Here is a 144,179-nt window from a genome sequence, read left to right as displayed (position 1 = left end):
GACTGGCTTATGTTACTTTACATAATGTCCTCAAGGTTCATCCATGTTGTCACATATTGCAGGATTTCCTTCTTTTTAAGGCTGAATAATATTCCATTGTATGCATAGACCATAACTTCTTTATCCATTCATCCACTGATGGACATTGAGTTTGTTTCCAGTACTGTGAAATGTGTAATAAACTCTGGGTTCTACTATCTCTTCAAGATCCTGATATCAGTCCTTTTGGGTATCAAACCAGAAGTGGGATTGTTGGATCATATGGTGTTCTATTTTTAGCTTTGCAGGAAGTTGCCATAACTGTTTTCTACAGTAGCTGGCATCATTTGCATTCCCACCAACAGTGCACAATATTCCATTTCTTCACATCCTGGCCATTACTTGTTTTTTCTTTCCTTCCTTCTTCCTTCATTCCTCCCTCCTTCTCTTTCTTCCTCCCTCCCTCCTCCCTTCCTCCCTCCTCCCTCTCTTTCTTTCTTTCTTTCTTTCTTTCTTTCTTTCTTCTCTTTTTTCTTTCTTTTTTTCTTTTCTTTTCTTTCTTCTTCTTTCTTTTCTTCTTTTCTCCTTTTCTTCTTTCTTTCTTCTTTCTTTCTTTCTTTCTTCTTTCTTCGTTCCTCGTTCTTTCCTTGATAATAGTCATCCTGACAGGTGTGAGGGCGCTATCTCATGGTGCTTTGGCTTTGCATCTTTCTGGTGATTAGTGACACTAACCATCTTTTTTAGTTACCCCCCTTTTCTCTTGGTCCCCAATGCTGTCACCCAACCTGGACTCCACCCTCTCTTGCTCGGATTGCTTACTAGAGCCAGAGCCTCCAACAGGCCTCCCCTTACCTATCCATACTTCTACCCATGCTCGCACAAGCAGAAAGGTCTTTCTAAATATAAACCAGTCATAATGAGTATAAACCCTCTGATAAATTTCCTCCATTACTCTTGCGATAAAGCGAACATCCCTAGTGTAGACCCTCCACCTCATCAATGTGTTTCCAGCTGCATCTCTGGCTTCCCACAGGTCAGGCTCACCAGCTTTTGTGGGTCGCTCTTCCCACCCTCCCCCTTCTTGCATCACTTACCCAAATTGTTCCATCTAACTCTGTAAGTCCTTTGGAGTTCAGTTCTGAACTGTCCTTTGGAGTGTGTTCTGATAGCCAGCGGGACTTAACGTCTGGAATGTTATAAGTCAACAGCTCTGCTCTGAGGGCGGGAGGGCTAGAGGACAACGGGAGGGAGAATTGTTGAGCCCCAGAGGACAGAGCTCAGCTTGGCGGGGAGCAAAGGCGCTTGCCAACGCCATCTCCCTTGCCCATCCCCCAGCCAAAATCCCAAAGGGAACTGGTTCCCATCAGGGAACTTGCTTGCACCAGGCAAACACCCAATGCTGTGCTTCTGTGGATCCATCCCTCCAACGGGTCTGCCTCCCTCCTGGTGCTGCAGGGCCCCTCCCAAAGCGGACCACCAAATGCAAAGTGAGCTGAGTCTGCCCCTCCTGCCCCTATGCACCTTGTGGATCCACCTGGACTAATACACCAGATCCCAGATTACCACAAGCCTGGCAGTGTGCAAGTAGCCCAGACAGGGGCCACACCACTCCACAGTGAGCCCTGCCCCTGGCAGAGGGGAAGATAAGGTACACACCAGTCTGACTGTGGCCCCAGTGGTGGGCTGGCGGTAGATATCAGGTCTGACTGTGGCCCCGCCCACCAACGCAAGTTACTCCAGACAGCACAGGGGAAGAGCCCTGCAGTTCCGCGCCACTCCAGGGACTATCCAAAATGATGAAACGGAAGAATTCTCCTCAAAAGAAACTCCACGAAGTAGCAACAGCTAATTAACTGGTCAAAAACGATTTAAGCAATGTAACAGAAAATGAATTTAAAATAGTAGTCATAAAATTAATCTCTGGGCTTGAAAAAAGTATAGAGGACAGCAGAGAATCTATTACTACAGAGATCAAGGGACTAAGAAATAGTCATGAGGAATTCAAAAATGCTATAAATGAGCTGCAAAATAAACGGAGGTGACCACAGCTCGGATTGAAGAGGCAGAGGAAGAATAGGTGAATTAGAAAATAAAATTATGTAAAAAGAGAAAGCTGAGAAGAAGAGAGATTAAAAAAATCCAGGAGTCTGAGGGGAGAATTAGAGCACTAAGTGACACAGTTAAACACAATAATATATGCATAATTGGGATTCCGGAGGAGGAAGAGAGAGGGAAAAGTACTGAAGGTATACTTGAAGAAATCATAGCTGAGAACTTCCCTGATCTGGAGAAGGAAAAAGTCATTGAAATCCAAGAGGCACAGAGAACTCCTTTCAGACGTAACTTGAATCGATCTTCTGCACGACATATCATAGTGAAACTGGCAAAATACAAGGATAAAGAGAAAATTCTGAAAGCAGCTAGGGATAAACGTGCTCTAACATATAAAGGGAGACTGAAAAGAATAGTGATGGATCTATCTACTGAAACTTGGCAGGCCAGAGAGGAATGGCAGAAAATCTTCAATGTGATGAACAGAAAAAATATGCAGCCGAGAATCCTTTATCCAAGTCTCTCATTTAGAATAGAAGGAGAGATAAAGGTCTTCCAAACAAACAAAAACTGAAGGAATTCATCACCACTAAACCAGCCCTACAAGCAATCCTGAGGGGGATCCTGTGAGACAAAGTACCAGAGACATCGCTACAAGCATAAAACATACAGACATCACAATGACGCTAAACCCATATCTTTCTATGAATAACACTGAATGTAAATGGACTAAATGCTCCAACCAAAAGACATAGGGTATCAGAATGGATAAAAAAAACAAGATCCATCTATTTGCTGTCTACAAGAGACTCATTTTAGACCTGACAACACCTTCAGATTGAAAGTGAGGGGATGGAGAACTATCTATCATGCTACTGGAAGTCAAAAGGAAGCTGAAGTAGCCATACTTATATCAGACAAACTAGACTTTAAATTGAAGGCTGTAGTAAAAGATGAAGAAGGGCATTATATAATAATTACAGGGTCTATCCATCAGGAAGAGCTAACAATTATAAATGTCTATGTGCCGAATACAGGAGCCCCCAAATATATAAAACAATCACAAACATAAGCAACCTTATTGATAAGAATGTGGTAATTGCAGGGGACTTTAATACTCCACTTATAACAATGGATAGATCATCTAGACACAGGATCAATAAAGAAACAAGGGCCCTGAATGATACATTGGATCAGATGGACTTGACAGATATATTTAGAACTCTGCATCCCAAAGCAACAGAATATACTTTCTTCTCGAGTGCACGTGGAACATTCTCCAAGACAGATCACATACTGGGTCACAAAACAGTCCTTCATAAGTATACAAGAATTGAGATCATACCATGCATACTTTCAGACCACAATGCTATGAAGCTTGAAATCAACCACAGGAAAAAGTCTGGAAAGCCTCCAAAAGCATGGAGGTTAAAGAACACCCTACTAAAGAATGAATGGGTCAACCAAGCAATTAGAGAAGAAATTTAAAAATATATGGAAACAAATGAAAATGAAAATACAACAATCCAAACGCTTTGGGATGCAGCAAAGGCAGTCCTGAGAGGAAAATACATTGCAGTCCAGGCCTATCTCAAGAAACAAGAAAAATGCCAAATACAAAATCTAACAGCACACCTAAAGGAAATAGAAGCAGAACAACAAAGACACCCCAAACCCAGCAGAAGAAGAGAAATAATAAAGAGCAGAGCAGAAAAAACAATATAGAATCTTAAAAAAAAAAACAACTATAGAGCAGATCAATGAAACCAAGAGCCAGTTTTTTGAAAAAATAAACAAAATTGATAAACCTCTAGCCAGGCTTCTCATACTTCTTGCCTTCAATGCCTGATGAGCCTTGCTTATTCAGAGGCAGCTTCTCTGTTAAAAACAAAGGTTTTGGAGTCAAACAGGACTCCACCTCTCACTAGCTTTGGGACTTGTGACTCAGTTTCCTCATTGGTAAAGGAAGGATAACTGTGTGTGGGGGCTGGCCGGGAGAACGAGCTCAGTGAAGGTCAGCAGCTTTTCCTACCATGTGAGGCAGCAGCCTCACCCCTCTCAGCAGAGGAACAAAGATCCCTATTCTTGCTTTCTGAAGGTTCCATGTTCTTAGACCTTTCACTCACTCATGTTGCACAGAATGGAGACTGTATTAAGTAGTTTCCAGGGCGCCTGGTGGCTCAGTTGGTTAAACATCCGACTTTGGCTCAGGTCATGATCTCACCACTCATGAGTTCGAGCCCTGTGTCAGGCTCTGTACTAACAGCTCAGAGCCTGAAGCCTGCTTCCACTTCTGTGTCTCCCCCTCTCTGCCCCTCCTCTGCCAGCACTCTCTTTCTCTGTCTCTCAAAAATAAATAATAAACATTTTAAAAAAAGTAGTTTCCTAGGGCAGCAGTAACAAAGTACCACAGACTTTAGGAGGTGGGGCTTGAGCTATAGAAATGTCTTGTCTCAGGGCTCTGGAGGCTGAAAGTCTGAAATCAAGGTGCTGGCAAGACTGCTTCCTTCTGAGGACCATGAGGGAGCCTCTGCTCTCAGCATCTATCCTGGCTGCTGGTGGTCTCAGGCATTCTTTGGTTTATAGAAGCATTACCACCATCTCTGCCCTCATCTTCAGGACTCCGTGTGTGTGTGTGTGTGTGTGTGTGTGTGTCCAAATTTCCCCCTCTAAAAGATACCAGTCATATAGGATTAAGGTCCCACTCCACTTCAGTATGATCTTAAGCACTACAACTGCAACAATCCTATCTCCAAATGAAGTCACATTCTAAGGTACTGGGGGTCAGAACATCAACTTCCGTTTTGGAGGAACACAATTCAACTCATAAAGGAGTCTGTCCATAGGGTCTGAAAATGGGGATTGGGAAGGGGTCCCTCTGTGTTCGGTGGTAGGTGGACAGGCTAAGTTTACATGTGATGAAGCCCTCAGACTCAGCCTGGCCCAGAGAATTTCACTTATCTGCAGAGCAGACAGGGAGCCCCACTACATCTCTGTTGAGGGGGTTGATAACAGGCCTCTCCAGGGCTCTCCTTAGACCTCTTGTCCATTGTTCCACAAGCCAGCTCCACTGAAGGCACCCTGCTCACCAGAGGGCTCCTGGTTGAGCTGGCCCACCACTCACCCAAGGGGAAGGTCATGGCAGCTCCCACAGCTCACCTTACCTGCTGCAGAGAAAGGCACCCAGCCCGCCTTGCCTTTCGCCCCATTACTAAGAACTGAGATGAGCCAGAGCCTTTCCAGAACTTGCAAGACAAATGGGAGTGAGCAACTATTTCTGTGACTTGGTTCAGTTCCCGTGGCTATGTGGTTCAGGGTTCAGGGTCTGGGGTCTTCACTCCTCCTGACTCCAAGGCGTGCCCAAGAGTACACCTACAACAACCACACTGGCTTGTCTAGACCCCACAGACTGCATGATCCCCAGCAGCTGGCAGGCAAAGTAGGCCCTTCACAGAGGCATTTTGTCTACAGTGAAGGTGGCAGAGATTTCTGCTGAGGCCATCCCTTGAGGTTAGCTTGTCACAGTTGTGATTTCTTCCCCGTTTGCCTCCCACACACATCCAGGCTCCTCAGATTTAAACTAGTGCCTACAGCTGATTAGTGACATTCCAGGCACATAGTAGGTGCTTGATAAACATGCTCCAGACTGGCATTTCCATTTTCAAAGTGGAATTATCTTCTACTGACCTCTCTTTCTCAAACTACCTCTGGGTGTCCCCTGCCAGGGTTCCAGATTGTCCAGTCACCTCAGCTGGAATCCCCGACCCCTCTCCCAGCCTGTCTGCTGGAAGCTTCTGGCATCTGTCTCCCCATTTCCTCAAGCCCTCTTCACCTCTCCATCCACACAACCTCCAGTCAGGCCTGCACTTGTCTTACCTCCATCTTGAGGGCTGTCTTCATGCCCATGTCTACCCCAGTGGTATCTCTCCATCCTATCCATCTGCTGTCTGCCTCCAGATCCCCAGGGAAGCCTGGGACCCTGTGTCTGATCATTCACTGTTTGGATGGACACTGTCTGGCCTCCGCCTGTCTGGTCATCTTCCCCTGCCAGCTTTCCCCATGCCCCTCGCCCTCTGCCTCAGCCACACTGACCTACTGCCTACTCCCAGACCACACTGTGCTGTCCCTACCATGCCCTTCCTCATGCCGTTCCATTGCTAGGGAGCCCTCTTTCCCCAGTTCTCCAGCTGGCAACATGCCTATTCATACTGTGAAACCCAATGCCAACATCATGTCATGGGAGTTGACCATGACCACCCAATCTTTCCTTCCAGAATAGTTTGGACACACCTCCACTGTTGCATTTGTCACTCCACATTGTGACTGTCTGCCCATTAGTCACTCTCTCCCATACGCATCCCAAAGGTGCCCAAACTCCAGTGTGCACACAATTATGGCAACATCATAAAAAGGTGGCTTGCCTGGTTCCATGCCCAAGATTCTGATTTGGGGGCCCAAGAGTGTACATTTTAACAAACACACCAGGTGGTCTTGTTGCAGGTGGTCTTTGGGCCCTTCACTGAGAACCACTGGTCCTGTGGGTTCCAGGCTGGGGGATCTTGTCTTATTCAGGGCTATGTGTCCCCAGCTCCAGCTCAGCCCCTGTCACATGGAATTATAGGAGAGCTGGAGTGGAGGCCTTGTTGTGTCTATCCCCTTCCACTATGGCAAGTCCCTCAGAACCCCTGAGGCTGGCCCCTAGCTCCATCTGAAGAAGGCAGATCCCACCCCCAGCCTGGCTCATAGGGCTGTGAAGAAAATTGGAGAATGTAAAAACCCCAGATACAGCTTCTGAACCTGATAGCCTATCGGTGGATACTGCCGAACCTATAGCAATCCATTCTTCTTATGATTTTCCATAAGTGCAGAGTCCTCTCTCTCTAACACATTCATGAGCCATCTATTCACAAATAGTCCTCAGAGGAAAAAACCCTTCCCTTCTTCGGAATTGATAGAGTTTAAAACCTGTCTTGAGTTTCCTTAGGTCTCTTGCCAAGTTTTAGGAGGGTGGGTGTTAATGCATAGAGATGAAGGCACCAACATTTCCTGAGAATACAAAAGGTAGGAGGTGTTACTAGCACATTGCATGCCTCTTTGATGGGGATGGCCCCAGTGATAGGGAACAGCAATGGCCCTGGGCCTCTGACATGCTAGCCAGCAGAAATGCAGGTAGCCAAGGGCCAGGACCTGCCTAGAATTTAGCACCCTTGTTTGTGTTTAACTCAACTCCAGTTGGATTTGGCCCTGCACCCACCTGTGAGCTCTGTCTCACCCCACACTGTCATTCATTCATTCATTGATGTGCAAATATTTATTGAGTGCCTGCTACCTGCAGTTACTGTGCTAACCTTGCGGATACAGGGACAACAAAAGACGTCTCCACACTACAAGGTTCACACTGTTTGGGGGGACAGATAAGCAAGCAGGAGCAAAGCAAGACAGTAATTATTGGTATTAAAGCAAATGGAAAGTTCTGGAAGGACTTGAGGGAAAGACTACTAAGGTAGAGTCTTGCCTTTGCCTGTGAATTGGCATAGAAGAGGCCAATGCCATAAGAAGCCCTTATTTCAGAATCTAGTCCCCCCTGGGTGCCACATGTTGTCCCACCTCTATGGTTGCAGCCCAAGGTCACTGCAACCTCATCCATCAGTCCCTGGGTCCAGGCACCTGCAGGTAGAGGGACTGGCCAGAAAGACTGGGCAGAAAGGGCAGAAGGAGCACAGAGGAGCCAGTGTACCAAGAATCTATGATGCAGACCCTGCCAGCCCTGACATAGATACTCAGGGCAGCTACCCTGGTCTGTAATTGATCTCCTGGACAAGTTCTGTAATTGATCTCCACTAGTTGAGGGGACCCCTTCTTGGATTCCCATGAGCCCTTTGTAGTCTTATTTTAAGAAAGTATTTCACTTGAGCTGTATTTGTTCATTCATTTATTCAAAAAAGTATTTATCAGGGGCACCTGGGTGGCTCAGTCAGTTAAGCGTCTGACTCTTGCTTTCAGCTCAGGTCATGGTTTTTGACCTGAGGGTTATGTGATTGAGCCTGACATTGGGCTCCAAGATGAACATGGAGACTGCTTAAGATTCCCTCTCTCTCCCTCTCTCTCTCACTCTCTCTCTCCCTCTGCCCCCTCTCTCCCACTCGTGCTGTGTCTCTAAAATTAAAAAAAAAAAGTATTTATCAGGCATCAACTAGGTACCAGGCATAATTCTATGTGCTTGGCCTATATCAGAGAACAACATTAACAAAGACCCTGTTTTCATGGAGTGTGCATTCTAGAAGGAGGAAACAGACAATAAGCAATAAGCATAACAAGTAGGTTAATTATATAGTATGTAGAGAGTTACAGGTGCTAGAAGGCTGAGAGTAGAATAGAAGGAGGGGATTGGGGGCCTAGAGAGTGGGGAAGTAAGTTGTAATATTAAATAAGATGGTCGGGTGAATCCTTGTTGGGTTAAGGAGATGAAGGTGATACTACCTGAGGGAAGGCTGCTTCTGGCAGAAGGCACAGCAAGTGCAAAACCCCACATGGGGCCACTTCTGGGATGTTTGGCCAACAGCAAAGAGACCAGAGAGCTGGAGCCACGTGAGCAAAGGGCAGAGCTATGGAGAAAGAGGCAGGAGAAGTAAGGGGCTGGGGGACCCGGGCAGCCCCTGGGGGGCATGAACAGAAGAATGTCACCAGCTGACTTAGGCTTTAAAACATTCGTCCTGGCCACTTTTTGAGACCAGATGGGAGAAAAAGAAGAGACTGGATGGGCCATATGAATTATGGTTGCCATATTCAGGTGTGAACTACTGATGCTCAAATCAGCAGCAGTTCGGGATCTATACCACATGAGGACCAACAGGGCTTCCTGACATTTGATGTGGGAAGTGAGAGAAGAGAAAAGTCTGAATTTGAATGTGTTTCTGTTGCTTGTAGACACAAGAGTGAAGCCCTGAAACTGGTATCCTTTGCTCTCACAGGGACTTCCAGGTGGCTGCCTGAGCCTGACCTGCCCTGGTCCCAAGGCACTGAAGACACTGCCTTAGAAACCACCCATTGCCCCATGAGGAATTAGAGATGATGACTAAGTCAAGGGATTGAGTGACCTAGGCATATTTACACACAGAAGCTAAAGTCAGAAAGAACAAAGGGTGTGAATGAGAAATCCAGGAAATAGACCATGGGCCCCAGAGCTTGTTTGGGCTCAGCACACTTTCCCACACACTGTCAGCAGCTGCAAGGCCAGTCCTTTGTGGCTGAAACTCCTCAGTGAGGGCACGAGACCACACACATGAGTTTATTTACGGTGACTTTGCTGGTGTCATGGGAACAGTTGATACTCACCTACCTACCATCATTGAGCTTCCCAACATTTCCCAGCCTCCCTTGCTATTAGGTATGACTAACTCTGGCCAATGGATTGTGAGCACAAGTGATGTGCTTTCCTTCCAGCATAAGAAATAAGAGACAGTGTGTGTTCTCCATCCCTCTCTTCCCCTACTTCAGTGACCTGAGACAAATGGACAGTTTGGATTGCTGAGTCACCAGGTGGCAAGAACCAGCTCTCAGTGGACCTTATATGAGCAAGAAACAAACTTTTGTTTGTTACAGGGTTCATTTATTGCTACAGCATGACATAGCCTTCTCTGATGAATATTGGCTAAAGACTTTAAGACCAATTTAAACAATAGCAAGAATAAGTAATATTCACATATTATTTTACAGCTTGAAAGAGCCTTTGCTTACTCTCATTTGATCTTGATCTATTTAACAAACTAGGTAGTTCTGTTTGAACATTTTCAAAAAGACACCTTCTAACCAGCTAAGAAAAATAATCACAGAGAAATCAGTAGCTTTTCTTTCTGGAAGACTGCTTTACCACACTGTCAAAAATTACCTATGTATAGTGATAGATGTTAGCTAGACTTATTGTGTTGATCATTTCACAATATATACAAATATTGAATCATATGTTGATGGATGTTAACTCATTGTGGTGATCATTTTGCAATCTATACAAATATAGAATCATGTTGTACCCTTGAAACTAATATAATATTATATGTCAATTATACCTTAAAAAAAAAAGCAAGAAAAAAGAAGAAACATGTAGCATTTAGGGTGAGTATGAGACCAAAATCCTAAACAAATGTATCCTAACAAAGATTCCTTTTACAAAATTTTATTTTATTATAAATTCCAGTATAGTTAACATACAGTATAATATTAGTTTCAGATATATCATATAGCAATTCATCACTTCCATACTTCACCCAATGCTCATCACAGCAAGTGCACTCCTTAATCCCCATCACCTATTTAAACCAACCCCCACTCCCTTCTAGTTTGTTTTGTATAGTTAAGAGTTTATTTCTTGGTTTCTTTCTCTCCATCTCTGTTCTTTATCGTTTTCTGTTTGTTTCTTAAATTCCACATATGAGTGAAATCATATGGTATTTGTCTTTCTCTTACTGACTTATTTCACTTAGCATTTATACTCTCTAGATTCATCCATGTCTTTGCAAATGGCAAGATTTCATTCTTTTTTTATGGCTGAATATATATATTCCACATCACATCTCCTTAATCTTCTTCATTCATCCATTCATCTATCAGTGGACACTTGGGTTGCTTCCATAATTTGGCTATTATAAATAATGCTGCTATAAACATAGGGGTGCATATATCCCTTTGAATTAGTGTTTTTGTATTTTGGGGGTAAATACCCAATAGCTGGATTACTGGAGTGTAAGGTAGCTCAGTTTTTAACTTTTTGAGAAACTTCCATACTGCTTTCCACAGTGGCTGCACCGGTTTGGATTCCCACCAACAGTGAAAGAGGGTTCCTTTTTCTCCACACCCTCACCAAAACTAAAGAAGCAATTAGTGTGTTTTTGATTTTAGCCATTCTGATAGCCATTCTGTGAGGTGACATCTCATTGCAGTTTTGATTTGCATTCCCCTGATGATGAGATGTTGAGCATCTTTTCATGTGGCTGTTAGCCATCTAGATGTCTTTGGAGAAATGTCTATTCATGTTTTCTGCCCATTTTTTAATTGGATTACTTGGTTTTGGGTGTTGATTTGTCTAAGTTCTTTATATATTTTGGATTCTAATCCTTTATTGGATATGTCATTTGCAAATATTTTCTCCCATTTAGATTGCCTTTTAGTTTTGTTGATTGTTTCCTTCACTGTGCAGAAGATTTTAATTTTAATATACAAAGATTCTTTTTTACAGACTCTCAGAGAAGCAATATTTTTAGTTACTAAAAAAATATTAACATACACATAAGAATGAACTTACCATAAAAAAGCAGGATTTGTTGAGAAAGCTAGTATATGAACTCTAGTATATGTGCTGCTGAAGTGAGCACAAAAGCTTTGAACTCTAATAAGGAAAATAAAACAAAATTTTAACAAATGTAGAAAGATACTGAGCTCTTGATTGGAAAGGTTGAATATTGTAAAGTTGAAATTTCTTCCCAAATTAATTTACAAGTGTAATGTATTTTCAATCTGTGCTCAAGATGACCTTTTGAGTGACCTAAGAGCATTAATATAAAATTCTTCTTGAGGAATGAAAAGCTAATAGTAATGAAGAAAATTTTAAAACAAAAAAGCATAATGCATTTCCAGATATTAAAACAAAGCCTATTTTACTTGGACATGTTATTCAGTACTTGTAATCAAGAGGGGACATATGGGGAACTTTCTAAGAGTGGTAGAAATGTTCTATTTCTCAATCTGATGACAGGAATTTTCACCTTGTAAAGATTTAATAGATTATTATTCACTAATGTTTTTGGTACTTTTCTGTATTGATACATATTTCCTGTTTTAATAAGAGATTTAAAAAGATTAATAAAGATAATTTTCCATGGCAATTTTTTAAACAGCCTATCTTAAAGCTACGATCATTAAGAAAGTGTGGCACCAGTGGAGAAGTAAACATACCTATGAAATTGGATAAAAAACTTAAGAAGAAACCTAAGTCCTTCAGTAATACAAAATAAAATTCAAAGGGATTAATGACAAGGGTTTAATGATTTTCAAACTCAGTCTCTGGAGTACTCCACATTTTCCCAGAGTTACAGTGTTTCTTTATGGCAAAGATTCTCATTGAGAGGGCTTGAGATGGAAGGAAAACCATGTTAAAATATCTGTGTGTGTGAATTTAAAAACTGCCCCAATGCATACACGTGTAGTAAAGTAATGATGAAAAGCAAGAAAGTGATAAATAGCTCAAGATATTTCTTACTTCCTCAAGAGAAGAAAGAGAATGAGATCAGAAAGACCTTCAAAAGGCATTTGAAGACTTGGTGATATTTAATTTTTTAAGCTGAGTGGTGGATAGAGGAGGGTTCATTATATTATTTTTTATCCCCTATGTAGACATTATACATATTCTTTGTATGTGTGAAATATTTCCTAATACTGGAGTATATTTGATGTGCCTCCTCAGAAGGTGTATCCACCCCATCTCCAGTTATGAATCACTTGATTAATAAATGATGATAAAACCATAGAAGAACTTGGGGTGCCTGGGTGGCTCAGTTGGTTAAGTGTCCCACTTTGGCTCAGGTCATAATCTCAGGGATCATGAGTTCGAGCCCCGTGTCTGGCTGTGTACTGACAGCTCAGAGCCTGGAGCCCACTTCAGATTCTGTGTCTCCCTCTCTCTCTCCCCCTCCCCTGCTCATGCTCTGTCTCTCTCTCTCTCTCTCTGTCTCTCTCTCTCTCCTTCAAAAATAAATAAACATTAAAAAAATTTTAAATAGAAGACCTTGAAGAATTATCAGTAGTATCCATGACACAGAGTTTACAAAAAATAAATAAATAAAAGATGATGAAGATGGGGTATAAGTACTTCCATGAAAGCAAATGAAGAAATACTTTTTAGTGACTCCTTTATTCCCCCAGCACCTCACTGCCACACACAAAGGCATAGACTTCCCAATTAGTATTTATAATTGTAATGGGGGGAAATGTCATTCAAAACAACACCAAATGAACTATTTTAAATCTACTATAGGAAAAAGAGTATAAATTCTACATGAAAAAATGTAAACCAATTTACTGAACAACGTTTAAGAAGTCTGAAAAACTCCATGAGCTTCACTGGAAATGTTCAGTTTTATAAAGAGGTAGAGTCTGTCCCAAATGATGCACAAATTGAATAAAATATGAACAAAAATCCTAAAGGATTTCTATGGAATGTACAAAATGGATTCTGTTTAAAATATAGAATAGCCAAAAGTGTTGGAAAAATAAAAATGACAAGAACTTGATGTGCTAGATATCAAAATATTCTATAAAGTTACAGTAATTAAAACATTGTGATATTGATAGCCAGAGTAGACAAATAGATGGAAAAGGACAGGTCTTGGAACAGATTCATGATTATTTGGGAATTTATCACATAATAGAGGACCATCACCAGCAGAGACAGACTAGAATGTTCAATAAATGAAGGTACTACTATTAAAAAATAATATACTTATATTCCTAAAACATCACTATATACAAAAATAAAATCCAGCTGCATTAAAGAATCAAGTGCAGAAAAATAAAATTATAAAAGTATTAGAAAAAATATATAGGGGTATATCTTCATATTTGATATGTAATGTCATAAGCAGAATACCAAATCCACTGGCCATAATAGAAACACTGACAGATTTAAATATTTATAATTTTTAAAACTTCTATATATTAATGACATCATTTGCAAGGTTTAATGATGAGGTAAACTTAGAGAGAAAATATTTGTAATATGTATAAAAGACATTCAAGTTTTAAATTGTAACAAATTTCTAAAAATTGATCAAAGAAAAAAGAATAGCCTAGTAGAATAAATGGGCAAATGGTATTTATAAAAGCAATTCACAGAAGAAATATAAATGGCTGGTAAACCATGAAGTATTGGGCATGGAAATGCAAATTCAAACAATGAGATGACATTTTAAAATCTATCAGATTGTCAAAAATGTAAAAACATTGATAATATCCCATCTGGGTTAGAGTATGGGAGAAAGGGACCCATCACACACTATTGATAGAAGTATGGAACAGGGACCATGTTTATACAGGGCACTGAGTGGTGTCCATCAATGGGTCACCCTCTGACTCAACAATTTCACAGTTAAAAACATAGCTGACACAAATCCTTACACCATGCATAACACCACATGTTCAGGATCATTTACTGCAGCAGTGCTGGCAATAACTAAATTTGGGGAAATTTCAATGTCTGTTGGGGTGATGCTGTAAAAAATTAATAATGGTGTATTTCTACTATGAAATGGCATGCAGCCCTTTACAAGAATGAGGCAGTTCTACATGTACAGAAGGAGGAAGAGACCAAAGACCTATTTTTTTCTTTCTTTTTATTTTTAATGTTTATTTATTTATTTATTTAAATATGAAATTTATTGTCAAATTTGTTTCCATACAACACCTAGTGCTCATCCCAACAGGTGCCCTCCTCAATACCCATCACCCCCTACCCCTCCCTCCCCCCCCCATAAACCCTCAGTTTGTTCTCAGTTTTTAGGAGTCTCTTATGTTTTGGCTCCCTCCCTCTCTAACCACTTTTTTTTCCTTCCCCTCCCCCATGGTCTTCTGTTAAGTTTCTCAGGATCCACATAGGAGTGAAAACATATGGAATCTGTCCTTCTCTGTATGACTTATTTCACTTAGCATAACACTCTCCAGTTCCATCAATGTTGCTACAAAAGGCCAGATTTCATTCTTTCTCATTGGCACGTAGTATTCCATTGTGTATATAAACCACAATTTCTTCATCCATTCGTCAGTTGATGACATTTAGGCTCTTTCCATAATTTGGCTATTGTTGAAAGTGCTGCTATAAACATTGGGGTACAAGTGCCCCTATGCATCAGCACTCCTGTATCCCTTGGGGGAAATTCCTAGCAGTGCTACTACTGCTGCTGCCAAAGACCTATTCTTAAATACAAACAATACAGCCTCAAAACAATACATTTATTATGACCCAATTATCCACGTGCAAAATATATATACCTATTGCAAAACAAAGAACTAGAATGATCCTCACCAATCTATTACTCTGGTGAGAAAAATGAGATTGGGGGTGAGATGGCAAGACAGGCTTTGCAATGAAAAACTTTCAATAATCCATAGTTCTGTTGGATTTGACATTTTTATTTATTTGTTTATTTTTATGTTTAATGTTTGTTTACTTTTTGAGATAGACAGAGAGACAGAGACAGAGACACAGAATCTGCAGGCTCCAGGCTCTGAGCTGTCAGCACAGAGCCCATCATGGGGCTTGAACTCGCGAACCATGCATGAGATCATGACCTGAGACGAAGATGGATGCTCAACCGACTGAACTACGCAGGCACCCCAAGGACTTGACATTTTTAAAAGATTATATTTAAAAAATTGAAGGGGTACCTGGGTGGCTCAGTTGGTTAAGTGTCCAACTCTCGGTTTCAGCTCAGGCCATGATCTCATGATTTTGTGAGTTTGAGCCCCACATTGGGATCTGTGCTGACAGTGTGGAGCCTGCTTGGGATTCTGTCTCTCCCCTCGCTCTCTGCCCCTCCCTTGCTGTCTCATTCTCTCTCAAAATAAATAAATAAACTTAAAAATTTAGAAAAAATTGAAGAACAAGGGATGCCTGGGTGGCTCAGTCAGTTGAACATCCCACTCCTGATTTTAGCTCAGGTCATGATCCCAGGTTTGTGAGATAGAGCCCTGAGTTGGACTCCACGCTCAATATGGAGCCTGTTTAGGGATCTCTCCCTCTCTCTCTGCCCCTCCCCAACTCACATGCTTGCACACACACACTAAAATAAAATAAATTAAAATTTTTTTGAAGAACAGCAAATCCAGAATTATGCCATTTTAGGTTTTAAAAGGCAAATACCTAAACACATATACAGGATTCTTCATTTTGCATGATAGTGCGGGGCCATAAAAATGTGTGATCTGAAACCATGCAAAGCAATCTTAAGAATCAATGGAGAAGACATATTAAACTTTCCTGGATCTTGAAGAGGGACTTAGCCATTTTTCCTCAATATACTTCTGGGTTATTGAATACTTGACAATGATCCTTGGAATGTTAAAAAGAAGAAAAACACATGCAGAAAAAGAAAAAGTCATCTGAAAAAAATACAATTGTTTTTCTAAAAAGATATGGAAAGTGTATATAAATAGAAATATTCCATTAGATTGTTTTTAAATTGTCTTTATTAGATTTTTTAAAATTATGAAGTAATACATATCTTTAATAAGTGAAACAAGCCAAAGACAATAAGGAAAATGTTAATATTTCTGGATTTTATTTTGTTTCATTTGTTTCTGATTTATGTCATTTCTATGCCAACTGTTAAAGCATTTTGAAGTAAATTGTAATAATCTGGTGAAGCAAAACACTCTCCCCACACCATTTCTTTTTAAATAAAATATTCTGGGGTATTCTCAGAATTATTTTGTCATATTACCTGTAAAACATATTTGTTCCATTCTAAGATATACCACCGAAATTCCATTTACAACTGCATTTTGTTTTTGTTATTATTGTACAGCTTTGTGTTTATATCTCAAAACATGGTGTGTCTCTCCAATGTTGTTTTAATTCCTTTAACAAAGTTAGAAAATTTTTTTCAATAGGTATCATATCCCTTTTGCTAGACTTACTCCTGTAAATATTGTCGAATTATTGTCACTGACATGAATAGGATCTTTCCATTTTAATTTCTAACTAAATTTGTTAGTACAGAGAAATGCTATTTATTTCTACAGATTTACTTTGTATCCAGCAAGCTTATTAGATATTCTTATCAATACCAGTTTTTTAATTAGTTTCTTAGGTTTTCAAGATATCCAATCCATTACAAGTGCATATAAAGATAATTTTACCTTTATTTCTGATGTTTATATTTTAAATCAATTTTTGTTTATCTTAGTAATAAAAGCACATAGTTTAAAAAATCAAATAATATACTAGAAGATTTATAATTAGAAATAGCAGTTCCTTGCCACACTCACTTTTGATTCTGAATCTTCAGATGCAACTGCTTTTATTTATTTTAGCTATTTCTTCTGACATTTTTATAGTATTTATAATTCCAAATGTCATGCTTATATTTGTATCTTTATTCTTATTTTTTGGTTTAGAAACTATCTATTGACTTCCTATAATGGAAAATAAGTATTTACTGTCTTATACCACCCCTCACCCACAAGTGTATTCCCCATTCTCTGAATACAGTTTCGTCACAATAAGCCATTTTTTTCATATTCATGTAGTCATATTATCTATAGTAAATATTACTTATAATATCTATATCTACGTCTAATTGTATATATTATCTATAGCACAGCCACACACATAATGGCAAGGACTGTCTTTCCCTTACTGTACAACTTTTCTTTTCCCTGAAGTTATTAATGGCTTTTGTTTTTTATTTGTTTCTTTGTTTTGCATGTGTGTGCACATGTGTTCTTATTATCTTGTTTTGCTTAGTTATTCATTAGCATTTCTCTGGATACATTCTCTCAATACATTTGAACAGATCCAATCATCTATTGATTTTGTTTCTTTTTTGGAGATCTCTTTTCTGTGGCCCTCTACCTTCCTGCTTTGAATGGGACCAGCTGCTCTGATAGCCAGCAACATAGCTATTATTCTGGACTTACATTCATATTAGCTTTTCACAACAGTCCTTTGCTTCTCAAGTGTGTTTCCTGTGTTTCATTTATTTCAGTTTTTTCATTGTCTTTCTCTTTCCTGCTTTACTCCCTACTGTAAGCCAGATAGAAGATAGATTTTGAGGAAGAAGTAATTTCCACATGCCAGAGAAGTTTTTCAGTGAAGAAAGAAACATGAACCATTAAAAAAAGGCAGAAGAGAAATAGTAAGGTGAAAAAGAGAAAAAAAATGTGTCACCTGAGAGAAGGAGATAATATGTAGAAGGTTCCCAGAGATTACACATGGAGAAGCTGAGTTTGGAGAGGGAAGTCTTCCCACAACAATCAGCAGGAGGAATTGAAAGATAGATTCTGTTTCTAGGAATTTGGCAGACTAGATTATTTGGGCCAACTCTCCTGCTGAGAAAAATTAAAAATGCTGGATAGAAAAGAAGCATTTTTTTAAGCATCCAAAGCCTGGTTAAATATTAGATTTATTATATTTGCTTTTCAACAGTCAAAAGAGGTCAACCAGTAGTAATTTCACATGTTTCAACCCTAATAGTAAAGACTTAACAGGACAAAACATAATGGAAAGAGGAAACTCCAGAGAGGTAAGAGAAATACTGGAGTTACTTTTGCTCTGAGGGCATTTATTGATTGAACCAAACTTGAACTCTGATTTGAGTTCAGATGGCGAGAGGGCAAACATCAAAAGTGGGCAGTATAATAGGAGACTTTCCCCACATTAAGCTAAGAACCTGAAAAGCTATACTCTCACAATAAAGATGAATCAGGGAGCTAAATGAGAGTTGCTGAGTCACTAAGCAGAGTGTGGGAGGGACTACCCCACTCCAGAACTTGCAATCTTAAGTGGGGCGTTATGGAGATTTGCATCCCAAGTTCACATTTTTAGGGTAGTCTAGAAGTAATCTCAGTTGCCACTTTAGTTTAAAGTGGTCATTAGCTGGTAGTCACCCCAGACAACTAGCAGAAACAAATGTAAATCCTGAAGAAAAGCACTTCTTCCCACAAATACTTTTTCAAGAACAATGAGCAACGTACAATAAAAAATAACCAAGTATATAAGGAAAGAGACAGCAGGAGGGAGAGCCAATAGAAACAATGGGTAGCAGAAACAGCCCTCAAAAAGAGTCAGCTATTAGATTGTAAGACACAGAGCACAAAATAATAACACTTGGGATGTTTAAAGATATTGAAAGCTTAGACATATCTGCAGAGAATAGGAAACTATAAAAAGTAATAAAGAAGACTTGAAATAGAACCAAATAGAACTTCTAGGAATAATTTAAAAGGAATAATCAAAATTCAAAACTCATACTTCTTTTACTTCCATTTTTTATTGCGGTAAAATAGACAGGACATAATATTTACCATTTTAACAAATTTGAAGTATATAATTCAGTGGTATTAAGTACATTCATATTGTTGTGTATCCACCATCCATCTCCAGAACTTTTCCATCTTCCTGAACTAAAATTCTGTATTCTTTAAGCACTGTCTCCTCATTCCCCCCCTCCCTCAGTTCCTGGCAGCCATCATTCTGCTTTGTGTCTGCATAAATTTGATGACTCTATGTACCTTGTATGGGTGAAATCAAATGGTATTTTCCATTTTGTGTATGGTTTGTTTCACTTAGCATAATGCTTTTAACTTTCATCCATGTTTTAGTGTATATCACCATTTATTTCCTTTTTAAGAAAAGGAATATACACATAGCATAAAATTCACCATCTTACCCATTTTTTAAGTGTACAGTTCAGTGGTATTAAATTCTTGTGCAACCATTCTTGTGCAACCATCACCACCGATCGCAAAGTCTCTTTCCATCATATAAAACTGAACCTCTGTACCTACTAAACAATTCCCCATTCTCCTGTCCCCCCTCAACTCCAGTAACCACCATTCTGCCTTCTGTCTCCATCAATTTAACTACTGAAGTACCTCATATAAGTGGAATCATACAGTATCTGTCTTTTTGTGACTGACTTATTTCACTAAGTATATTAGCCTCAAGATTCATCCATGTTGTCACACATTGCAAAATATCCTTCTTTGCTAAGGCTGGATAATATTTTAGTGTATGCATACACCACATTTTGCTTATTCATCTGATTACGGACACTTGGGTTGCTTCAACATTTTAGCTATTGTGAGTAATGCTGCTATGAACATGGATGTACAATTTCGTCTTTGAGGCCCTGCTTTCAACTCTTTTAGGTATATACCCAGAAGATGAATTGCTGAATCATATGCTAATTCCATTTTTAATTTTTTGAGGAATGATTATACTATTTGCACAGCAACTGTACCATTTTACAGTCTTACTAACAGTTTCACATCACCAGCACTTGTTTTCTGTTCTTTTAATAGTAGCCATCCTAATGGATGTAAGGTGATATCTCATTTTAGTTTTGATTTACATGTCCTTAATGATTGGTGATACTGAGTACTTTTCATGTGACTTTTGGCCATTGGTGTATTTTTAAAAAGTTTTTATTTAAATTCCCATTAGTTAGAGGCGCCTGGGTGGCTCAGTCAGTTAGGCATCTGACTTTGGCTCAGGTCATGATTTCACAGTTTATAAGTTTGAGCCCCGCATCAGGCTCTCTGCTGTCAGCACAGAGCCCACTTCAGATCCTCTATCTGTCTCTCTCTCTCTCTCTCTGCCCCTCCCCTGCTTTCTCTCTCTCTTTCTCAAAAATAAATAAACATTAAAAAAAATCAAATTCCCATCAGTTAACATACAGTGCAATATTAATTTCAGGTGTATGACATAGTGATTCAACACTTCCATACAACAGCTGGTGCTCATCACAAATGCACTCCTTAATCCCAATCCCCTATTTTTAAAATTTATTATTTTTCATTTAAATTCCAGTTAGTTAACATAAAGTGTAATTTTAGTGATGAATGGATAAAGAAGATGTCACACAGACACACACACACACACACACACACACACACACAATGGAGTATTACTCTGCCATAAAAAAGAATGAAATCTTGCCATTTGCAATGACATGGATAGAGTTAGAGAGTATTATATTAAGCCAAATAAGTCAGTCAGACAGACAAATACCATATGATTTCATTCATATGTGGAATTTAAGAAACAAAATAAATGAGCAAAAAGAAAAAAAATAGAGACAGGCAAACCAAGAAAGAGACTCTTAATTACAGAGAACAAACTAATTGTTACCAGAGGGTAGAAGGGTAGAAGCATGGGGGAAATAGGTGATGGGGATTAAGGAGTGGACTTGTTGTGATGAGAATCCTGTGTTGATCACTATATTATACACATTAGTCTATCTTTGATGAATTGTCTATTTAAGCATCCAGCTTCATGGTTTTTTTTGTGTTTTTGTTTTTGTTTTTGTTTGCACATGCATATAGTTTTCCCACCATCATTTGTTAAAAACATTGCCATTTTCCCATTAATTAATCTTGGCAATCCTAGCAGTAGTCATTTGACAATATGTGAAAGGGTTTATTTCTGGGCTTTTTATTTTATTCTATTGGTCTGTGTCTGCTTGATGTTGATACCACACTGTTTTGATTACTAGAGAGTTTAGTAATTTTTGAAATTAGAACGTGTGAGTCCTATGGTTTTGTTCTTCTTTTCAAAGGTTGTTTTGGCTTTTCAGGGTCCCTTGAGAATCTACATGAATTTTAAGATAAGTGTGTCTATTTTTGCAAAATATCATTGGGATTTTGCTAGGGATAACATTGAATCTGTAGATTTTAGTACTGACATTTTAACAATATTAATTCTTCTCATTCATGATGTGTTTCCATTTATTTATGCATCCTTGATTTCTTTTGGCAATGTTTTGTAATTTTTACTGTATGAGTTTTTCAACTCCTTGGTAAATACCTGAATATTTTATTCTTTATGATACCATTGTAAATGGAACTGTTTTTATAATTTCCTTCTCAGATTATACATCATTCATGTATGCAAATGTAAGTAAGTTTTTGTGTATTGATTTTGTATCTTGCTACTTTGTTAAATTCATTTATTATTTCTCACAGTTTTTGTGTGTATGTGTTTGGAATCTTTAGGCTTTTCTATATATAAGATCATATCACCTACCAACAGAAATAATCTTACTTTTCCTTTTCCAATTTGGATGCCCTTTATTTCTTTTTTCTTGCATAATTACTCTTTCAGTATTATTGAACTGAAGTAGTGACAGCAAGCACCCTTGCTTTGTTCCTGATCTTAGAACAAAAGTTTTCAGTCTTTCACCATTGAGTATGATGTTTGCTGTGGGGTTTTCACATACAGCTTTTATAACATGGAAGTGGTTTCCTTCTACTCCTAGTTTTCTGAGTGTTTTTATAATGAAAGCATGTTGAATTCTATCCAATGCTTTTTTTATACAATTGAAATAATTACGTGTTTTTTTCCCCTTCATTCTGTTGATGTGACATATTATACTCATTAATTTTTGTATGTCTAACTGTCCTTAAATTCCAGGAATATATTTCACTTGGTCATGGTGTATAATTCTTGTAATATGTGGATGAATTCTGTTTACTATTATTTTGTTGTGGATTTTTGAATCATTTTTAAAAAGGGATGATCATCTCTCGTTTTCTTGGAGTATCTTTTTCTGGCAATGGTATCAAGTAATGCTGGCCTCATAGAATCAGTCTGGAAGTATTCCTTTATCTTAAATTATTTTGGAAAAGTTTGAGAAGGATTGGTATTAGTTTTTCTTTGAATGTTTGGTAGAATTCACCAGTGAAGTCATCAGGTCCATGGCTTTTCTTTGTTGGGAGATTTTTTTATTATTGATTGAATACCCTGACTAGTTATAGATCTATTCCAATTTTCTAGTTCTTCCTGATTTAGTCTTGGTTTGTTTTGTATTTCTAGGAATTTGCCCATTACATTTAGTTTATCCAGTTTGTTGGCATATAGTTATTCATAGTACTTTCCTGTAATCATTTTTTATTTCTATAGAAACAGTAGTAATGTCTCCACTTTCATTTCTGATTTTAGTAATTTGAGTCACTTTTTTAATTAGTCCATCTAGCTAAAGGTTTGTCAATTTTGTTGATCTCTTTTTAAGAACCAACTTTTGGGGGGCGCCTGGGTGGCTCGGTCGGTTGAGCATCTGACTTCGGCTCAGGTCTTGATCTCGTGGTCCATGAGTTCGAGCCCTGCATCGGGCTCTGTGATGACAGCTCAGAGCCTGGAGCCTGCTTCTGATTCTGTGTCTCCCTGTCTCTGTTTCTCCCCTGCTTTCACTATCTCTCTCTCTCTCTCTCTCAAAAAATAATACACATTAAAAAAAAAAAAGAATCAACTTTTGGTTTCATTGATTTTTCTCTATTGTTCTATTCTCCATTCCATTTATCTCTTCTCTAATTTTCATTATTTCCTTCCTTCTTCTAGCTTTATGCTTAGCTTGTTCTTCTTTTTCTAGCTCCTTAAATTGTAAACTTAAGTTGTTGATTTGAGATCTTTCTTGTTTTTTAACGTGTTATAGCTATAAATTTACACTGCTCTGCCATGTTTATATTGTCTGATCCGTTTTGGTATGTTGTATTTTCATTTTTGTTTTTCTCTAAGTATTTTTTTCATTTTCCTTGTGATTTCTTCTTCAATCCACTGGTTGTTTAACAGTGCACTGTTAAATTTTGGGGGCGCCTGGGTGGCTCAGTGGGTTAAGTGTCCAACTCTTGATTTCAGATCAGGTCATGATCTTCCAGTTCATAACTTTGAGCCCCATGTCAGGCTCTGCACTGACAGCATGGAGCCTGCTTGGAATTCTCTCTCCCTCTCTCTATGCCTCTCTCCTGCTCATGTGTGCTCTCTCTAAATAAATAAATAAACATTTGAAAAAACAGTGTGCTATTAAATTTCCAAAATTTTGTGAGTTTTTCAGTTTGCTTTTTGTTAATTTCACATTCTTCAAGAACATCTTTAAGATAGTTGCTTCATCTCATTGTGATGAAAGAAGATATACATTGTATATTTAAAATTACATCTTTTTAAAAATTTTATTGAGACTTAATTTGTGACCTAACATATGGTCTATCTTGGAAAATGTCCCCTGTGCACTTGAAAAGAATGTATGTATACACTGCTGTTATTGGGTGGAGTGTTCTGCATATGTCTGTCAGATATAGTTAGGTTAATGTGTTAAGTTCTCTGTTTCCTTACTTCTGCCGAGGTTTTCTATCCATTACTGTGAGTGCAATATTGAAGTCTCCAACTATTATTATAGAAATGTTCATTTCTCCCTTCAATTCTATCCATTTTTGCTTCACATATTTTGAGCGTCTGTTATTAGGTGCATAAATGTTTACAATTGTTATATCTATTTCTATATTGAGTTTTACTAACATATAGTGTCCCTTTCTGTGTCTTATAAACTTTTTTGACTTAAATTCTATTTTTTTCTATTAATGTAGTCACCCTGCTCTTTTTTAGTTACTATTTGTAGGGAATATCTTTTTCTATCTTTTCACTTACAACCTGCTTGTAAATTTGGTTCTCAAGTGAGTCTCTTATAAATAGAATATAGTTGGATCATATGTTTTTATCCATGTTGCAATTTTTGCCTTTTGATTGGAGAGTTTAATCCATCTACATTTAAAGTAATTTCAGATAAAGAGGAATTTACTTCTGTCATTGTACTATTTGTTTCCTGTATGCCTTACAGATTTTTGTCTCTAATTGCCTGTATTTACTATCTTCTTTTTGTTTAGTTAGGTTTTGTTGTTGTTGTTGTTTGTTTGGAGGTTTTGTTGGTAGTGAAATGTGTAAATTATTTTTTCATTTCCTTTTGTGTATATTCTATAGCTATTTTTTTTGTGATTACCATGGAGATTACATTTAACATTTAAAGTTATAATACTCCAGTTTGAATTTATATCAGCTTAACTTCAATAACATAAAAAAGAAAAGAAATCTCTGTTCTTTACAGCTCTGTCCCCACATCTTTTGGTTGTTGATGTCACAAAATTACATCTTTATACATGTGTGTCCCAAATCATAAACTAATAATTTCAAATGCATTAGTCTTTTAAGTTACGTAGGAGATAAGATTTGAAATCATAAACAAAAGTTACAATAGCACCCCTTTTTACACACATAATTTTTTTTCTTTAAACATAATAGTCTCTTCAATCATGTAGAAAACAAAAAGTGCAGTTGCAAGCTATTGTTACAATAATATTTGGTTTTAGAATTTCCAGTGTATTTTCCTTTATTGAGATTTTTATTTCCCCATTCTGCTCAAGTTGCTATCTAGTGCCCTTTCATTTCACCTAGCAAAGAAGTCTTTGAGCATTTCTTGTAGCACAGATGTAGGGGGCACAAATTCTTTTGGCTTTTGTCTATCTGGGAATGTCTTAATTTCTCCCTCACTCTTAAAGGATACGTTTGCTGGATATAGTATTCTTGGTTGACATATTTTTTTTTTCTTTTAGCACTTTGAATATATTGGCCCACTGTGTTCTGTCCGCCAGCATTTCTTTTTCTTTTTTCTTTTCTTAAGAACTATTTTATTTTATTTCTTTATTTAATTTAATGTTTTTTTTTAATTTACATACAAATTAGTTAGTATATAGTGCAACAATGATTTCAGGAGTAGATTCCTTAATGCCCCTTATCCATTTAGCCCATCCCTCCTCCCACAACCCCTCCAGTAACCCTCTGTTTGTTCTCCATATTTAAGAGTCTCTTATGTTTTATCCCCCTACCTGTTTTATTATTTTTGTTTCCCTTCCCTTATGTTCATCTGTTTTGTCTCTTAAAGTCCTCATATGAGTGAAGTCATACAATATTTGTATTTCTCTGACTGACTAATTTCACTTAGCATAATACCCTTCAGTTCCATCCATGTAGTTGCAAATGGCAAGATTTCATTCTTTTTGATTGCTGAGTAATACTCCATTGTGTGTGTGTGTGTGTGTGTGTGTGTGTGTGTATACCACAACTTCTTTATCCATTCATCAGTTGATGGAGATTTGGGCTCTTTCCATACTTTGGCTATTGTTGATATTGCTGCTATGAACATTGGGGTGCATATGTCCCTTCTAAACAGCACATCTGTATCCCTTGGATAAATACCTAGTAGTGCAACTGCTTGTCCTCCAGAATTTCTGATGAGAAATATGCTGATGGTCTTATTGAGGATCCCTCAAATGTGACAATTAATTTCTCTCTTGCTGTTTTTAAGGTTCTCTGTCTTTAACTTTTGAATTTTTGATTATAATGTGTCTCATTGTGGTTCTCTTTGAGTTCATTTTACTTGGAGTTTGTTAAGCTTCTTTTATGTTTATATCCATGACTTTGATCAAATTTGGAAAGTTTTCAGTCATTATTTAAAAAAATATTCTCTCTCTTCTTCTTCTGGGACTCCTACAATGCATATATTAGTGGACTTTATGATGTTCCACAGGTTCCATAAGCTCTGTTCAGTTTTCTTCAACCTTTTTTCTTCTAGTTCCTCAGATTCCACAATTTCCATTGTCCTGTGATCAAGTTTACAGATTCTTTCTCTTGCCTACTCAAATTTGCCTGTGAATCTCTAGTGAACTCTTCATTTCAGTTATTGTATCTTTCAGCTCCATAATTTCTTTTATTTTGGTTTTCTATTTCTTGATCATTTCTATCTCTGTATTGATATTCCCATTTTGTTCACACATAATTTTCTTGATTTTCTCCACATCTTTCTTTAGCTCTCTGAGCGTCATTAAGATGTATTTATTTTAAACTCTTTGTCTAGGGGTGCCTGGATGTCTCAGTTGGCAGAGGATGCAATTCTTGATCTTGGGGTTGTATGTTTGAGCCCCATAGAGGGTATAGAGATTACTTAAAATCTTTTAAAAAATATTTAGAAAAAGTATTTCAAAAAATAAAGTCGTTGTCTAATATATCTGCCATTAAGACTTTTTCAGGGACAGATTCTGTTGATTTATGTTTTTCTTTGAATAGACCATCCTTTCTTATTTCTTTGTATGTTTTGTAATTTTTTGTTGAACACTAGACATTTGAATCTAATAATGTGGTAACTTTCGAAAGCAGATTCTCCTCCTTCCACAGGGTTTGCTGTTTTTTATTACTGATTTTTGTTTTTATTTTATTGCTATAGGCTGTCTCTGTGAGGAGGATCAGATTGAGTTATAAACTTAAGATCTTCTCAGGTCTTTTCTGAGCCTCTCCATGGGCATGTGTGATCATTTTCTAATTTTCCTCATACATGCAGTTGTTTTTGAATGCCCTACTCTCTGACGTCTGGCTCCCAAAAGAGGAAAAAGCAAAAAATGAACAGAGTGACAAAGGACAGTAGCTCTTTAAGTCCCTGGATGCCACTTTAGCCAAATGGAGAGAAGTTTCCAATAATGGAGGGAGGTATATGGTTGCATGCCTCTTTGACTACATACTTGTGAGCAGAAGTAGCAATCAGTGATCACATATGGAGTGCATGTCCTTGTATTTGGAGGACAGGAGGATAGTCTTTTTTGCCCACTGTGACTCCTGTAAGATGTGTGCAAGCTGTTCTAGGAACACATGCATAGCTGCCTGCCACATGGCTGGGGATGGAAATGGGTAGCTGCTACTGTGCTAAGAGCTTGCCCAAAATTAACAAATTTTACCATCCAAGTCTTTTCCTGGATGTTATAAGACTTCAATAGACCCCAGATCTCCAAATAGCTATATCAAACATTACCAGTACAATGGTTGTTCAGGTTGAGAGACAGATTTTTGGTACTTCCTTCTCTGCCACCTTCCCAGGATCCTCCTCTAAACTCAGATCTTTTTTTCATTTGTTTGTATATTTTATTTTTTGAGAGAGAGACTGAATGCAAGCAGGGTGGGGCAGAGAGAGAGGGAGAATCCAAAGCAGGCTCCAAACTCTGAGCTGACAGCACGAAGCCTGATGTAGAGCTTGAACCCACAAACCACAAGATCATTACCTAAGCCCAAGTCAGACACTTAACCAACTGAGCCACCCAGGTGCCCTAAACTCAGATCTTTTAATAAGAAGTTAGAAAAAAGCTAAAGAAAGAATTTGGGAACTGGAAGTTAAGTTCATAGAAATTATTCAGAATGAAGCACTGAGACACATAAAAAATGGAAAATATGAAAGAAAGGTGAAGAGACATGAAACGTGGAGTTAGAAGATAAATACGTATTTAATCAGAAGAAAGCACAGAAAGAATCAGGCAAACTCAATATTTGTAGAGATAATGGCCAAACACTTTCAGAACTGATGAAAGTTTGGAATGTGTTTCTGGGTGGTGTTCCTCAATAAACACATAACAAAATTTGCTCTGCTGTTATATTGTTGTGGGTGTTAGAAGGACTCAGGAAATTTTTTAATTTTATTAAACCAGGATCACATCACCCCACCCCCTGAGCTAAAATCCAGTTTCAGTGTGATAATGCACTGCAAAATCAGCCTTCACTCCTAATGGGAATGATGATTTCCAGCCCAGCTGAAATGGAGCAGAGGAAATTCTTTAGAACACTGATCTCAGGTTAGGATTCCTTTGAAATCTCCCAAAAGAGCCATGACATTTCATTTTTAAAAATCAGTATCATTGGTGAAAAAGCATAACTTCCTCAGAGGATGAAAAAGAAAATCCCACAAGGTTCTACATCAACAACCTAGGCCAAGGCGCCAGAAAAATTTCACATGCTGTCTTGTCATGAGTTACAATCATTGTTCTGGGAATTTTCTCAGGGCTTGGCATTTTTCCTTATAAACAAAACTACATATCACTCTTGAAACTGTCTGATAACTGGAATGCAAGCAATTGCAGCATCTTCTTCAAGCCAAAGAATGATACCCGGTGGCTCCCATAAACCAGGAGTTTATGCTTCATTCTTCATTTCCTAGTGGAGCTGCCTCCATTCAGGACACATATGGAGAGAGGCATCCCCAGATATCTTCAATCTGGCCCCAGGAATCTCACACATGGACCTCAGAGGTCCTTTCTCCTTTACCCCACAGAGTCTTATCTCCACCTGGAGATCAAGGATAAGGTTTCTGAGGACCTATTAGTGTGGACACGAGTTCTTTAAGATCTCTGGATCAAGTACCCATGGTTGGTACATGTCCCTTGTTTGTAAATTAATTCTGGGATAAAGTTTACAAGAAAAAGTTTGATGACCTCTTGGATAAAGACATGTAGGCTCAGAGATAGTTTAAATAAATCAGGCCAAAACAGAAAAGAAATTATTAGCAAGCCTTCCAGTCATCTTTTTTTTTTTTTTCTAGTTTCCCTCTGTTAATATCAGGGTAGTGCGTCTCTGTATTATGTAGTTTTGATCTCTACATGCTCTGAGCCCAGAATTTTCTGATTCCTCCAGGGGATGGATAAGGGAGCATCCTACACTTCTGTCTTGTTATCACCTCTTCTGGTTGTGGTGCTGGATCCTCTCTCATAGGTACACAAGAGTGACCGCAGTGGGATAGGCAGTGGGTGACCTACAGTTATTCTTAGCTACCTTGACAGTCTTCTCTCATTTAAGTCTGGGATCTCCCCTTCCCCAGCTTCTTCTCTACTCCAGCTCCCTTTACTTCCCCCAAATACTCTTCTTTTCTTCAGTGATTTCCCATTGTCTTAGGGATCAAGACCAAATTCGTTCCTTTGGTTTTCAAGGACTTCCTCAGTCTGACCGCAAATCCCACCCTGATTTCCAACTTGTTGGCTCTAGTGGGTCTCCACAAGGGGTGCCCTACAGGGTGTTTGGAAGTGCATGGAAGCATTTTGGTTGCTACAAGGATAGGGTGGTGACTGGCATTTATTAGGCAGGGTCCATGCATGCAAATTGCCCTTTAATGGGACTCCCAACAGTCCCACACAGTAAACATCCCAACCTGATGCCAGCAGTGCCCCTGTTGAGAAATGCTGCTTGATTCTGGCCAAACTTGTTCACTCTTCATCCATCAAACCAGTTATGTGTGTTTGTCCATACTGTTCCATCCCACCTGGAATTTCCCTCCTTTCCTCTCAGCTTATCTGAGTTCTACTATTTGTAAGGTCTGACTTGCTTGGATACCCTCCTGAAGCCATCACACCTTCTGAACCCTTGAAGCAACTGTCATCTACCACTGGGAGGTTAACAGAGTCATGTGAAGGATATGGATTCTGGAGTCACACAGACCTGAGTTTGGTCTCATTCTGCCACTTTACTAATATGGTCTTGGGAGAATCACTGCCCCTGGCCAAGTCTAGTTTCCTCATGTCCAAAGTAGAGGTGATAACTGCATCTACCTTAAAAGGTTTTATGAGGATGAGATGCTACACGGTAGGGTAAAGTGTCCAGCATCACCTGGCAAGTAGTAGTAACTCCACTAATACTATACCAATTTTATTTTTTTTTCAATACAATATATGTATTCAATAAACACGTGTGGAGTTAACATTTACCCCTAAGACTGTGGAGTTAAAGCACTAGGTCCCATCATTCTAGACAGGGACTGTGTAGGCAGAGACTCATTTTTAATCAGCCATGTAAAATGACTTAGAACATGAGCCACTGAGAAATGACAAAGGAAGAGGGACCCCTAGAAGGCAGCACCCCCTGAATTTTGACTTTATGCTAATGCTGAGTACAGTGCCGAAACACAGGCTTAAGTCCACTCTCTTAAGTATGTGCACAGCCCAGAGGAGGCCTAAGAGGAGAAACAGGGGCCCATATATCTCTTTGAGAGAAGTGCCTACTCAAGTCATGGACACCACAGAATGGGAACAAGATGTTGTCTCTCTGACACAGTATGCCACAGTCAAGCCACCTCCCCAGCTTCTCTTGGCCACTTCCTTTTTGCTCTATGCACTATGAAAACCTTCAATTACCTTGGAGTTTTTCCAGTTTGGCTTTGCTCGTGGCCTGAGAAACGTCATTGTCTCCTAGTCAAGGAATGGCAGATATGGGGTCAGAGAACAGCTTCACTGCTTTTATCCAATGACATAGGGCATCACAGATATTCAGGGAAGTGTACAAGGGTAGACACCAAGTGGGCCCAGGTTCTCTGGCCTGATCAGAAGCCCAAGTCCCCACAAGATGTGCACTGGCTCTTAGCAAGCACTCAGGGGCTAGCTGATGAAGGCTGAGAATATGACTCACTCAGTAATAAGAAGTGAAAGTTGGTAGAATTTCTGCTAAGAGATGACTAAGAGAGATATTGTAAATCAGAGACCCTTCTCCAATTCCTTCTTATTATTTCCTACTTTTAAAGTTAGCAATATCCCAAAAGTCTACAAAGACCCATCAAGAGTATTCTAGCCCAGCTCCCTTCACCCCAGAGAAACAGTTCAGGCATGAGGCAATGCATTTGTTGCAATTTGAAAACAAGGAAGTGGTCCCAAGCAGACCTAGGTCAATGGACTGATGGAGCATACTGTACCTTCCTGTGTGGAGGAAGAAGGGAGGAGGACTGGAACTGAGGCATGGCTCTGCCACCAAGTGGCCAGAAGGTTCTGGGCACCTCACACAGCTTCTCTGGGTGTCTGTCTCCATATTTATTCCATCAGAACATTGTCCCATAAAGATTACTTCTATGATGATGATTTAGTTAAATACCCGATTGACTTTTTTACCCAAAGAATTGGTAAGTAGTTGGAATGATTATGTTGTTCATTTGACTGTTGGCTCTTCCCACAGAAGACTTCTCACCCACCATCCATAAAGGTGATTGGAGGATATCACCCAGATCCACCTGGGGGGGGGGTTCTCCATATGACCAGGTTATATGTTCCTGGCTTCAAGTCCTGGCTCAAGCTCGGATCCTGACACCTGTCATCTATCATTTACTCCCCAGGACTGTCTTTTCTTTGTGTGTCCACTGATTCTGCCCCCAGGCCTGGGATAAGGCAAGCTACATAAGGGCTCTGGGCTGGGGGGGAGGGATCAGATGGCACTTGTGACCCAAAGGCCAGACTCAAGAAGATGCAATGACTTCCACTGCCCACAATCCACCAGCAGTGGATGGTGTTCAGCCAGAACACTCTGGTGAGAAATGACAAGCACCAACTCGGGTTCTTACTCTTACAGAGAAGGTGCAATGAGCGCCCAGAGCAGAGCTGGAACAGATAATGATTGTACAACACGTGCTTGCAGACACCCCTTTCAATGCAGGGTCCCATCACGAGTTATGAACAGAAAGCCACTATCATTCACACTCTTGGGGAAGCTGTCCAAAAGAGCCAGGCTGAGGAGTCTTCTTTGGCCAAGGACAAACACAGCTTCCCTTTCTAGGAGCTGGAGAAGATTCAGTCTCAACGTGAAGAAGCATGAGTCCTTCTCAAACCCACCTCCAGCAATGCAAGCACGTGGCAGGGGCCAGCTGGATGCCTCCTGCCGGCCTTCATACTTCTGGCCTCTTCAACTCAGAGGTTTTACTAGAGGACAAAAACCTTAATGAACTAGAGCACAATCAACATTTTGAATTCCTCAGATCATTTTTGTAAGATTTTCCTGTAACAGAAAGAGAAATCACACAGTAGAGAAAGAGCATGTCTCTGGTGACTCTTCCTCTTCTTATAGGGACTCTAATCTCATCTTGACCTCACTCAGAGGACCTCATCTAAATCCAGTTACCTCCCAAAGTTCCACCTCCTAATACCATCACACTGGGGGATCAGGGCTTCAATATCTGAATTTGGGGGGAGGTTACAAATGTTCAGATCATAGAAAACATTCAAGTTCTATGTCATCGGTATCACCAGGGCATGTAGAACATGTTTCCCTGCTGCTCCAAACCTGCTCTGGCCACAGGCTCCCTCCCTATGCAGTAGCCAGGGAAGCAAACCATGTGTAACCCCCTTATCCTATGGTTTCCTGGGCAGAGTCAGAAGGGTAAAGAGGCAGTGAGGGAGGTCAGCCTTAATTTGGAGATTTGGTGGTTTTAGACATAGATCCTGAGCTTCCATCCCAACGTTTGGTGTATGGCTGAGAGTGTAGGCCTGTACTCTGCCCTTCCAGAAGGTCTATAATCTTCTGGACCAAAGAGTAGAGCAGGGGCTGTTCCCGGGCCAATGATTCTTTCTCTGCAGGAACACATAACTCGGCAGCATCTGAGGCCTATGGCAAGGCTGAGCTAGTGCCCTGACTGGTAGCCCTGCAACCTCAGCTAAGAGGGGTTCAGAACTGAACCTCAGCCCAGGCTGATGGGGCGGTTGCCTCTCCCTTACATCTGGCTCAGGGCTTTGTTTGATTTATTCTCAGGACACATTTACAGTCGGAGGGTCCTCGTTCCTCACCCATCCAGGGACTCTAGCTATTTCCCTGATCACCTCCCCCCTACACCCTCTCCCCCACTGCTGCTGTGACACCGACCCCTGGGAACCTGGATGGCAGAATGGATCATTCCCGCCAACACGGCTGGCATGGGGGAGGAGCTGGAAGTTTTTGCCAGTAATAGGCTACCTTCTTCCCTTGCATCAGCATGAAGAGGCTGCACAGACCACTTTTCCTGTAATTTGCTCATCTGCTCTTGTAATCCTGGGCCGAGTGATGTAATTAATGCCTCTCTGTCCCCCACTTCCTGTAATGATTTCTTTTACAGGCCCCGTTGAAGCCGGAGGCCCACCAGACGTTTCCATTTTGTTCCTTCCATTTCTCCCCTTTACCATCACCCTTGCAATCCATCCTGAGACCTTCTGAATGAAGCCAGAACAGCACATTCTTGTTTTTGGCTCACACTTTTCTCCAGTTGAAAGCTCACTGTGTTTCCCTACAAACCGAGAGGCTTCGTGTTGAATATCTCTGAGAAACTCTTACTCAGTTGATTACAACATTGCTGAACTTTTGGCAGAACGTATGTTTATCCATTTAATTATCATTATTAAGTTTCTCTCCCACTCAAATTTTTGGCTTTACATATTATATCATTTTTGGCTGAGTGTCCATGACTCGGGGGAGGGGGTCTATGGAAGGGTAAAAAAAGATACAATTACTCCTATTGACTATCATGCTGTGTACTTAAACCTTCATTTTCTCCCAAGGATAAATAATTAAGAGCTATCTATGGCACTAAGCAAATATTCCTTTCTTTAAACCAATTTCCTTTTCTTTCCTTAGTTTCCCTTCCATTGTTTCTGCCCTCACCAAGTCTTACTCATGCCTCAGTCACTTCCTACTTGGGTTAGAGATGGTTTTGTCTCACCACTGGTCTCAAATGATGTCTTTTGAATATTTCAGAAGCCAGCCAGACAGCAGAACGATTGATTCTAGGCTCTGGAAGAGAAAATTTTAGTCATCTGCTTTACTCACTTGTTAAGCACATTGAAGGATTAAAATCAAAAGCACTCATTCAGATTTCCAAAGCTTCGTTGTCCCAGTAATTACCATAATTCATACTTCACCTGTTACGTATGCCTCCCTTTCCTTGGCATGTTTGTGGGTGACCATTTCCAAACCACTGGCCAGGGGAAACAATAGAGCAGTTACAGATGAGCCCTCTGTGGGAGCCCCAGGCCTGCCTTCTTTCCCACCCAGATCCACGGCTCCCTTACTCTTGAACACACCTGTCTCCAGGGTATGGTGCTATTGGAGGGACTCTGACAACTTTCAGGCTAAGGCATCCACATTTGGCTCTGCTCTAACTCCCATTTCCTAACAACTAACCATTTCTTTTGCTCACCGACATACCCCACCAAGGTTCCCTGCTCTAAGCCTGTCTCCCAGGACCAGCACAGAAGGCTGGAGCCAGAGCTAGTCCACAGTTCTCAGGGAGCCATGCTCTCACTGAGTCTGGGCCCACACAGGGATACGTCTCTCCTTGACTGGGATCCTGAGAGTATTTCCCTTCTCTTTCTCCTCCAGTAAGTGGCCCCAGAAGGCAGCCTTCTCTTACCATTACCCACTTCTGTCTGGACCTTGTCCCTACTGAGGCAGAGATGGCCACCTGCACACCAAAACTGTGTGCTCCCCCACCCGGGTATGGGATGCTCCAGCCCCACCTGCACTACATTTCCCACCTCCCTGGCATCCAGGAGAAGCCATGTGACTAGTTCTGTCCAATGGAATGTAAGTAGACGTGCAGAGAGCCCCTTTAGGTTGGTGTCCTCACTAAGCAGATGTGACCTCCCCATACTCTGCTCTCCATTTGCCCGCTAGAGAAATAGAAAGCCAAGGGACTGGCAGACAGCAGAGATCCAAAATGGAAGGGCTCTAGCCTGACATAACATATGGAAGAAAGTCACCCATTGACCAAGAATGTCTGCTTTGGACCATCGCATGAGAGAACACGAAGGTCTATTATGCTCAACCACTGAGAAGTGGGGGATCATTGTTATAACCACTGGTATTACTTCCCCTTCGCCTCTGGGGCTGCCATCCACTTTCCCAAGGGGCTAATTTCCCCACAACAGCAGAGACCACACCCTGAGGGTGGGTGGTGGAGCCAGTTTGGGGCCTCTACACATTTGGGTGAGGTGACTTCCACTGTGCCTTCAGGGTTATCCCCAGCGCCTCTCTCCCCAGAAGGATGTCCAGCAGCTATTGCCCTGGGTGCTGTGAGGAGGTTGGGGCTCATTTGCCACTAGGGGTGAGGCAAGGCTATCTTGGGGTCAATTTCCCCAGTGCACATCTGCACCCTGACTCCATGGTTGTCTGGCCTGTCTCTATCTCTTCCACCTGCTAAGTGGCATAATGATATCTGTCCCACAGGGAAAGTGTGAGGCTTTCAGAAGATAAACTACTCAAAGTTCCTGATAGCAGAGTGAGGGCACAGAACATGTTAACTCCCTTCCACATTCACCCCACTCTTTCCCAAGAAGGATATCCAGATACGAAATCTTAACTGTATGCCTGCAAATTGCCTAGTGAAACAAAGAGGGGAAACCCCCCCTAAGAATCCAAGATGGCCAAGCCAGACAGGGCAGGTCACTTCTGGCTGCGCCTTTCCTGCTTGGGGGTGAGCTCAGCGAGCCTTGCCGCATTCCAGGGAAGTGAGCTGTCCAGGCCAGTTGTCCAAGCGCCCCGCGCCTTGTCAGGAAGGCCATCCCGGGCCCATCACGACTGCTCAGCAAACTCCTGCACCATGCCAGGAGCCTCAGAAGGGGCTGTGGGTGCTGGACAAGAGTCTGAGAGGCCCCTTCGCAACACCCACCTCGTGACAAGAAGGAAGCTGTCCCTCGGGACAACCCTTTAGAACAACCCCTCCATGAAGAAGGAAGCCCCCTGCACCATTGGCAGGAATGCAAACTGGTGCAGCCACTCTGGAAAGTGGTACGGAGATTGCCCCAAAAATTTAAAAATGTAACTGTTACAAGTTACAATTCACACTGTCGTCGAAAACCGACCTCTGTACTCCCCAAGCCGAAATATGTAGCTGGAAGACAGAGTTTCGTGATAAAGAAGGAAGAGAATTTATTACTTTGCCAGGCAATTGGACGCTGTAGTGGCTAATGCCTCCAAGACGGCAAGTCCTCGGGGGGTAAAAGGCTGGGGGGTTTAATAGGACAATACAGGATCTGGGCGGTTTCGAGAGGAATCTGCTACTTGCTGCCAGCCGTGTTCTTACCACGTTCTTATGTCTTCGAGGTGGTCTCATGACTAGCCAGCGCTGCCATCAGAGTCTCATTACTAAGTATCAATATTGATACCTCGTTCCTGGAATAGAGGATTGTGCAGAAAAGCAAGGGAGGGGGTGGGGGAGGCTTCAAGAATGAGGAGGAAATTTGTTCAGTTTGAAGTCAAGAATTGGTGAAGCATTAGTGTGTCTGTCTTAATTTCCATTCACTTTTACATTTCTGTAGGGGTCTCAACACTACTGGGCATTTATCCGAAACACACAAAAACACTAATTTGAAGGGATACATGCACCCCTATGTTTATAGCAGCTTTATTTACAATAGCCAAATTATGGAAGTAGCCCAAGTATCCATGGACTGATGAACAGGTAAAGAAGATGTGGGAAATATATAATATATAATATATTATAGTATATAATATATTATATATATATATATGTATGTATGTATTACTCAGCCATCAGAAAGAATGAAATCTTGCCATTTGCAATGACTTGGATGGAGCTAAAGAGTATTATGCTAAGAGAATTAAGTCAGAGAAAGATAAATACCATATGATTTCATAGTTGGAATTTAAGAAACAAAATGAGCAAAGAAAAAAAAACAGAGAGAGAGAAAGACAAACCAGGAAACAGACTCTCAACTATAGAGAACAAACTAATGGTTACCAGAGAGGAGATGGAGGAAGGGGGTTGGAGGAAATAGGTGATGGGGATTAAGGAGGGCACTTGTGATGAGCACTGGGTGATGTATGGAAGTGTTGAGTCACTATGTTGTACACCTGAAACTAATATAACACTGTAAGTTAACTATACTGGAATTAAAATAAAAGACTTAATGAAAAAAAAAAAAAAAAACAGCCCCCTTCAGGGCCCGCAGCTACCTCCTATCTCTGGTGCAGAATCAGCACTGGTCTTCTGTTTATGTGGATGCAGTCCACAGCTTGGCTCGGACGACCCCACAGCTACTTTCCCACTAGCCGTCTGACAAGGAGGGAACACACTGGCTCTTTTCCTGGATGGTCTCCAGCTCTCCCGTCCTCTAGGCTCCACCCTTCCCTTTCCCCCCGCCTTGCCTGCCACATCTCTTTGAGCACCTGGGCAGCCCAACCCGGATGCCCTAGGAAGGACACCTCATGCCCTGAACTCAGGAAGAGCGTCCACCAGAGCCCAGACAGAGATGCCTGCTTGTCATCTGTCGTCTGTTGGAGCCTGCGACCTTTTGTGGAAGTCCTTCCGCCTGAACGCTGCTTCCTATAAGTCTGCCCGCTCCTCCGGAAGGGTCAATGTCAGTGAGACACAGCCAAGGAACTAAAGTCCACTGGATGTTCCTGGTGATGCTGAAGAGTGATTCAGGACCTCTCATTGAAAATGGGGTCAAGGGGGCGCCTGGGTGGCGCAGTCGGTTAAGCGTCCGACTTCAGCCAGGTCACGATCTCGCGGTCCGTGAGTTCGAGCCCCGCGTCGGGCTCTGGGCTGATGGCTCAGAGCCTGGAGCCTGTTTCCGATTCTGTGTCTCCCTCTCTCTCTGCCCCTCCCCCGTTCATGCTCTGTCTCTCTCTGTCCCAAAAATAAATAAAAAACGTTGAAAAATAAATTTAAAAAAAAAAAAAAGAAAATGGGGTCAAATACTGTACCATTATGTTGACCTCTTTTCTTCCACTGAGCACTGATAGCCTCAGAATGTCAGCCAAGGGAAGCTCAGTTTGGGGGCCACGTTTTGCTCACAATTGGAGTCACCGTTTCCTTATATTTAGGGGCATCAGGATGCCATCAACTCTCCCTTCCTGGTGGGAAGGTGGGGGGCTACGAGTGAGGGAGATGTAAAGAGCTCCATTCTTACTCTAATGCTTCACTGAGGCAGCTCTTCCCCGAAAGACTGGCCGGGGCCTGAGAACCTCCTGAGACCAGCTTCTAGAAGCAAAAGGGAGAAGCTAACTTCTGTGGGCCCCAATGCCTTCGAAGTGGCCCACACCCCACCCAGGTCCTCCAAATTAAAAGGGGCAGGTGGTATTTTGAGCAGGGGAAAGGGACAGGAGAGAACATGTGAACTGCAGTCCTTTATGACAGGGGTGGATGGAACAGTCAGGGATGGAACCAGGAGACCTGCTCCCCCACGACCCCTTATTAGGTTTGGGGGCCATTAGAAAAGTGTCAACCACAGCAGGGTCCACAGGAATCTGACCCTTCCCCCCACCCAGCTGGCCCCCAAATGACTTACACGTTTAGAAAAGACTCTGTCAGAATCCACAATAAAAATTCTCTAAATAAGAGTTGGAGTTTGAAGCTAGTGCAATACTTGGTCTGGAAATGTCAGCTGCTTCTCGAATGATAGACCCAACCCTTCCTTAAAATATCCTGCTCTGCCTGACAATAAAATGCTATCAAGGGTTTAAGGCACTCTTTTCAAAAAGATATTTTTTTCTTTTAACATTATTCAATTTTGAGAGACAGAGCATGAGTGAGGGAGGGGCAGAAACAGAAGGAGACAGAATCTGAAGCAGGCTGAGCTGTCAGCACAGAGCCCAATGTGGGTCTCAAACTCTCGGACCCACGAGGTCCTGACCCGAGCTATAGTCAGACGCTTAACTGAGCCACTCAGGCGCCCTGGGTTTAAAGCACTCTTGATTTACCGGTGGTGCAAAACTGTCAGACTTCAGAGTTTTTTGACAAAGCCAAAATTTTCAGGTGGTACCTGGGTAAGTCAGTTACACCAACTGCTTCATTACCAAACAGCAGTGAAAGAGAAAGGGCTGAACTTGAGGGAGCAGACCCACTGCTGGGGATTCCCCAAGGGTCCTAGCCGCTCCTGGCTCCAGGAGGTACACATCCACCCTGCAGGCATGACACTTGGGTGGAAAATGCCTCCAGTTGGGGGCAGAGGGTGGGAAGGAATTTACACCCCAGCAGCTCTCCAGTGTCCCTTTGTGCAAGGTCTGGCCTTATGCTTCAAGTTTCTTTGCAAGTGATACAGACAGGACATTCAGAGAGGACATGCCATGTGGTTTGTGAAAGAGGTTGGGACAGGATTCCACGAGCATCCATGCCATATGAGGCAGGGCCGTCAGGAGGAACGTGGGTGCAGTCTTTGGTGCCCGTAACCCCATCCTCACCCCTACTTCTTGGACAGTCTTTTCATCTCTGCGCTGCCATAATCGGATGAAGTGTGTGAGGGCTTTCAGGGAATGGACTGTGCCGTGGCCAGCTGCCTTCACAACGTTTTAATCATCACATACTCACCCAGTGTTGCAACACAATGGTCCTTATTCATCCATTCTCTTAAAAACTTCTAAAAAAGAAAGAGCAAACCCCAAACGAAGTTGTTTCTGACTCCACAACAGCAAAGGAGACTTAATTAGTTTCAACCGATCCCAGGAATGTGACCTTTTAATAGTCAATCTGTTAAAGTTTCCTGATCAGCACTAGTGAAGTCAAATGCATGATAAAAAAAATAAAATAAAATAAAATCTTGGTGTTCGCTTCTCCCCAAAAGAAGATGATCTGGCCTGGAAGAATCCTTTCTTTTCTTTGGCTGATAATTCCTTGCCTTCCATTTTGCACCACTCTTAGGAGCATCTCTCTGTTTGCTAGGATTCATGAATCCCTTAATAGAGCCAATTAGATCTTCACATTTATCTGGTTGAATTTCGTTTTTTTACAGAACTTTGTGTTGAGCACCAGGTGCTGAATGAACAAGACACATGGGGCCCATGATCATGAAGTTCACAGTCTGATGGCGGTAGAGTCCCGTAAGCAGAAATAAAGAGACCCTACCACGTCTGGGCATCAGAGCAGGCTTCAGGCTGGATGGGAGGTCTCTGCTGAGGCCCGCAGAATGTCTGGCATGGGATGGGGGCAGAGAGTCTGAAGTGTGGTGGGTGCCCAGGAAATACCATGCCACAGTCACACCAACAGGGGGCTGAGCACAGGCCAACAGAGTTTGACCTTCACCTCAGGGGCAACATCAGGACACAGACTTGGCATGCAAGTACCAGGTGGGTCAGCTATGGGGGTCATGGACTCTGAGATAGCATCAATTTTAAACCACAACCCATTTCAGAAATGTTAAAATGTGGGGGTGCCTGGGTGGCTCAGTCGGTTAAGCGTCCAACTTTGGCTCAGGTCATGATTTCGTGGTCTGTGGGTTCAAGCCCCATCTTGGACTCTGTGCTGTCAGGTCAGAGCCTGGAGCCTACTTCGGATTCTGTGTCTCCCTCTCCCTCTGCCTTTCCCCCGCTCACTCTGTTTCTCTCTCACTCTCAAAAGTAAATAAACATAAAAAAAGAAATGTCAAAATATGGAAAAAAAATGTACATATTAGAATATGGGAAATGGAAGTTCAGTCCATTGCATGAAGTGAAAATCATAATCAGTTCAAAGCAACCTAAGCATCTGAGGGACGGGCAGCCCCAAGCAGGGGGCACTGGCAGGGGTTGGGGAGAGAAGGCCCATATACAGCACCACTTGGGGGAGGCGATCTTGGCCCCTTCATTCCCTTCCCTCAACACTTTTGTTCAGACCAAACCAGATAAAAGTAAGCCTCAAGAGCTGACTGAAATTAAAAAAATAATAATAATAAAAATTAAAAGTCCAGAAAAAGGCTCTCTGAACTAGATGTGGAAACAAAGGGAAGCTTATGTATATGAGGCCCCCCACACTCCCAAAACAGAGCTACCTTTCTAACCCCCAACTCAACAGCACCCCTGAACCCCCAAACCATCCCTTGTTCTGTCTCTCCCCACCCCCAACATGGTAGCAGGTGTCCTGCCCTCCCCTAGATACTCAGTATTCACACACCATATTTCCCTGTTGGCATTTTACCCAGATTTTAATATTTCTGAAATCACGATGCCTCTTACAACGGATGTGTACATTGAAGGTGATGGTGTTTTTTTCCCCCTGAAAAGTCATTAAACTGATGGCACATCTCATAATTGTTTACTATCTAGAGACTTGGACTCTAAAATATTCAGTAATCCACGGGCCCAGCAGATCATGCCGTAGCAACTGTGTGGTTTATTAAAAAAAAAAAAAAGGCACTTGGGCTTTTTTGTTTTTAAATGCTGCCGTCTCCAACCGTCTCTCCTTTTTGCTGATGTACACAAAGAAACACTAATAAATTCCAACCTCGATTGGGTAATTCCTCTTAAAAAGAAAAAAAATGAGGAATATCTAGATGGTTACAGGAATTGGAGTCACAGATATTTTAGGGAGTGCCTTTGCACCCACACTTAATGGTACAGTTTTTGCAGGGTGAGGAATGACCACAGCAAAGCAAGGTTGGGCATTAGGCTGGTTGCAATTTACTTTGCTTGCTGGCTGTCATTTGACAGTGCCTGTTGACACACAGCATCTTAGTCATCTTCACAGTAGCCCTGTGACCACTGTCCAGATGTGGAAACTGAGTCTTGGGGATCTAGGGGGCTACCTGAGACCACACAGCATGGAAGAGGTGTGGGGTGGGACTGGAACACAGGTGCATCTAATTCTGTGGAGTCACAGAGACTCCCCAGGGGCACAACACCCTCAGGGCTTTAACCCAGATGCAAATCAGCTTTCCTTAACCCCCTCCCTCCCCTGGGAGAAATTCACATGCATGTGTAGGGGATAAAGAAACTTTCTTCTTCCCTGCAAGTTTCTTCCAGCTGGTTTAGGAATTAAATTGACATGAGACAGATTAACAAGGAGGAAAAACCAAAGTTTTATTATGTGCACACAGAGGCACAATAATAAAATTGAGACCCAAAGAAATAACCAGTACAGGCAGTTTTTATACATTTTAGACAATATGCTTGTGAGGAATTGACAGAATGAAGAAAAAAGATGCTTGAGAGCTTTAATTAGTAAGGAATTCTAAGCAGAATTTGGGTTGAGGTAGTAAATTAGAAAAAAAATAAGGTTTCTACAGCTTTCTCAGTTTTGAAGTCATATCTCTGGTGATAAGGATGTCTTTTTACTTCTTAGTTCAAGAAGAGTAATTTTATTATTTTTATTTATTTTTTATTTTTTAAAGTTTATTTATTTTGAGAGAGAGAGAGCTCACAAACGAGCAAGGAAGGGGCAGAGAGAGAGAGAGAGAGAAAGAATCCCAAGCAGGCTCCAACATATCAGTGCAGAGCCTGATGCAGGACTTGAACTCACAAACCATGAAATCATGACCTGAACCAAAATCAAGAGTCAGATGTTCAAGTGACTGAGGCACCCTGGCACCCCAAGAAGGGTACTTTTTATAGGGGGATTTCTTTCCTGCTTTCATGGGGATAGAGAAGGGTCTGAGGGTCCTCATACCAGCTGTTTTCCAAGTAGTTTCAATTCAAAATAATCAGTATGCCATTGTGGGACACATGGGGGCAGCCTGCTCTGGGCTCCTTTCACTTCCCTGCCTCACAGCGCTTCTGTATTCCAGAGGCGTCTCTGAGTGGAGGTCAGATCCTGAGACTTTTCTTCCTTTCCATCTCTGCCTCTGACTCTGTGCTGGGAATGGCCCCTTGGCAGAGTGCAACACTTTCTGGTGCCTTCCAGATATTAAAGCAGTGAGGTCCAGGCTGAAACATCCAGCCTCCTACCTGGCTGTCTTCAGCCCAGCCCAACCAATGCTTCTTCCTCTGGAGATGGAGAGACCAGGAGCTGTCTTTCCTTCACCCCTCCATCTGTCCACATTCTCTAGCCTCTGAAGCTGGGACCGGGGAGATGATCAGGGATATGTCAGGACCACCTGCTGGCTTGTTCTGGTTCTGTCCCATGCAAGGACCCAGAATGGTATAGGGGTGGTGTCCACCCCTGTAAGTCCTTATGCAAATCTCAGGCAGGAACAGGTTCCAACATCTGGATCAGGTGCTCCCTGAACTCCACATCACATGCCTTGTGGGCTGGTGGTCTTATGGTCCAGCAAGCAGTCAGCTGAGCAGACAGGTCCAGGTCCCCTTTCTCGGGCACCCTGGACTCCAGGAGGAATACCCACTACCCATCTCCCTCACTTGGCTGGGGTGAGGAAGAGCACAAAGTCTGCCCCTGCCCACAAGGCTGCCAATGCAAACTTGACTTTCCCTCCTGCTCTCCAGTCCCCTCTTCTTATGGACAGAGGGGCAGGGCAGTCACAGTGCCGGGATGCTGATGGTGGCCCTGTGGTTCTGGCAGTTCTTAGGAAGCCTTCAGGGGGCTCCCTTCCCAATACAGAAAACTCAGACCTTCCATTTGTAGATGTGGCCTTATGCCAGAGCCCAGCCAGGGCCTATGGGGAAAGCTTCCTGACATGTTGTTAAAAACGAGAGGGTTAGGTAGCTAGGGAGCAGAGTTCACACTCCTTGTACACTGGCTTACTCATTCTAACCCTTCCATCTTCTTCTTATCTCCTGAAGCCACAGGTAAGGCCCACTGTTAGCACTGGGTCCCAACTTTCTCACAGCCTCCTACTTTGATGAGCAAACTTTGAATGATGAACCTCACCTTTCCACCTGAATCCAGTGTCCAAAGACATTGTGGAGCTTGACTAGACCAAGGAGGCCACACACAGATGAGGTTCAACGTGGTCACTGCAATCGGCTGAACTGTGCCCCCCACCCAAATTCCTAGGTCAAAGGCCTAAACCCCAGTACCCCAGAATGTGACCTTATTAAGAAATACGGTTGGGGAGCCTGGGTGGCTCAGTCGGTTAAGCATCTGACTCTTGGCTTTGGCTCAAGTCATGATCTCATGGTTCTTGAGTTTGAGTCTCACATCAGGCTCTGTGCTGACAGTGCGGAGCCTGGTTTGGATTCTCTGTCTCCCTCTCTTCTGCCCCTCCCCTGCTCATTCTCTCTCTCTCTCTTAAAAATAAATTATTTAATTAAAAAAAAGAAATAAGGTCTTTGCAGATTTAACCAAAGGTCATTAGGATAAGCCTTAATCTAATATGACTGGTGTCCTTCTATGACAGGGAAATTTGGCCACACAAGGGAGAACACCATGTGAAGAGGAAGGCATGAAAATGATGGTGATTCTTCAACAAGATACGGAATGCCAAAGATCACCAGCAAACCACCAGAAGCTGGGAGAAAGGCCTGGAACAGATTCTCGCTCACGGCTCCCAGAAGGAAGCGACCCTGTTGACACTTTGGGCCCAGACTTCCAGCCTCCAGAACAGCGAGACAATATACTTCTGTTGTTATGTCACCTGGATAGTGGTACTTTGTTAGAGCAGCTCTAGCAAACTCATAAAGTCACCAACATCCTGGATTCTCCAGAAAAGTCACAATCCCAACCGTTTTAAATCTCAGTCCTCAAAAGCTGTCAAATGTTGCAGAAATTCAAATTTCAGCTAGAAAATATTCTTTCTCAGGCTGCTTCCCAGACTCCCAAACAGCATAAAAACCCACTGAGGGACAATTAGTCTTGTTGTAGGGTTCAGAAAATATTTCACCCCATGTATAGTTCCACCCACAAAAGCCTGCCTCGTCAGGACTCACTCTACCCAGCAGGGGAGCAACCATGCTTTCCTTTGCTTTCCAAACACACATGACAGAATCAGAGCTGGGTTGACTCTGTGGAAAGGCCTAGAGAATCTCTGTGGCACCCCGAGACTTGGTCACCTCCTCTCGGGTGGAAGGCTTGAAGCCCTGTGGGAGTGAGCCAGCACGCACACATGATGCTCCCGACTTGGGGAGCCAATTCCTGCTCTCAAACCCTGTCCTCCACATCAGCGCCTAAGTGCCCACAGGAGGCCAGCCCTATGTGAAGCACACACACAGGTCACTGGGTGCCTTCAGACCTCTGGACGGGCTCCTTATCATATGTCACTACCTGTCTGTGCTTGAATATGTCTCAGACTGGCTGGTTGCGATTTGCCCCATCACAGTGACACAATTAGGATGGTTCTATAAAACCAACAGCTTGTTTTCTTTGGGGGTGTGGGGAAGACATTTCCAGAAAACTGAAATGCTGCTTTTATGCACCGTGAAGTTTCTCAAGCCAGAAGGCCATGGGTGTTTGGTTGGATTGTGCTGCTTGGTTTAGGTGTGGAGCTGGGCTGTCTGACTGTTGCCCACCCTTGGCTGGACAAGCTGACAAGGGACCCAACAGCTCTGCAATGTGAACATTGCCAAAGAGTCAGCCCTGGTTTGAAGTGGAGAAAATGATTCACAGCAAAATGTGCCAAGATGGCTTCCATCAAAACCAAACTCACAGTAGTTTGTCCTTGGAGGAACATCACCTGGGCTCTGGGTGAAGTTTTGAAACACCACAGTAATGTTGGCCAAGGGCTCAGTTAGACCTAATGCCACACCATTTGGCCCACAGAGGAACCTCTGAGAGTGTCTCAGACAGAAAGACAGATGTGGGCCACCATCCCACCTCCACCACTACCCCACCATGCGACTTTGGGCCCTCTATGACTCAGTTTCCTCATCTTTACCCTGTGGTAATAGAGTACCCACCTGATAGCGTCATTCTGAAGGGTTAAATGAAATAAAGTGTACACAGAAACCCACATGCATGCACCCATGCACTAGCATTGCGAATAGTTTTCAATAATCACAGCCTTCGGGCTGTTGGCAGCCCCATGGAATCATCTAGTGCCAGGGAGGAAATGATGGTCCAAGAGGAAGGCCACATTATGAGCTCAGGACAAAGCAGATGCCAGCACTCAGGCCTCCATCCTGTACTCAGGGAGTTCTGCATCCTCATAAGGAGCTGGGAACACTACATGTCCTCATGCTTTTTCCTTATTAGACCCCGATAATTCTCCATGTCAGGAAAGATGATTTCTTTAATATGCAAGCCTCTTATTTTACAGGAAGGAAATGATGTAAAAATGGCATCTAGGGGCTCCTGAGTGGCTCAGTCGGTTAAGCGACTTTGGCTCAGGTCATGATCTCACGGTTCGTGAGTTCAAGCCCCACATCAGGCTCTGTGCTGACGGCTTCTGAGCTGTCAGCAGGCCTGAAGCCTGCTTCGGATTCTGTGTCTCCCTCTCTCTCTGCCCCTCCCCTGCTCACGCTCTGTCTCTCTTTCTCTCAAAAATAAATAAAACAGGAAAAAAGTTAAAAATGGCATCCAGAAATGGTCACTTAGGTCAGGTGGGAGACACATAATGGTCTTCCATCCTCCACTTTCCCACCCACATTTCTGAGTGGGTTTGTGTGCATGTGTGTGTACAAATGCAAAGAAGCCAGAGTCACAGAGTTTAAAACCTGAGGCAGGGAATTTTCAAGAAAGTCTCCTTACCTCCAACTCTGTGGGACCAACCAACATGGGCCATCTATTTTGTCATTCAGCTCTTGGTCTGAAAGATGAAATATGGGATTAGAGACAGAGAGGAAAAAAGAAAAAACCACCATGTTGTAATGAAATAAAGATCAAAATCCTCCATGCGGATGAAAACAGGGCTGCCCAGGTCTTACCCTCCATGGGCGGCCGGTGGCCTCACCTCACTTCAACTGAAGTAAACATACAGGGAAGGAAATGCAAGTCGATTAGAGTGCCGCCGTGCATCACCAAATACCGGCTAGTTCCTGGAAGGGACGCCAGCATTTCCCAGCCTCTGCTAAGTAGCCAGATGTTTTCCTCGTTAAGGCTTTCCTCGGGTAGAAATGATTCTTGCGTGCTTAATGCTCAAGTAGATTAGCAGTCTTTCTGCAAGGCCTGGGAACTGTCTACTTTCAACTGCCTTCGGAGATGAAACTGTTTAAATGTATGCTAGTACACAGCATCGTCTATGCAACACATTTACGGAGAATGCTTACCCTGAATCCAACCTCCCTGCCAGGCTGGCTTTCAGTTTACAGCAAATACCAAAGATAGATGAACAAGCTAAGAGGCACCAGGAATAAACAGTCACGCAAATCCAGATTATGGGACATTCTTCAGGCAGCTCTTCTAGATTCTTAATGTCATGGGATTAAAAATGAATAAATAAATCACAAGGTAGGGGGTATTGTTCTAGACCCAAAGAGACCCCTGGATCAAGACCAAATGTAAACCTAGATAGATCTGGATTGAAAATAATACCAAAATAGTTATAACAGACATTCTTGTGGCAATTGGGGGAAATTTTGAATATGGGCTGGATATTACATTAGATTATGGAATTACCATCATTTTCTTAGGACCGATATTGGCAGCATGTTTCTATTGAAGATTGTCTTTATTCCTGCATGCAGGGGGAAGCACTTAGGCGTGAAGTGTCATGATGTCCACAACTTACTCTTAAATGGCTTTAAAAAATATGCATGTATATCCACATAGAGAGACAGCAATAATGTTCAAATCCTCACAGGTGTTGTAGCTACATGGAGGTATTCATTGTATAATTTCTCAACTTGTTATGTTTGAAAATGTATTTAAAGGCTGAGGAAAGAAAAACAGAAGCAAAATAAAAATAAAGAGAAAATAGAAAATATCAATGAAAGGAGAAATATTTTTTAAATGAAATAAAAAAATTTTAAGTGGGGGGAAAAAGGTCATTGTAACTGGAAGTCATGCATTCCACTCCTTTGTCTTCTGAAAAGCAGAGTGGAAAACGTATGTGCAAAAAAAATCCCACCAACCAAGCAAGGAAGTAAGAGCATTATAAAATCCCAGGGCAGGCTGGTGGCGACTTCGCAGGAGGACGAGGAGTGCAGATGCCAGTGAAAAGTTCAGTATTCCAGTTTTTGTGTTGTATGGAGGCTTGTTGACTGGAACATAGTAGCAAATGAATAAATGAAATGGGAGCACATCATGCACAGACTGATGATGACAGTTCAAATATCAAGTAAAATAAAACACTGCCCAGTGTATGTGAATGCTAAGAAAATGCTCTCATGGTGGAGTCTCTGGTCCTCTGGAAGCAAAATAATTATACTCATTAAGTGATGCTTCCATTTACTCGTTTGTTTATTCATTCCACGAATATTTACTCATTGTCTGCTATATTGCAGGTATACAGTGTGTGTATATAGATAAATAAATATACATAGAAAAATATATACATAGATAAATATATATATGTATATAGATAAATACCTATGTATATATATTTGTGTATATATATGTATGTGTGTGTGTATATATATATATATATATATATATACATGCACACACACATATACATATACATACAGACACTGAAGGTCTCCTATATTCCAGGTACATGTATGTGTATATATTTAATAAATATATTTGTTAAGTAATAATATTTAGTAAATATACAAATACATAAATATATATAAATATGTGTAAATCTATATAAGTGTGTATATATTTATTTTATATACTATATATATAGTATTACATATTATATATTTATAAATAACTTATTGGGGATCTGCTGTATTCGAGGTATATAGTATGCACAGATATGATATATGCAAATATATATTTACTGAGGGTCTGCTATGCTGTAGGCATATATATGTAGGTCAAATGCTATGAAGAAAAACATAAGACATATAAAGGGGCTTAAGAACAGGGAGACTGACCTTTTAGACAAAGGGCTGGGGACAGGCTCTCTGAGAAGGTGTCCTTTGAGAAGGCTGGAATGACTGAACAAACTGTTCTGTGTTCTCAGAGGAGGAATATTCCTGGCAGAGGAACAGTAAGTGCAAGGAAGATTCTAGAGCAGGAGTGTGCTCCATGTGTCAAAGAACACAAGAGGTCAGAGCAGCTCCAGTGAGGTGATATGGGTCAGAGAAGGTTTGAAAGCCATGATAAACACTTCAGAGTTGTTGTGTTGGAAGCAATCAGTGGGTCTTGAGCAGGGAAGTTATCTCTCTGATTTGTGTTTTTAAAGGTTAAAGCTGAATGATTCTCTTGAACAAGTGAACCAGAACAGTGTTATGTCCATGAAGGCAGGGGTGATATTCAAGGCATTGAACAACTTGCAGGACCAATGTCATGACCAATCAGAACTGATGCTGGTCCTGGCACAAGAGCCAGATGCTGGAGAGCCCCTGGAACTGCTAGATCTGGGTGAGGTTTCCAAGGTTGAGGAGGCCTAGACCAGTGGGGTGCTGGGGACACTGGAGTTCTCAGACAATGACTATTTGTCCATCTGTATGGAAGTAGTCAACATTTTAACAAAGGAATGGTAAAAACACACTTGCATAAAGATCTAATGAACAGCTAGGATTGAATTGGAAGTTTAAGGAAACCCAGTCAAAGTCATCAATGAGCAGATCTACTTCCTCCCTTTATCCATGGTAGATATAAGAATCATCTGTCCATCCACCTGTCCATCCAGCTAGGCACAGCATCTGTAGGTTTTGAACTACTGGTATATGTCAAATACTGTTTTAGCGCTGGGATATATTGGCGAACAAGACAGGAAGTGTCATCAATTTCAGTTTAAACTTTAATGTAGACAGACAGTAAACAAATATATGTCAAGCAAATTTCAACCTGAGAAAATAAAACCCTTGATGAGATAGTAGTTAGGAAGCAGGGTGTATACTTTAGATTCAAGAGAGAATTGAGTAAGAAATGGACACATAAAAGAACTAGTTTCTGCTATCTCCCCAACTCCTAAAGTACCTGATACATGGAAGTTGCTTGATACACATTGGTTGGGAGAAAAAAAAATGAATGTGGAATTTAGCCATTAACAAGAATTAGGCATAGTTACACATGGTAACAGGAAAGAGTTTCCATGAATAGAGAGAAGGAATCTGCAGAGAGATTATTTGGTAAAACTAAATGCACAAAGTCTTGGAAGAATCCACACTACATGATTAACGTTGAGAGGGAAAAGCAAGGGCTTTCATTTTTTACTTAATATTGGTTTATTGTTTGCATTTTAAGAGTATATACTCATTTTGAAATAACAAAGACTTTTCAAAGTATGCACACAATGATTCTGTGTATCAGAGGGAAGACCTGGAATGAGCCATGAACAATGGTGAACAGTTTGACCCAGTCATGACACCTACATTAGACATAGTCACTTTAGAGGTGATGATCCTTCTTATATGTGGGCAAAGCACATTTGCTCACACTCAATGCCATCAGCCAGCCTCCCTGATGCTCCCCAGGGCCTCTCTGTGTCCAAGGAAATACATGCATAGAATATGTTACTGCTTCTGATGCACCTGTGTGCTACCTCAGAAGCAAGAGGCAGAATGAGTAAAAACAGAAAATAAGGAAGAAAAAGTATTGCAAGTTTCAAAGTACAGCATCCTGGCTGCATTGTTGAAATGGTGTCGGGAGCTACTGGCATTTAAACAATCCAGATCTTCACCTTGAAGGAAGTTGAGCAATGCTGACACAATGATCTCTCAATCCAGGTGAATTCTGTCGCCGGTTTAGAACAAAAAAGAAGAGGAAGCGGTCCTTGTTCCTCACCCTGGAAAGACCTGTTGCATGTTGGAAATATCAAAACCTTGGAAACAAAGGCATCCTGTGCAGAATTTTGTGGAAGGATTAGAGAACAAACAGGCATGCCCTCCCTAAATTCTCCTGGGCAGTGCTGGCCCAAGAGCCCCACCATGGACAGCTGCACACAAAACATGGGTAGGTGGGATGCCGGCAGGAGAGCGTCCAGGGGTGAGGGCTCCCTGACCCTAGAGGCTGAGCCTGCGAATCACGTGGCTTCAACTCCTAAAAGACCCTGTAATTTTCAGTTGACTAATGGGGGGAAAATCAACATGTGAATCACCTTTCAAGTACTTAATTTAATTAGACAAGGAAAATGAGGCTTCTTTAAAATTCTTACTTGGCATTAACTTCTGTCACAAAGCAGCCTAGCGTAATTGGTAAAAGTGAAAAAGTGATTACTGAGGCTTAAGCTTATTTATCACAGCTGCTGCACTTTTACAAAGTGAGTTTTATGGTGCTAAACCCTCCGCCAGAGCAGTGCAGACCCCGGAGCATGGATTCCAGTCTTTTCATAAACCACCTCTAATAAGCTGCGGTAATAGGATGGGTGGGTGGGGAGGGGAGTATATTAAACAAACAACCCGGCTGGGGCTCACAGCTTGGTTTGCTGCTCTAGGTGCCCATTCTTTCCCCTCCTGTCTTCTCTGTAACTTAGAATCATACAGTATGGCAGGTCAGGGAGCCCTTAGCCCATCTCCTCTAATCCTTGGCAAATGACTTGTCCAGAGTCACACTGCCAGTTACCAGCAAAGCCAGATAAGCCCAGGCCGTGTGAGTCCCAAGTCATGGATCTTTCTATCTCTAGCAAGCTAATCAGAAAGAATGGGGAGCTGGACCTCGGGAGCTACAATTCAGGGTGTTCTGCAGCAGCCCTTTATCTCTTGTTCTTCAGGGTCCTTCCTGTTTTCCATCACGTTAGTAATTTTCATTCACCATCTCTTCTCTCCAAGGACCTAAACATTCGAAGGTAGGTTCCTGATCCCATTCCTCTTGGGTTACTGAGGGCTGACTGCAGTGCACTGTATTCAGGAGGCCCTGGATACAAGTGTGTAAAAGAAAGAAACCACGCCACGTTAGTAACTGTGTTAACCGATGAATGCTAAGAGTGTTTCCTCAACTCAATAGGCTAAAACATGAATGGATGCCTGCTATGTGTCAAGCTCTGTGTTGGAATCCAAGAACTGAGGAAAAACCAGGGCCAGCCCACACAGAACGTACAATCAAGCTGGCAAGAAGACAATTTTCCTTTGTGTTTTGGGGGAAAATATAACACAATATTTGCAATGTGAAAATACATTTGCACATCCAGGGGCTCCTGGGTGGCTCAGTCAGTTGAGGTCCGACTTCGGCTCAGGTCATGATCTCGTAGTTCGTGGCTTCAGGCCCCGTGTTGGGTTGTATGCTGACAACTCAGAGCCTGGAGCTTGCTTCGGATTCTGTGTCTCCCATTCTCACTCTGCCTTCCCCTGCTCATGCTCTCTTTCTCTCTCTTAAAAATAAACACAAAAAATTTAAACTTTGCACATCTAAGTTTTGTCATATTCACTTGGTCTCCCAACCAAAACCAGACAAGTAAAGCCAATGTAATAGCAGGACAGGATTGTCTGTCCTGGACCAGGAGGCCAGGGATTCAGCTGCACTTTCCTTTAGAAAAATACTTAGTTAGGCAAACAGGAGATACAGGGTTTGGAGAATAGACCTGCTGAAATCCTTCCAAGGCATCAGAGACCCTGAATATTTTATTAAGCACCTCTGCCTGATGAAGGACTTCCAGCCCCCGTTCTACCTCACATTTACACAGGCTGCATCATCATCAGGCAGAGGCTACATGGCTGATGGGCAGGACAAGTCACCTGCAGCCACTGTCCCAAGACCCACTGGGGCCAGGATTTGGGGCAAGGGGTAGGCAAAGCGTCCCTTGGGAAGTTCCCTCAGAACCTTTGGGAACACCACTATTGTCTTTGCCACATGTGTCTCAACCTGCTTTCCTACCCCCTCAGGCCCCCTGCCCCTTGAGACTGGAACCTTGAGAGTGACACTCATTACTTTTAAGTCCCGAGTTGCATGTAGCAGCTTCTTGCACCATGAGGACAAACTCTGAACACTGCCTTTCCTTCAAGTTGTCTGTTTTTCCAACTTTCCAATGGGAACAATCAAACTCATCAGATTGTACACATTAAATACATAAAGCTTTTTGTATAACAATTACAAATTCAACTAAACTGTTAAAAAAAAACACGACATGGTAGGGAGGAGGGAACACCATGAATTCTTTGTTTTTAGCAGGTAGATTCCATACAGAGATGAGTCCATTTTGGTGGCTCTCAGAGTGGCTCCTGAACCAGCAGTAGCAGCAGCCCGTGCAAAGCTATACTCATTTCCTGATGATTTTGTGTGTGTGTATATGTCTTAAAATGGGTAATACCAACTTAGTCTCCAAGAAGCCCACGCTGCATCCCGGGGCTAGGAAAGGATTTGCGGGTGCAATCATTTCCTCAGGCTACTGAGGGGAGCTCAGGCTGCCCCCAGCCCAACCTGGCTTGGGGCATCCCTGCTGATGCTTCTTTCCACCTTCGGGACACACCATTGGCAGCTCGCCTCGTGGGTAGAGCCAAAGCACATGCTGGCTGAAGCAGCTAGAGTCACGGTCTCCCCCACCCCAGAGCAGGCTACGACTGTCATTACCAATGTTTGGCAGCCATATTATTTACAGGCTGCTTAACTAGGCTGAAGAACAAAAACAGAAGGATAGCAGAACTACAGGCTACTGGTTTTGTCTGTGCCCAACTTAAATTAAGTAGTTGCAAAAGATAATTGGAGACATAAAGGACCAGACGTACAGTCAGCTTGTAAGGGGGGAAATTTTTATTCTTTGTTAACACAATACATATAGAACCATTCAGGCTGGCCCATAAAGGGGACTCATTTTACCTGTGGTTTCTGAGAATCACTAGATCTACTTTATTCACAACTCATGGACAAGTAGGAAGGTGGTTTCTATAACATCTCATACTAACTGTTGGATTGTTATCTTTTCTCCCTTTTGTCATGCAAAAGCCTGAGGTAATACCTGTCTGTGGTGGTTCTAAGTGTCGTCTGCTGACCAGCAGCATCAGCATCACCTGGGCACTCATTGGAAATGCAGATTCTTGAGTTTCCCCCTGCCCCAGACTTGCTGCATCAGAAACTCTGGGAGTGGAGTTCAGTGATATTTTAGCAAGCCCTCTGGGGGATTCTGATTCTCACTCAAGGTATACAGTGGAGTACCATAATTCCACACTCCAGGAATGGTGTACAGTTTGAATTTAAAACATGGAAGTCCTTGGGCAAGCACAGCCCTACCTGATTTCCACACAGCCTGGCCTCCCCACACCAGCCCTGCTTCTTCCTCCCCCGCAATCCCCACCCCATTATCTCTCATCTGTCACCTGGGCTCCATTACCAGCTGGCTCCTTGAATGCTGGCACTATGCTGGCCCCTCAGCACAGGTGCTAAAATATATATAAATGTGTATGTATTGATTGAATGAGCCAGCAGTTCTCAACTGGATTTCTCAACTTTTCTGGGACTTTGTGAACATGCTCAGTAAAGACAACAGCGGTGGTGTCTGTGGATGTTACATAAGGGATCCCCCATGCAGAACTCAACTGGGGTTCCACTGTGTTAGGAAGACCAAGGGACTCTTCTCAGGAAGGAGCTTTCTCATACAGTTTTCCAGGGGCACAGTCCGACTGGAGGAGTATCTCAACCTCTATATCATTGAGATGATGAGTTAGAAACTACTAAGCAGGCATTTTATTTTTATCCATTAAAACAAAGTGATTAAAGCACTTTTTAATTTTAAAAATTATTATATGGGGAAGGAAGTAATAGTATCAGTTAATCTCAGGTCAGGTTTGTTTTTTTTCTTTTCGTTTTTTGAAACCCTGTAATAAGTTCCTAAACATCAAGCATTTCCATGAAGCTAGCCACTTACTTAATTATAGGCTTGGTGAGTAAGTGCTTCTACAGAATTCTCAAAGGGATTGCCAGGATCCTCATATAATATAGGGTTTAGATGTTCCACACTGGAGCCTATATACTAGCCCTTTTATCTTAACTCACAAAGGTGCCCAGGAGAGGATGTGATGCGGGGGTATACATCGTGGGGAGCCAGCCTAGCTCAAGGATGAGGCAAGCAATTGAAGGCTGTGAACCAAAGTGCCAGCACCCCCACCCATGGGCCACAGTAGAGCCCGTTCTGGCCACAGTAACCCTCTGAGGGCCTCTCAGGATAATGTCATGGCTCATCATCCGGGAGAGTCAGCATTGCTGTTGTTCCCCTCGAAGCTCCGAGTTTTTCTCTGAGGTAACTGGGGAGCCTGCAGATGTTGGGTGGAGGGAAGCACAGTGGACGGCCAGCAAGAAGGGCCCAGCATCTGGCTGTCACCATCATCTGCTGCGAGGCCATGGGCAAGCTCTCCAGGCTCTTCTAGTCAGGGCATCCTCTCCTTTCCCCAAATTACAGCATGGGGTCCCCCAGGTCCCTTCTTGCCCCAAAACTCTCTGCTCCCTAAGACCTTCTCACTGAAGATGGAGGTTTAGGACTCATGTGGAAATAGTTAAGTGAGGAGATGAGAAGAAAGATAGGGGAGGAAGGGAGACCAAGGCAGCCGACTCACACCCCAGCCCAGTCAGGTGGGAACTCCGGGCCCAGGAGGCAGGAGGAGGTGTATGCCATCATCACCTGGCTCAGCGCGGAGTACTCAGGACTTAGGCCAAATACATGGGCAGGGCCCCAGAGGTGGGTCGAGGAGCTGCCCTTGGTACTGGGCTGGCAGGGAAACACACTCGGGAACTACCACAGGGTCAATGTGCCACTTGTTGACACTAGGGGATGACAGGGCCCTTTGACAATTTGACAGTACCCCAGAAACTCTTCCCTAGAAAACTCACATGTGCACCCATACAATATGTCACACACTTAGATTTCATAGGTTCTACATTAAGAACCCTCAGGAACACAAGTGCACACAATGAACAAGACAGTGGGTGGCATCTGTGATAACAGGGGCAATACAGATGTCTGGAGGAGCCCAGGGAAGGGTGAGTGAGGCCCATTTGGAGGCTTGGGAAGCATCCCTGGGGAGGAGGCACCCTGGTGAGGTGGGTGGGCCAGGGGCTGGCAGAGCTTGACAGGCAAACTGGAGTAGGGAAGAACCAGCTTCAGCCTCTTCAGCTGTGAAAACGATCAAAGTACCTACCTCACAGGGTGCTGGTGAGAATTGACAAAGAATAAATGGTAGCTTAATGGAATCTATGTGAGCAAATCGAACACTGGTTCTCCTCCAATTTTCTTACCTGATAACAGAGCTTTCAAGGGGCTGTTATACCCACTTCCTCCTTCCCTCCCTCCCTCACCATCTACAAGGCCCCATGACTACAGCCAGGCATTGTTTGTTGGGCCACAAAGCCCAATGCGAGATCCCTGCCTTCCAGGGGCTTCCAACATGGCAGGTGGAGACAAACCTACAAACCGGTTTCCCCCTTGGAAAGAGGAACTGCAGGACAATCTCTCCAATCATGACTTCCCAAGGGAAGGAAGCAGAGGGGAAGGGCATTCTCACCACTGGAACAGGAATGCCTTGGAGAAGCCGTCCCAAGAGGCAATCCCAACTACTGTCCTGGGTTCGGGCTGGGTGTCCAATAGGACGGGACACCCTGCCCTGCTCCCCCCACCACAGATCTCCCAGCTAACACTCATTCCTGAGCACCAGCCCCTCCACTGCCTCCTTGCCTTAGTTTCCCATCCCCTTCTAGACCTGACTAACCGGTTACTATAAATCCTCAGGCCCCTAACACGGAAGTCCTGCTCACGTCATGACACACAATCAGAGTTGACCTCTGCAGAGGCACGCAGGCCTGCCCTACTTCCATGAGAGGCAGTTTTCTGTCCAACACTATTCTTTGATCAAAATCTCATCTCTGTTCATCTAAGGCTTTATTTTAGTAATAACACATGCACACACACACACGCTTTTGTGGGGGTGTGTTAACACATTCATCACTTATGCATTATGGGACAGATACACCAGAGGACAGATTGAACAGGAATCAGGAGTCCAGCAAGTGTGCTCAACAGGTTGTAGCAAGTTGCTGCATCCCAGGCCCACAGCTTCAGTGACTCAGGTGAAGCCATCCCTTATTCTTTAAGGGGCTCCAAGGTAAGGAAGAGACTGCTACCAGCTCTGGCTGTCTCAATTCTAGGCTCCTGGTGGTGTACCTTGGATTTTGTTATGGAACTGTGGCCATGTGTTGAACCCATTCTTCCCCGGACGCGCTCTTCCCATGAGGAGGTGTGAAGCAAGGGATTTCATCTCTCCACTACTGGTATTACCCCGGCAGGTGGAGACCCTAATGGCCCTACAACTCATGCCTTAGAAACACCTGCCAGGGGTGGGGAGGTGGTGGTGGTAACTTTCAAATCTACCCTGAATTGGGATTGACAGGAAGTTGGAAGTGAAATGACCACCTTATTGACATGTCTGCTGTGATTTTAACCATGGGACCTCCAAATGTTCCATGGATACTTTCTGGAATAAAGCATCATACTTTTAAAGGCTGATGAATTAGGGTAAAATAATTGGACACCCTTCCTTTAAAAAAAATTATTTTGGTTCTAGTTAGTTAACATACAGTGCAATATTGGCTTCAGAATTCTGGGATTCATCACTTACATACAACACTCAGTGCTCATCACAAGTGCCCTTAATACTCATCACCCATCTAGCCCATTCCTCACCAATTTCCCTCCATTAACCCTGTTTGTTCTCTATTATTAAGAGTCTCTTACAGTTTGTTTCCCTCTTTCCCCCCTTCCCATACATTCATTTGTTTTGTTTCTTAAATTCCACATATGAGTGAAATCATATGGTATCTTTCTCTGACTTATTTCACTTAGCATTAATACACTCTAGCTCCATCCATGTTGTTGCAAATTTCATTTTTTTTAATGTCTATTTATTTATTTTGAGAGAGTCGGGGGGGGGGGACAGAGAAAGGGAGAGAGAGAATGGGGGGAAGAAGAGGGACAGAGAGAGAGAGAGAGAGAGAATATCCTAAGCAGGCTCCAGGCTGCTAGCACAGAGCCTGACTTGGGGCTTGATCCCATGACCACCAGATCATGACCTGAGCCCAAATGAAAAGTTGGATGCTCAACTGACTGAGCTACCCAGATGCCCCAAGATTTCATTCTTTTTGATGGCTGAGTAATATCCCATTATATATATATATATATATATATATATATATATATATATATTACACATACATAACACCCCACATCTTCTTTATCCATCCATCAGTTGAGGGACACTTGGGCTCTTTCCATAGTTTGCCTATTGTTGGGAATACTGCTATAAACATCAGAGTGCATGTACCCTCTCATATCTGTCTTTTAGTATTCTTTGGGTAAATACCTAGTAGTGTAATTGCTGGATTGTAGGGAAGTTCTATTTTTAACTTGCTGAGGAAACTCCATACTGTTTTTCAGAGTACTGGCTGCACCACTTTGCAACAGTGCCAAGAAGGCTCTCCTTTCTCCGCATCCTCACCAACACCTCTTTCTTGTGTTGTTAATTTTAGCCATTCTGACAGGTGTGCCATGGTATCTCATCGTGGTTTTGATTTGTATTTCCCTGATGATGAGTGATGTTAGCACCTTTTCATGTGCCTGTTAGCTATCTGGATGACTTCTTTGGAAAAATGTCTATTCATGTCTTCCGCCCATTTCTTAACTGGGTCATTTGTTTTTTTGGGTGTTAAGTTTGATAAATTCTTTATAAATTTTTGATACTAACCCTTTATCAGATATGTCATTTGCAAATATCTTTTCCCATTACATTGGCTGGCTTTTAGTTGTTTCCTTTGCTGTGCAGAAGCTTTTTATCTTGATGAAGTCCCAATAGTTCATTTTTGCTTTTGTTTCCCTTGCCTCTGGCAACATGTCTAGTAAGACGTTGCTATAGCCTAGGTCAAACAGGTTGCTGCCTGTGTTCTCCTCTTGGATTTTGATGGTTTCCTGTCTCACACTTAGGTCTTTCATTGATTTTGGATTTATTTTTGTGTATGGTCAAAGAAAGTGGTCCAGTTTCATTCTTCTGCATGTTGCTGTCCAGTTTTCCCAACTCCATTTGTTGAAGAGACTTTTTTCCCATTGGATATTTTTTTCTGCTTTCTTAAAGATTAGTTGGCCATATAGTTGTGGGTTAAACTAACATGACACCTTCCATGTCAGTAGTGACACTTGGTCCCCCCCCCACCTCTAAATCTGCATGTTTTACTTTTTAATTGCTGAAGGTAATGATTTAATCCCTAAGAAAATTTATCAGCACCCTACATACAAACTTCAGAAGCCTCCAGATAAAAAACAACTATTTCTTATTTTACTTTTTAAAGAAGCATCTATTTTAAAGTGTACACAACAATTAGCTGCTATCTGATACAAGGATATTTATTTCAACTCAACCTTATTGCTAAGATGAAATATCCAAGTTCCTCCCTCTACTCCTTGGCAGGTCTCCTTAACTCCCAATGGGAATGTATATCATGAATGTAAGAGATCATAAAATGTGATGGAAGGACGGGAACATCTATCAATCTTAGTTGCCTGCATGAAAGATGAAAGGGCAAAAAAAAAAAAAAAGCTTGAGTTTGAATGCCACAGGGGTCTCAGTACAGGCTCATGTATCCAGTTATGGGACATCTTGTAAACATGCAGTGCAAAACAGAAACACAGCATGCCGAGAATTTCTGTTGCCACCCTCACAAGGATGGCAGTGTACTTCCTAAGGGCGTCTCCAGAACCGTAGTTCTTTCTCTTCAGTTCAAAAAGTTGTGGCAGAGGCTAAAATGGAATTTTCAGAAAACATTCCGTAGGAAATTACAGGCAGTGTATGGATGTGTGGGCTTTAAATCTAGGAAGTACGTATAGAAAATCCCGAGCCCTGCCAACTCTTGCCAAAGTGTGTCTCATCCCATCATTGCTGTGTGAACAATGGGTCAATTGCTGTTCATGGGAAGCAACTGGTGCCAGTGAGAGGAGAGCCAGCTAGTCCCGGGAGGGCCGGAGAACGCAGGGGTTGAGGAAGCCTGGCTTCTATGCCCTACCGCCAGTCACTACGTGCATGGCCACAGCTACCAAATCACTTCCATTCTCAACTGCCCAGCTTTCCCCCCTGTAAAAGGAAGGTTTGGACGAGATTCAGTCATTTGAAAAATATTGATTGTGTAATACTTTGTGAGGCACCATGCCAAGGAGGCACTCAGGAGAAGGTTAAAGAACATAAAGAGCCACCTATGCTGGTGCTTTCCTACTACATAGAAAGTGATACGATTTGTGCTCTGCAGGCTGAGCATGGAGGGTAGTGATGGGCCAGGGGTTCTGCCTCGGTCCCCATCTAGCTGCCCTGAGGACTGAGGAGAGCTCTAAGCATGGCTGTAGCCCACGGAGATACACAGTTGAGTCGGGGCTCCCTGTCTAGACATGCTGAATTGGACATACATGGAGTGTCCACTGCCCCAATGGGAACAGGAATCCTTCAAGAAGCTTGATGCGCTGTGCCAGCTCAGGACGCAGTCTCCTGGTAGACAGAATTCCCTGCAGCCAGAGTCCAGCAGTCTCTCTTTGGAAGCTTGCCATCACAGTGTCACGCATGGTTGATCATGTGAGTCCGCTGCCCAGTGACGATGGTGGAGGGGAGGCCAGAGGGATGCGGACAGCGGGGAGGAGGAAGGAACAGCAAAAGGCAATACCGGCAGGAATGAGGGCTCCACTTACCTGAGATTTGGAGCTGAGAAAAGCTGATGCTGTCATCCACTTGTCCCTGGTTTCCTTGGAGGCTTTAAGGGAACTGTTTGAGATTTAGGCAAATAAGGCCAGGGATCTGTCCCCCAGGAACCCACTGTGCAAAGAACTCACAGCAAACGGTTTCTTAAGAGCACTGGTAATAAACCAAGAAGAAATGCAATCTGTTCCTCTGTGGCGCTACCCAAGATGATAGATGGATGTAGCCCTGACTAGTTTGCTAGGCATTCTTCCTAAATGGTAGTAAGCTAGAATTCTACCCAGGTAAGGCAGGAAAAACAAACAATCTGGGAACTCTACAATCAGCACACAAAAGCAACCTGGTGTGGCCAAGGGCATACTTTGTGCATGTGTATGTACTTTGCTCAAGGGTTAAGTGGCCAGAACTAAGAGAGGGAAAACCTAGAAAGCCCCTAGAGAAATACAAAATGGTCATGTACTGTAAACCCATGCCCTACCCCTACAAATGGTTTTTTTTTTTTTTTTTTAGTAAAGAAAAAGAAAACTGAGCAGTGACCTGACCCAACACTATCAGAGGAAGAAAAGCAACATTAGCTTCAAGCCTGAGCAGCAAGAAAAATAGGACTCCGTTTGCCAGATAAAATAGGAACTCCCTGCAGCTGGATTACCTCTGTGTCAGTCACAAAGGCACAGCCTACTCATCACGTGACCGAGTCTCTCAACTTCAACTAAGTCCTGTTGTCCAAATTAAGCCACTTCTTTTCTGATTCATAAAATACTGTTTCAGAGAAAAGTGAATCACTTCATTACTACTTAGTGTAACGTAAAAGAAGTCACACTTAACTAATGTGAAACAATTACCTAATTAAAAGGAAACATAAAAAATGTGCTAAGCATGATTTTTAAGACGCTGGAATAAACCAAGACTCAGAACGTATTTATAGTAACCACAAACAATTATATGAATTTTTTTTTAAGGTCCTATCTGCAACAGAAGAGAGTAATTCCCTGGAATCTGATCCTTTACCTGTAATGGGTCTTCAGAACTGATAAACTGCATGGTTTGTGGATGTGCAATGGAAAACGCAGCACAAGACACTCTGGGCGTCAGCGAATGAATGAAACAAAAGAGCACATTTCAATACTGAGTGTGACACTCCTTTAGGACAAGAGACCGAGCACTGGAGCAGCAGCACTAGCTCAGGGTTTCATTCCCACACCGACCATCTCTTACAGGACCTTCCCGCAGATCACCTCAGTCTTTCCAAATGGGATTCAGAATGTTAACTGTCGCTCAGGAATCACAGAGTTCTTCTGGAAGATAAAGAAATACCTATAAAAGGCATCATGATCCCTTAGTAAAGAAATATATTTACAAAAGTTTAAATACTATTTACCAGCAGCGTAAAGAAAAGTCATGAGATCCAGCAGCGCCATATGCCGACTCGACACCTCAGTTATCTAACACTTAAGACATCTCAATGGTAATGACCAAATAACTAATGACCGAATCAAGACCAATTACCTTTGTATCTTAGGAGTCTAGAGCAACTCGGGCCTAAATATCTGGCAGTGGATATTTAAAATCTTTATTGGTATTTAAGCTCATATAAGTTCTAACATCAAAATTTGTAAGACGTGTTAAGAGAACACAGTTACATTATGTTACATAAATACAGGCAGCAGATACAAATCCATTTTCTCTCTTCTCTGAAACGCAGCTACATGGGATGTGGAAATATTTTTTTATCAAGTAGATAATCTGTTTTATCAATAGCTAGTAAGCCATTTTTGTAAATTGTCAGCTGAAAAAACAAAACACTACTTACATCATATTGGAAAAGGAATGACCTCAAGATTTCCAAGCAACACAGCTATTTTTCACATCTGAACTCCCCTGCTGATCATTAGGAATGGTTTCAAATGTCCCATTCTTGGCCTTTGGTTGTGCCAAACCCTGGACAAGTCCTCAACAAAGTTAGTTGCAAAATATCGGTTATTTCTGCATCGGGGTGCTCCGTCTCAACTGTCTGCCCTCCCTTTTCCTCAGCACACCGTCACTCACAGTAGTGTGAAGTCTCTCCTGAATCAAACTGTGTTTATATTACATAAAGGAAGTGTGAAATCAGAGTTGTCTTGCTTCTATCTCCTACAGACTAATCAACTACCTCCAATTCATCATTCTGTTCTGTGCTTAGAAACAATGTGGTCCGAACTCTGTGCTCAGTCGAGGTGTGGCAGGCATGAGGCAGAGGTGAATTGGGCCCAAAAGGGCTCGGTGCTCAATCAACACTCTTTTGTGGTGGTACATGCAGAACACGGTGAAATAAGTGATTGGGGGAGGGGGCAAGAACTGCCTTCTCTGATCTAAACTGATGCTGTTTTCTGGATCACGCTCTCCATACAGTTCCCAATGATCTAAAGTGCCGATGAATGAAAGACAGATCTTCGTTTCTTTTCACCGAACAGCCTAGAATATGAAAAAGCTAAGGTAGACTAGAAATAAAACACAATTCCGAAAGGGTTTTAAACCAGATTTAAGTTTTTTTTTTTTTAATTCAAATTGACCCAAAGCAAAACTTACATTACAAAGGAAGAACAAAATACATTATGATATAACACTAGGAGTTACATGAAAGCTAAATTTGTGGGCAAAGGGCCTCATCCCAATCACATTCTGGGCTACTGAGCAAACCTGCAGAGAAGTTAGAATCTGTTTGCATACGGTCCACTCTGGTAATGAAACTAACTATACATTCTTGTCTCTTAGGGTGTGCATCTGACAAATCACTCTAGACTCCTCAGGCTCCAGATGTGGACTCTTTCTCCTGCCAGAACATTGAATTCTCTAGCGGAAATGCTGTTCCAAGCATGACTGATAATGAATTAAAAAAAACAAAACAGTCAAGTCCTCCAAACTAACAAGCGTGGATTATTCTGTAGTAAATAGTTTAGAAATATGGGAATTAAATAACCTAAAAAACACTCTTAACTCTGCTGTACATTTATAAACACAAATATTTACACACAAAAAAAATCTTCTGTTTTCAAAAGATGAGGTTGGCAGTTCATTAATGATCATAATCTTTTATGAGTTGGTTTCTTTGGTGTACTTGCCAAATATATTTTTATAAAGGTTTAAGAATAGGTTTAAACAATAAATTCCAAAAGGAACATAGAAGGCTCAGTGACAAATTTGATAATGTTTGGAACACTGTGGTGAAGATTCAGGAAAAACCAATCAGTTGATCTTCTGAAAATACTTGTTCTCTCTACTCATGACGTGACCACAGAATGCATCCCTGCCAATTAAATTCAAATGCAGACCTGCACGTTTGTCCCTGTATTCTACTGGTTGCCACCTTTGAGACTGAAGTTTTAGTTGTGGTTGAATAGGGTATGTGATTGGGATTTCACTAACAAAACCAAAACATTCTCTTTAAGCTTCCAGGTAAATCAAACTTCAAACAATAAACAATGGAATTATCCACTTCTTCATTAAATAGAAATTTCAATTCCAGGAAGAGCTCTCATAATTTTTTTTCCGAAGTTGCAGCAGCAATACAGAACAAAGAATTTACCTTAATCTGATCTTCTTACTTGGAATTCCCTGACTCAAACTCAGTGGCTAACTTAGTTTGGAAACCTCCAAATGGCTGGAGAAAGAAATCATTTTAATCTACCTGAATAAATGAATACACACGTTTGAGGAAAGAAGCCCTGTGTGACGGTAATGTTAATATTCCTGCTCAGAGTGCAGGGTCCCAGGTGCCCTCCCGGCTCCTCACCTCCCTAAGGCCTGGGCTTTGAGGGGGAAGTAACACTCAATTCATTTCTGGCCATGCCATGCCCCTGATGCTGCAAGTATGTCTCAGTTCTGACTTGGGCACTGGTTAAAAGAATGAGAACACAGTTGACTTCCAAAAGGGACTCTCTCTCTTGGAAGATGGAGATGACCCATTTCTATCTATCAGGTTCCAGTTAGTTTTGGAATGGTTATAAAACTGGCCACGCTCTCACTGGCTCCCTGCAAAAGAGTCCATGTACCCCATCAGCAATCCCCAAATCATTGTTTCCAAAGCTGCCTGTTCTTGTTCTTCATAAACCTATGCAATGCCTACAGCAGATCAGATACTCCAACACCAAAGCTACTCCGCATCGAAGAGAACAGACTTTGTGCTTGAGAAAATGGCGCTGCTGGCTCTCTAAAAAATGTAAAGCCAGAGTAGATTCTTAATTCTGCTTGCACTTTCCAGATGAAAACGTTTTATACTGAATGACTTAAAACTAGAAATTCAGACAAGAGAAGCCCTTCATCTTGTAAACTTCTGATAACAAATTTATTACTAGTGTGTAAATATTTTGAAATTTCCCAAAGCACTAAGAACAATACTGGGATATTTGAAAAGGTTCTTCTGAAACCAATATGATGACAAATCAAGCACAGAACACATTTCTAAGGGCATCATCATAGATCCCTAATGCTTCTGGAACCTTTCCCGTTGTTACACATTATCATAACCATGTTTACACTGCAAACGTATGCCCAATCAACCCAGAAAATAAAACGACCGTCCAGAAGAGTTTCACTGTGCATAACCTTAAAATGAATAGGAAATGTTTAATTAGCATAACAGGAATTAACCAGACTTACAACTGCGCACCCATTCGAAACTGTACCCTTTAGAAATCGTTTTTTAAACTGGGAAGAGGAAAAAAAAGAAAAGAAAAAAAGAAAACACCATGAAACCACCCCGAATTATTGAACCGTTAAAGCCAAATGGTTTGACAATATTTTGGGCTATTTTTAGGGAAGACTCTACCACCAGGATATGAAATTTTCTGCTTAAAGTGAACGACAAAGCTTACGATGGAAATTGCAACTGACACACTATGGTTCTGCAATTAAAATTAAAAGTAGCGGTTCCTGTCCTTGTGGGCATGTTGGAGCCGGTTGTGGAATGAGAAACATCAAGTGAAATAATGGATAAAATACACCAGAAAGAGTATTGCACGGAGGCACTGTTTTAAAAACAGAACACACTGGCTTTATAAAGTTATCTTCTTTTTCCATTAATTTTTTTTTTTAAAAGCACGATTCAACTAGAGACAGAAGTTGAGTTCCAATGTCTCCGGGTAGTGTACTACAGTTGTTAAAAAAATAAGTTAAAAAATAAGAGCACACCAACAGGAAAGCAGAGGTACTGGATTTATGTCATCCGAAAGCTACATTAATTAGGAAAGGAACAGTTTGAAACAGCCAATTTGTACTCATTAAAAATGAATGAGGTGACAGCATTACTTTAAAATTTCTTCGGGCATTTTCCAGTAGAACCCAGGATCCCCCCCACCCCCCCACCCAGGGTGGAGCTGTGCCTCCAAACCTTAACAAGTGCTCTGCCGGTTCATACCGTCGTGCGCGCCCATGAAACCATAAATTTGGAAAGGGTAAATTCTCCACTTCAGCCCTGCTTGTGTCATTTTGGAAAAACAAGTTTTGTAAATGCAATATTGTATAGAAAGCTTGGACCTCTTAAACTTGGACCAAGAAACCAAATTAAGACCTTCAAGCATGTGGGATGTGTGTGTGTGTGTGTGTATGTGTGTGTGTGTGTGTGTGTGTTTGTGTGTGTTTATATATATATATAAAAAAAATCCCTCCCCTACCATGAAAACCAACCAAACAAACAAAAAACCTAAAAGTGTATACCTGCTTTCTGACTTCACAGCAAATCAGAAATTGCATAGGATATACTTTGTGCAAGGCAAAAAGCCTTTTAAGTATCTGGAATATAACTCCTAATCTTGCTCACAGTTCTGTGTACATCAGATATCGTCAAATTTGTGTTTTAAGTAGTCTTTCATGACCTTGGCAATTGGTAGTTCGTCAAGTAGCTTTAGGTTTTGAAGGCCTATACATTGTCGAATTTTAATTCGGCACAGGTCCTGTAAGTTTCTGGGCTGTCCTAAAAAGACAGAAAAAAAGAAACTGTTACAAAGCTACAAAGTACAGTATTTAAGGCAGGCTTTTCAGTTTTGAAAACAACTGTTTATTTCAGAGGTATGTGCCCCTCTGTGGACTTCACATGCAAAGGATCAGACAGACTCTTACTGAGAGGACACATCCCGGGTACCTTTGTGGGAGGTCTTATTTGATGCTTTTCACAACCTTGGGAGGATAGATATTTTCATCTCTATGTTACAAATATAAGGACTCAAAGTCTTAAGGATGGGAGTAAACTGCTCAATGTCAGATGACCACCAAAGGCTTTTCAGCAGAGACTAAAAACAGTTCTTTTGATTCTAAGGCTGGTATTCTTTCCATTACAAATCAGAATGCTGGTTTTCATCCTGGGATGCCTCTAATATGCTGAGTGAGTCCATATGAACAAATCATCCCTCTGGGCCAAAGTTCCTCCATCTGAAAAGTAAGGGGGCTGAATGAAATGCTGTCTAATGTGGCCCCTCCTTCCAGCTCACCATCCAGGACACTGGAGCCTAGAGATAGCATGATCTCTGGGGAGCTTTCTCAAACAACATCGGCGCACCTGCTCGCCAGGATTCCGGACACGGCACACCTTGGCTGTGGGCATGAGGGCCTGGACTGCGAGGGCAGGGAGGCAGGCGGAGAAAACACTCCACACTATTCTGAAGCTGTGTGTCTTCAAACCTCACACCCTGGCCATGTGCCAATGAAAACCGCTGCTGCCACTCAAAAGAAAAATTACAAAATCCAATTTCTTTCGCTTTGGAACACTGTATTTTACCAAAACGACTTAGATGACCACAAACACAGGCAAGAATTCGAAGCAGCAGTGCCTCAGTCATGTTTGGATTCACATAAATTCTGCTTCCATATTAAATGGTAATAATAACAAAAGCTAACATGCCAAACGCTTACTCCGGGCCACGTACTCTTCTAAGCTCTTGACATACCCTAACTCGTTTCATCCTTTTATGAGGGAAGTACTTTGATCATCATCCCCATTTTACAGACTCCTTGCATCTCAGAGAGATTAAGTAATATGCTCAACCAAAGCATAAGAGACTGTTAAAAACTGAGAACAAACTGAGGGTTGATGGGGGGTGGGAGGGAGGGGAGGGTGGGTGATGGGTATTGAGGAGGGCACCTTTTGGGATGAGCACTGGGTGTTGTATGGAAACCAATTTGTCAATAAATTTCATAAAAAAAAAAAATAAAAAAAAAAAAAAAAGTAATATGCTCAAAGTCAGGTAGAGTGCCATACTTCAGCGGTTCTCACAACTTATTGGTCTCAAAACCTCTTGGCATTTAAAAAATTTATCAAGGACCCAAAAGAACTTCCATCTATGTGGGTTGTATCTATCAATAATTAGGAGGTAAAGCAAATTTTAGAAACATGTATTCATTAAAAAAAGATAAAAATAAGCTCATTACACGTTGCCATAAATAACACTGGCACAAAAATAACAATGTTTAGAAAAATAATACGAAGAATGACATTCTTTCACATTTTTGCAAAGTTCTTAACAGGCTGGCTTAATAGATGATAGTGGAGTTCTCATATATGCTTCTACATTCAATCTGCTGTGCTAAATTCACATCATCTCGTCTCTGGAAAAGTCCACTTACACTCATGAAAGAAGGAACATGAAAAAGGCAGGTAATGTCTCGGTATTCTGAAAACTGTTCTGACCTCAGATGGGGAAGGGGTCTTGTGGAGCTCCAGGGGTCCCCAGGCCCTACATGGGAAACCACTGCTATCCTTAGTACTTTATACCCCTTACTTGAACTGTCCTTGTTTGTAGCAATCGCCATTATTCAAAATTAAGTAATTCTCCATAAATGAAAAGGGCTCCTTAAACTGCTCTGTAAAAAGCCTGTATGAACATGTGCTTTCCAAGAGTTACTTAAGACATGGTCTCTTGACAGAATCGCGGAAGCTACTGCTTTCCTGGAAATGCCTGTAAAACAGGTGCATGGGTATCTACAGATATCTGCCCTGGGATCTATGTGAGGCTGTGACACATACACACTCACGTGTCTCTCGCCAAGATTTGTCTTCTCCATTGTCCAAATCTTTGCTAAAAAAGCACTTCATTAGGATTGACAGAGTCAGGTTCCCCATCAGATACTCTAGAGCTCTCTTCTACTACAGCACTTAATAAGGTTATGATTTTACATGTATTTGGTGACTATCTATTAATGCCCACTTTCCTCACTATGTCACATGTTCCATGAGGGCAAGACCACTTCTGGCTGCCAAGGAAGCCCAGTGCCTGACACAATACTCCATAAATACTAGTTGAATGAATAAATACTTAACAGGCTTGTCCATAAGGGATAAACCAGCCAACTTATTGCAAAACCCACCCATGTCAACAGCAAATCATTTTCTAACCTGTTTTGAATTATTTTTCACCACCCTTCATGGGCTACCATTAGGAAGGGAATAAATTATCATTGTCATTTTTCAATAAATGCTTACAGTATTTGATCTGCAAATGCAAACCAGAATAGGAGTTAGATATGAACCTTCTTTTTTTTCGAAACAAAGAATCTGATTTTGCTAATAGATGGCAGGTTCTTTTCAAACGGAACATTAATAAAAGGAATAAGCTCAATGTATTCAGGCAAAAAAAGCAGGTGAGGACAAAGTTAACATGTATGAGTATACATGCGCACTTAAATGAAAACATACCATCCAACAAAGTAGAAAAACTATGTTACTGGAATTTGCTTAGCTAAGGAAAAAAGAAGGGATTGAGACAAAGGAATATTATGTATGGGGATCTTCTGATAGTCCTGTTTTGTGGGAGACCATGCTCTCCAAAAGTAACCACACCTTCGCCTATGCCTCATGCTCTTTTTGTACAGACTGAGAACTACCACCATTAAGGTGCCCTTTCCTTGAAACTATGGCAGAAGTGATGTTATGTGACTGCTATGGCTAAGTCATAGAAGGGGACACGCTTTCACCTGGCCCTTGGGACATTCACTCTGCAAACACAGCTACCCCCATGCCACGAAGAACTCCAAGCAGTCTATAAAAAGGAACTGAGGTCACTCACTGCCCAACAGCCCTGGCTGAGCTCCCAACTGCCAGCACCAAACTGCCAGCCATTGGAGTGAACCATTTTGAAAGTGGAGAGGAGGACCCAGTCAAGTGACTCCAGATGGAGCAGAGAAGCAAAATAATCCACCATTACTGTGTGAAGGCACTAAAATTTGTAGCATTCGATAACTGAGATCCTGGGACCCGGAAGCAGGGTGTTGCCATTAAAAAAAAAAAAAAATCTAAAATATGTGGCTCTATCAGTGGGACCAGGTGGTAGGGAAGGGCTCCGAGGAGGCTGTTAGGGCTTAAAAGAATGTTTCAAATGTTACTAGAAGCTGGAGGAAAGGGGAATCTTTCATTAGTGGCAGAAAGTTTGGCAACACTGTCCCCTGCTGTAACGTGGAATGTAGTAAATGCCCTAATGATCTGGTTAAGAAGATTCCGCAGCCAGAATACTGGCTCTCCTCATTGTCTATTATAAAATGCAAGAAGGCAAAGATAAGCTAGCAACTTTAATCCAAGGGATGCAGCTACAGAAATACTATCATCCTCAGAAGGTATTTCCACACGGGCCTTTCCCAGGGAGAGATGTACTTTCTATGTCTAAATATCAGACAGTTTTACTCAATTTGCTACTGATTTTCCTTCTCCTTAAGCAGTTTGTTGTGCTGTGGCAATCTTTGCCTATCTTGGGACAATCTGATTTTTTAGAAATTTCTTGACCATGTATAATCCCTGTGGGCAGAATGGCCTTTAATGGGAGAGGCTTATCTTGGTGGTTAAAAGCATCCACCCTGGAGCAAGATGGCCCAGGTCTGAGTCCTGGCCCCACCACTTTCAATCTGTGTGGTCCTAGGCAAGCTACTCAGCCGCCTGCTTCAGATTCTTCATCCATGAACCAAGGATAGTAACACCTACATCACAGGCCTTCTACCAGCATAAAAAGTAAATTTTGCTAACATGCTTATGGCACAGTAAGAGCTATTTAAGTATTCGGTAAATAAGTATTAAAATGGTAATTTGTAAATACTTATAAGGATAACGTCTACTTCTCCTTCCCAGAAAAGAAGAGGACTCTTCTTGGAAGCTGAGGTCTCCATCTTCCTGGTGTTAAGATAGTGAGACACCTAGCTGACACCATGGGAGCAACTGGTAATCCATTACGGGGAAAAGACTGGGCAAAATGACGGAAATGGCACTCTGGAAATCACTGCATGACTCGAGTCAAGCAGAGGTGTAAGAGCTTTGTGTAAACAGCTGTGCAGTGACGATGGGAGAGATGTCCTTCTACAACGGTGCCACAAATACACATCTGAACTAATCTTGCCATGAAAAGCAGGCTAAATAGTAAGGAGTGGTAAGGACTCCTTGTTGTAATTACTGCTATTTCTAAGACTAAGGAGATATTTTTTCAGGAGTATCATTTTAGGAATGGAAGGTCATGATGGAAAAAAAGTACTTATTTTGTTGTCAATACATCACTCAAAAGTACTTACGGAGACCTACTATGTACTCAAAAATGCACCGCCCAAAGATTAAAGGGGTGAGGGGAGAGGAGGCAGCAGTGGCAGAGGAAGGCAGAGGAAGAGAATAAAGAGAACGAAACCAAAAACAAAAACCCTCAATACGCACGTGCACAGTGTTTATTAGGTGTCTCAGAAAATTATTCCTACCCTACTAAATAACAACTGCCTTGTCCAAGGGATTGTAATAGGGGAGACCTGGGGGGGGGGGAATCTCACAAAAGAATATAATTTAAGGAATCATAAACACTTGGGGAGATGCAGAAACACTATAAGGTGTTCACACTAACAAACTACAATGGAATTGCATAACAGTTCAAAGGGCTATTAGTCTTTCCATTTGGTAAAGAAGCCCATCATTAGTAATAATTGGGCTGGTCTAGGATAAATTACAAAACCAGGCAGCAGCATAATTTAGAAAATTAAATGTCCTAAACCACCTCCTTTTGATATCACCATTACCATATTTATGATAGGATAGGCAAAACATTTTTGTATAAGCTAAGTAAAGAAAATGAAAGCACAACAAAGGTCCCAGTCTTCTTTGGGAGAAAGGGAGAAGAGGCTGGACATTTCAGAGGGGAGGGTGGAAAGAAACACAAAGAAAGACTGAGCCTCCTCTGGACTGCTTTATACAATCCAGCTTGTCCCTTCAAGCACCTCCCCACCTCAGGTCAGCATCTGGAATGGTCTCCCAATACTTCTGTTTTACTTCAGCTTCCCATTTTAAAATCCTACTATAAACATGTTTTATTCCTTTGCTCTTCTCTCTGAATTCCTTTCACAGGGACTCAGTATGAAATGTGTTCAACAGGGGCAGCTGGGTGGCTCAATCGGTTAAGCGTCCGACTTTGGCTCAGGTCATGATCTCACAGTTCATGAGTTCGAGCCCTGGGTCAGGCTCTGTGCTGACAGTTCGGAGCCTAGAGCCTTCTTCTGATTCTGTGTATCCCTCTCGCTCTGCCCCTCCCCTGCTCGCACCTTCTCTCTCTCTCTCTCTCTTAAAATAAATAAACATTAAAAAATATTAAAAAAAAAAAAGAAATGCGTTCAACAAATCTTACTTCATAGGACAATGGCAATTTCTACCTTGCCTTAAAATAAAAATCATGGTATTGTAAAATAATTTAAGCCTTAGATATACAATATCAGCCTTGATGACATCTGTCCATTGGTTACATTTTTTTCCACAGGCGAAGTGAGCTTTGACCTACATTCTTCATTTGCACCAAACAAAATATTGCTTCCTAACAAGTGACAAATCTCTAGAAGCCTACGTTAAAAAGCAGAGTGCAATATAGGGGCACCTAGGTGGTTCAGTCGGTTAAGTGACTCTTGATTTTGGCTTAGGTCATGATCTTAGAGTTTGTGAGTTCAAGCATTGGGCCTGCAATGGGCTCTGGGCTGACAGTGTGGATCCGCTTGGGGTTCTCTCTCTCCCTCCCCTGGCTCATGCACACATGTGCACAAACTCTCTTTCTCAAAATAAATATTTTTAAAAAATTCAGAAAGCAAAATTAGTATCATGAAAAAAAAAGTCAGAATAAGGTAATACTTTCTATATCAAAGAACCTTAAAATGTAGGATAAGTTGATTTAGAACTGTGTACTATTTATTTCTAAAAGTGATTTTAGTAATTGGTACTGAAAAGCCTATCAAGACTACAATGTAGATGTCTGGCAAATTCCCAACTTCTTTGGGAAAAAAAAATCAATAATCAAAAATCACCTTAGGTAAAATGTGTTACATAAATGATTTCTCCAAAGAGTTATACTAGGTAACACTGTTTTGATATCATCCTACCAAAAAAAAAAAAAAAAAAAAAAAAAATCAAAGAAATTGATTAAAGAAGCATTTGAAAGAAACACAGGAATAAGGGCACCTGATATAAAGATGTTGTTTTATGTGATCATCTGCTGACATGCCTGTTGTTCCATTAGATTTAGCAGAGAACACCACAGCCTAAAATTTTCTTAAAATTAAAAAAAAAAAGTCATGACCTGTATTCTTACTTTTTAAAGTTCGAAACTGTTTTGGAACTTTAACTTTGCAGCTAAAACATAGTGTTTGACTGTTTAAATAAAAACACACTTCAGATTACTGCAGTGTTTATAAAACAGTGTTCTTAAATTTTTTTTTTAATGTTTGTTTATTTTTGAGAGAGAGATTGACAGAGTGGGAGTGGAGGAGGGGCAGAGAAAGAGGGAGACACAGAATCCCAAACTGGCTCCAAGCTGTCAGCCCAGAGGCTGACACCGGGCTTGAACCCATGAACCATGAAATCATGACCTGAGCTGAAGTCGGACACTCAACTGACTGAGCCATCCAGGCGTCCCTAAAACAGTGTTTTTAGGGGCGCCTGGGTGGCGCAGTCGGTTAAGCGTCCGACTTCAGCTCAGGTCACGATCTCGCGGTCCGTGAGTTCGAGCCCCGCGTCGGGCTCTGGGCTGATGGCTCAGAGCCTGGAGCCTGCTTCCGAGTCTGTGTCTCCCTCTCTCTCTGCCCCTCCCCCGTTCATGCTCTGTCTCTCTCTGTCCCAAAAATAAATAAACGTTGAAAAAAAAAAAAATTAAAAAAAAAAAAAACAACAGTGTTTTTAAACACCTGTGATGCTGTTCTAGAAAGTAACAAGCTTACGTACTTGACAGATTTAAGTCTCCACCAAAACAGTTTACCCAATTCATTTCCCTTCTACCTAATCTTTTTTTCAGAAATATAAGCCATTTAATTTCTTAAATTATACAATTTGAAATACAACCCACTCCTATCTTTTACGCACCACTGAAGCATACTGAGTGGTTGCTTCAGGTCTATGAACAGCATCTACTGGAAACACAGATCGCTGCATCAACTTGGACTCCTTAGGACAGTAAACACAAACCCAAATAGCATATTCTTTGCCGTAAGAAAAAATCTATACCAGGGCTTGCCACAGGAATAAAAGATGCTGTGTAATTTGTTCAGCTGTTTAGTGAACAAAATAAAATGGTTAATTTACTGGACTTCTTGCGCCTTGGATATGCTGCTCTCTAGAAGTGGGATCTAGAGTCCAGGGTACTTACTAATCCTCCAAATTAATCTGAATAATGAATCTGTTTGCCCTCATGCATCTGATAGAACCACAGTTTTACAGACACACTTCAGCAAACACTGATCTCTAGAGATCCTAAATTGTAAATATGCTGGCATAGGGCAAGTCGTAATTTAAAGCATTTCATTTTATCCAGGCGTTGTTTTATGTGATCATAGAGAAAGAGAAACTAACTGCAAAGAGAAATATATCAGAGATTCACCAAATTTGAAAACACTAGGCTAACAAGGTGTCCTTAAAAATTTGAATAGAGAGGTTATACATCATTAGGTCTCAAAGTTTTTAAGTTTTATGGCCTTTATGCACTCTTAAAATTGGAGCACCTCAAAGAATTTTTGTTGTGTGGGTTACATCTATCAGTATTTGCCACACTTAGAAATGAAGATTGAGAAATTTAAAACGTATTCATTGATTCATTTAAAAAAAACAGTAATATGGGGTGGGGGGCGCCTGGCTGGCTCAATCAGTGGAACTTGTGACTCTTGATCTCGGGGTTTTGACTTCAAGCCCCATGTTGCATGTAGAGATTACTTAAAAAATAAAATCTTAAAAAAATACAACAAAATAAATAAAATAAAAATAACAGTAAGATAAATTCATCATCACTTGAAGTAAATTTTGTGGGGAAAAAGAAGCTGCTTTCTAAGATAAAAAAGGTTTCACGAGAAGAGTGGCACTGTTTTACATGTTTTTGCAAATTATCTCTTAAAGTCTGGCTTTATAGAAGACAGCTGGATTCAGAGATCTGCTCCTGCATTCTGTTGTGATATGCGGTGTTGATTGAAGTAAGTGAAGAACACCCAGCCTCACATAACTGGAAAGGGAAGGAATATTTTCACAGCCTTTTAAGATAATCATCATCTTTGATACTTCACCAAAACTCGACAAGTGTTATTTTTTTAAAGGTTAGTTGCAATAGGAAATCTGAAACAAAATCAATGAACCTTTTGTACTCTTTCACATTAAAATCCATTGGTCCATCTTGCCCTTTGAACAGTTCACTACGTTATGAGATCTTCCAAATGCTGGCCCATTTCATTATACGGTATCAAAAAATCACTTTTGTTACTATCACTGCTGATCTCAAAAAAGTCTTTACGTATTGGGAACGTACCAAAGTCACAGTAGCAAACACAAGCTTTTCAAAATTCTAATTTTCACTTGAAAGCTCAGATTTTATGGCTTGCCATAAATACTGTCAGTTGTTTCCCTTAGGGTGACAAGGAAATGTCTGCCAAATATCCAAGGTGAAATGGCTGTAAGTGTGGCTGTCAGTCGCCCTTCCAGGTAAAAATGGGTGTTCCACACACACAAAAGCTACTGGTGTAGCTCAAACAACTCAAAGGAGTGCGTTTCCTCAGTTCAATCACAGCACTCTGCAAATCAGTAAGAATACTTTCCATCTCCATTCCACAGAATATTAAAAAGGCACACACGCAGAGGGATCAGATTTAATGGGATTAATTTTACTGCTTCGTCAAAGACATCCCTAAATGGAACTGGAATCTTCTTTAGTGAGATTGCCCGGCGGTGAAGAGCACCAGGACTGCTGGTACCCTTGGGGGCCATGGCCTGAGGAGCCAGCAGGTTCACCTACTATTGCATTCACACCCAGTCAAATGTCAGTGCAGTGAAAGAGACAAATCACGTAGCGTTGCTAGGAAATCTGTTTTGCCTGCGTGGGCACCTAAAACGGTCTCGAGGACCCCCGGGGAGTCTGCACTGTTGCACATATTGTAAAATAAAATCTCAAGCAGCAGGAAACCATCCCCTTTAAGAGTGGTTACTGGCAAGAATTTTAAGAAGGGAGAGACCCCAGAGACTATGGTCTGATCCCCCCCATGGTTCAGAGGTGGGGCACTGAGAACCAGGGGGAGTGGGGAGGCCCAGCGGCTTGCCCAAGTGTTTTTAGGCAAGTCAGACACAGGGTCAAGAACCCATTAGCCCCTCTCTCCACCATTAGATACACCTAATTTAATAGCACCTCTGACACAGGCAGAGCTGAGAGGTCTTCAGAATGGTAAATGGGAGAGATGTGCCTCTCAATTCCAGTGGGCAAATCACCACTCAGCCCAAATGACCACGGATAGGATGGTTTTCACACTGTAAGTAACAATGATAAAACTAATGAACAGACTTCCAGTTTCAGCTCCCAAACATGTCAAGAACTTGGAAGTCATCACTCCCATCCTCATAAGAAGGAAAAGCTGAACAAGCTCAAAATCAATGACTTCCCTTGGACCAGCCCACCCGTGAACAGACCTCCCAGGGCAAACGTCCATCACAGAATCAGGAGAGAGGAACAAATCCAGAGAGTCACTGCGGAGATGTGTGTGCCTGGTGCAGAAGACGTCAGAGCCCTGAACTGGCAGAAACACTTAAATGATAATTTTGATGAATTACCTGAGGCTGTGTGTGGACTGGCCTGACAGTGAGAGCCCCCACCTGTTCTCTCAGTTTTACTCAGGAGCCCCACCAGGTTCTCACAGTGAATAGCTGATAAAAACCCCTTTGTGGTTCTAGCAAGGGAGGGCAAGAATAACCACATGACCTATGCCCAGAACCTTCTCCATAACAAAGGCCTGTTCTCTACAAGGAAAGACATTACCAGAGTCTTAGCCCACCTGGAGAAAGAACATTTCTCTGACTTCAGCCCCCAACAGGCTTTCGGTCTCACCAAGGGGTGTACGTGTTGAGGAGGAGAAAATGCGGGGGCGTGAGGGGGCAAACTAAGAAACGCTTATGAAGGCCACAGCCCAGGGACACAGGCCCCTGGATACACTGAGATCTTCATCTGTAGACTGTAGACTGCTAGCCTCCCCACACCCTGCCTCCACAGCAACAGGGGTCCAGTGTGAGGACAGTGGACTACAGGTGCATGTGAAAGAGCCGCGAGACGCCAACACTTCCGAGAAGCCCAAAGTCAAGAGGGGAGACAAAAGCAAGGACACAGGAGTTTGAAGCCTCCGGCACCTACAGCCTTGGCAGACACAGCACACAGCCCAGCTCCTCACCAGGTTAACACAGAACCTGACATTTAAAGGCCTATTTACCTCAGTTCCTGTTACCTGATCCATCATGCCTGGCTTCAATAAAAAATTACAAGACAGGCTAAAAGGCAAGAAAAAACAACAGTCGGAAGAGACAAAGCCAAGCATCAGAGCAGACTCAGCTATGACACAGATGCTGGAATTATCAGACAGGCAATTTAACTATGATTGCTCTTTTAAAACTAACGAAAATATTTGATGGTGGTGGTAAAATCTTGCCTCTCTAATGCCTTAATGAAATAGCAGCTCTGCAGAGGTAGATTCCACACAGTAAGTATAGACGTGGATGTCACTGGCAAAGTAAGGAATGGGTGATGAGCGCAACCTCTCCAATAGCTCTTGACCTTGCTGCTTGCACAAGTCTTTGATTCCACTTTGCCTTCGGAACATTTCCTTCTTGTGCAGAAAGGGTAAGCCTTACAATTGAAGGATTTCCTCGGCAGGCAGCACAACACGGCACCCGTTCTTCAAACAGTCCAGCCTCTCAGACATGGAGGCAGCCTCCTCTCAGGGGGCGCTCTCCAACAGGGAGTCATCTTGTTCAAGTGGCGCTCTCCAGCAGGGAGCCATCTTGTTTACTGCCCTCTCTACTCTGACTTGACTCTGTTCTCTAAAACCTTCTTCCAATTTCCACACCCTTGTGCACAAGGAGCTGCAGGTACCAGTTCTGTTCAGTCCTGAGGCCTTCTCCTGCAGAGGTGGCTGGCTGAAGAAAGTCCATGGCGACCACATGTGTGATCTGTGCCTGAGCATGAAGAAGTAGGCTTTCCCCTGAAACTAAGTTCCTCACTACTTCTCTCCGAACAAAATTCCAGGCATGCAGGTAATTAAAATCCCTTTTTGTCCCCCCATAAGTTTAAAAGTTCTTGCTGGTCAATGCCTGAGGTTCAGCTTTCCTGTGGAATTCCTCTCTCTTCAAAGATTTTACATTCCGAATAACTCCTTCCTCTCAGTAGGTATGTTGAGTAGGGAGGGGAATTTACATTATGGCACAGGGAGATGGTAAGGGGTAAAAGAGCACTGGATTACAATCGAATAGCTCAGGCTGAGTTTGGTTATTATTTAACCATACCCTCAGGGTAAACTTTCCTGATGAAATAGTCTTTATCCACGTTTAATACTGTACCTGTTTTAACATTTTCTTGTGCTTGCCCTTTTTTTATTCATAAATGTTTACTTTCTTTTTTGAATTGGGCAAACATTCCTACAATGTTCTGCTCTTCCCTCAGGCTAGAGAATTTGAGCCCATTTCCATAGACCAGAGCTTCCAGGATCCTCTTTGCTCCGTAATGGTGTTTGACGCTATGTGCAAATTATTCTCCTTTAATTACCTGTGTTCATTTGCATGATCCTGAGAATGAGTTTTTCCTTAAATTTTGTGCCCTAGGCACCCGCATCCTACTTGCCTCACCCGAGCCTTGGCTTTGGTGCAAGGGGCTGTTTAACTCCTCATCCAGGGACTCAGCCCTAAATGGACCTCTCCCTACCAACAAATGGGTGTCTGCTGCAAACTGTCTCCACTACCATTTCTACCTGTGATCAGTCACACCTGCATTGTTCCGTTGTTCACTTTCTCGTTTTTTCTTCCAAGTAAAAGAACTAAAAGAACAGAAACTGGCTTCTCTAAGCTGGAAACATCTTTCCTCCTGCAAAGTGATCCACATTCTTGTTCCAGGGCACAAAGAAGCTGCTCCTTCACTCGACTGGTTTTCTGGAGGAGACCATGTCGAGTTCCAGCCATTCTAGGAAAGAGAAGTTTCTGGAAGTCTGGTTGCAGGTGAACAGTACCAGCAGTTCTTCATGGTTTCTGCCTCTACCCACAGTCAACAAGGCACCAGCAGATACTAGTTTATACCTAAGCCACTCGACCTGTTCTGTTTCTATGCGGTTTGTATCAGAGTTTTTATGGCAATTTTTCTAAAAAGCCACAGTAGCTTTTAGATTCCATAGGATTATAACTGTCTTGAGCTCTTCTAACTTAAATAAACTGCTTCTAGTCACAATGGTGCAATGAACAGTAGAAGAGACTTGAATAAAGACCACCAAGTGGCATTTCTGCCATCCTTATACCTCGGGGGTCTCAGATTAGAAGCCAACAGCTCGGTGCCTGGTGCTCAATGGTGTTGTGGAGGCCAGAAGGAGCTTGCAGATTTGACTTAGTGCTCCCTGAACTATCCGACCTTCCTTCACTCTGGCTTTCAAGAGAGCTCAGTAGAGAGCTCCAAAAAGCATCAGTTACAGTTGGTTCTTCTAACAGATAATTACTCACTAGGAAAAGAAAATCTAATAAATGATGCACAGGTCAAGCAGAAACGTTAACTTTGGTTTTGGCAGGAAACATCACTGGAGAGTCAACAAGGAATGGACTATGTTGAGGCACCTGAACACAACGATACCGTAGCCTTCAAAAGGTTGATGGCCCTTCACTTCTGAAAAGCATACCAAGTTTGCTCGGCCACCAACCACCAGTCAACCAGCTGACCCACATTTCCTGAGGGCCTACCAGGTACACAGCTCCACTCTACGTGTAGCAGGAGATCTCAAATATGAAGAGGCAACCCCGTAACTCTTTCCACGTGCCCCTAATTTTAAAGGTACCTGTGAGTTTTCTCTGTAACTCAACAGTCTTGCTCCCCAGAAGCACTCTGTGCTGTAACTCAGCAGCTCTGAGGCTGATGGGAAAGGGCAGCGCCCCCCATCCCTCCTTGGGTCTCCATATGCAGACTACAGAAGAGTCCACCGAGCTGAAATTAGGAAGCAAGGGGAGAATAAGAATCTAGGGGATTCGCTCTATTGGAAGCAAGCCAGCCTTTGCTGTTCATCCACTCCCGTTTAATTATTTTATTTAGAAAAGTACACATAGCCATTAAAATGTGCCAGGCACTGTTTTAAGTGCATTATAAATATTAACTCATTTAATCCACATGACAAGCCTGTAAAACAGATATAATTATTCTAATGCTAACAAGAGGACACTGGGGCACAGAGCAGTTGGGTAACCTGCCCAAGCTGACACGTGGCAGAGTCAGGGCTTGAGTTTGGGCCGCCTAGCTCTAGTTGATGCTGTTAACTGCCGAGTGAGGTATTTAACAAAAGGAGCTGAGGCATTTATGTATATAATATGCCTTCCCGAAGGCAGTCACGCTAATAAAACCAGGAGTCTCTAGTGAGAAGTTAAGACAAAAATGACAGCAAGAACACAAAGATACTCAGAATGTATAAAGAATAAAAGATACTTCACAGGCTATTTACCATGACAGAATCCTAAGCTCAAGTTCAAGAGTAATCTTCTCTCTCATAACACCAATACCTCTCCCAGTCTATGCATGAAGACTGCTAGAAAATTTGCTGAAAAGAATCAGCACTTGAAATTTCACAGCAAACTTTTCAGAAAATGTGGCCTGGATCTGAAGAGTCAGAGTAAACTGGTGAGGAACCAACATACACAACATCTCCCATCTCTCCAGAGGTCCCGTGCCTAGAAAGGTCTCAGCAAGGGACCACCTACCAATCAGCCCAAAACACCTCTCCCAAGGCACACAGACCTGTACTGTGGAACATGGGAAACACCAGGCGCTTGTAATTACAGTCAATACAGTTAAATTAAAAATTCAGTTCCTTGAGGCACCTGGGTGGCTCAGTCGGTTAAGCGTCCAACTTCAGCTCAGGCCATGATCTTCCAGTTCATGGGTTCAAGCCCCACATTGGGCTCTGTGCTCAGAGCCTAGAGCCTGCTTCAGATTCTGTGTCTCCCTCTCTCTCTGCCCCCTGCCCCCACCCCTGCTCATGCTCTGTCTCTCTCTCAAAAAATGAATAAACATTAAAAACATTCAGCATTAGCCATGTAACAAGTGTACAACAGCCACCATATTGGACAGCACAGACAGACCATTTTCAGACCACGCAGAAAGACCTACTGGACAGCACACGTTAGATCCTGAGTGTGATTTCTTTTTATGCTTTAGTGTGTATACACCCAGTGGTGATAATGTCTTTTCCTTTTTACAAACATACAAAATTCAAATTATACTTCATTTCTAGACTGCTAGAAAACTTGCTGAAAGAATCTGCAAATTTCTACTCCCAAGTTCAGTTCCAAACAAGGGGGCAGATTATCTACAAGGTCAAGTAAACTCCTTACCCCTTGGTACCTGGTACCCTAATTTCTTCCTTATTAATGACTGAAAGGTAAAAATCAGGCGAGGAAAGAGGAATTCACTAAAAAGTGCAGCAGTTGGTAAAATCATATATTTTGTTTATAGACTTTAGCTTCATGTTAGGAAGCTGAGCTCTGAGACACATACTCGACTAGTCACACAGGACATCCAGCAAGAGAAGGAGGCAGTGTCCGCACAAACCAATACCCCTGCCGGAAAAATGATGCAAACATGTGCACCACAACATGAGGTAGGTCATATGCCTCCAGGCTTTAAGAAGAAGTGCCCACACAAAACCGTGTCGAAAGTGGAAGTCATGTGGACCAGGGACGGTGGCACCAAATTTCCTACTGACAAAAAAATCTTTTCTTACAACAACTTCTAGCATCCTTAACCTGCATTATTAGTATCCCTAAATCAGGAACACTGCTGTTCATCTCATGTGGGGTCACATCATAGGAAGCCAGCAAAGAAACAATAAAACGGTGAGCAACAGCTTAGCAAGAAAGCACAAATTCTAGGACACTTACACAGACATGGAACCTAAAATCCCAAACTCTCCTTCTCATTCCTCAAGCTGAAGTCTATGAAAGCCTGAACGACTATGTATATGACCAGCAAGAACTGCTTTGTTCTAACACAGATCTTAGTGAATTTAAAAATTTCTTTTCTCTCTGTCCTTTTCTCCATTTCCTATCTCAACCTATATACATACCCCTGTTACTTTCAGTAACACAACTGAATTTGTATGAAACCTTGTGATCTAGAAGTTTCTTTTTACTTCAGAAGAATGAAGTAGAATATTAATAATAACTTATTAATAAGCAGGGCTAATAGGAATCGTTAGTGTCTGGTCATTTTAAGTTGTGAAAACATCTAAAGCCCCTCAGAAGATGAACATTTTAAATGCAATGACAGTAATAATGAAATTACATACTTGTGACTTCTTGTAAGAAATCCAAACATGGTCGACTACTTCCAGAAATACTTATTGAAACAGCCAATGGGGTCTGTCCTTCATAGTTCCTTGTGTTTGTGTCCGCTCCATAATTATATAACATCCGTGCACAAAGCACATCATCCCTAAGGGCAGACAAATGTAAAGGAGTCTGTCCATCTTCTAAGCGACCCAAGTTTGTGTCTGCTCCTCTCTGAAGGAACATTCGGCAATAAGAGTGATTGCTTTTGATCACAGCGTATCGCAGCAGGAAACCGTTCTGGATGTCAATGTTGGCATTGTGGTCCAGGAGGATCTTCACGCAGCTTGACCTCTCTCGGATGATAGCGAGCTGAAGTGGTGTTGTGCCTTTATCACTGAGCGGGTCGACCTCCGCCTTGAACTCCAGTAGAAGTCGGACAAAAGAGTCCCTCCCATAGTGAGCAGCCACATGGAGGGGAGTCCAGCCGTCATTACTTTTGGCATTAATAATGTCGCTCCTGTATTCAGACTCTAACATCAGGCGTGCGATCCGGGCCCGGCCATGCATAGCTGCATAATGAAGAGCAGTGAAGCCTCCGATCAAGTCCTTAACTGTAGGATCAGCTAGAGTTAAAACCAAAACGAAAACATTAGCAGACTTGAAGACAAAACAATGGTCTCTACCATGGCACAGGGCATTTAAGACGTTTCCATAAAAATTGCGAAATGACTGAACATTATAATGAACATCAAGTACTTCTTTCCTCAATTGAAGCATTGTTTCATGGAAAATAAATTTTGGTAGAAAGTTATCAAACCTGGGTTAACAGAATGAAAATGACTTACAAAGTATTTAAAAGATAGATGGGCAAAAACAGAGAGTTCAGATCCCCATATCCCCTCTCTTGGCTAATTTAACCAATTGCTTTTGGCTACTCAACTCTCTCATCTCTGTATTGTTTCATGTTTCTCTTCTGTTTTGAACTTTTTGTTTTATTTTCTCTTGTGTTTCTTGGTCTTAAAGAGAAGCATGTGTAGCAACATCTGCTGCTCTAAATTACGGATGTACTGTGGTCTGGCAGGCCATGTTGTTTTAGGGTGTATTAGGTAAAAAAAGAAAAAAAATATTTTCTGTGGTCTGTAAAAATTCCAAAGCATGTAAGATATATGTTAAGTGATCTTGATAAATCATGTTTTCATAAGATAAAAGACTATTCTGGATTCTTAGTTTTACAAGAATTTTGGAGTTTATAAGAATTAAACACCACATTGGGTGAAAAATTCGGAGAAACCTCAGCACTGTATAAATATTATTTTCTAAAACAGTTCCAAAACTCTCTCCTAAATGGATTGATTTCTGGAGAGAAAGAGAGAGAGAGAAATGGGGGGGGGGGGTAGGGGATGGTGGGAGGAGGGAGAAGAGGAAAGAATAAAAGAGAAAGAAAAGCAACAATAATCTATCTGCTATGTCACTGACTTGTCACCTGCCCCCAATCTCTCCTGAAAGCAAGGGTCAGTTCTGTATAGCTCTCCTCCCGCTGGCCTTCCGGGGCTGTGGGTAGAAGAAGTGCTCCTTCCTACTATGTAGGTCACTGCCTGGAGGCTAGCAATTTCACGTGAAAATAAATTGTTCAGACCTAACTACTTAGGATTAAAATGCTTTCTCCTTATAAACATCACCCTTAATTTCTGGTTTGTTCATGAAAGAGAGAAATTCATGAGTGTTTTTCAAACAAACGAAAAGCTTCCCAAGTTATATGATTAAACATTCAAGTATTGTTTACTAAAATGTTATTTCATTCCAAACTATATTAGGACAGCTGTGTCCCTCAGGAAAATCTGTGAGGCAGAAAACTATATATAAAATATTAATAATACTATGGAGAATAAAAATGACAATTAAGAAGTAGTTGCTAACAAAACCTGTAAAAAAAGTTAACATTTTTATGTAAGCTGTATCAGTTGAATTTATAAAACCACTTAGTATAAACTGACAGTACCCAAAGGTTGTATTACCATTTAAAGAAACTAAGAGTATTCCATCTGCCTTGGCCTTCGCTAAAAGAAAAAGATACAATACCTACTCTGTGACTTAAAAAAAAAAAAAAAAAAAAAAAGCAAGAACATTTAAACAAAGCATTTTGCTGCCATCTGCTGGTATCAGGCATGAACTTCAGCTACTAATGTTTTCATTTAGACAGCTGACACTGAAGCCTTCACATCTGAAACCTACCTCCCTTATATACAGAGACCAAGTGAAGACAGGCATGAATCTAAAAGAATACCTTTAGTTCAAATGAAACAATGAATTTTGCCAAGACTTCCATTTCTAATCTATAATGAGCTGCTTCCGACATTCTTTCTTAACTTGTCAGATTTAAGAATACCTTCTTTCATTTCTCTCACCTTTTTTCATCCACCAGGGGTGTCTTTAAGGTGCCAGCACACAGTCTTGTGTGCATCCTATACTTGCTCTATTTGACAGTTAAGACTGAAAATATGTTACGTGAAATGGCACTAGCATCTTTGGTTTTCTACTTTACTACGTCTTTTTTAGGTGCTACTTACATTTTGGTGCTATACTGAGCTAGGAAAAACAAAGATTAACAGATACAACAAGGATCTGCTCAGTCTCAGAAAAACCATGAAAATGCATTAAGTAAGCACACGCTGGAAACACAGCACAGAAGAGACGTAAATTAACAATGCATGAAATTGTATACTTACTGTCCTCAAGGAATTAACAAATGGGAGACAGAAGACCATTGAGGATGCAAACAAAGATTAATTTAAGAATTATTATTAGCCAGTGCAACAGATAAGAAAAAGATCTCATTTGTGATAGTAACAGAAACCACAGAAATCTAGATAGAAATTAAGAGATGGAGCAAGGCACATGTCAAGACATTTCTTTGAACTCAATTCACTTCATCTGTATCTGCTCAAATGTCCCTTCTGAGAAAAAACTTTCTCTGAACACTAACAGAGAAGCCCCACCCACCTCATTACTTTGTCTGCTTATAGCAAGCCTCCCTCCCTCCAAGGTGCAACTTACTTTATTTTCTATTTTTATGTTTTTCAAGTGCAACTTATTTTAAAAAGTTATAGTATAGTCTCAAGAACTCCATTTAAATCTACTGAAAAAATTTAAAGTGTGTATAAAAAATGCTTCCCACCAATAGGATTTCTTTTTTTCCAACAGCTTGACTGAGGTACAATAAAATCCACTCACTTTAAACAGAGGTTGATGAACTTTGACGAATTGTATACAGCCATGTAACCACCACCACAATCAAAATATTTCCATCATCTCAAGAAGTTCCTTCCTGTCTCTTTACAGTCAATTCCCTGCCCAGACTCTGGGTCCCAGGCAACCACTAAAGTTTTGCCCTTCCAGAATTTCATAGAAGTGAAATCACATAGTGTGTAGACTTTTGTGTTTGACTTGTTTCACTCAGCAAGATGTTTCTGAAATTCACCCATGTTATCAGTGTGTATCAAAGGTTCATGCCTTTGTATTGCTGAACTGTATTCCATAATATGGATACACGTTTATTTATGATTCACCAGCAGGTGGACAATTGTGTTATTTCCAGTTTGAGGCTACTAGGAATAAGGCTGCTGTGAACATTCACAACCAAATCTGTAAGTGCATATGATTTCATTTCACTTGGGTAAATACCTAGGCAAGAACTGGCTGGGTCACATATTAAGTGCATGTTTAACTTCCCAAGAAATTGCCACATTGTTTTACTAAGTGGTTATATTTTCTCATAACTGAGTTTATAATTTAATTGTGTATATATTCTGGATACAAGCTTTTTGTTAGGTATGTTTTATAAATATTTTCTCCTAGTCTCTTGATTGCCTTTTCTTGTTCTATATGGTTTTGTTTTGTTTTTTGAAGAGCAGAAGTTTTAAATTTTGATGAAGTCGACTTTTTTTTGTTTTTTATTGCTTGTGCTTTGTGTGTCCCATTTAAGAAATCTTTGCCCAACACAGTATCACATAGAATTTCTATGTTTTCTTCTAGAAGTGTTATACCTTGTTTTTTAAATTTGAGAGAGAGAAAAAGAGCATGTGTGAGTGGGGGAGGGGCAGAGAGAGGGGGAGAGACAGAATCCCAAGCAGGCTCAGTGCTGTTAGCACAGAGCCTGATGTGGGGCTTGAACTCACACGAACCGTGAGATCATGACCTGAGGTGAAATCAAGGGTCAGAATGAGCCACGCAGGCGCCCCTAGAAGTGTTAAACTTTCAACTCATATTTAGAAGAATGACTTATTGCTAGCTGATTTCTGCGTACAGTGCGATCAGATCAAGGTTCACTGTTTTCCACACAGGTATCTAGTTGTCCAGCACAATCTGTTGTAAAAACTATCTTTTCCCCAATGATTTATGCTTGTGCCACTGCTGAAAACCATTTACCATACGCAAGTATGGGTCTATTTCCAAACCCTATCCTGTTCTATTGACCTAAAAGTGTATCCATACACCAACAGTGGCTTGTCTTGATTACTGCAGCGTTACAGTAAGTTTTGATAGCAGGTAGTATATATCCTCAAACCTTTTTAAAAACTTTTTTGGCCAATAAATTTTGGAATCGACAATTTCTTCAAACAAACCTTCGGGATTTTGATTGGAACTTCATCACCTCTAAAAATGGAAACCATCCCCTAATACTTTAAATAATACTGATTCTTCCAAACATGAACATGAAGTATCTATTTATTTAGGTCTTCTTTGATTTCCATCAGGAATGTTTTGTACTTTTTCAGTGTGTAGGTCTTGCACATCTTTCATTACATTTATTGCTAAATATTTTAAGTTTTGTTGGTATAGTAATGCAGTTTCAAAATTTCATTTTCCAAGTATTAAGTGCTGATATAGAGAAATAAGGTTCATTATATACCGACCTATGTATTGTCTACCTAACTAAATTTTAGTTCAAGCACATTATTGTATATTTGTTATGCTAGTCTATGTACACAATTACATTCTGTGCGAAGAAAGCTTCATTTCTTCCTTTCCAATCCACAGGCCTCTTATTTAAACAAGAGTTGAATAAAAGTGGTAAAAACATCTACTCTTGCCTTATTCCTGATCTCGGAAAGCAATAGGCAATTCACCATTTACTGTGATGCATATTATAGCTTTTCTTAGGTGCCTTTCCTTAGGTTTTAGAAGTTATCTTCTGCTTCTTGTTTGCGGAGTCTTTATTGATGAATGGGTATTTCATATTGTCACATGCATCTTCTGCATCTATTGAAATGATCACTTGGTATTTACTTTAGTTCTATAGACAGTGGAAATTACCATGCTTTTCATATCTTAAACCTTACATTCCTGGGGTAAACTGTAGTTGGCCATGATGTAATATTCTTTTTGTTGTATACTGATAAGATTTGCTAGTATTTTGTCCAGGATTTTTTTTTTTTTAATCTATTGTCACAAAGGATACTGGTATATAGTTTTCATTTCTTTCAGTGTCTATTTGGTTTTGTATCAGGGACTGCAAACCTTGTACAGTACATTTGGAAGTGTTCCCTTAGAGTTTGAGTAGTGCTGTTATTATTTTTTTTAATATCTGAAATAATTCAACAGAGAAGGCAGCTGGGCCGGAAGTTTCCTTAGTGAAAAGTTTTAATTATCAACAAAATTTCTCCAGTATAGGGCTATTAAATTGTTTTATTTCTCCTTGAGTCAGTTTTGACAATTTGCGTCTTTCAAGGAACTGGTTCATTTCTTCTGAATGGCATAAAGGTGTCCATTATATTCCTTATTACCCTTTTAATGTCTGTAGGATCTGTCCATACATAATACTGGTGATATGTCTTTTATTTTCTTCATCAGTTTTCCCCATCATTTTCCCATCTTCGATCCCACTGATTTCTCTTCTATTATTCATTCCTATTATTACTTTGGGTGTAATTCCAGCAGTACATAGAAACTGTTCCAATACAGCTCTTTTCCCCTCCCCTCTCCTTTGTGCTACCATCGTCAAATATATTACATCTCTACATAAGCCTAACAGCAGTTTTATACTTGTTTTATATTGTTGTCTTTAAGAGATGAAAAGGAGGAAAATACATTTATACTGTTTATGGCAGAATGATTCTAAGGTGGCCCCTCCCATAATCCCTGCCTCTTCATGTCCATGCCTTTCTGTAATCCTCTCCCGGCCAGTTGTAAGCAGAACGTAGGACTTCCTTCTAACCCAAGAGTGTGGCAAAGGTGATGGCCTGTCACTACTGTGATTGTGTTCTGTTATATGAGATTCCATCTTGCCGGCAGACTCGCTATAGCGACTCTCCTTGCTGACTTGATGAGGTAAGGAGCACGGGTGGGAAAGCCTACAGGACAAGAACCTGCAGCAACCACTGGAACCTCCAGCCAACAGCCAGCAAGCAGCTGAAGTGCTCAGTCCTAGAAGCCCAAGGAAATTAACTGGTAACAACCTGAATGAGCTTGGAAGCAAATTTTTCTCTACTCAAGCCTACAGATGAAAACATTCTGGCCAACACTTTAAAACTGTAGGGTAATAAATGTGCACTGTTTTAAGCCATATGTTTGTGTAGTTTGTTGCACAGTAATAGAAATGAATGTACTGTTTGTTAGATGTACCTGAGTGATTACCTTTACCAGTGATCTTTATTTTTTTGTATGAAAAACAAAGGACAGTTTTGTTAGGCATAAAATTCTTGATTGACAGTTTGTTTTCAGCAATTAGAATATGTCATCCCACTGCCTTTTGGCCACTGTTGTTTCTTATGAGAAATTAGCTGTTAATCTTACCAAGGAATTCTTGTACATAATGAGATACTTCTCTAGGTGCTTTTAAGATTTTCTCTTTGGTTCTGGCTTTCCACAGTTTGACTACTATGTGTATAGATGAGTTTATCCTACTCGGAGTTTGCTGAACTCCTCAGATGTGTAGTTTAATATTTTCCATCAAATGTGGGAAGCTGTGGCTATTATTTCTTTAAATATTTTTTTCTGCCTCTTCCTCTCTCTCCTCTCTTTTCTGGCTCTTCCATTATGCCTCAGGCATATGTCAGTATTCTTGATAATGTCCCACAGGTGTGTGGGGCTCTATTTTTGTTGTTATTCTTTTTTTATATGTTCCCCAAACTGAAATAATGTCTGTTAATCAATTTTCAAGGTCACTGACTCCTTCTTCTGCCAGTTCAAATCTGCTGTTATTTACTCTAATGAATTCTTCATTTTAGTTATTGTACTTTCAGCTCAAGAATTTCTATTTGGGGACACACACATATATTCATATGTATGTAAATTCTACCTCTGCATTGCTAGTGTCTATTTGATGAGTCACTGTCATCACATTTTCCTTTAATTCTCTGAATGTGGTATCTGTCCTTAGTTCTTTGAACACATTTATAATAGCTGCTCTGAAATTTTATTAACTAAGTATATAGCATCTGGGCCCCTCCAGAGACACTTTCTATTAGCCAGCTTTATTTCCTGTGTATGAGCTATACATTCCTATTTCTTAAGCATGTCTCACATTTTTCTGAAAACTAAAGATTTTCGACTATATTGTAGCAACCCTTGATTGTATCCAGGTGGGATGCCATTGCTGTTTGTTTTAGTGAAATGGGCAGGCTAACTATACAAAATCTGTCTCCTCTGCAGTATGCAGCCACTTACATGTCTGCTTAGCTGTTAATATTATTAAATTCTGGCTTCTAGGGGCCACTACCAAGAATAACTTATGTTTGGCAAAAATAACTCTCTTTGACTAATGACTGGTCAGAGGTTGTACTTAAACATCTCTAATGAGCAAGGCTCCCACACTTTTTGCCAAGGTGATATGTATACAGGTTGAGGCACACATTCAATATTCAGTGAAGCTCTCATCTTCTGGTCTCCTGTTCAGCCAGGATTGAGTCGATAACTGGGGTCCTTTGTGGTCTTTCTTAAGCATGCATGTAGCCTTCCAAATTCCCAGGAATATACAGAAGCTCAATAAAGCTCAAATGGCTGTCTCATTCTCCAGGTCTCCTATTAAATGTGAGGGTACTGTGGTGCTTGCTCCAACCAGTATCACAGCCTGAGGCAGCTGTGTTGTTGGCCTTTCTAGATTGTTTGCCACCTAATTTGAGACCACTGTTATTTTCAACAATGCTCCAGGCTTAGGGCATTTCTACTGAGCTCCAAAAGCAGGTCTGCCCACTGGCAGCAAGGAGAATGCCAGTCCTCATGATAATGTGCCATAGAGATTGTTGGGGGACAGAAAGGGCGGATGGGGGCAGCCACTCTGAGTTCAGTTTCTTACGGTAAAAACTTGGATAACTGGTATAAAATTCTTTTCTACTATAAGCAGTGAAAGTTATAAATTTCTCTCTAAGCACCAAATACATCCCACAAATTTTGATATATTGTATTTTCATTAGCATTCAGTTCAGAACACTGAACTGTTTAATTTCCAAACATCTGAGGCTCTTCTAGATATCCTATTGTTGTTGATTTCTAATAAAATTCCACCGTAGTCAGAGAACATATTCTTACAATTTCATAAAATTTACTGAGACTTTATCCTGGTATCCTATCATGTACGCATGAAAAAAATCACGTACACAGGGAAAAAAATGTAAATTCTGAAGGTGCTGGGTGCAGTTTTCAGAAATCTCAATTAAGTCAATGTGTTTGATGTTTTTCAGATTTTCTCTAGTTATTGATTTCTTTATCTAGTTGTTCCATCAACTGCTGCAAGATGTTAAAATTTTCAACTGTGACCGTATAACTGTCCATTTTTCCCTTTAATTATCAATTTTTTGCCTCTTGTATTTTGGGCTCTCTTACTGTGTACACATCCCATGATCCTTACTCCTCCTTCTTCAGTTCTGGTACTAGTTTATGTCTTAAAATAGATTTTATATGTTAGCCATAGCCACTCTGGCCTTCACTTGATTACCATTTGCATGGTGTATCTTTATCCATTCTACTTTCAACCTATCTGTATCTCTATAGTTAAAGTGTATCTCTTATAGGCAGCATTTCATTGAATCTTGTCTACTCCTTTTTGACAATTTCTAGCTTCTAACTGGGAGTGTTTAGTCCATTTAATATTTAATATAATTATTGATACTTAGATGAGCTTAGATCTGCCATTTTGTTTTCCATTTATCTCCTCTCTTGTTCCCCTTCTTCCCTTTACTGCCTTTTTTATACTATTAGGTCATTTTTTAGTATTTTATTTTAATTTCTCTATTGACTTTTTAGCTATATAATAAAACCTTGGTTTGCGAGCATAATTCATTCCAGAAACATGCTTGTAATCCAAAGCATTTGTATATCAAAGCGAATTTCCCCATAATAATGGAAACTCAGATGCGTTCCACAACCCAAAAATATTCATATAAAAATGATTACAATACTGTAATATAATACAAAATAATAAAGAAAATACAAAATATAAAGAAAAACAAACAAATTAACCTGCACTTACCTTTGAAAACCTTCGTGGCTGGTGTGAGGGAGACAACAGAGAGGAGGGTTATTGTACAGGACGACTTTTGCTAGCATTAACGAATCACAGCTATCTACTGACTCAAGGGAATCATTTTCTTTTTGTGCAACTTTATCAAGGAACCTATCCATTGACCCTTGCTTTTGCCTCCTTTTGAAGATTTCACAGAAATGTAACACTGCATTGACGATCAACCACAATCCCACAGCAAGAGAGAGAGAAGAACCACTGGCTCCGTTGTGATCACGTGATATCTGGCGTCAAGTACAACTCATATTGCAAGACATTGCTCATTTATCAAGTTAAAATTTATTAGAAATGTTTGCTCGTCTTGCAGAACACTCACAGAACAAGTTACTCGCAATCCAAGGTTTTACTACTGTACATCTTTGTTTTTATTTATTTATTTTTTTTTAGTGGTTGGTCTAAAGATTGGAATACACATACTAACCTGGCCAAAATCATAACCAGATTTGTATAGATGTACTATGATATGCATCTCATTTGTATTTAAAAGCAAAATCCTCAAATCAGGAAAATACACAGATAAACACCATACCCTAGTTCACTATACATGTGATTACTCTTTAAAAAAAGGTTTGGGGGGGCGCCTGGGTGGCGCAGTCGGTTAAGCGTCCGACTTCAGCCAGGTCACGATCTCACGGTCCGGGAGTTCGAGCCCCGCGTCAGGCTCTGGGCTGATGGCTCAGAGCCTGGAGCCTGTTTCCGATTCTGTGTCTCCCTCTCTCTCTGCTCCTCCCCCGTTCATGCTCTGTCTCTCTCTGTCCCAAAAATAAATAAACGTTGAAAAAAAAAAAAAATTAAAAAAAGGTTTGGGAAGCACCAAATACAATTAGCTAAGTTACACAGGTACAGGCATTGCGTGGAGGTCTAAAACAGTTATACATTGTGCTGTATTAACACAGGATAGAAAGGCAACAGTGACGGAGGAAAAAAAAATCTAGACAAATACCTAAAACTCTGCTAAGAATTCACCAAAAAATACAAAGTTGGAAAGTCAGATGGTATAATGTCTCCAAACAGGATTTCTCCCAGAAACAAATTTTTTCATTAATGAAAAACTGAAAATTTAGAAAAGCAGCAGCACAAAAACCCAGCATTTCCTGATAATTACTCTCACCACTGACAGTAGGCTTACAGCTTTTCTTCTATACCTTTTAAAAAATTACACATACTTGTGATTATAGTCTACCAATTTAATCATTTCTCTGTATTTGGGCATGAGAATTTTAAAAATTATACGAAATGAAGGGTGAAATTTTCAGACACAAAAAAATTCCTTCATTTAAGATGGATTTATTGGAATAAATTAATTAGAAGTAAATTTACTGGACAAAAAGATCTTCCAATTCTAAGGATCTAATACATACTTTCAAACTGCTTTCTAGAAGTGCTTTCATAAATTCCTACCATTAATGTTTCTTCTTTATCACATTTGGGATAATAATTTGCAAAATCTTTCCTTTTTGAAAAGCTAAAAATAATTTCTCACCACACTGCTATGGATTTCTTTGATTCATCCCTTACCTCTCTAACTTATTTCCATGTGTTTCACCATGAGGATTTTACCTACTGTATCAAGAAGAACTCTGAGATTCTTTCCTCAGGTTCCTATGGGGATGTGCTTTACGGACTTAACTTCTACTGCCCTCCAGGTTAGTTACATGAACCCAATCTAAAGATAAATAATCCCACCTAAGATAGGGTCTCTTAATGTTATTTTTATAAAATGTCCAACATGATCTTAGAATTTTTAGAGAGATTCCTAGTGGGAAAATGAAGATGATAGTAATAATGGGTTTCTTATACTTTCCACTATTATAATACAGACTCTTCTGCGTAACTTCAACAGCACACTAATCTGAACAGGAAGATTAAGAATTTGTAATATACTATCACTAATTATTATATTAGTTATTATATTACTAATATATTATATTATGTGTCCAATATTTGATGTTACTGTTGTAATGGTTTGGGGTACCATGAACTATATCCACATAAGATGGGAATAATAAGCAACAGCAACTAGCCATTACCCCATCTTTCTCCCTCTCCTTCCTGTCCCCTGAGACCTAACAGTACTGAAACGAGGCTAATTTATAACCCTATAATGGCCTCTAAGTATTCAAGTGAAAGGGAAGAGCCATGTGTCTCCCACTTTAAATCAAAAGCTAGAAATGATTTAAGCTTAGTGAGGAAGGCATGTCGAAAGCCAAAATGGGCTGAAAGCTAGGCCTCTGGAGCCCGCTAGCCAAGCTGTGAATGCAAAAGGAAAGTTCTTGAAGGAAATGAAAAGTGCTACTCCAGTGAACACACAAACGATCAGAAAGCAAAACAGTCTTATTGCTGATACAGAGAAAGTTTTCGTGGTCTGGACAGAACATCAAACCAGCCACAAGCTCCCTTAAGCCAAAGCCTAGTCCAGAGCCAGGTCCTCACTCTCTTCAATTCTGTGAAGGCTCAGAGAGAGGAGGAAGCTGAAGAGGAAGAATTTGAAGCTAGCAGGTTGGTTCATGAGGTTTAGGGAAAGAAGCCGTCTCCATAACATCAAAGTGTAAGGTGAGCGTCAAGTCAAGTGCTGATGTAGAAGCTGCAGCAAGTTCTCCAGAAGATCTAGCTGAGATAGTTAATGAAGGTGAGTACACTAAACAATAGATTCTCAACGTACACAAAACAGCTTTCTATCGGAAGAAGATGGATGCCATGTGGGACTTTCGAAGCTAAAGAGAAGTCAATGCCTGGTTTCGAAGCTTCCAAGGACAGGCTGACTCTTTTATCAGGGGCTAACGTGGCTGGTGACTTTGAGTTGAAGCCAGTGCTCATTTACCATTTCGAAAATCCTGGGGTCCTTAAAAGTCAACTAAATCTACTCTGCCAATGCTCTATAAAGGGAAAAACAAAGCCGGGATGACAGCACATCTGTTTACAACACGGATAACATACCATTCTAAGCCTACCTTTGAGACTTACTGCTGGGAAAAAAAAGATTCCTTTCAAAATGTGACTGCTTGTTGACAATGCACCTGGTCACCCAAGAGCTCTGATGGAGATGTACAATGAAATTAATGTTGTTTTCATGCCTGCTAACACAACATCCATTCTGCAGCCAATGGTTCAAGCAGTAATTTCAATTTTTTTTTTTTAATTTTTTTTTTCAACGTTTATTTATTTTTGGGACAGAGAGAGACAGAGCATGAACGGGGGAGGGGCAGAGAGAGAGGGAGACACAGAATCAGAGACAGGCTCCAGGCTCCGAGCCATCAGCCCAGAGCCCGACGCGGGGCTCGAACTCACGGACTGCGAGATCGTGACCTGGCTGAAGTCGGACGCTTAACCGACTGCGCCACCCAGGCGCCCCTCAACTTTTAAATCTTATTACTTAAGAAATATATTTTCTAAGGCTACAGCTGCCATACACAGTGATTCCTCTGATGGATCCAGGGAAAGAAAATTAAAAACCTTCTGGAAACAATTCACCACTCTAATTGTAGTTAAGGACATTTGTGATTTGCAGGAAGAGGTAACATATCAACATGAACAAGAGTTTGGAACAAGTTGATTCCAACCCTCATGGATGATTTCCAGGGTTCAAGACCTCAGAGGAAGAAGGGACTGCAGCTGTGGTGGAAACAGCAGGAGAACTAGGATTAGCAGTGGAGCCTGAAAGGGGCACCTGGATGGCTCAGTCGGTTGAGCATCCGACTTTGGCTCAGGTCACGATCTCGTGGTCTATGAGTTTGAGCCCCACATCGGGCACTGTGCTGACGGCTCGGGGCCTGGAGCCTGCTTCAGATTCTCTCTCTCTCTCTCTCTCTCTCTCTCTCTCTCTGCCCCTCCCCTGCTCATTCTTTCTCTCTCAAAAATGAATAAATATAAAAAAAATTTTTTTTTTAAAAAGGAGTGGAGCCTGAAGATGGAATTGAACTGCATCTCACAATCTAACTTGAACAGTGAGAAACTGCTTCTTACAGGTAAGCAAATAAAGCGGTTTCTTGAGACGGAATCTACTTCTGGTGAAGATGCTATGAAGGTTGTTGAAACAACGAAGGACTTAGAATGGTACATAAACTTAGTTGATAAAGCAGTGGCAGGGTTTGAGGAATGACTCCAATTTCGAAAGAAGTTGTGGGCAAAATGCTATCAAGCAGAATCGCATGCTACAGAGCAATGTTCACGAAAGGAAGAGGCAATCGATGTGGCAAACTTCACTGTCATTTGAAGAAATTGCCACAGCCACCACACCCTTCAGCAACCACCACCCTGATCAGCCAGCAGCCGTCAACATGGAGGCGAGACCCTCCGCCAGCAAAAGGATTAGGACCGGTTGAAAGCTCAGATGATGGTTAGCATTTAGCAATTAAGTATTTTTTAATTAAGGCATGTAGAAATATTTTTAAACATAATGCACACTTAACAGACTACAGTATAGTATCAACATAACCCTTACGTGCACTGGAAAAACAAAAATTCATTGACTTGCTTTACTGTGATAGTCACTTTATTGACGTCGTCTGGAACCCAACCTGCTCATCTCCAAGGAATGCCTGCAAAGCAGCAAAATGTAATTTACCTGCACAAGCTAATGTTTTATATCTGTGAGGCCTAACACAGTAGCTACTAGTTACATGTAGCTATCGAGCACTTGAACCACGGCTACTCTCAATGAACAACTGAATTTTTTAAATTTCATTTAGAATTTATTTTTTAATTTCTTTTAAAATTTCATTTAAATGTAAATAGCCATGCCTGCTACGGACAGCCTAGGATTAAATAAGAAAGAGAACCTCACTTTTTTTTTTCTACCTTCTGGAATAGAGACAGCATCAACTAACCAAATCAAACTTGCTCATTTTCTCAGTGAAACTGGATTCCTCCCACAGGACCAACAAGTATGGCTTCACACAGCTGTTCCCTGACCAGGCTTCCCTGGTGGCCATATCGCTGGCATCCCAGTAGGGTCCCAGGCAGCCTGTTATCTCTGCATTTGGGTTAGAGCTGATCATTCACTAGCGGTTTCACTGTGCAGGTGAACAGGTATTACAGTGGTGAATGGTTTGTATTAAGCATCTGTGTCTTTTCTTTTTAATTTTTTTTAATGTTTATTTATTTTTAAGAGAGAGACACAGCACGCGAGTGGGGGAGGAGCAGAGAGAGAGAGAGAGAGAGAGACAGCATCGGAAGCAGGTTCCAGGCTAAGCTGTCAGCACAGAGTCCAATGCAGGGCTCAAACTCACAAACCATGAGATCGTGACCTGAGCCGAAGTCGGACGTTTAACCAACTGAGCCCTCCAAGGTGCCCCTATGTCCCCTTTTTCTTAATTGCATTTGGTTAACTTTCAGCTGCTCATTCAATGGCAACTCTTTCTCCCCCAGGCCCCAGACCTCAGTTATCTTGATTTCTTTTCACTGCCACCACATGGCCAACTAATCTATCAGCAAAGCCTGTTGGCTCCACTTTCAAAACTTCTCCAGAATCTGACCACTTCTCAACGTAGGACTGTTCTTGTCTAGGATGAGCCACTAGCATCTCCTGCCTCAACTATTCCAAAGCTTCCCGACAGGTCTTCCCCTTTATCTTTTGCTCCTCTACAATCTACCTCCTTAAGCCAGAGTGAGCCCTTCAGTAAGGTCTTCTCATTCTTCAGTTGAGAAGCCTTCGATGGTTTTCCATTCTCAGTTGGAACAAAGTCCAAAGCCTTTTTGAACCTTCAAGGACCTACGGAACACGCCAGCTCATCATCTCTTTAGCCTCTCTCCCATCGTTCTGTTCTTGCTGTAGTCTTCCTGGCTTTTTCTTCAAAGTGCTAAGTACGTTCCCTTCCCAGAACTTGTGCAGCACTCGCTTGTTCCCTTTGCCTCTTTAAAAAAAAATTTTTAATGTTTATATTTGAGAGAGACAGTGTGCAAGCAGGGGAAAGACAGTGTGCAAGCAGAGACAGAATCTGAAGCAGCTTCAGGCTCTGAGTGGTCAGCACAGAGCCCAATGCAGGGCTTGAACTCGTGAACCACAAGATGATGACCTGAGCCAAAGTCGGCCGCTTAACTGGGGCCACCCAGGTGCCCCATTGTTCCCTTTATCTTTAACGTTTTTCTCCCAGATATTCTCATGGTGTGGTCTTCATTTCTTCCAGGACTCAATTCAAACAGCACACTGGAGGCCTTCCCTAAATACCTAACTTAAAACAAAATCCTGTATACCTCTTTACCTCTTCTCTGCTTCACCTTTTTTCACAGCACTGATCACCACCTGACATTGTACATTTCACCATCAATTTCCTTCACTCAGAAATGTTTAAGGGCTGGGGCGCCTCGGTGGCTCAGTCAGTTAAAGCGACTGACTCTTGATTTTGGCTCAGGTCATGATCTCAAGCCACTCATTGGGCTCCACGCTGATAGTGTGGAGCCTGCTTGAGTCAGCTCAGGTCTTCATATCACACCGTCCGTGAGATCAAGCCCCACATCAGGCTCCATGCTGATAGTGCAGAGCCTCCTTGGGTTCTCTCTCTATGCCCTGTCCCCACTTGCACACGCTCGCTCTCTCTAAACAAATAAACTTAAATACAAAAAAACGAAATGTAAGTGCCATGACAGCACTTTATTTTGTGGCTGTATTCCCATTATGTTCAGAACAGTGCCTGACACATAGCAGGTGCTCAATAAATGTGTTTAGAGTGGGGTGCAGGGAAATGAGACCAGAGTTCTGATCAGGAAGCAGGCACCCACCTGCTCTTGCTGAGATTGCAGGCCCTTTTACTAAGTTCACATACTATCACTAGTGAATTTGCTAAAATGCATCCGTTTCTGCCACTCCTCTCTATCAGATGTCAAATGGCTAATACAGTCCATAGAATAAATTATTGGATATGCTCTAATCATACTGAACTTTTCTCAGTTCCTAAAACCAAACATGTTCCTCTCTTCTTCTACCCTTCACACTCAGTGTCCTATGTGTTTCAAAAATCCCACATCTCTGTCCTTCCACTGCCCCATCCCTGCCCCACCTTTCAGGATCTCAAGTCAAACCATATTTTCTCTAGTAAACCTCTTTTGCTGTGGCCCCCACGTCCACCACTGCAACAGTGGGGACTTTTTATACCCGGCACTTAGCTCACTCTGTTGGAACTGCATTGTATCCGTATAGGCAGGCCATACAGAATCATAGCTAAGACAGTGGATTTGAACCCTAGCTCCACGATTTATGAGGTGAATGGCCTTGGGCAAATTATTTCCCATTCCGTGGCTCAGTTTTCTCAATGGAAAAACTACTACTCACCCTCACAGAGCTGCTGTGAAGCATTAGGCTACTACTAAGTGCTCAATAAGCATTGGCTATAAATCTATCCAGCCACTTGACTATGAAGGACCAGACAGCTAGCACAATGCTCATTCTGTACCTTGATGCCTGGCCCAGAGCCTGGCATATGTTAGGTACCCAATGAATATTTGCAGAATAAATACATGAATAAGTGATTTATGGAGGACCAACAGGCCACCTCATCTAACTATCTCTATGAACCTTCCCCCACCCTCATGGGACTGGGGGCCAGGAGGAGGAGGGGAAGAGAAATGAACCTTTGTTTTTTGTGGCTTATTTTGCTCACTTACCCACATTTGAACTGGACTTCAGTTCACCTTAATACCAATCAGAAGAGAAGCTTATTAACAGGAGGGGGGGCCAATCTGGAAATTTTCAAGCTCTTAAAGAAACTATGGTTTTAGGACAAGAGCAGGTAGGTCAAATTCAAACACTTTTCTAATCCCACCACAAGACTGGCCCATTTTCAACCAATATTCAATATTTGTAAAGAAAGGATTAGTCTTGTCTCTGTATGGCTGGGGAGCAATTCTGTGAGATAGCTGGTATGTGTTTCCTCTCTCTCTCATTGAGAACAAAGAAGATATGGGTGCTACCCTCCGAAGCTTCAACAGGAGATAAAGACATTAAACAGAATAGTACACAAATAAATCATTACACTTGTGATAGGAGCTACAAAAAAAAGGTACAGACAATAATATCATACAACAGAAGGATCTGCCCAAGTCTGGATGATAAGAGATTTCCTTGAGAAAGTGATACATGAGAGCTGACAGAGAAGCGGGCATGAATGAGGTGAAAGTGGTAGCAGCAGGGTGAGCAGGGGGACTCAGCAGGTCCTGCGCATAGGCCTCTGGGCTCAGTGGATGTGAATGAACACAGAGAGGCTGCGGCTCAAAGATGAAGCTGGAAAGATATCGCAGAGGAGCCAGAACAATGAGGGTCATGTAGGTCACATTAAGAATTCTGACTATTACCCTAAGAGAGATGGAAAACTTTCAGTGATTTTAAAAAAGGAAATATTTTCATTTTAATTTTTTTAATGTTATTTATTTTTGAGAGAGAGGGAGAGAGGAGGGAGAGAGAAGGAGAGAGAAAGAGAGAGTGAGAGAGACAGAGTGCAAACAGGGGAGCGGCAGAGAGACAGGGAGACAGAATCAGAAGCAGGCTCCAAGCTGTCAGCACAGAGCCCGATGCAGGGCTCGAACTCACAAGCCGTGAGATCATGATCTGAGCTGAAGTCGGATGCCCAAATGACTGAGCCACCCAGGCGCCCCATTTTAATTTTCATCACAGATCATTCTGTTTGGAGACTGGCTGGGAGGGGGCAAGACTGGAAGCAGGGATGAAGGAGAACATCATCACAGTCCTGGTGAGGCACGAGGATTCCTCACCCAAATGTGGGGCAGTGCCTCCGATGAAAAGAAATGAGAAGATCTGGCAACTATTTAGAAGAGCGTCAAGGGTGGTTTCTAGACTGCTGGCCTAGCAGGCTGTGGTGCCGTTAGCTATAACAGAACATGTCCAAGCAGCAGCCTGTGCTGTGTGTGAGCCAGGAACGTGCAGAGGCTTAACACGCAGCTGGACACACTGGTCTAGAGGTCAGAAGGCAGGCTTAGACTAAACACAGAGCACTGAGAAGCATTACCTGCGGCCAAGGGCACAGGGAAGGAGGAAAGTTCTTCTCCTGTTAACGTTTCCAAATTGATACACAACGTGCTAGGAAAAAGATACTTCCCAAACCTCCTAATTCTGTTAGGGTAACAGGAGTGAGTAAAAGGTGCTATGTAAAAACAATTGAGAGGCTTCTCCAAAACATTTAGTTCTATTGTTTTAAAATTTTATAAGAAAACATAAAGGGCTAAGAGTAGCCAAAGCATCCTTAAAGAACAGAATAACAAGGAGATTTGCCATACCCACCTCCTCCTGCAAATCAAAACTTTAATTACAGAGTGATATTAATTATAACAGTATTATACTAACTCAGGGTTATACCAACAGACACTAGACTCAATGGAACCATGCATATATGAAAACTTTATATCTGAGCCAGAAAGACACAGCAATGAGGACAGAAGTGATGACTGAGGCTACCCTTATGGGGAAAAAGTATGAAATTGTACCTAACCATCTCATACTAGACACCAAAATCAACTCTGGAATAGATTAAGGATCTATGTGCCATAAAACTTTTTAGAAGAAAATACAGGCAAATAATGACCCACTGGCATGGTGTGCAAGACACAAAAAGCACACAACCTAAGGCAGATGAAAAATAAAATTCAACTACAATAAAATGCAAATTTCTGCCCAAGAAAAACAAACATGACATCAAGAAGATAAAGCTAAAACCAGAGAGGAGATTGGCACAACACATATCTAACAAAGAAGAATATACGAACAATTCCTACAAGCCAATGAGAAAATGATCAGCAAAGCAGCCCAGTGTTGCAATGTTTTGTTACTCAAATGTCATTTCGGGGGGGGGGGGGGGGGGGGGGGGATGGGGAGGTGGGGAGGAAGGAGAGAGAGGGGGAGAAAGGAGAGAGAGGGGGAGAGAGAGGGAGAGGGAGGGAGAGAGAGAGAGAGAGGCAAGCAAATCACAAAGAGGAAGAGCAAACTATCTTGTGATGGATGCCTGGCAAAGGTGGGGGAACAGGCGCTATCCTACTGGTCAGTAAAGACAGAGCCATCCTAACATTTGCAGAACAATTTGTCAAAAAATCTATTAAAAAAACTTTTTTTTAACATCCTTTTGGTTTGGCAATTGCACTTCTAGGAATTATCCAAGAGATAAACTCTCACATACATTAAAAAAAAAAAAATTCAGTCAAGGACATTCTCTGTAATACTCTTTCTAGTAGTAGAAAAATGAAAAATCAAAATGTCCAACAATGAGGGATAAGTTTAAATAAATTACATCTGTGCGACAGAATGTGAGATACTGTCAGTAGTGATAAGGAGTTATTGCTGGGCTAAACTGGCAGGTGGAAAAAGCAAGATGTGGAATAGACTATTAACAAGAAAAGGAGCAGGCTAGAAGGAGGAGGATGGAATATTATATGCACCTAGACACACAGGTTATATCTGCCGGGACACAAAAGAAACCAGTAAGAGTGACCGCCTCTGGGAAGGGATGTCACGGACAGGTGCTAGAGAGCAGGCGTTTTCCCCTCACTGAACAGTGCAGAATAACTATCCTTTGGTTTTTAACCACATATGTTATGTTCTCAACAAATAAAATCCACTGAGAAAATTTTAGCCATGCTCAAATAATAAAAAATAAAGAATGATTTAGACAAAAGACAGTGTGTCCATACTAATAAATATTATAATTAGCGGCTAAAAGAACACAGTAAATCTATGTGTATTATAGAACAGGCCCAAGGATTTTTGGGGGTAATGAAAATGTTCTAAAATTACTTGTGATGATGGATGCCCAACTCTACAAATATACTAGAAACCACTGAACTATATGCACACTTTAAATGGGTGAATTGTAAGGCATGTGGATTCTACCTCAATAGAAGCTGTTAAAAATACCTATACACACACACACACACACACACACACACACACACACACACACACACCCATGGCTACACAGAGGGGAGGGTGAGTGAGGACGCAGGGTTCAGAAAACTGTGGCCCATAGGCAAACTTTGGCCCACCATTTGTTTTTATGAAGTTTTATTTGCACACAGGCATACTCATTTGCTTCAAATTGTCTATGGCCACTTTCATGCTACCTACAAAGGCAGAGTGGAGTATTTATGACAGAGACAGTAGGGTCTGCAAAGCCTAAAATATTTCCTATCTGGTCTTTTACAGGAGTTTGCCAATCCCTTATTTAGAAAAAATCTTAAGTTGTATAGTTCAGCAGAAAACAACTGCAGGATACCATAGTCAGTACAATATCATTTTATGTTCTAAAACCACACACAACACAATATGATATATTTTCTGTAAGTATAATTAACAATATGAGGAAATTATCCCAAACTCATACCTATGGTTACTTCTGAGAGGGGCAGGCAGAAAGGATTGGGAGTTGGGCAAAGTTGGGAGTTGGCTTTATTTGTGATTTATTTGAAAACTGTTTTATTTAAGGAGACACAGTAATGTTATTACCTGAGTAATTGACTTTTTTTTCCCCCTTAGTTAATTGCTTAAAAGCAAGGCTGGCAGAAGCAGAAAGCAACAGGACTAGGTTGTCAACTCTTGGGGTCACCTGGGTGGCTCAGCTGACAGAGAGTCCAACTTCAGCTCAGGTCATGATCTCACAGTTCATGAGTTCAAGCCCCGTGTCAGGCTCTGTGCTGACAGCTCAGAGCTGGGAGCCTGGAGCCTGTTTCAGACTCTGTGTGTGTCTCTCTCTCTACCTCTCCCTGCTTGCTCGCTTGCACTCTGTCTCTCTCCCTCTCAAAAATAAATAAACATTAAAAAAAAAATGTCAACTCTGATCTTGGTAAGCACTGCCAGAATTTTTCAGATCCTATGGCTTTCAATTTCCCTGATCTTTCTCCTGTTCCTCTCTGTATTTCCCCTTCATCAACATCAGGACTGAGGTTTCTAAAGAGGAAGGTGAACTGAGGGAAGAGCCAGGGTGGCAGGAGGGAGGGAGGACAGCTACACAGCAGGCATGGGACAGCGAATGGCTGGGCCGTCAACGATCCACCGTTTCAGGGATTTAGTTGCTGTTATGGAACCCCTGGGATGTGTGAAGACCCGGGGTCCCGGGCTTAGCATCGCCCTGCAATTAGTTCCCACTCACACCCTCCATGTCCCTAGTTTCACGTAATTCACACGACCTTCAAGAGAACCCTGGGACTTCTCAAGTTTTCTGTACTTCAGGTGGGTTTACGAGGCTGACTCATCTCATAACATAGCACACCTTAAAACAAACCCAAGTGGTTGTCAAAGAGCAGTGCAGGCCCCAGAAGGGGCATGTGTGGAACCTGAGTCCCAAATAAGCTGCTTTACACCATAATTTACAAAGATAACATGGGTATGAATACAGAATACATCTAGCCCATCTTTGGAAAATTAAGAAATTCAACTGGGGAAAAAAGTAAACTAGTCTGGGATAATTATTAGTTATTATTATGGAAATTGTTAACTATGGGAATGCACAGATTTTCAAAGCAAAAGCATAAAATGTCAGATGTCGTTCCCAAATGTGTATATTTATACACAACAAGACCTCAGATAATCTATCTTCTAACCTACAAACTATGTACAGACCTGGAAAAGGCAGGAGCTCTAAAACAGTAATAAAAGATGCCATCCAAAAGTTTTTTTTTAAAGAGGTAACTTCAAAAGATAGGACTTCATTAAGGGCATGACACTTAAAGGGACCCCTGCTAGGTCTGTTTGCATGAGCAATTATCAAACGGGAAACTTGTGCAACTCTCTAATTGTGGGTACCACAACCACTTCTGCTTCCGAAACAGAAGCAGCCGGACAACATGGAGGGTTGCTTTTACTTGAAATGACCCAGGAAAATCTGGCTATGTATAAATACAGTTACAGGCGGGGGAAGCACATTATATTCACCAAATTGTGCTTTAAACAATCTGGTTTTAAGCAAAACGCAGCACACCTGCAACAAATCTTCACAAAGGAGAGAATAAGAAGGTGGGTATCAACCAAAAGGAAGCATTAAACATTATATACATGTACACATATATTTAAACTAAATATAATTTAAGTTTCTCCTTGACAAAAAAGGTTTGCTTCCAGAAGACTCACCTCCATGTTCTAGAAATACTCGAACACATCTTTCCTTCCCTCTTGCTGCAGAGAAATGAAGAAGGGTCCAGCCATTAGCATCCCGGCCATTTGGAGAATAGCCTTGTTCTAACATCTTTCGTACTGTGTGAACATCCCCGGCAGCCACTGCAGCCTGAATCTGCAATTCTTCCTGGAGTTCAGGGTTCCTTCGACAATGGTGGTGTAACATCCTAGCTGAGTCCACTTTTTACCAAGGATTCATTAGGTCACAGGGAACAGCCTTTAAGGGCAAGTAGAATATGTGAAATTTAGAATACTTGGCTCCTCGCAGTGTGTCTATTAAATAGCACAGAATTTTCCATTGTTAAATCATGTAAATCTTAGTCATGACAGTTCATCCTACTACAACTAATTAATATGCACCTCTTATAACCGGAACTTTGGTAGCTTCCCAAAGATTATAAAAGATTTCAAACAAAAAGCCAGGCATAATGTCTTAAGTTGCGGTTACAGGAAATTTCTTCTGTAGTCTTTTGAAAACTCAAAGCAAACATCCTATGAACATAGCAGCATATTTTAGGTATAATGGAAGGTGATGCTGGGCAGCCAGAAAATGGGAGACAACAGAGTAGTCAGGTGAGTGCTTGCCTTAAGAGTTTGATTTCCCTGGGGCACGGTTGGGGGGAACAGGGCTCAGTTGGTTAAGCATGTGACTTCCTCCACTCAGGTCATGATCTCATGATCCGTGAGTTCGAGCCCCCCGTCAGGCTCTGTGCTAAGCTCAGAACCTGGAGCCTCCTTCAGATTCTGCACCTCCCTCTCTCTCTGCTTCTCCTCCACTCATGCTCTGTCTCTCTCTCTCTCTCTCTCTCTCAAAAATAAACAAACATTTAAAAAAAATTTTTAAAGAGTTTAATTTCCCTAATGCATGCAGTTATAAACCATTCAAGGACTCGATCACAGATCAGTGAGTGAATGCAGGGTATCAAATGGTCAATTCATAGCCTATGAAGATTAAAGACTATGAGAAGCAGTTTAAAAAAAAAAATGAAAAACTTAAGATGAGTCCTCTAAAGTATTTCAATATTTTATTTTTAGCCCCAAAGGGTGAAAGGTTTGGGGGGGAAAGAAGTGCGTGGGGTAAAGTAAAATGCATAGAGAGTATGCATTTTCCTTTTGTTTGTTTCTTTCTATCCTCCCCACTTTGTTATTTGGTGCATGATTTACCACCCCTCTTTTTCTGCCACGTTATCTTTTCCACTTTTCTAATTTCAGTTTTCTAAAAGTTTTACTCTAATTGGCAAAGTACCAAGATCACACAAAATATCTAAAAACTCTAAGAATCAGGGCACCTGGGTGGTTAGTCAGTTAAGCATCTGACTTTGGCTCAGGTCATGATCTCACGGTTCATGAGTTTGAGCCCCTCTTCGGGCTCTCTGCTGTCAGCACAGAGCCCACTTCGGATCCTCAGTCTGCCCCCTCCCCTCTCAAAAACAAATTAATTAAAAAAAAGAAAATGTAGAAAATCCAAGTGAGATTAAAAAAAAACAAAAAACCTGTAAGAATCGAAACAACACCACATGAAAAAAAAATCATTTTAAAGAAAAAGTAGTGTCCTGGACTTCTGCACCCTCTAACAGGTCACAAAAGAGGTGTGCACTCAGGCTCAATATAAAACGAGATCTCCTTCATGCAAAGAGGAAAAAGTCCAAAGTGAATTGTGAAAAGTGGCTCTTACATGTGTGTGTACAAAAACTTTTTCAGTGGGTTTTTAAGCTTTACAGAAGCTTACAGAAGCTTAAACTAACACGCTTCTAAGAAGCCATTCCATCTGGGCTAATTTTAAGGAATAGATTAGACTCATCTCCTAATTAGGCGGCTTCCATTTCTAAAAATAAAAAATTATGTGATAAAGTCCTTTAAAGACATTTTGGTCTCCTATGTAGGTTAGACATCTTGGGATAATCTTGTTACCAATAATAATTTATCTTGCAAAACCTCTTGCTATAGATTGTACAAAGGTAAACTTAAGCCTGACCTAGGTCAAATCATCACAGCTTAAGAATACAATCAAATGTCCTATGTTGTTTCATAAAGTGAAAATGGTTATTTCAAACTCGTATTCCTATTAAGTAATATAATTTAAAAATATCAGGCTACTATTACAAAGAGCTATCTCCTCAGAGAAAATTTGGAAATGAGAAATTTCCTGACAATTTGTCTCCTTAATAAACATGATTTTCTCCCTTATCCCTTTGCTTAATTACTTTTTCAATCAACACTATAAAACTAAGTCTCTCATCTTAAAAATGACCAAGAACCCTTTTGGAATAGCTTTCTGTGTATTTTTAGAGTTGTAAGCAAAGACACTGAATACCACTGGAAAAAATTAATGAAAACTACTACTATATGCTCAAAATCAGTTTTAACAGATTTTTTTTTTTTTTAATGAGACCATTATCTTGGCTCTTAAATGAGGTCTACTATGTAAGATTCAAACAGTATAAAAAATAAACAAACAAAAACCTGGATTTTCTTTTAGCAAGTGTTGTGTTTAGTGTATGTTAGCTGCTTTGAAGGGAAAAGCAAAAGCTATATGGATTTTCCTCCCCAGAACTGCACAGATGACCAATAACCTTCAGTCACTTACCTTGTGGAAGAATGTCCCTTCTTCTGATACGTGGATTGCCTAATAACCATTGTGCACATACAGCATTGTGAGGAGAAGGCTCAGAGTGTGTCCAGATTGCAGCGTGATTGAGCTTTCTTAACCTAAAAACAAATACCAATTATGGGAAGATTCCTAAAAATAATAAAAAATCAGAGATGCCTACACACTCTACCTTTCGATGAGCTTAAATTTTAGTGCTTTCTATCAAACTTCCAGAGCAGAGAAAGAACTCAGGTCAGTTCTTAGAGAAAATGATCTTGAGACTTACATTAATCTCCAAACTGGTACAGGATATGGTGTATTTTCAGGATTTTTTTCTTAAAAGGGCAGTTTTTTGAAAAAGAGTAAATTAAAAAAAAAATCACACATTTGAAATTCAGATGCAAGTACAGGTTCCTTTTATCTTATTTTTTGCTCTATTCAGAATATATTTTCAGGCTTGCTTCATCTGAATTACTTTTTAACTGACACTGTTAGGCGTGTGCTCTTTTCTAAACAGGACAAAAATGAAAGTATGTGTTCATTCAATATAGTAGGTGGTCAGGGCCAAAATGGAATCTATGACAACCAAAAGGAGAGTATATCTTTAAATGCTGGTTCTTCATATGCCCTAAAAAGCATTATGTTAATCATTTTGAAATGGTTATTCCTTTATATATACATCAAACTGCGTAAAAGATTAACAACATCCTTGCCAGCTTCCCTATATGAATTCTGGAAAAATCCTCTCTACAATTGAAAGAAAAAAAGGATCTTTCTTCATATAGATTAAACCCTAGGTCTATGAACTCCATTAAGGTTAAGAGCACATGCTAAGTGACTTCCACACTTTATGCTCAAATCACTCTAGAAATTACTCACTGGGAGAACTACTACCCCACCCCATCCCAGTAGGGTAGGTATGCTAAGCCCTCCATCACTTAAACAGGAAAGGCTGGGCTACTGAAAACCTGACAACCTGATGTACTATGGGGAAGAGTGGCAGTCCTAGGTGCCGCTGGTTGCACACCAGAATTTACAACCAATCCACATCAGTATATAGTCCACTTTGACCCTTTCCTTTTTCCAAGGCCAAAGACTTGGCCAGCACACACTTGGAAACAATATTTAACTTAAAACTATCATTTCTTGGGGCGCCTGGGTGGCGCAGTTGGTTAAGCATCCGACTTCAGCCAGGTCACGATCTCGCGGTCCGTGAGTTCGAGCCCCGCGTCAGGCTCTGGGCTGATGGCTCAGAGCCTGCAGCCTGTTTCCGATTCTGTGTCTCCCTCTCTCTCTGCCCCTCCCCCGTTCATACTCTGTCTCTCTCTGTCCCAAAAATAAATAAAATTTGAAAAAAAAAAAATTAAAAAAAAAAAATAAATAAAAAAAATAAAACTATCATTTCTTTAAAAAATGAATTAGAGAATTAGACATGATCAGAACAACTCCTACAAGGCAAGCTGCAAAAAATGCAGAACTATCCTTACAGAGATGCCCAATTCTGAGAGTGGGGCAGGAAATATACAATATGAGCCTGGAGCATCTCACTGTGCCAAAAAGGAAGTGCTCAAAGAGAAATGCAGTGATGGGGGAATGTCACAGGAACACGGGCCAACCACAAGAGCTCTTAGTAGCTAAGCTGGAACAACTTGAACAAGATAAATATAAGTGGTATGGATTCTAACCCAAAGTCTAGAATAAATACCAACAGGCCCATAATGCTCTGATTGAATAAATAAAGGATGGAGCAGAAACAAATCTCCTGTACAGAATTCCGTATAATTGCATGGATCCCCCCTACTCAGGGAGGTAGAACATAACTCCCTTCTCCTTTAGTGTGGGCCATGTAGAGATTTCCTTCCCACGAGGACAGCATGGAAAAGGAGGGAAAGAACAACTTTACGGCAAGAAACCTGAAAAACACCGCCTCAGCCTGGTGATCGTGGTTAACAGGCAGCAGTGCCAAGTCACGTGACAAGCATGGAATGAGGAGAATGGCAATTTACCGTGGTGATCTTTCTCTCCAAAGCCCATAACCCCCACCTAATCATGAGAAAAACACCACACAAATTCCAGCTGAGGGACATTCTACAAAATACCTGACCAGTACTCCTCAAAATGTCAAAGCCATCAAAAACAAGGAAGTCTGTGGAATTGTCATGGCCAAGAAGAGCTTATGGAAACAAGAAGGCTAAATGTAATGTGGTATCCTAGATGAGATCCTGGAACAGAAAAAGCATATTAGGTAAAAGCTAAAGAAGTATGAACACGATATGGATTTTAATTAATAATAATGTTCATTGTTGGTTCATTAATTGTGACAAATCCATCTATTAATATAAGCTGTTGGTGGCAACTGGGTGTGGAGTATATGGGAATTCTGTACTGTCTGTGCAATTTTTCTGTAAATCTAAAACTATACTAAAATAAAAATTTGTTTAAAAAATGCAAACCGAGGTCTCCAATGAGAAGCCTCCAGCATTTTCCACAAATGAACAGGTGATTATTTTCCACATGAGCTACATCTACATTGCAAAAATCAATGGCACTGGCTGCCTTACTTCTAAGGGTGTCCTTGGTATCCCCTGCCTCCCAAGAGAAGCGGAGATAGCTCTCCATGGTTTCAAGCCTTTAGGAATCTTGTTCTTAGGCCTTCTATCTACCCATCGCCCCTTCCATGGAGGCAGAGGGGGTAAGTGGGGAGGAGGGCATGCAAAGTGGGGGTTGAGGGGAATATGAAATGGTACTGATTTATTAACAATATCAAGAAAAGGCTTTGTGTTAAAGGATAAAGTGACTATTTCTCTGAACAAGAAAGATGCACAAACCACAATAACTTGCAATAATGCCGTATGGGCTACTTCAATCAGACAGATGAAAGTCCACGGAGCCCCTGACATGTGTTTGGCACACTCCTAGGCCTTGGCCACTGGTGTCGCCCCCTGGTAAAACTTTACTAGAGAGTTCTGCATACTTAAAATAAATTAGATACACCTAAAAATGTTAAGATCGTTTTTCCCTTTTCTGACAATACCAAGTGCTATAAACAATAACTATAGGTTTAAACCAAAAGAGCACTTTACATGCAACAGTTTTTACTGGAAAAAAAACAAGACACACATACCATGCACACAGAGTCCTTTGTCAGCTGCATCCCTTAAATTATGAAAGGCAATGACTTAATTACCATTACCAAAACATCCTAATAGTCCAAAGCACCAGACAAGTAATTAATTTTTATCTTGGTGTTATTTTAGGAGAGTTTGCACTTAATAGAGTATAGCTATCCATATATGAATACATTAAAAAAAAAAGACTATTGAACTTAAAAAGTAAATACAATATCTAGTGCTAAACATACTATTTAAAAAATCAGAGAGAAGTTGGGGTGCCTGGGTGGCTCAGTCGGTTAAGTGTCCGACTCAGGTCATGATCTCACAGTTCATAAGTTCAAGCCCCACATTGGGCTCTCCACTGTCACTGCACAGCCCACTTCAGATCCTCTGTCTCCCTCTCTCTCTGCCCCTCCCCTGTTCCTCTGCACATGTTCTTTCTCTCTCTCAAAAATAAATACTTAAAAAAAAAAAAAATCACAGAGAAGTCCAGACACAGGAAAATGGAGAAAAGTCTATATTCCCCTCAAGGAGTGCACATTTGAATATCTGATAGTTCATGAAGAAGTCACCTATAAAATAATAGAATATGGCCAAGGAGGCTATTTTCTAAAGAAATAAATGTACAGTGTAAGCTGTTTTTAAATTAATGACTCACAATGACAAAAATTCTGAGGGTATAATCTTAGAAATCCCATTCCAGGTTTCAGTCAGAAAAGACAAGAAACAAAAAACAAAAAACAAACCATGCAGACAAGACTTCAGAATTATGTATCAAAATGAGCCACTTCCCCAATGTCTATCATTTTTATATGAGGTTTTACTGCAGGATAGTGTGTTGAACTATGTTGTTTAAATTTTACGAATCCATCTTTTCTAATCTACGTCAGGTCAAAAGGAAACAATGCAGGCCTCTGAGCTTTTACACTGTTGACCATACTAGAAAGTATACATTTAGGAATTAAAATTAACACTGAGGCACCTGGGTGGTTCGTTCAGTCGGTTGGGCATCTGACCTCAGCCCGGGTCATGATCTCACGGTTCGTGGGTTCAAGCCCCACATCGGGCTCTGTGCTGACAGCTCAGAGCCTGGAGCCTGCTTCGGATAATATGTCTCCCCCTTTCTCTCTCTGCCCCTTCCCACTTGCGCTGTCTCTCTCCCTCTCTCAAAAATAAACATTTAAAAAAAATAAAAAATAAGATGTTAACACTAAATTCTATAAAGATGCCAAAGGAACTTCATTAAGTTAAAACTAAACTTCTTGCTTCACATAATTAAAAGAAGTTTATATTCACAGAACAGAGTGAAGAGTAAAATAACTATAATATAAAATATATTTAAGACCTGTCTAAAATTGTATAAAACTTTCACCAGATTTGCCACATGTCCCCGATTTCCTCTGGCATAAATGATTAGTCACTAATGGCTCTTTGCATATTATTTTCACTAAAAGTCCACATATTTTTGGATTAGGTGATACAAATTAGAACTGTGCTTTCAGATTTCACACCACTAGAAACAAGATAACAGCTTGCTACTCAAAAAAGGAAATAAGCATTTCTTTGTAGAACAGACAGAGATATACAGGCTGGTAAGAAAATAAAATCAGCAACTCCAAGGATATTGGCTCTGAGGGAAAAAAAAAAAAAAAACAACACCATTGGGTCACAAGTTCTAAGAGGGAAGATGGCTGCAGAAACACTGTAAGGCCCAAAGTGTACAACATGGCCGAGGTCTATGTTGACCAGCACTATTGATATGATCAAGACCCTGGAACCCAAAATAAAGTAGAAGTGTTTTCTAGGATCACTCCTCATGGTTAGCATGGTGTTTATGTTCTAAAACAAGTAAGGGTATTCATATTTCCTCCAAATTACTGGGCCTCCGCGTAACACAAGGATGTGTTATCATGCACAACTTATCTATAATTCTCAAATGTTCCAGCAGAAAAACCAACCATTTTCACGGAATGTGAAGGAGGCAAGAAAGGAAATTGTATAATGCACTATCCAGACTCAACTCAAGGCTTAAATCACAAATGTTGTAAATGAGGAGGTCTTGTCAATATTATCATATTAACCCCTGTCCGGCTTTATCATCTTAGCAGCCTTACATCAGTACCTAGAAGGTTTGCAAAAAAAGAGGCAATCATTCTCCTTAAGGAGTGTCTTCAGCTGAAAATGAAATAAAAGGATGTAAGTCAGATATTAGGTAATAGATAAACCTTATCTGACTTCAGGCTTTTTAGGAATAGTATGAACTTCTGTGTTACCAAAGTTAAACGTGAAGAAAATAGATATATATAGAATATTAAATAATCATGCATGGTATTACTTCAGGTATAAAGAATGTAAGTATAGAGCCACAGCATACTCTAAATGCATCCCTGTAGATCTTCAGTTAAAATCAGTTATTCTCCCTATGTGACTATAAATCTATATTTGGTTATCAAATAAATCAGGCTCTTTCCATTTTTTTTTTCTCTAAAAACCTGTATACATGGCAATCGAATTAACACAAAGTTAACTACCAATCTGAAAAATATAAACTACCTAACTGTCCATGCTGGTAAATAATTACCCATATTAAACGTTTTAAATGTTCAGCATAATCTAGACCAAACACTCTCAATCATGCTAATACTAGGAATAGATGCCAACGATTTATATACATATTCCCTAATCATAGAAAAGCAGTTAAAAGCTGAGAGGAGCAATGAAATATTATTTAAGCAATGAGAATGATCTGGCTGCCAACCAGAAGGAAACAGTGTTCTCTCTGTAACTTACAAGCCTGACTCACCACAGACCTGCTCCCTTACCATCTCAGGTGGTAATACCCCTTGCAAATGAAAACATGCTAGAGTCATATCTAAAGTAGAAAAAATATGTAAGTGAGAAGGCCTGAATAGAAAACACATCATTTGTCTTTACCTTAAAAACATATTCCAAATATGTTAGCATTTAAAAGACAAAATTCCTAAAGTAATCATTGGGCATCTCTCTGGAGATTTGCATATTTGCATAATGAAAATTGCCTTTAACTTTTATAGACTTCTGCCTAGCTTTTACTGAAGTGAAGTGGACCCTATATGCACATAAAGGCTGCCCTAAATGTTCACCATGGAACAGTCAGTGGTAGATACTGATTTTACTGATTTTCAATTCCATTCAGTAGCATACACTCTCCCTTTGGAGTCCAGTACCAGGTCTCAAGAATATGCAAACCCTCAGAGCACTTAAAAGTATCTTTAGCAATGTCTTCACAATTAAAAGAATCAGGAAAGGCATAAATTTCTTTTGGGGGAAGGCAGAAAGTCCAGTGGAACAGAGTAAATCAATGATTTCCTAACAACTTCTGCTATTTTAAGTACTTCTTTGTACCTGAAATTCCCTAAACAATCTGAGATATTAAAATAACTCTGAGATTAACAAGTCACTTTATACTCCTGTTATTGGATGTTAGAGAAGTCATTCACTTGACTAATTTGTGAATTAACTCTTATATAATTTCCCTGATCATATTCCCTCTTTAGGAATTACATGAATGTCCTAAACTTACCTTTGGTGTATTTTCCAGAAGCAGCAACAAAATACGACGACAGAAATGTGATCACATGAATTAGATGCTTAAATTTCAATCTAACAAATTATCTGTAAGGATTTTGAAATAAACCTTATCTATGAAGAGTGCAAGAATAAAGCCCTAGATTCTAAACACACCAAAACATCCCTTTGTTTTCAAATTCTTGAGTGTCAAATGATTAACAAAATATTGTATGAAGTTTTGTAAGTTCTTCTGGAAAATCTAAGGTGTCACAAATATTACTTATCGTTTTATAACAGTTTCAGAACCCATTCACATCTGTCAACAGAAACACATAAAAGCCAGAAGAGTTAGTTACAGGTGCTTCAGGAGCAAATATTGCTTTCATACTATCCACACTATTAAGGTACACAGATTCACTTTTCACTAGCAGGAAAAGTCAAGTTATTTTCCAAAAGTCATAAATTGCAAGCCATTACCGCATCTTCCTCTACCAAACCCTTGTCTGTTAGTTAACTCAAAAGATTTTCTGACAGAGTTAGAGGAAAGGTGATAGGCAGACATAAGGGGAAAACAGAAAATTGTGGTTTAATTAAAAAGTAGAGTCATTCAGAATTAACAAGCAATTAACAAGGAATTGAGGAATTCCTCTGGGAGTATAAGGTTTGGGGGGGGGGGGCTACAAAAAGGTCTCAAAGTCTCAGAGCAGGGTAAATGGTACAGTGTACAGAAAGATAATGCAAAAAAGAAAAAGAAAAAAAGAAAACACAATGTACAGAGAAGGGAAAATATGTTTCTGGGATAGAGAAGTTATTATTAATTAAAATCTTAGGGATCAGGCACCGGCAGAGTTTTGTTTTTGCTGGGACACTGGGTGCCAGGAAAGACTTGCATTTCCAGGTAACCACGCTGAAAATAAAGCAATGCTTAATGAGATAGGGGCTAGAAATAAACAATGGGGGTGGGGAGATCTGGCTTATTACCTTTATACAGGATGCTGGTCAGAGGCTCTCTGCTGCTTCTCTGGTGGGTGGCTTGACCCTTCCTGCTCTCTCGTCTCCTCTAGCCAGCTCAAACCTGGAAAGCAAAAACCAGTGAGTGGTGCAGTGACCCAGGGGCGAGGAGGAAGGGGCTCTGAGAAGGGGTAGCAAAAGGAAGAGTGATAAGGGCAGGCAGGAAGAAGCAGTGATTCTTCCTCCCCGCCAGTCCCCTTCCCCTCGGGGGAGGTAACTGACTTTACCTGTCTCCTCAGCTGCTGCTTCTCTTCCTCCTTTCAGCCTTCTCCACACTCACCAACTTCTCCATTGAACAAACATCCCAGGCAGGGCCGGACACGGGTGTTCCTGATCCTTCTTGGTGCCTCACGGCCCCAGCCCGCCGAGCATCCAGACAGCCGAGCAGAATGGGGGCGACGGTCCTGACCGCCGGGCAGCCTCGGGGCAGGGGTGCAGGGAGGAAGTCCCGGCTCGGGTGGGGGGGGCAGTCCCGGTCTGAGGGCTCGGAGCAGGGGGCTGCCGCGCTCCGGGCCGGAGGCTCCCAGCTACCGGAGCACACGAGAGGTCTCGGGGCAGCGAGGTCCCGGGTCATACAGGGTCCGAAGTGCCAGCCGCAGGGGCTCCAGGCAGGGGGCTTTCGGGATGCACTTTGCACTGGGCCACCCCCGCCCCCTCCCTCCAGCACTTTGGGGTCACTGGGATGGGACCAAGCCTTCAGCAGCCAATCAGCGGCCGCACTGGAGCCTGAGCCCGGAGCCGTAAACCAGGTCCGGGGTGGGTGGGGGTGGGGGGTGGGGGCGACTTGGTTGGTTGGTTGCTTCCTTCTCCCCTCCTTACCCCCAGCTGCCCCCACCCCTTGCCTGCCGTAAAGCCATCTGCGCATTCGCGACAGTTAGAGGAGGCGTGCCGATCGAGGCTGGGACTCGTCTCGGATTGGCCTCACTCATTTCCCCCTCGGCTTCCCCACTGTGGCTTCCGATGCTCCGCCCCTGGCGGAGGGACTCGAAGCCGTTGCTAAGAGACACTGTACGCCGAACGGGACCTCTGCGCATGCGGAAGGAGAAACTAGCTTATACTTTCCGCAAAGTACGGTGGCCCGGAGGGCGCTTTTGTGGGTTAGGATCGTGGTGGCCAGGCTGAGTCTCCCAAGCCAGATCCCTGGCAGGTAACTGGGAGCGGCCGCGGAGCTCGGCGGCGGGGGAGGAATGTGTGCCGCCGACTGAAAGGCAGATCAGAGGGTCTAAGGTTGGGGTGGCCGCAGTCCGCAGGAAGCAAAGAGAGGGGCACCCTGTGTCGCCGCCCCTCCTCAGCGCTTTTCAGAGGCGGGTGCCGGGTCTGTGGCTCGTCTTTCGGTTCCCGAGGCCCCTTTACCGACCAGGCTGGGCTTGCCTCTCCCGGAGAGGAGAAGAGGACTCTCTTTGGAACGGTGGTAACGCTGCAAGAGCTTTCCTGCGAGGATAGCGACCCGCACGGATTTCTGACAATGGAGGGGAAAGGAGAATGGAAAATAATGCGAGATGGACGGGTTTATTGAGTGCGTGTATTCATTTAGAAAGTGTTAACTGGCTGGACACGGTTCTAGCCGGTAGGGAGACAACAGTGAACAAGAGAGGTGCGATCACCTGTCCTCGTGGAGCTTTCGCTTTAAAATAGGAGACAGATAAACACAAAATTATCACAAAGGGATAGGTTATATAAAGAAAGTGAAGCAAATAATGGGATCGAGTTTGACTAGGATGTGATGACTATCTGAGATAAGTAGTCAGGAAAGGTCTCTGAGGAAGTGATATTTGAGCTGAGATCTGAATGAGGAGGGGCCAACCGTGCCAAGATCTGGGGCGATGGGGTGGGGATAATTTTGAAGGCAGGTGGAATCAACAGTACAAAGGCTCTGATGCTGGAATAATCTTTGCTGTTTAACAGCAACCGCAAGAAAGAAGACCCCCGTACTTGAGCAGAGTGAGTAAGAGGGAGAATGATTGGTAGTAAGGTTGGGGGTGTGGGAAAAACTGCGGATCTTTGCAGGACATTGTAAGCCATGTAGGGAAATCACAATATCTTATTTAGTTTTTGAAAAAATCCCTGACTGCTCAGGGGGAAAGACTGTAGCTGAGAGCGGGGTTACTGCAAATCTGGAAGGCTATTAGAGTAATCTAAACAAGCATTGACATTATTTTAAACTGAGCCATCTGATATACCAAACATTTGGCTACCACCAATGTCTACATAGAAAGGCCTATCTGATTATATAAAGGAAGTAATTTAATATGCCAATTACTTTTAAGTAATAAGACAAATTAAGATGTGTGGCCGGTGGGGGTCGCTGCAAACACTTTGAATTTGCACGCCCCCCCCCCCCCCCCCCCACGTTGTCTTCTACACTATTCTTCATTCTGGAGTACATGTTTTGGTGCTTTCCTCATGAGCTACATACTGGCTTATGTAAGCAAACACCTCAGTCCTGCCCAGGGAAGCCCATAGTCAAAGTGTGGGTAAACCAAACTAGAAAATATTTATAGACCATGCAGTGAGATAAATAGTCTGAGGGAGCACTTGGCACGGCCCCCTAATCCTGAGTTGGATATGTGAAAGCCTTCCCCTGGACCGCAGGTTTCCACATTAAAGGTTGAACGTGGGAGGGAGAAAGTTGAATGTGATTTAGTCAGAAGGTGCCAGGCAAAGCTTGGGAACCCTTAAAGTGCATGGTTTTTGAGGACCTTAGAGAAATCCTGTAGCTTAGTTTGTGGGGCAGAAAGTTGAAGGGATTCCAAGAGGCAGATCTTGAAGGACCTCTAAGCCCTGTCCAGGGGTTTGGACTTTTTCCTAAGGAAGGTGGAGGGGTTTTTCAGAGGAAAGTGGGTGTGATGTGGGCTAAGAAACAACCACGTAGCAAAAAATCTGTTGGTTTGTCGGGGGCAGAAGTGTTGTACTGCAGTAGTGGCTGTGAAAATGGAGAGAATTGGGGTGAGGAAGGGTTCCAGGAAGATGTCTGAGTTTCTAGCTTGGTTGACTCGGAGATACACCTAAAGTGAGATGTAAGAGAAAACAAGTTTGAGGGACCTTAGAAGTTGAGCTGAATTTATGCTAAAGGTGCCTGTGGGACCTCCAAGTGCAACTCTCTGATAGCGTTTTGAGTCTGGAGCCCAAAACTCTCTGGGCATACTTGGGTATAGCACCCAGAAGACAGTTAGACCCTAACTGGATTCTGGAGTTGTTAGCATAGAGATAATAATTGAAGACATTGAGAATCCATGAAATTGCTCTAAGAGAGAGACTGTAGAGAACTGAACACTTAAAGATGCCAACTGTTTTTCTATTTTATTGAGAAATAATTGGCATACACGATTGTGTCTGTTTAAGGCATATGGCATGATGGTGTGATTTTTATAAATTGTGAAACGGTTGCCACAGAAGGTGCAGCTAACACCCATCTTCTCATATAGACACAATAAAAAGAAATGAAATAAAAAAAGGGAAAAAAATGTTTTTCTCGTGATGAAAACTCTGAGGACTTACTCTCTTAGCAACTTTCCTGTATGTCGTACAGCAGTGTTAGCAATAGTCGTCATGGTGTACCTTACATCCCTAGTATTTATTGAACTTATAATTGGAAGTTTGTATCTTTTGGCCACCTTCCTTGAATTCCTCTCCGCTGCATTGTCTGCCTTTGTAACCACAAGTCTTATCTCTTTTTCTATGAGTTTGGAGTGGTCTTTTGTTTCGATTCCACATATAAGTGAGATTATACAGTATTTTTCTTAGCATAATGCCTCCAAGGTCCATGCGTGTTGTTGCAAATGGATTTCCTCATTGTTTATGGCAGAATAATTTGCCATTGTATGTATATTACACAACTTTTTCATCCATTAATGGACACTTACATCACGTCCATGTCTTAGCTATTTAAATAATGTTGTTAGGAACATGAGGGTGCAGATATGTTTTCAGGTTGGTTTTTTTTTTAATGCTTTTGGATATATTCCCAGAAGTGGAATTTTTGCATCATATGGTAGTTCTGTTATTAATTTTTTAAGGATCCTCCATACTGCTTTCCAGATTCCAGAGTGGTTGCACCAATTTACATTCCCACCAATGGTGCACAAAGATTCTCTTTTATCCACCTCTTGCCAGCATTTGTTAACTCTTTTTCATGATGGCAATTCTTAACAGGTGTGAAGTAATATCTCATTATTGTAGTTTTAATTTGCATTTCCCTGAGTGGTGAGGTTGAGCATCTTTTCATGTACCTGTTGGCCTTTTGTATATTTTCCTTGGAAAAATGCCTATTTAGCTCTTTTGCCCATTTTTATTTTTTTAATTATTTATTTTTATTATTTTTTATTTTTTAATTTACATCCAAGTTAGTTAAAATATAGTGCAATAATGATTTCAGGAGGAGAATCCAGTGATTCATCCCCTACACATAACACCCAGTGCTCATCCCAACAAGTGTCTTCCTTAATGCCCCTTGCCCATTTAGCCATCCCCCCACCCACAACCCCTCCAGCAACCCTCTTTTCTCTATATTTAAGAGTCTCTTATGTTTTGTCCCCCTCCCTGTTTTTATATTCTTTTTGCTTCCCTTCCCCTATGTTCATCTGTTTTGTATCTTAAATTCCACATATGAGTGTAGTCATAATGATATTTGTCTTTCTCTGACTAACTTTGCTTAGCATAATACCCTCTAGTTCCATCCACATTGCCGCAAATGGCAAGATTTCATTCTTTTTGATTGTCAAATAATACTCCATTGTGTATATACACCATGTCTTCTTTATCCATTCATCTGTTGGTGGGCATTTGGACTCCTTCCATACTTTGGCTATTGTCGATAGTGCTGCTATAAACATTGGGGTGCATGTGTCTCTTCGAAACAGCACACCTATATCCCTTGGATAAATACCTAGTAGTGCAATTTCTGGGTCGTAGGGTAGTTCTATTTTTAATTTTTTGAGGAACCTCCGTACTGTTTTCCAAAGTGGCTACACCAGTTTGCATTCCCACCAGCAGCGCAAAAGTGTTCCTCTTTCTCCGCATCCTTGCCAACATCTGTTGTTGCCTGAGTTGTTAATTTTAGCCATTCTGACTGGTGTGAGATGGTATCTCATTGTGGTTTTGATTTGTATTTCCCTGATGTTGAGTGATGTTGAGCATTTTTTCATGTGTCTGTTAACCATCTGGGTGTCTTCTCTTGAAAAGTGTCTATTCTCATGTCTTTTGCCCATTTCTTCATTGGATTATTTGTTTTTTGGGTTTGAGAAGTTCTTTGTAGATTTTGGATACTAACCCTTTATCTGATATGTCATTTGTAAATGTCTTCTCCCATTCTATTGGTTGCCTTTTAGTTTTGCTGATTGTTTCCTTTGTTGTGCAGAAGGTTTTTATCTTGATGAAGTCCCAATAGTTCATTTTTGCTTTTGTTTTGTTTCCTTTGCCCATTTTTAAATTGGATTATTTGTGGTTTTTTGGTTGAGTTGTACGAGTTTGTTGTGTATTTTGGACATCAGATGTACGGTTTGCAAATATTTTTTTTCCATCCTGTAGGTTTTCTTTTCACTTTACTGATGATTTATTCAGCTGTGCAGAAGCTTGTTAGTTGGACATAGTTCCACTTGTTTATTTTGTTGCTTGTGCTTTAGCAGTCATCCAAAAAATTACCAACACCCATGTCAAGGAGCTTTATTCCTGTGTTTTCTTATAGGAGTTTCATGCTTCTTATATCTAAGTCTTTAATTCATTTTGAGTTAATTTTTGTGAGTGTAAGATATGGACCCAATTTGATTCTTTTACATGTGAATATCCAATTATCTCAGCACTATTTATTGAAAAGACTGTCTTGTCCATTGAATATTCTTGAATCCATGGTTAGATATTAGTTGGCTGTATATGTGGGGATTTATTTCAGGGCTCTCAATTCTGTTTCATTGGTCTGATTGTTTTCATGCCAGTTTTGATGGCTATAGCTTTATGGCGTAGCTTGAAATCAGGAACTGTAATGTCTCTTGCTTTGTTCTTTCTTAGGATTTTTTCTGGCTTTTGGGGGTCTTTAGTAGTTCTGTGTAAATTTTAGGAGTGTTTTTTCTACTTCTATAAAAAAATACCATTGGAATCTTAATAGGGGTGGCATTGAATCTATAGATGACTTTTGGTAGTATTGACATTTTGACAATATTAATTCTTCTAATACGTGAACATGAGATACTTTTCCATGTATTTTGTCTCTGAATTCTTTTATCAGTGCATTGTGGTTTTCAGAGATCTTTCACCTCCTTAGTTACATTCATTCCTAAATGTTTTTGTTTGTTATTTATTTTTGGTGCTATTACATGTGGGATCAGTTTCTTTATTTCTTTTTCAGAAAACTTGTTACTGTAACAAAATGCTACTCATTCTCATATTTAATTTTGTATCTTGCAGCTTCACTGAATTCTTTGATTAGATCCAACATTTTTTTGGTTGAGTCTTTAGGATTTCCTTTATGTCAAGTCATGTCATCTGCAAATAGAGATAGTTTTACTTCTTCCTTTCTAATTCTGATACTTTAATTTAATTTTCTTGCCTGATTGCTATACCTAGGACTTCCAATATTGGAGAATACTGGGGCATGGAGAAAGATGAAGAGTAGAACTAGGAGGGCAAAGCACGCGACATGCTGTTGGAAGATATCCCTTCTGCGTCCATCTTTTATAGGGGAGGGAGGTCCTCTTGAAATCACAGTTCACCAGCTATGTTCCTTTTGTCTTCCAGGCCTTGTCAGTGCCTTAGCCTTGGCCTCCCCTGACTTTGGCATAATCCTTGAACTTTCTGTAGACTCTAACTAGACTCATTTTATTTGTTTGTTCATTCATTTGTTTGTTTAGACATAATGATTGCTGTCTTAGTTGGGACAGAAACCGGAATCATGGAAGGATAGCCTTTGTTTAGAAGTCTCAACTTCTGCCTTTAGAATCACAGCATCTTCATTAATGGAGCAATGTAGATTCAGTGACCTGTGGAGCTGTGATCAGATTTGAACTTACTGTTGCATTTGGCCAAAGCCCAGTTTTGAGTTTTTCAGTCAATTGACAAACTATAGTAGCTTTTCATATAAAGAAAAGCATTTTTTCATTATAACAATGACCATGAAAGTAATTATTTTTCTGTATTCTGAATTTAAATATATAGGTTATCTAAAGAAAATCTCCTAAAGAGATAGTGGCACCTTTTTTGTTGTTGTTTTTATTTTCTGCATACAAAAAAGGTTAAATTACTAGCAGCTTGTTTTTTGATAATTTTGAAATTGGGTGATGGCAGAATGTTTTCTTTTTTTTTTTTTTTTTTTTTTTCAACGTTTATTTATTTTTGGGACAGAGAGAGAGCATGAACGGGGGAGGGGCAGAGAGAGAGGGAGACACAGAATCGGAAACAGGCTCCAGGCTCTGAGCCATCAGCCCAGAGCCTGACGGGGGGCTCGAACTCACGGACCGCGAGATCGTGACCTGGCTGAAGTCGGACGCTTAACCGACTGCGCCACCCAGGCGCCCCGTGAGAATGTTTTCTAATGAATAGACTGTGCACTTAAAATTTCTACCTATTTTTTACTTAGGAATATTAAAGTTTTTTTAATGTTTATTTTTGGGAGAGAGAGAGTGAGAGAGACAGAGTATGAGCAGGGGACAGGCAGAGAGAGAAGGAGACACAGAATCCATAGCAGGCTCCAGGCTCTGAGCTGTCAGCATAGCCCAACAACATGGGGCTCAATCCCACGAATGGCGAGATCATGACTTGAGCTGAAGTCAGATGCTTGACCGACTGAGCCACCCAGGCACCCCTTACTTAGGAATATTTTTTAAGAAAATACTTTTTAGGGGCGCCTGGGTGGCTCAGTCAGCTAGGCATCCGACTTCTGCTCAGGTCATGATCTCACAGTTCCTGAGTTCGAGCCCCACATCAGGCTCTATGCTGAAACCTCAGAACCTGGGGTCTGCTTCAGATTCTGTGTCTCCCTTTCTCTCTAACCCTCCCCTGCTTGCACTCTGTCTCTCTCCCAATAACAAATAATAAACAAAAAAAAATTTTTTTAAATACTTTTTAGCATTTTAAAATGCCATTCTGCTTAGTTTTCACTCTAGGAATTTTCAGAATCAAAGTTCTAATATCTTTACATTTAGATAAAGTTGATATTAATGTAATTCTATGCATATTAATGCTTGGGATCAGAAGGCTGATGTCTGTAGCTGAAATCATTATGTTTTCTTCTTCTTCTTCTTCTTCTTCTTTTTTTTTTTTTTTTTTTTTTTTTTTTTAGGTAGGCTTCATGCTCAGCTTGGAGCACAACATGGGGCTTGAACTCATGACCCTGAGATCAAGACCTGAGCTTAGATCAAGAGTTGGATGCTTAACTGACTGAGCCACCTAGGTGCCCCTGAAATTATGATATTTTTAATTGAATTGTTAATTTTGAGAAATTGTAGATTCACATGCAAGTGTAAGAAATAATACAGAGAGAGACTGTGTACCCTTTGCCTAGTTTTCCAATGGTAGCATCTTTCACAACTATCGTACAGTATCAGAAGCTAGATATTGACATTAGTACAATCACTGATCTTGTTCAGATTTCCTGTTTTACCTGTGTTCATTTATCTGTATGTATATTTAGTCCTATGCAATTTTATCACATACAGCAGGTTAGTGTTGCTCTCACCAGTTCCATGGTCACAAGGATCCCTTGTGTTGGCCTGTATAATCCTACTGCTAAGCGGGAGGGGCCCTCCCTAACCACTGGCAACCACTAATCTCTTCTCCATCTCTCTAATTTTGTCATTTCAAGAGTAGAGCCGTACAATATGCAACCTTCTGAGATTGGCTTTTTTTCTCTTGGCTTAATTACGTAAGAGCTATCCAAATTATTGTATTTATCAATAGTTCTTTCCTTATTGCTGTGTAGCGTTCCAGTATGGTATGGATGTACCACAGGACAACCATTCATCTATTGAAGAACATCTGGGTTATCTCCAGTTTTTGGCTATTATAAATGAACCTGCTGTGAACTTTCATGTACAGGTTTTTGTGTGAATGTAAGTCTTCATTTTGTTGGAATAAATGACCAGGTGTGTAATTATTAGGTCATATAGTAGTTGCATGTTTAGTTTTTTATTTTGTTTTAAAGATCTTTTATTTTAGAGCAGGTTTAGGTTCACAGCAAAACTGATCAGAAAGTACAGAGATTTCCTGTATACATACCTCCTGCCCTTCACACATGCATAGCCCTTCCCTGCATTATCAACAGCCCCCCATCAGAGTGGTACATTTGTTACAATTGATGAACCTACTTCCCAAGTCCATAGTTCACACTAGGGTTCACTCTTGGTAGCGTACATCCTCTGTGTTTGGGCAAAGATATAATGATACATATCTACCATGATAGGATCATACAGAGTATTTTCACTGCCCTAATAGGGATGCTCCCCTATTCATCCCTTCCCTCCACCCCAACCCCTGGCAACCACTGATTTTTTTACTGTCTCCATAGCTTTACTTTTTCCAGAATGTCTTATAGTTGGAATCATACAATATATAGCCTTTCACATTGATTTTTTTTACTTAATACTATGCATTGAAAGTTCCTTTGTATCTTTTCATGGCTCAATAGCTCTTCCTTTTTAGGACTGAATAAGATTCCATTGTCTGAATGTACCGCAGTTTCTTTATTCATTCACCCACTGAAGGATATCTTAATTGCTTCCAAGTTTTGGAAATTTTGAACAAAGCTGCTGTGGACACTTGTGTGCAGGTGTTTGTGTTGACATAAGTTTTCAGCTCCTTCAAGTAAATACCAAGGAGCACAACTGGTGGAACATATGGTTAAGAGTATGTTAGCTTTTTAAAGAGACTCTACTAGACTGTTTTCCAGAGTGACTGTACCATTTCATAATCTCACCAGCACCATAAGAGTGGTCTGGTTCTCCATATCCTCTCCAGAATTTGGTGTCACTAATTTTTATTTCAGTTATAATGATACTGGTATTTAATGTGATTTTAATTTATATTTCCCCAGTGGCTGATGTGGTTGAACATCTTTTTAAGCACTTATTTGCCATCTGTATATCCTCTTCAGGGAAAGGTTTGTTCATGTCTCTTGCCCATTTTCTAATTATTATTATCTTTTAAAATACTGAGTTTTGACAATTCTTTATAGATTTTTAGATACTAGCGCCATGTTGGATATGTGAGTAGCCAATATTTTCTCTCCATCAATAGCTTGTCTTTTCATACTGTTAATAGGGTCTTTCACAGGGCAAAAGTTTTTAATTTTGTTGAGGTCTGGTTTATCAATTTTTGTTTTTATAGACTGTACTTTTGGAGCCAAGTTTAAGAACTTTATGCCTAACCTTGAATCCCAAATATTTTTCTCCTGTTTTTTTTTCTTTTTTCCTAAAGTCTTATTTTAAGTCTAAAGCCCATGATCCATTTTGAGTTAGTTTTTGTGAAGAGTTGAAACTATTTTAAGTGAAGTAAAATCAAGGTCTTAATCACTCATATTTATACCGCCTTTAACTGTTGATGGGCTGATGTTGATGTATGATGTGTGGATACTTTGGCTTTTCATCTTGGGTTTGATGTATCTTCTGAAAGTAATTTAATATAAAAATTCAATCAAATGGATGTCCTGATTAGTGTTTTAACCTTTGGTTGCTGAGTGTCTTTTGAAAAAAGTAATCTTGGTTTGCGTTGGGAAGTTATTTGGTAATTGACCTTGAGTTTAGATTTTGTGCAGCATGTGAAAATCATTCTCAGACTAGGTATTCTGCTTTACAGTATTACGGGAGAAAATCTAGAAAGTGTTGAAGATTAGTCTGTGTGAATTTTCACTCACAAAGTTTTCGATTTGGAAGCTTATTAGAGCTCCTCTGTTCATCCATTGTCCTGAGGCTTGGAGCATCAGACAAAACTTGAGGAGGACCCCAGGCTTTCAAATCAGACTTTGTCAGTTCAAATCCTGACTCTGCCACTTAACTCTTTAACTTTATCTCTCCTTGCCTTAATTTATTTATTTGTAAAATGGGTATGATAATTATCCACCTCATAAATCTGTTGTGAAACTATCACTCACTTGGATCAGTGTCTGGTACATAGTAGGCACTCAGTAAACTTTAACAATTATTATTCCCAAAGCATCGACTTTATGTGAAGATGAGTGGGAATATATTGTTTTTATATTAAGACAAACACAGTTTATTAGAAATAGAATATGCAATTCAAATCATTTATAGCACTTCAACAGTAAAAGAGAGACTGGAGGCAAATTTTATGCTTATACTAGGTATTCCCTCAGGCAGTCTGGTGGTGGAGTTCATTCTCCTCTGCCAAGAGGCCTTTTCTGAAAAAAACTCTTTGAAAGACACTACCCATTTACTGTCCCAAACAGACCTTTCCTAATATTTGTTTCCTTCTCAAGCTAGACATATTTCTCACGTATATCTAGCATGGCTTGCTCAAAAGCTTGTCTGAGGGGTACACCTTCCTCCATCCCAGGCTGGTAATGAGCTTGAGATGTACCAACCTTGGAATGACACTTCAGGGGGAAAAAGTGTGGTTGGTCAAACCCCCTAGTTCGTTTTTGCAGGATTTGTCCTTTCATGTAATACTATAATTCCTTTCACAAAAAAAGCTATCATTCTCCATAGGCTGCTCACAGACGTTTGTTTCAGTGCAGGTTTCTTTGGCCAGCATCAGTACTTGAAAAGACATTGTCATGAGGAAAGATTGATGCTTAGTCACAGAAGAACCAGCCTAGCATCTGTCCTCTTCATTCATTTGGTGCGTGTGAAGGGAAGGAAAAATCCTTCCTCCATCCTTCAAGCTTCAAGACCTTCCAGCAGGACTGAGAATTAAATTTACATGAGATGGATTAACAGAAAAAAAGTTTTATGATGTGTGCACAGAGGCCCAATAATGACCGGGACGCCTAAAGAAATGACCAAGATAAGCGGTTTTTATAGTTTTTAGACAAAGAGACAATAAATCTGTGAGGAATTAACAGGACAGAGAAAACTTAACTTCGGGAGCTTTTATTAGTAAGGAATTGTAAAGAGAATTTGGGCTGGGGGAATAAATTAGTAAAAAGTCACAAGGGTTGTTATACAGCCTTCTTGGCTCTAAATTCCCTATCTCTAGAGGTAAGGGCATCTCTACCTCCTGATACAGGGAGGACACCTCTCATGGGAGATTTATTTCCTGCTTTGGCAGGGACAGCGGGGGAGGGTCTGAGCGTTCTTGACAGGCCATCTCTTAAGTAACTTTTATTTGAAATAATCAATGTGCCAAAGTGGCACCTTTCGGGGCAGCCTGTCCTTGGACCTGCTACACCTGCCTGGCATGTGTGGGCCCCCGTTGATGCTTTTGTTTTTTTTCCTCTGTCTATAAAGAGTCATTTTGAAAATGTCTCTCCTTGATTGAAAGTTTATAACTTTTAGATCTGATTTCTCGCGACCACGCTTACCAGAGAACCTGGGTCCCACTATGACAGAAAATAGCCCATATCCCCCCTGAAATGCTCACTTTCTCATTTGTTTGTTTATTTATTCATTTACTGGTATCCACTTCAGTTTTGAGTGCTGAAATGGCCCTTTTCCTAGGTCAAAAATGGTTGATTAGCAGCAATCTTATTCTCATTCATGGTAAAAATTCAAGAACTTATAAGATATATAGAAATATTATTGGAAGTGTTTTTACTGTTGTAGCATTGAAATAAAAATAATTTCTTTTGTGGCTAAAAATTATAATACACTCACACATGTGCTATTAGTTAAAACCTAAAATAGTCTATTGTCATAGGATATTTGACATACAAAAGTGTCAGTAGTTTATGTCAACTTAAGTAAAAGATGTTATTGGTTTTATTGGGAAGAAATGTTACTATCATAACTAAAATATAAAGTAAAGTATAATGGAAATGGACTTTGAAGTAGAATATGAAAACTAGTTTCTGATTTGTGGCAGACGGAACTCACCAGACAATTAAGAAGATAAGTTTATTCAGGCTATTGCAAAAGGGAGAATGTTCATTAATAGAATACCTCTCAAAGAAGAAGGAGAGAATGTGAGTTTTTATGAAACAAGGGAGTCAGTGAGGAAGCATGGAGGGGAGTCCTATCTGGGAATGTGGTGAGCACTTTCTTATAACATTAACCATTTTTGCTTTCTGGGAGCACAGTGTTCAGGGTAACAGATAACACTGAACTTTGTCAGATAGAACAAAGTTACCGATAATTACTTACATTTCCAAATGATGTGGGATGTATGCCACAGTTTGAAAAGAGGATTCAGAGAAACTTAACCAAAGTTTCACTCATAACTTTACATTAAAATTTACAGGTTTCTTAATACTTACAGGGCAAAAACAAGGCAGTTCTTCTTGGCGGAGGAGAGAGTAGGAATCAGGAGTTGAAATGCCCTAGAAGCTAAGCCAGGGAAAGAAACCTGTAGTGAGGGAGGTTTAAAGACCAGGCAGGGGCAAGTCAGTGGGCCATACTGTAGAAGTGAGACCAACCCAAAGTAAGTGACAGGACTCCTAGTAGGTTTCCTCCAGGGATGACTGAGGTTAAAGATGGGCAGGGCATTTATAAATGGGCCAGAGTAGATGAGGCAAGGCCGTGGAGTTTATTAAAGGGTAGATTGTCAGACAACAAAATCATCACCAGTACACAATGAACTTTATCGGCAATTGTATTTAACTCATTAACTAATGAAAGAACTAGGCAAATGTCACAAATGGCCTAAAGAGGAAAAGTTAAAGAGCCACATGAGTTTATATGGAGTAAGAAATGTGGAAATAAATTTACAAATAGAAAACATAATTGGCTTTTCCCACCGACGGGAGGGTTGCCCCTCCGCAGACAATTATTTACATGATTTGGGGGTTCCCCCTTCCCCCCCCCCCGTTTTAGTGGGGTTTTTTTTTTTTACATTCTTCCCCCCCCCCCCCCCCCCCCCCGTTATTCTCAAGTTAGTTAAATACGGTGTAGTCTTGTGTTTGCATGTTGTAAGACAACAATTATTTGCATTGCTATCAGTAATCTACAATTTACAAAGGTGTGAAATAGCTCAAAGGCTATGAAAGGACTGAGTCCCAGAGGATCAGATAATTTCCTGAGGCTCAGCATTCCATTGGATTTTCAGTAATCTCTAGTTTCTGCCAAGATCCTAAATTTTTCCTCATCATCTTGCTCTTTAGTAACTACATTAATACTCCTATTACTCGTAATATTTTCTGTTCTATTCATCTATCAGTGATTGTCCTTATTCCCTGCTTTATAAGCCATGCCTGACCCCTTCTCCCCACTCTTGCTGGTCTCCATTGTGTCAGAGTCAGGGACACCCGAATGTCTAAAGTTGTATCCAGCTACAAGTACAGTGTGCTCCCGTTTGGATTACTTTTGCTTATTAACATCTTGTTTTTTCCCTTGGGATGGCATTTTTAAATTTTTTATTAAATGTTGAAAGCGGTGACTAAGGATCTTTATATTATCACTAAATTGAAGTTGGGAATTAATCATCATAACCACAATAGTTTGACCACATAATTATCTAACTAGGTTTTCATCTGTACATTGAAGGTAAAGTGTTTTTTTCTTAGTTTATTTATTTATTTTTGAGAGAGGGAGAGAGAGAGAGAGAGAGAGAGAGAGAAAGAATCCCAAGCAGGCTCCACACTGTCAGCACAGAGCCCGATATGGGGCCCAATCCCACGAAACATGGGATCATGATCTGAGTGAGCCAAGATCAAGAGTTGGACACATAACCAACTGAGCCACCCAGGCGCCCCTGAGATGAAGGTTAATGAATTGGAATTGAGCCCCATGGGTCTCAGCCTGAGTGGGTTTGCCCCCAAGGGAGGTGCTATAGGCATCTAGTGGGTAGAGGCCAAGAATGTTGCCATGCCGCCTACAAGGCACAGGCCAGCTTCCCCATAACAAAATTATCCAGTCCTGAGTGTCAGTGCCAAGGCTGAGAAGCCCTTGTGGCCCACTGAAAAATGTTAGAGGGAAGGTGAAATTTCTGCTCCGATAAAATTAAAAATAATTTTATGGCCTTAAATCTTACAGAAAGCATGCATTTCGTTTTTATGGTCTTAAAATAATGTTCTTATTACCAGTTTTCCATTTTAGAAATTAAGCAGTCGTCCTTACCTTTAACTTGAGAGACTAATGATTAAGTGGAAACAGATGCCTTTCCCTTGTACTACGATGTATATAACACTTGTAATTTAAAAATTATTTTTCCTATTTTAGGTTTCACTGAAGAACCCTCTTAGAGATTCATCGCATTTCTAAGATTAATATTTACAGTTTGGAGTCGTCAGCTTTCTCATGAGATGTATTTTGGCAGCCAAAATGAAAGCTTTTTTTGAAGTGTTAGAACAATTCTACAAGAAGGTACTTCTGGGAGCCACACTTGAAAATGAGAGCCAGGAATACATCTTTTATCTCAACCCAGCAGTTTTAGCTCAGGATTGCTCTACAGCCGCTTCTCCAGAATGCTCGAACCGCCGTGGTGTCCAAGGCAGGCACCAGCCACCCAGCACCACGTTGGGTACCATTTCCGTAGTGTCTGTATGTTTGAAGAGACACTCTCCGACGTGCAGCGCCCGAGAAATCATGCTCCTTCAGTTAACAGTAATCAAAGTGATGATAACCAGAATATTGTCTGTTGAAACTGACTTCCACGCAAAGGAAAAATACAGAGATATAATTACAATTCTTTTAAAATCCTCTGACATCGATTCAACCTTAGTAAGCCATTTGTTTTTTGTGGATTTTTTTTTTCTTTAGACGCAGATTTTTAGGACAAAAGTTTTGACAACATTTGGCAATAGTGGATAAACTTATTTGTTTTCCCGTAGACCTGTATGTTCCAAAACTCGGATAAATTGTTATGTCACATGGCTGCCAAGTGCCTTGCACTACTTCTGTATTTCCAAATGAGAGAAGAGGTAAGATAAGTAATCAAATTATGTTACTTCTTTTATAGTTTCTTTAAAATTGTTCTTTGGCCCTCGATTTTCCCCTTCAGATGTTTGTACCAATAAAATGTTTGCTCACCTAAGAACACATAAATCCACAAAAGTGTAAGAATGGAGTAATATAATAGTGACTTGTATCAAAGATTAGAGTCTTAAGTATGTTGTAAATCATTATAAATCAGATTCTTCACCTCAAGGATGGGTTTCAAGTCAGTCCATAACTTTCTTCAGCTTCTCAGAGGAGCAGGTAGGCCTGCTTCCTTGTCTCCAAAGAAAGATTTAGGAACCCCTGCTGAAGACCAAGACCATTTTTACAGGTTTAACATAAATAAATTCTAAGAATGGTCCTCAGCATAATATTAAAAAAAAAAAAAAATACAAACAAACAGCATCAGATTTTTCTCTTATCTCAGAATTCGTTAATAAATGTAAGCACCTACTGATTTATTTTAGCTATAATTCCTTGTTGTTTTCTCAACATTTTTGTCCTAAATACAAAAAGGTGGTATTTGTAGTAGAAAATCTGGAAAATGGGAGAAAGTGTAAAGAACAAAATAAAAACCACACGTTAACCACACATTATCCTACCACCTAGAAGTAATCACTGCTAATGTTTTCATGTTCACTGTTGAGAGTTTATTTCTATGGCATATTGAATTTTTTAGCTAAAGAATATTAGGATATTTGTGTCCTTGTTTTCCAAATACTCTGCTTTTTTTCCCCCCAAGGGAATAAGAAATGTTATATGGAGTTGTATATAATAGGTAATTTGTAATTATAAAGAAAATTTTATGTTATAACTTCACTTTTTGTTTTTTGTCGTAGATAGCATTAAGTAATTCCTGGATTGCTTTTTGCCAGACAAATCTTTCTGAATACCCTGAAAATGAGAAAGCAGTGTACTGCCTCTGGACCCTTACTTTTATAATAAAGGAAATCTTTAAAGACACATGTTCACAAAAAACAGGTACAAATTATGGTCCCCCATAAATGCCATTCTTTTGCTCCCAAGGGGCGTGATGTTTATAATGAAGATTAAAATTTATTTTACAGCATCTGATCTGTCCTCATGTATGAAAAACTAAAGACTTTCCCTCCAAATTTTTTGACTGAAGATACCTTTTTAAAATAAAACATAAGACAAAAATTAAACCTCTTTATTATTATATATCCCTTTCATAGTCTGATGCCATTGATATTTGTAAAAAGGATAATTAACCATGATTATTAGCTTTTATTCTTTTGTTTGTTCATTTGTTTCAAGTTTTTATTTAAATCCTAGTTAATTAAGACATAGTGTAATATTGGCTTCAGGAGTAGAATTCAGGATTCATCACTTACATACAACACCCAGTGCTCATCCCAGCAAGTGCCCAGCTGAATCCCCAGTACCCATTTAGCCCATCCCCCTGGCCACCTCTCTCCCAGTAACCCTCAGTTTGTTCTCTGTAGTTAAGAGTCTGTTTTTTGGTTTGCCTTTTCTTTTCTTTTTTCCCCTGGGTTCATCTGTTCTGCTTCTTAAATTCCACATACAAGTACAATCCTGTGTATTTGTCTTTCTCTAACCGACTTATTTCGCTTAGCATAATTCACTCTAGCTCCATCCACGTCATTGCAAATGGCAAGATTTCTTTTTGATGGCTGGGTAGTATTCCATTGTGTATAAAAACCTCCTCTTATTAGCCGTTATCCTATGTATCTTCACTTGTTCACATGAGTGAAATAATCCAAATCCATTTTTCATCGTGTAAAGTGATAGTATTTATAAAAATTGAATTGTAAATTGTGTTTTAAGAAGCCTTTGTTTTTCTTGTTGTTGATATTACTGTTTTTATCATTGCAGAAATTTTAAAGCAGTTCCTGACCCTTTTTGACACTGCTTTTGAAGTTTTTTACAATTCCTTATTTTCTCAGCATTTTGAAAGCTGCCAAGACACCTCTAAAATAATAAGCAGCTTGATATGTTCCCTGGAATTGCTTGAACTTCTTATAGCTTCCAGAGTCCATCTGAAGCTACATTTCACTTGCCAGAGGATTCTGTTTTTGAAACCCTCTTGTGTGCTAGGTGTTATTACCTGGCCCGTTCAGGCTTTTGTCAAAAGGAGGTTCATCGTATTCATCAAAAAGTGCCTTCTCTGGAAAGTGGGTGAAGATCTGTGTCGGGGATCTGGCCCTGCCCTGATGCCACCAGATCAGCATTTAGGTGTAGACATGTTGGCTTTAGCTGATGCTGTTTTGCAAGCTGTGGATTTGGGCTTATTGCGGACATTGTCTGTCCACGGAAAACCTCCCTTCTTCGGTGGAGATGAAGTTCAACCTGCACATGAGCGTGTCCCTGGTCCAGATCATGTAATCCTCAGAGCAGCAAGCCTACTTATCATTAAATCCTTAGAAATCAAGTTTCAAAACTGTGCTTCAGCAAATGAAATGAAAGGTAATTCTCTGAATTCCTTTTGTGTGCAAAGTGACGAGTAATTGTTTAGTGATATAAAATAATTCATAATTATCAAATCTTAGGACTATAACTTCACTAATCTACATGTTATCATAGTTATAATTTATTAAGTTTTCTTTTAAAAAAAGAATTAGAATTCCCTTAAGAAACATGTCAACTTTGGGGCACCTGAGTGGCTCAGTCAGTTAAGCATCTAATCTCCACTCAGGTCATGATCTCACAATTCATGAGTTCGAGCCCCCCATTGATAGTGCAGAGCCTGTTTGGGATTGTGTCTCTCTGCCTCTCTCTCTCTCTTTTAAATAAGCTTTAAAAAAAAGAAGAAACAAGTCAACTTTTTGTGGGCTAAACTGAATTCATATAGTATAATTAATGACAAAAGTTAAAAAGGTGTTATTGAGTCGCCTCAAGGCAGGTGATATAAGTCTGTTCAGTTAAGATATTTGTACTATTTCATTCATATTCTGCTTCATAAAATTGGGGTAACTACTAATGTAGATAATGGATAACTAGGAAATGAATTGAAACTAACATGTGAGAAGTTACACTGATTAAGAAATTGTTGCATATAGGGGCACCTGGGTGACTCACTCGGTTAAGCGTCTGACTTCGGCTCAGGTCATGATCTCATGGTTTGTGAGTTCGAGCCCCATGTCAGGCTCTGTGCTGACAGCTCAGAGCCTGGAGCCTGCTTCGGATTGTGTGTCTCCCTCTCTCTTTGCCCCTCCCCCACTCATGCGCGCGCGCTCTCTCTCATAAATAAACTTAAAAAAAATAAAAAGAAATTGTTACATATAATATTCAGGATCTTAACTCCAAAGACTTCTGTTTAAAGTAGAATATTTAATTTAGGTGTTGGGGAAGACATGTCCTCCATTTCATGTGATAAAAAGGAATAGTAGATGTCTCTAAACAAGCAACATATAGTTTCACTGAAAGGTTTGAATTGTAAGCCGTGACTTCCCTGCGTTGCTTTGAATGGATACCATTTACCGTATCCTAGATACATCCTCACCCTGTGCAGTTATAATTTACAACACTAGGTGGCATATGTTCTACAAGTCAGAGTTTTAAATTGCGGTTACAACTCCCCAAAACTTTTTTGGTTTTTGTGCTTGATAGTAGTCTTTCTTTTAATACTTTAAATATTTAAACAAAATTTTTTCCTGTTATTTTGAAGGCAAAATGATTTTTTCTTGGTTGCATTGTCGCTTCTAGTAACAGACAGCTGCAGCTTCCAGCGAAGTGATTTCTTTTGTCTGCTACTCCTTCATTTGTATGTTTCTAGCAAGAATTCATGTAACTCTTGCTTCTCAGAGAGCATCCATTATTTGGCACTTGTGGCAAGTAGATGATCTGGTTGTACATTTTAATTGTATCTTCTTGAATGAGTCACTTCTTTTTCTCTGATGTTCAGTTTCCTAATTTGCAAAAGAGAGCTCATCCCTCACAGGATTTTTGAAAAATGTGAATTATGATGATAATGCATGTTGGAATACTTGAAATGCTATAGTTTTCTATGTAGCAAGATATAAATGCATTCCTGAGCTGTTGCCTGCTCTTTGAAATTTGCATTTTTTGAAGTTGGTTTACAGAATTTCATGGCTGAGTTACTGACCTTCTTAAAGCCTCACCTTCAGCCCTCCCTTCAGCCACACAATGCATGTGAGTGGATCTCCAGGGTCTTCATAGAACAAGACGATGACATGGTGGAAGCTGCCAGAGCATCATTGGGCATCTACCTAACGTTGATCAGGCCAGTAGATTTTAAAGTAATTGTAGTAACGACATGCCAGGAAAGCAGAAAACATTTTTAATAATGTGCTGGACATACTGTTTACTTTCCATCATTAAGGGGGGAAAAAAAATCCGTAACAATCTTGTGGTTTCCTTATAAGTTCCAATTCCTTTCTCTAACCCTGCCCTACATGAAAATGAGATTACATTTGAGTTCTCGTTATGAAAACTTGGCTGGGTAGGCAGATCTAAGGCAGTAGAACCAGACCAGGGGGCTGGAAAACTCGGGTTCTGGTTACGCTTCATCAGTTTCACCTGTGCGATCAGGAGTACGTTAGTACCATTGTCCGAACCTTAATTTAATCGATGTTCAAAAATGCTTTTCACCCCCAAGACTAACTTTCCCATAATGAACTTCTAGGACTTTCACCTTTTTAAAGGTGAGTACAAACGTGTAAATAACCAAAGCAGCAGCTCGAAATTTTCATTTTAGTATACAGTTGCACTGAGGCTGATACCAACCTGATGCAAATATGTGAAATTGGTCATGAAGTTTTGTTAGTGATGACATGGTTTCCGCTGATCCTGTTTCTGCTTTAGTAAAGCAGCTGCACATGGGGTCATATCATCCCGTGGCAAATAGCTGTAATCAGCTACGGAGTTAATAACTGATGACCTTTTACACTATTTCTGCTCTGCTTTATTAAAGTCCTAAAGTATTTGCCTTATTTCCATTTCTTTCTTGGCTTCAGAGAAAGGGATTTCTTACTAATGACCAACGGCACAGTGTCACGCTGCCAGTTTCTGACTTGTATTATGGCCCTGCTGGCAGTGGCTGCCTTCAGACTGTAAGTGTTTGGGGCCAATTTTCAAAAGGTTCTAATCAAGAACACAAAATTCCTGCATGTGATTTGAGTTAGGCTCCAAAACGGTGAGACACAAATTCAATCTGAAAATACACATGCCTATTAAAATAGATCTTAGTTGTGCTCAAAGCTGACTTCTTACTCCTCAGGAAGGAGGAAACCTCTGAATTAAATTTCTAACTTTCTTAATTTCACTATGTCCAGAGAGGCATGTGCTCATCATGCCCTACGTATTTTTCCTAATGTAGTTGTATCTGTTAAGATTGTTTGGTTGTAAAAGGACCAACACAAACTGGTCTAAGAAAAAAAAAAAAAAAAAAAAAAGGAATTTATTAGCTCAAAATTAGAAATTCCAGGGGGTCATGTTGGCATCAGACGTCACCGTATACACAGGGATACAGTCACATCATTGATCATCACTCTTCTTCTCTGCACTCATTCTCAGGCAGGGCTGCTGGCAGTGCCCAGCTGACACCAGCCTTACAGTTCCAATCTTTAATAGCTCTAGCAAAAGTCCCAGCGGGAGGATCTGATTAGCCTGCTTGGGTCACAGATTCATCTAAGGAAGCAGTCATTGTAGCCAGGAGCGTGAGGCACTCTGACTGGCGGTCTGGGTCACGTACCCATCCTTATTGAGGAGACCCTGGAAGGAAAGGAAGGAGGTCAGTCTCCAGCCCCCACCTTACTCCATGCAATTAGTTACCTGTAGGCGTGAGGAACTCTGATGTCAGGACAGGAAGACAGAGGACTTTTTTTGGCAGACAATAACTAGTACTGCCAAGGTCCCTGAATTTTACTTATTTTATTGACTTGGGTTATTATATAGAGTTTGTAGAGGAAGAGATTGTTTTGATGTTTTTTTCTTTGAAGATAATGCATAGATTAGAAGATAATCTGATAGGTGAATTTGTGGTATGTGAATTATATCTGTTAAAACTGTTATTTTTGTAAAAAGTCATTAATCTGAGGTCTCTGTTGCCTTTATTTTCAGAGAATGTAAAGCTGCTGAAAGGTTGACCCAAGAAAAAGAAATGTGCAACCATCACACACATGAATATGGCTATAATCCACACTGCGTCTTCTTATTCTTACTAAAAAATATAGGATTTGATGCTTCAGTTCTTCTTGACTTTTTGATTTCATCGGAAACCTGTTTCCTTGAATATTTTGTTAAATATTTAAAGTTACTACAAAAAGACTGGACTGACTTTTTCACGATCTGCAAGTATTTTGATGTAACCAAATCGAAAGACAACATAAATATCTGTGCTTGTAGCCCCTCACTTGTCCAAGACACGAGCAGCAACCAAACAGAACTGAGACCTTCGGCTGCTCTTGGTAATCACAGAAATGCCCGTGCTTCCGGCTCCTGGGTTTCTGATGCCTCTTCCAAACCTCTGAACCAGCTTGTGATGCCCAAGGAGACCCCCGCCACGCTCCTGGCTGATAGCCCGTCTCCCCCACGAGCTTCTCAAAGTCTGGTAGATTATGACAGCTCTGATGATTCTGAGGTAGAAGGCACAGACCAGCGTTCAGCAAACAGTAAACAAGTATCTTTACACCAAGAAGCAGTGAAGAAATTTCAGGACACAGTTGGAACAAGTGGGGATGAAAAAGAAGTGAGCCTCGAGCCTCAGTCAAGGCCTCTGGTTCCCAAACAATCTAATATTCTCTTCTCCGTTGATTGGGATACAGTCCCGAATAACGTCTCTGAAGTGGGACTGTCTTCCAAAACACTGAAGTGCTTTGAGGAGCTACAAAGTGCTGTTTACCGCTTGCAGAAGAAAAATCTTTTCCCGTATAATCCCACAGCACTTTTAAAGTTGTTAAAATGTATCGGGGCAATATATAATGAGAGTATGAATGCCTTGTAAAACGGTAGCACTTTATTTCCAGGAGCTGTTTTTCCCTAATGTAAATTGTGCCTTAATGAGATAATAGTAAAAAAACAACAAACAAAAAACCAAAACACCCTCACAAGCATTCTCTAAATCAAGTCTATCTTTTTGTCCTTTCGAAGTAACCTAGTGACTGACAAATATACATCAAATGCCAAGTCACCTGATAAATCACTTGAAATTTACAGGGTTCAAATTTGGGTTGGTCATTTTGTTAGGTTGCTAGGGCTGCTGTAACAAATTACCACAAAACTTGGTGGTCCAAACAACAGAAATCTATTCTCTCATAGTTCTGGAGACTAGAAGTCCATAATCAAGGAGTCAACAGGGCCATGCTTTCTCTCAAGGCTCTAGGGAAGAACGTTCCCCGCCCCTTCCTATCTTATGGCGATTGCTGGCACTCCATGGTATTCTTCAGCCTGGAGCTGTGTCCCTCCAGTCTCTTCCTCTGTTGTCACATGAGGTTTTCCCTGTATGTGTCTATCCAGTTTCCCTCTTACAAGGACACCAATCATTGGATTAGGGTCTGCTGTTGTGTAGTATGGGCTCATCTTACTACATCAGCAAAGACCCTATTTCCAGATAAGGTCACAGTCACAGGTTCTGGGTAGATGTGAGTTCTGGAAATGACACTATTTAATCCAGTGTTATTTGTTATTTCCCTCTGAGGTATTTACATGTAATATGATACATAACTTAAAATCTCAGTGACTATCTCTGTATATGTAGGTGTATGGTCTGTTCTGTGAAAAGGAGTCTATTCTTTAAAACACATTTTTCAATCACTAGATAATACTTCTATTTAAAATCGTTGTAAGTTGCCCCTGGTGCCTCAGTCGGCTAAGCATCCAACTTGATTTCAGCTCAGATCATGATCTCACAGTCATGAGATAGAGCCCTGTATCAGGCTTAGTACTCATTCAGGTGGAAGTGGAAAGATCAGTGGAACTAAAAAGAGGACTGCTAACTGAGACAGCAATGAGATGCTAATGTTAACCAAATAGAAGTGCAGAGGTCAAGGGGTGCCTGGGTGGCTCAGTTGGTTTCACCCCAGGTCATGATCTCATGGTTTGTGGGTTTCAGCCCCATTTCGGGCCCCACACTGTCCGTGTGGAGCCTGCTTGGATTCTCTCTCTCCGCCTCTCCCCTGCTTACACTCTCTTTCTCTCTCAAAATAAAAAAAAAAAAAAAAAAAAAAAAAAAAAAGGCAGAAGTCAGCAAGTTTGGTAACAGTTGGTATACATTGGGGCAGTTTCTACATAATTTAAAAAGCATATTAAAGAATGTGTATTCAAAGATGTACGATGCACATTGTAAAAAAAGCAGAAATACCTGGTTAAATAACATATATACTCTATAGAAGACTTTATACTTGTGGAAACAATGGGCTATATCCATGTTTACAGAGATGAAGTATCTGCAGGAAAAAACAAGTGAATATATAGGGCTCCCATCTGTTTAAGAAAAGAAGGGGAGGGGCGCCTGGGTGGTGCAGTCGGTTAAGCGTCTGACTTCAGCCAGGTCACGATCTCGCGGTCCGTGAGTTCGAGCCCCGCGTCGGGCTCTGGGCTGATGGCTCAGAGCCTGGAGCCTGTTTTCGATTCTGTGTCTCCCTCTCTCTCTGCCCCTCCCCCGTTCATGCTCTGTCTCTCTCTGTCCCAAAAATAAATAAACGTTGAAAAAAAAATTAAAAAAAAAAAAAAAGAAGGGGACGGAGTAATGCACCCATACATTTATATATGCTTTTGTGTGTACGAAACATTTATATAAGAAAGTCCTAACTGATTGCCTTGGGAAACCAATCTGAAGGAGATTTGGCTTCTCGTTGTATATCTTTTTTTACTCTTTTATTTGTTTTTAACTGGGTGCATAGTTTTATTTTTGTTGTTTTAGTGAAAGTAACCTTTTATTTAAGAAAAGCAAAAAACAAACTGGATTCTTTATGCTCCTAAAGGTACATACATGTTGAATGCCTTAAAAGACATGCTTACACTGTTGTGGTTTTGACCTACCGGTGTTTCTCTATAAAGTTAATAAGGAACCATCAGCCCCTTGTTAGACCTAAAATGAGGGAAGAGGCCATCTTCTATGTATACTGAGTGTTGGTATTTCAGTCTCTGACCTTTGGGTGTAAGTCAATTTGTCAGACACTCATGAAGTCCTATTAGTGGTCAAGGTGACTGATGTTGGCTATCCTTGGCCATTCAGAGTATCCAAGAGCCCTTCTGAGTTAGCCCATAAACGAAGACCAAACTAGTGATGCTTGGCGTGATGAGTTCCCAGCCTGTAGCTCCACCTCTTTAAGTGAACACATAATGTGTCTCCAAGTAAGCACAAAGTATCATGAGTCTAATTTATTTTTTTAACTAGAAATATTAACAGATATAGCAAGTTCCACATATAAGTGTATGGCTTGATAGATTTTCATAAACAGCATACCTGTGGAACCAGTAACGACATCAAGAAACTACTGGCACCCCAGAAGTCCTGCTGGGATCCCCTCCTGGTCACTGTCCACTTGTAACCATCCCAAATTGCAACAACATAGACTAATTTTGCCTGGTTTTGTTTTTTATAAAGGGAATCATTAAGTATGTGTTCTTTTATGGCTGGCATCTTGAATATTATTTGGAAATGTGTTCAAATTTGGTTTTTAAATAATTGCCAATGAAGCGCCTTTCAGCTATTATTAGTAACAAAATACCTTTAACCCCTCAAAATTGTCTTGGCGTTCCCAGCATGCTAGGATGGTGAAATTGACAAACTGGTTGAAACAAAATACAGACTCAAACAGGTTATGCAGGGCCTTGTGCAATTGGCCCCAACCTGCTTCTCCAGCCTCACCTGTCGGGTCTCCCCCCACCCACTGTCTTAGCAGCACAACCTTTTGTCGTACATAATTGTTCATCAAGCCCCATCTTAAATGTCGGGTCTGTGAAGTCTTCCCCTACTGTTCTCAACCATTAGATCTTAACATGCTTCGTATTCTCTTCACTGTGCTCTTTCCTGTATTGTAGGGTTTGTCCCATTATATTTTAATCCTTAGTCTTCATTTGCCAAGCTCCTTTTACGTAGTCGTTTGTGGATAGCATCATGTCTGTGCCATTATATGTCCCACAAATGCTGACTAAATGGGATAGAGCCCTCTCGAAGGACTTGATAATCTCCTGGAGGAGACAGGTGTGCAGAGGCTTTCCTTTAACACTCACATGGCACTTCCTATGCCAGCCACTGTTTTAAGGGCTCTAATAATACTCGCCATTATGTTGGAGGGCAGGTACTATTATAATCCTTGTGTTGCTGATGAGATAAGTAACTTGGCCAAGATCACCCAACTGGTAAAGTGGCAGAGCCCAGAGAATGGATCGAGGCAGTTTGGTTCCAATGTCCTCATACTGTTCTCCACGATCTCATGCTAGAAAGGGATATTGGGGTCAGATCATCCACGACCTTCGGGGCTATGCTAAGGAGTTTTAATTGTTTTATAGGCAATGGAGAGCTATTGAGGTTTTTGAGTAAATGACTGGTTTGTGTTTGGAAAAAAAAAAAAAGGTGACTTCCATAGCAATATAGTAGCTAGGCGGACAAGCAGCAAGATTAGAAAGAGTCCTGCAGGAGTCCCACTGGAGTCAAGGGCAGTGGAAATGGCAATGAGGCAGCAAGTCCTGGCTGAATGCCTGCATCCAGCTCTCTCTCTCCAGAGACCCACTACAACAAGAGTAAAGAGGCAATGAGACACAAGGACTGACTGAGCAAACCTTAGAAAACCAAATTCTTGGCTGCAATGGAGAAAGTTGGCTGCAATGGTAATCATCCTGATTACCAGGTGAATCTCCCTGAAGACAGGAGTATCGAGCATTGCACTGTGTGCCAGGGGATGGTTGATTAAAAGCCTATTTGAGAATTGCCTCTAGACCCTCTGTCCAATTTCGTGTAGCTAAACCATTGTGCTCTCTCTCAGGTATGTAAGAGGCTTATTTCCCAGAGAGAGTGAAACGGGGACTTTGGACTAGGGAACACCAGGCACAGCTGAGGATAGGCATATCCCACTGAAAATGGAATTAAGTAGACACACTGAATGTTGAGAACCTCTGTTGTCCCCAGCCTTCTCCCCCACGAGACCAGATACCACTTTTCTGAGGAATCTGACCAACCCAAGAAAAAAGACCTAAAGCTATATGGGGAGGTTCCCCAAAGAAATTTCTCACCAAGTCACCCTACTGAAGCCCACAGTCACAAACCTCACCCAAATGCATAGACCTTCTCATGGGCATTTAAATGTTCAACTCTTAAGTATGAGTGAACAGCCAAGGATCATCAGGCATTTGGGGAAAGTCTCTAACATGGAAGAGAGGCCAAAACGAACTAGACAGATTAAGCTGTTAGGAAGTTAATCTATGAATATCCTCAGAGATAAATGGTTATAGAGGATATTACACTTAAATTTTTTTTCATATAAATGAATAATATGATAGAAATGAGGGGTGCCTGAGTGGCCCAGTTGGTTAAGCATCCGACTATTGATTTCAGCCCAGGTCATAGCACAGTTCATGGGTTCAAGCCCTGCATCAGGCTCTGCTGACAACATGGGCCTGCTTGGGATTCTCTCCCTCTCTCTGCCACTCCCCATTTGTGCTCTCTCTCTCTCTCTCTCTCTCTCTCTCAGAATAAATAAAATTTAAAAAAAATTTTTTTCAAATATGATAGCAGAAATAAAAAACTCAACAAAAATGTAGTCAAATTAATTTGAGGAAATCTAGAAAGTATAGCAACATGACAAAGAAAATAGAAAACAGGAGAGAGAAACTATAAGAAAACTTGAGGACCAGTCCACAAGTTTCAACAACAGGATAATGGAAGTTCCAGAAAGAGAAGGAAAAAAGGGAGACAGTACTAAAATTCAAGAAAATTTTCCAGAACTAAAAGACTTGCATCATGAAACAATATTTGCATATATAACTGAAAAGAAAAAAAAAATTAAATTTTTAAAAGGGGAGACAGGACCAACCAGAGAGACAAGTGCCCCAGAGAGACAAGTGCCATTTTTTCACTTGTGTGGCTGAAGATGCTGCTGTTCATGGAAATAAGGAAGTAGAAAGTCTTGTGAGGAGGGAGACAGATTCAGTTTCCCCTGAGTGACTTCAGACACTGTCCCCCACACATGTTGATGTCCAGCAGACAGACAGAAGTCCCATGTTGAAAGTTAGAATGGCGCTCGGCAAACATGGAGGGCAGTTGCACACAGGTCTGATGAAAATCATGGGGCAAAGTGTGATTGCCCTGAGACTCAAGTGAGGCTGGAGAAAAGGCCTGATGGAAGAAGAAAAGTGACAGGTCAAGGACAGGAGAGCAAGAAATACCCTGAGGAAACTCTGAGGTGTTAGGCAGGGCTTTGAGAAAGAAAATGCATATGGCTCTGAGTATCTCTGAGAAGAAGCTAATGGGCGCTTTAACCATTAGGAGGCTGTTGGTGAAGTAGGAAAGAGGGATTTGGTTGGACCAAGTATGCACAGGAGAAGATGGAGAAACCTCAGGGACAGTAGTTTTCAACACATTTGTACCATCTCAGTAGTTGGAATTTTTGGTGGCATCTTTGAAGTGGTAGAAACGCTGAAAAGCAAACTATCTGAGTTAACAACAATTTGAACACTATCCCCAGGGGCAATGTTCTTGCCACCAAGCATCTCCTCAGGCTCTGGTCTGACCTGCTGCTGCTCCTCCCACCTCTTCTTGGCTGCATTCAGCCTACTCCTACTGCCCAGGTGTTGGGAAACTTGACCTAAATACTGAACTTTAATGGGTCTTGTCATTTACGACAGTGTATAAAGTTGTCTTGCTCTATTAAAATGTCTATTTTAGGGGCGCCTGGATGGCGCAGTCGGTTAAGCGTCCGACATCAGCCAGGTCACGATCTCGCGGTCCGTGAGTTCGAGCCCCGCGTCAGGCTCTGGGCTGATGGCTCAGAGCCTGGAGCCTGTTTCCGATTCTGTGTCTCCCTCTCTCTCTGCCCCTCCCCCGTTCATGCTCTGTCTCTCTCTGTCCCAAAAATAAATAAAAAACGTTGAAAAAAAAATTTAAAAAAAAAAATAAAATGTCTATTTTAAAACTGGGGTTGATAAAATGCTTTTTCTGACTATATTATCATAGCCCAAACTAACAAACCAAGTCTAAGTTTTTCTTGATTATGGAGCTGAACAACGCAGAT

The 144,179-nt window shown here is 41.0% G+C and overlaps 2 protein-coding genes across 7 annotated transcripts; one reads left to right on the top strand and one right to left on the bottom strand.

Moving 5' to 3' along the window:
* Positions 1-62,911: 62,911 nt before the first annotated feature.
* On the bottom strand, positions 62,912-115,849 carry ASB7 (ankyrin repeat and SOCS box containing 7). Of its 2 annotated transcripts, none has more exons than XM_030317502.1 (6): positions 115,261-115,849; positions 115,004-115,097; positions 107,358-107,479; positions 104,726-104,987; positions 82,166-82,771; positions 62,912-66,335 (listed from the first exon to the last, which is right to left on the bottom strand). In XM_030317502.1, exons 4-6 carry the CDS (start codon positions 104,934-104,936, stop codon positions 66,196-66,198), a joined length of 957 nt encoding a protein of 318 aa, XP_030173362.1. In that variant the 5' UTR covers positions 104,937-104,987; positions 107,358-107,479; positions 115,004-115,097; positions 115,261-115,849; the 3' UTR covers positions 62,912-66,195. The 2 variants fall into 2 exon arrangements, with proteins under 2 accessions (XP_030173362.1, XP_030173363.1); XM_030317503.1 differs by lacking the exon at positions 62,912-66,335 and adding an exon at positions 79,570-79,815.
* Positions 115,850-116,041: 192 nt separating this feature from the next.
* LINS1 (lines homolog 1) lies at positions 116,042-138,696 on the top strand. 5 transcript variants are annotated; one of them, XM_032593576.1, is made up of 9 exons: positions 116,111-116,974; positions 126,706-126,814; positions 127,997-128,161; positions 130,288-130,788; positions 130,899-130,988; positions 131,844-131,985; positions 132,862-133,452; positions 135,058-135,229; positions 137,068-138,696. In XM_032593576.1, the coding sequence occupies exons 4-9, from the start codon at positions 130,366-130,368 to the stop codon at positions 137,948-137,950; spliced, it is 2,301 nt and encodes a 766-aa protein (XP_032449467.1). In that variant the 5' UTR covers positions 116,111-116,974; positions 126,706-126,814; positions 127,997-128,161; positions 130,288-130,365; the 3' UTR covers positions 137,951-138,696. The 5 variants fall into 5 exon arrangements, with proteins under 5 accessions (XP_032449469.1, XP_032449467.1, XP_032449466.1 ...); XM_032593575.1 differs by having other exon boundaries at positions 126,711-128,161; XM_032593579.1 differs by having other exon boundaries at positions 126,706-128,161; positions 131,880-131,985.
* Positions 138,697-144,179: the final 5,483 nt, after the last annotated feature.

This window comes from Lynx canadensis, chromosome B3 (assembly GCF_007474595.2).
Source record: "Lynx canadensis isolate LIC74 chromosome B3, mLynCan4.pri.v2, whole genome shotgun sequence".
Lineage (NCBI taxonomy): Eukaryota > Metazoa > Chordata > Mammalia > Carnivora > Felidae > Lynx > Lynx canadensis.
This window is presented reverse-complemented; position numbering and strand designations above follow the sequence as displayed.

What these genes read in the sequence shown, in the direction of transcription:
- ASB7 (XM_030317502.1), bottom strand. Translation starts at nt 104,936, where the DNA reads ATGTTACACCACCATTGTCGAAGGAACCCTGAACTCCAGGAAGAATTG. An exon ending in AGTATTTCTAGAACATGGAG is followed by an intron (nt 82,772 to 104,725) that starts GTGAGTCTTCTG and finishes TTTTAACTCTAG; the next exon opens with CTGATCCTACAGTTAAGGAC. An exon ending in TTTCTTACAAGAAGTCACAA is followed by an intron (nt 66,336 to 82,165) that starts GTATGTAATTTC and finishes CTGTCTTTTTAG; the next exon opens with GACAGCCCAGAAACTTACAG.
- LINS1 (XM_032593578.1), top strand. Translation starts at nt 130,366, where the DNA reads ATGAGATGTATTTTGGCAGCCAAAATGAAAGCTTTTTTTGAAGTGTTA. An exon ending in ATTTCCAAATGAGAGAAGAG is followed by an intron (nt 130,989 to 131,843) that starts GTAAGATAAGTA and finishes TTTTTGTCGTAG; the next exon opens with ATAGCATTAAGTAATTCCTG. An exon ending in ATCTACCTAACGTTGATCAG is followed by an intron (nt 135,230 to 137,067) that starts GCCAGTAGATTT and finishes CTTTATTTTCAG; the next exon opens with AGAATGTAAAGCTGCTGAAA.